This window comes from Lepidochelys olivacea (assembly GCF_965140295.1).
Source record: "Lepidochelys olivacea isolate rLepOli2 genome assembly, chromosome: 6".
NCBI lineage: Eukaryota > Metazoa > Chordata > Testudines > Cheloniidae > Lepidochelys > Lepidochelys olivacea.
Window position 1 is genome coordinate 100,327,230 of NC_140416.1, and position 144,179 is coordinate 100,471,408.

The 144,179-nt window shown below is 42.8% G+C and overlaps 1 protein-coding gene across 1 annotated transcript; it reads right to left on the reverse strand.

Annotated features, from left to right (window-relative positions):
- Positions 1 to 2,595: 2,595 nt before the first annotated feature.
- On the reverse strand, positions 2,596 to 79,772 carry PRIMA1 (proline rich membrane anchor 1). Its single transcript, XM_084632780.1, has 5 exons — positions 79,568 to 79,772; positions 79,087 to 79,223; positions 68,329 to 68,479; positions 28,245 to 28,374; positions 2,596 to 3,434 (listed from the first exon to the last, which is right to left on the reverse strand). The coding sequence occupies exons 2-5, from the start codon at positions 79,177 to 79,179 to the stop codon at positions 3,338 to 3,340; spliced, it is 471 nt and encodes a 156-aa protein (XP_084488906.1). The 5' UTR covers positions 79,180 to 79,223; positions 79,568 to 79,772; the 3' UTR covers positions 2,596 to 3,337.
- Between the last annotated feature and the right edge of the window lie 64,407 nt (positions 79,773 to 144,179).

Sequence of the window (144,179 nt, forward strand, 5' to 3'; positions counted from 1 at the left end):
GTGTAATAAGGGAACACACAAGCCCCTTTTATTGAAGCTTTGCAGTCTTAAACAAAACCCTGAACTCATCAGAAAGCCTCAGAAGTTGTCCCCCAAGGCATCACCTCACTGGCCTCTCTTTTCTGAAGATTGGAATCCACTTCCAGTATATTTCTCCCAGTGCCCCTCTCAAGATCCCCTTACATTTTGCGGCAATGTATTTGACTGCAGGTGGGAAAGTCCGGACTCTAAAAGCAGAATTATCCCTGCAGAATTTTCTACCTATTCCAAAAGCAAGATCCGTGAATGTTCAGAGTAAAGTCTCTTTGGTAAAGCAGAGAGGAGAAATTGCTTATTTTAACTGTTGCTGTCCTAACTTGGCCAGCAACCAATGAAAGAATTTTAGATGTGTTTGCTTTTTAAATGCATTGAGGTGCACATTCAGCAATAACGGATCAATATTATGGTGAACAACAATTTACAATTCATGAGCCTTAGTATGCTCATTGAAACTGTCCACAAATCTGGCTACTACTTAGCTCCTATACAGTGCTTGTCATTATATATCTCAAGATACTGTCGTAAGGAAAGCAAGTACGGTTATACCCTCGGGGGAAACTGAGGCACAGAGAGGCAAAGTGACTTGCCAAAAATTACACTGCAGGTCCGCAGCACAACTGACAATAAAACCCAGGTCTCCAAAGTCCCTGTCCAGTGCTCCTTCCATTGAAACATGCTGCCTTTCCATTTTGTGTTCACTGTTCAGGTCACACATTCCACTATAAATAATTTAGGGAGCATGGGTTAAATTTTGATTGTATTTTAGGTCATGGGTCAGATTCTCTTTCCATTGAAATCAATGAGATTAGGATTAAGCCCATATGGCCTGTGCTTAGATTTTTTGCAAAAACATACATTTTAATAGACGTAGTGATCTGCAACCCCCTTTTTTAATCTTGGCCTTACAGAGCATGTCTTTAAAGCTTTACTAGGAAATAAAGAAAATCAGCGAGCATTAAGGTAAGGTGCTAATGGGGAGTCTGGACCATGATCATACTATATACTGTCAGCTATGCATGCAACCAGTCTCAAACTATGGCACAGTTATATGAATTTTTTTTAAAAAAAATTAAAAAGACAAAACATAATTAACTACACCAAATATTCTTATGCATTGAGAAACCCTGGAAAGACAGTAACATGTTTTTATTATAGTACTTAGGGGGTGATTGCCTTAGGCAATGAGTATTTGGGATCGTAGATTCAAATTGTAAATTCTGTTATTGTTGTTTCCACCTAAAAATATATCAGTGTATTTTATGCAAGCATACAATATAAATACAGCAGGGAAATATATGATCATATTCTTGGGGTGAAGGATTACTTATTTCTTTTCACTTTTGCATTTGCATTCACTCCACCTCAAGAAAGACTTGACATTTAAAAAATAATATTCATGTACTTAAATTGCTATATAGGGATGACAGGCTGAAAAAATAATCACATAACTCCATAGATTCCTCAGCAACGGTATATAGCAGCGTTTTGTTTCGTCAGTGAAAGGATACATATATTTACATATACCCTATCCATTCAGTAGGTAATAGAAAACTAGAGATGGGTCTGAAACAAAATTCTTGACCTGAGTACCCTGGAACTTTACTGGGGAAGGGCTTCAGAATCCAAATTTCACAGCGTCCCCGAAACCATGAGACATGGAAAAGCCTCAAACAATGGGGTGTTCGAAATCCAGATCCAAGTTTTGCAGCTCAGGCCCATCCTTATGTAAAACTAAAAATATCAACATGTTTCAGTACTGACATATTTTAATGCCAACGTGCAGTTACTTTATTCAATGAGACTGCAATGGCTTGTTTTGAGTTTTTCAAAGACACAGAGACAAAGTATTATTGAAGCTTTGACAGCAAGACGAGAAGCCGGAGTGTGGTATAACTTTCTTTTCACTGCATTGATACTTTCAGCACAGTGATAAATGGAGACATACCAATTGAATGACAAAAATAATATTTCCAAACATCCTATGTCAGAAGGTCGGGGTGGGCAATACTGTAGACAAAACACTGGCCTTTACCCTAGGGGATTACTGATTAAGTCTAACCTGAGATCCTAAGTGAAATGAGTCTGATGGATTCAGCTTCACTTTTAATAATCTGCAATCCATGTCACAAAAAGGTACATCACAAAGCTATCACATAGAATTTGGCACAATTGGCAGTCTCTACTCAGGAAATGCAGAGGACTGAGCTAACAGGGGCACACCGATTTACTAGTCACTAGTAAATAGTCCTCTAAGTCAGGCCTACAAAGTCCTTGGTGGGCCAGCTCAGGAAATGCGAAACCTTCAGGAAATGACACTTGTTTTCTGCCCCAGCAGTTGATCAGCGGATAGGTAAGGAGGACTTCAGTTTCCAGTGCTGCTAGTCCTTTCAACATGATCAAGCCCAAATATTCACTCCAAACTGTAAACAAAATCCTTTCTAGAGGGATTCTCTGATGGTTCTGTGTGATGCAAATATAGTAAATGTGCAGAACTTCACAGAGGAGGAGAAATTTAGAACTTGTTTAAAGCTAGGAGATAAAGGATATGTTGGGGAAAATAGAGGCTGATTATGAAGTAACTGTGTTCAAAGCACCTTTTAATATTATCTTATCTTTAATAAGCTATGCTAACTGCCAATTATCATACTTTGACTTCTTTTGTTTGAAAAGTCTTCAGCCATGGAAATTGCATAGTCACCAGACTGCAGCTGTATTTCCTGGGTTAACTCACAAGTTCATGCAATTTTTGGTTGCTCGGTGGATTAATGGAAAACCCTTTCCTTCTAATAACAAAATAATAGTTAATTGAGACTATGAAGCTTCTAGCTTGTAAAAGAAAACACTGCACAAGCTGGAGAAGCACGCAGGTGAAGACTTCCACCCTCTGAATCTCAGACCCATTTATAATAAATTGCTGCCACTCTGACATATCACCTTCACATCAAAGGACCCTATTTAAGCAGCTCTTTGTGGATAATCAAAAATAAAAGGGGGGGGGGAACAGAAGCTGGAGGCATCATGATGTTGCTTTCAACAGATGTGGCATGCACTGATTATGCCTTTGTGAGGTCTTTTTTTCTGGGTAGCCCTGATTGGCAAGTTTATCTTCCCTTTGACAATCAGCAAGGCTGAAGAGCAGTCTGCTTTTCTTCTCTGAATAACTGATACGTGCACTGTTCCTGAAATGAAGTCCATGGCCACAGAGCTTCTTTCATTTCCTTATTTCACCCACCTTGCATACTTTGTGTGTGTGCTTTTAAAGTTTAACACCTCCCATGTCTTGTGGGGGTCCTGGAGATTATACCACTGCATTATCAACTGTTTTGTTGTTCTGGGAGGACGTCATTGCATATTCAGCTCGACTGGTTCCATTCTCTTCTTTTCTCAGTGGTTTCCTTGCGTGATCACAAGTTCAAGGACAAATGGGGAAGGGGAGAAGAAAGGACAGAGAAACATCTTCATTATGAATATAGACTGAAAACAAGGACATTTCAGAAATGTCCTAGGCTAATAATTAGAATGTTTTCTAGACAACAAAATGTTTCATTTTACCCCCTCAAATCAGAAATTGTTTTCCTCCAATCTTCTGCTCACCCTAGAACGTGTTGATTCAGTTACTTATGTTGTATCATAGGCTCTTTGGCTTTTCAGTCCCAATCAGTATTTAACTATGTGAGCGAATTTGCTTGCTGGAAAGACAGCCTTTGGGAAAAGAATTCATGATTTAGCTAGCAAGCAGATACATCCTGGGCAGGGGCATTGCAAGTTTTCTCAAACCCCTGCCACCACAGTGCTTCAGATTTGTCCTGGAGAGAGTGCATCTTGGGTTGAGAAAGTAGCTCTGTCTCCATGCTTGTTCAATCCTTGGCCTCTCTCTTGAAAGCACCAAGTAATGCAAACTGTGATGATGGAGAAACAGGTCCATGAGGAACTGAGTTTCAACTCATTTAACATAACCCACTGAACAGTCATAATGTAGCAGTTTTCAGTTGGTAACTAAATGGGTTAAATTTGAACCAGCGACTTGAAGGTGAAAAGTTGTGCATACTGTGAGCCGTTCCGTCTGGTCAGGCTCACAGTTGAACCTGCCATTCTTTTTACCACTGTCATTAGCTGGTAACAGTCTACAACCTTCAGCTCTGGTAGTGGCGCACTTCCAGAAATGTGCTGCAGGGGTAGAAATCTCTACCAATAAGTAACTGAAACAACCACAAAGGAAACGCATCAGTGTTCTGTCTTTCAGAGGGTCCCTGCAGAGATAGACTTGAGCACAAGGTTCATATCTGAACATTTTCCATCATGTAGGATAACCATCTGTGAGGCATCCTACCTCCCCCACGAATCCTGTCCTCCCAAGTGGTATACCCTTCATGTAAATATGAATGTTAAAGGTACATCATACAGCAAGGGCAAAAGCACTAGTGGTTTTCATAAAGATGTTGGCTTTTAGCTTAAGGCACTTCTACTTGTGTTGTATGGCCAAGAAGACTAGAGGAGCAAACATAATATACCATTAAAGTATCTGGTATTGTTTTGAGATGGTTTTGCACCATCACCTCCCTATTTCTCTCTTCCTCCCTTTTTGCTTTCTGATCTCCTTCACTACCATCTCATGTTCACTATCCCCGCTCTTCCTTATTTTTTTAAGTGTGAAGCCTATATAGAGCTGGCCTATCTATCTTAAAACTTTCAATGGGAAATTCAGAAAGACCTACCTTCCAGTGGGTGAGACCTCTCCAACATCAGTTGAACAGAGAGGTCCACAGAGACACTTGATGACTAGCCCTAATACACACTTAAACGTGTTTCTAAGAGCTTGAAAATAATGGAATGGGATGGCATCAAAGTCATGATGGCTTTCTCCTGTGATGGCATCCTATTTTCCCTCATGACTGCTTTAGGGTTAACATTAGTTAACATTCAATAATTAGCTATATTATTGAATATCAATGATATAGCAATTTGAGGCTTGTATACAATTGTAGTTGATAAAATAATACTTGGTCAGTCATTTTGTTGTGAGAATAATATTTAAAAATAGTAACTGAAACCATGAATTCACACTACTGTGGGTCTTTTGGGTAACGTTGATTGCTAATTTAGCTCTTGAATCACAGAGGTCTGAGTATCCCTGTGCTATAGCACTGTTATTTACACACTGCCACCTCAGTACACTTTTCACGGGGTAGGTGCTCCAGAATTAGTGAGGGTGTAAGTGGGGAACTTTTCACACCCATGATACTCACTCACTGGCAGGAGAAACAGAAGGTTCTCTAACAAGTGGTTTGCATCTCTTTTAAAGTGCAATTTACTACACACACAACGTTGATGTGTAGCAAATCGATCAGTGTACTCATCACAGGGAACAGTGTCAAATAAAATGTACATGCAGCTCCGCATAGCTTAAAGCAGGTGACTATGGCTCCCAGTACATGCGTGCAATGATGCTTCAAAGTCAGAGTCCATAATAACCTCTCCACCACGTCTGCTTTAATGTGCATATATCCTAAAATTAAGAGAGCATCAGAACAGCCATTTAATGGATACACTTCACATGTTTATAGAATCTAATGTTAAATAAAAGCTTAACATTGAATGGTAAATCATGTTTGTCAGATAAATATACATCCTCTTCTGTGCTAGCTCTCTGCAACACTGAAATGCAACCACAACAATGCAATGCAAGTGGTATTTTTATGTTCTTTCTTCAGCAAATTTCTTAAAGGAAAAGCATTTGGGACACTTGATCTTAGCGAACCAGTGAAAATAGTTTGCCTGTTTTACAAAACCCTTTAGGCCAGATCCTCAGCTGGTGTGCATTTGGCATAGCTCCACTCACTGTCTTCAGCAGAGCTATCTTGATTTTATACAGTGGATAGTCTGGCCCTATTTATCTCGTTGTGACATGGTTTTGAATGGGTGTGTAAGACCTCCTGGACAAAAAGAATAAAGGATCAGTGGATTATTAATTTAAACAAGAGATTATCATGCCCTGCAATATTTGCCACAAGTAGGTTTATTAAAACTTCAAGAGGATGGGACCACCTAGAAATGGGAATAAAAGTTTAGTTCAGAATGGCAACATGTAATTAATTTACAAATTTAGGGCCCAAACTTGTGAGATGCTCAGCTGCCTGAATTCTCTGTACATTGAAGCACCTTCGGTCCCAGTGCTGAAGAGGCTCTATGTCTGGAATTCATAGCAGCTACAAGGGTCAGGCTCTAAAATTCAATATTTCCCTAATACTTCAAAAAAATTTTTTTACTGTAGAACCACAAAAATGGAGTTTTCAGGGCCTCTGTGATGTGAAAGCAGGTTTTATTTCTATTGAGTTCAGCATACAGGAGTAAAAAAAAAAAAATGCAGTAGTATTTCAGTGTGTCACAATTCCAAAATATGGTTGCTTAAAAAACTATTTAATATGAATAGAAATATTCTCTCTCTCTTTTTTTTCCCCCCTTTTTTTGAGAGATGTGGATAAAAGTAAGAGCCAGCATAAGTGGCTTTCTGCTACCTTGCTTCCACCCCTCCACTCAGCCCTGGAGGCAGCTGGGGGGTCACTTCAGGCCATAGAACAAATTCAAGCAACCTCAATAATGACCCATTTAGGGTCTGTTCTGTTAGCCCAGGATAGCTGAAGAAAAGCATATTTGAACCCCCATGTGGGCTTTGGGCCAGGAACTGGTGGAGTAAACCTGGCAAGGCTTTCCCTTGCCAGTGGAATCCCAAACTGTCAGCACCATGCCCTTTGTGCTCTTGGTGCTGTACAAAGGGGGCAGAGCGAAGTCGAGGATCAGGACCTTAATGAAAACTGTTGCCATGAGGAGAGAAGGGCAAGGGATCGAACATTCCTCTGCAGTGTTAGAAAACCAAGTATAGATGAGCACTGTGCTAACACATAGCAAGTAAACAGTGAAGTCTATAGACTCCCAAACCAGTCTGCTCTCAATGGCCAAAGTGAAGTGAATGGAATGGAAAAAGTAAGCAAACAGCCCCACTAGTGAAAAGTACATATGATTTTTCATTTTCTTTCAATACTAACAATAAAGGTGTTGTAAATAACACACTAATGTGCATTGGACTTAATTCTCCTCACAGCAATTTTAGGGTGGAGCTGCTAACTTCAATGAAGATACTAGCGACAGACATTGGTATAAAGGAAAGAATCAAGTCTATAATTTGTAATTTTTGCCAGGCCTCTTTAAATAAAATGATATGCCATAGGGGGAAGAAAATGGAGTAGATAAATACAAGCATGAAGAGAACGGTTCTACAGGTAGCCCATATAAACTAGAATTGGAAATCGTAATTCTGGGTTGTCTGTTTCTCCTTTGTTCCTAGTTATACATTTCTTTCTTTCTTTAAGGAATGTGTCTCCACCTTCTCATCAGAATCTCTGTGTTACCTGTCAGGCATCAAACGGAAAAGTAAGGAAAGAGACAGTATCAGGAAATTAAATGATCATTTATATACAAGCACTTCAAATAATTAAAACTTCCTGCCTGGATCTAGAGAGAGAGAGAAAAAAATGACTTTCATAGGAATTATGCAAAATAAAAGCATTCACTACTTTGACTGCTATGCTGCAAGTCTAGAGAAGCTGACAGTTTTGTTATGGGCCTGCTTTAAAAAATCCTGATTTAGCAGAAGCAGGACAGGAACGGAGGAATAAGTATTATACTATTAGTTAATTATGTTACTTTTATTGGACAATCTCTCTCATTTCATATCAGTGACCTGTACATTTATAATAAGTTTAAAGAAAACAAAAGAGAAGCCATCTAAATTTCAGCAAAGACAAACAGTTTGAGTGCTGGATGTGAAAGCAATCATCCAATGTGCATGAACTGATAATGACTGATGGTGAGAAGTGAATTTTCATAAAATCATAAAAATGATCTGTGAATTACAGGACCAGCTGATGAAAGAACTTTACTGACCAAAGACAGTTATTTTCTGTGACAACAGTAAAACCTAGAACCTTTAGCTGCAAAAATCTCAGATCTCTTCCATTACAGCTAAAGGAATTTGTGCCAGCTGTAGTAATATTAGGATGTACATGTAGGGCAACCATATTTCAATTTTTTTTAAAAAAAAGACACTTTTCTGGCAACATTTTTCAAAATTATTAAATCCTCAAGTGATCAGCATTCTGGCTTCTTCTTTTGATCTGTTTCATGGGAGTCAGAAAGCTCCATCTGGAGCAAAAGAGCAGATCCAAAAAAGACTGACCTCAGCTTCTGCATCCACACTGCACTTTCTCGCTATGCTTCTGATGACAGAGAACTGGCAAGTACCTGCTCTCTATCTCCCCCACGCCCCCAGGGGCTAGAGCAGGAGGTTTGCACCGACTTGGCTGGCTTACTAACTCACCACACTCATATTGCAATGTGTGAGCTTAGGCCTTGAATAATGGTTAGTGTGAAACACACACTTGCTATGTGATGAGCGTAAAAGAGGCTGCACAAAACATTTTATATCAGTACTATCATTCATTTGTAGTTTATAAAAAAATCTGAACATTCTGATTGAAGAAATAAAAAAAAAACAGGATATTTTAGAAATTCTTGGGCCATGATATGGAAACCTGGGACTGTGGAGTAACACTGGAAGGTATGGTCTTTTTACTTACTTGCTTTTTAGGCCTCCAGCCACTAGAGGAAAACCGCCACATATATTAGAGCCGATTTGAACTTCCTTCCAGTGGAGGGCAGTGTTGATACACAAAAGCCCATACCTTACTTTTATTGAGAACTTCATAGATTCCAAGGCCAGAAGGGACCAGTGTGATAATCTAGTCTGACCTCCAATATAACACAGGCCAGGGACCCTCCCACAACTAACTCCTTTTGTAATAGAGCATATCTTTTTCTAAAAAGACAAATCCAATACCCATTTAAATATTGCCAGAGATGGAGAATCCACCATGATTCTCGGTAAATTATCTCATTCACTTCAGGATTTGGCTCTCTTATTAGTATGTTTGGTAGCTTAGAAAGCTTTGGGAAGTCAGATTTCATCTGTGCTGCTGGAATTTCTTTTACAATATATGTCTTGATCTTGGGGCTTCAGGCATTCACTGGCATTACAGGGAGTTTCTCTTCGGAGCAGCTGATGCCAAGGAATGAGAAGGGCAGATGTACTATAATTTTACCACCTCTCTGGTGACTCTAAGACATCTTCAATGCTTCAGGCTCTGTAGAACAATCCTGGAGGTGTTATACTAGGTCTTATGCCAAAAACTTGTGATTAGGTAGATGTGGCAAGGGGATAGGGTGTTTCATGCAGAGAATTATACATTAGTGAGACAGATTTACACACACAAGTCTTCCACTAATGCAGCATTTGTAAAATGCTGGAACATGAACAGTTCCACCATGTAAAAATACTGCACTGTATATACACAGGGTTGTGTTACATGAAACTGCAGACTTTGTGAAGGTCTTTGGAGAGAAATCGAGCCAAGTGTGAAGGAGATTTTATGAAACACTAACGTCTTTTTATTAAATGTTACAGTTAATGACCACTTAGGTGTCAGCAATATGCACCCACAGATCAATAACTGAGGTCTTAAGGTGTAACAGTCATACTATTAATTACGCTTAGGAAGTGGTTACCGGCTTAATCACCTCCCACTTTCAAAGAAAATGCTCTACAATTGCCATAAAAAGCACCTGCAGCTGTGCAAGTTTCAGAAGCACGCTCAGTACTGTTCAATTTTTTGTCAATGCCCAATCTTCTGAATTTCCCAAGGCTTTTGTACATATTCCAAGCAGTTCACTTGCCCAATTAGGCAAGCCAAGATGTTCTAGAGATTTAGGATTCTGTACCTAAAAAATAATGTTGTCCCAGTATTTATCATTGCAATATATCACCCTGTTAGCTTACTCTCAAATTAGAATGAAAATAGAAAAAAAAAAAAGGATGATCTATGAGGAAAGATTGAAAAAAATGGCTTTGTTTAGTCTGGAGAAGAGAAGACTGAGGGGGACATGAGAACAGTTTTCAAGTACATACAAGGTTGTTACAAGGAGGAGTTAGAAAAGTTGTTCTTGTTAACCTCTGAGGATAGGACAAGAAGCAATGGGCTTCAATTGCAGCAAGGGAGGTTTAGATTGGACATTAAGAAAAACTTCCTAAGTCGCCGGGTAGTTAAGAACTGGAACAAATTGCCTAGGGAGCTTGTGGAAACTCCATAACTGGAGATTTTAAACAGCTGGTTAGACTCACACCTGTCAAGAATGGTCTAGTTATTACATAGTCATGCCTCTAGTGTAGGGGACTGGACTAGATGACCTACTGAGCTCCTTTCCAGTCCTACAACTTCTATGATTCTATGACATTACCTGTATGATTTAGATGGGTGTACATTTCAGCTACATTCTGTTTTGGACCATGTGGCTTGAGTTCTGAGTTACTTACATTAAGGCCCCTTTACACACTCTGGCAGTGTAAAAGGGGCTTTCAAATGGGCATAAAAGTAATATACACCCACTTTAAAGCACCTTTAAACTGCCAGAATAGGGAAAAGGGGTCTTTGTGTGTAAGAGAATTTGTTTTTAATTTTATAAATTTTATCTTGTTTAAATCTGATTTCAGACGTCACCACACTTGAGTCATTAATGACGATACATTTGGCCTGATTCTCTGGTGTAATATCAGTGGAAATCAGGAGTGACTTTACTAAAGTCAGTAGAGTTACACTGGTGTAAGAGGAGAATCAGTTCCATCAATGCAATCTTAAGGAAAATGATCACATTCTCACCCTAACTAGTAAAAATCTATTACCAAAATTGGTATATGCGGTATATTCCAGCAGGTAGTTTGTAGGTAATATTTACACTGATTCTGATCTCAATTTTACAGTGTACAGTAACACCCCTATTTTACAAACTAATTGGGGATGAAGGAATTCATAAAACTGAATATCTCATAATGATGATAGGTAGGATGCATAAATTACAGTATGGTACACTGCATCACTTAATTTTTGTTCAAACCATGGCAAATCAATTTCTAATGCATCAAAGACATCAGAATGTGAAAGGATGTTGACTTGTTCTTCGCCATCACTTTTCCTATGTGACATTTTGTTCCCTCCTAAAATGTTTAATATAACTGATTGTTCGTAAGATTGATGTTTGTAAAATTGAGGTTCTGAGGACCTTCAGAATTGCATGCCCCTATTCTATTAGGCTGTGAGGAAACACATTTTCATACCATTGCAAGTCACGTTGGTATCAATGGGCTTTGGATTAGGCCCCACCTGCCTTATTTCTTAGGGCAGGCTGTTCTACTCTGTTTGAACCCTAGAGCCTTCACACATTTTCAAATCGCCAGCATTTCACACTGACCTCTGCCCTCTCTGAAGGATGTTCTTAGATGGCCAATTTCTAGGGTGAATTTTAGCAGGCCCTGAAGGCTTCTGGGCTATTTCCACTTTTGGAGGCATCACACTCTTCAGAAGTGGCCAAATCTCCCCTTCCTGTGCAAAGACTGAATATGCACCCAGAGGCTCTCTCAGGGAACAAAATACTCTTAGCTGAGCTGAGCTGCTCTTCAGCTGTTCATCAGCATTTACAAGTTCCCTGACCTTGTGTTCAAAGGTGTCAGAGAGTATAAAATGTGATTGTCTAAGCTCTTCCTTTACAGATCTACCTAGTCCAGTCCACTGAAATCAATGGGTGTGCCTGAAGGGAAGTTCTGGCCTGTTTAAATTACAAATAACATTCTGAAACCTAAAATAAATTAAAGGGATGGGGATTTTATTCTTACTCCATTGTAAATCCAGAGTAACTCCACAGACTTCAATGGAGTTGATCAGAATGTAGTGTGGTGTGACAGCACAATCTCGACCAGCCAGCCAGAGATAATTCAATCATATTCCCTACTACCACTAAGTATTCTCCCTTTAAAACTAGTGATTTAACTTCTGTTCCTTGCTTACTGTCCACAGGATACCAGCCTTTAGAAAGAAAGGAGGCATTATCATAATACTGGATTACTTAATAAAGCCAATTTCATTAAAAAAATACTCATAGCAACCCAACCTAATCCGATCCCACTCCTTTCACCTCCTAATTAAAAAAAAGCCCCTCTAAAGAGAACTCAGAAAGGAATTTCTAACTAGAGAGATTTGATATACAGCATTATACCTCAGTTGTTTTCGGTGCAGAACACATCTTTGATAGATTTTTATGACAGTAGAGACTAACTGTATGGGCCTAAGCTAAAAAATGAACTCTGTTTGTTGACCATTCCACATGGTAAAAAGTCACTAAATAAAAAAATCAGAAGTCTCTACTAAGGGAATCTGAATGAAATAAGCTTGAGCAGTGAATTATGCTACATTATGTGCCTAAGGAAGGGCAGCCTCTCTGGAACAGAAATGAAACATAAGCTTCACAAACAACACTGAAATCTAAAGGGATCCCACATTGCAATTTTATTGATCTTTTTGGAAAAGGCTGGGCAAAACCACCACTCATCACTGGGAAGAAAGATGATCTTGTGACTAGGGCACAGGATACTTGGATTCTATTCCCAGCTCTGCTATAGACTTCTGATGTGACCATGGGCAAGTCATTATTATCGCTGTATGGTAGCACCTGAACAATCTAACAATTCAAATAGACAAGACAGACCAAGAATGCGGGAAAATGTCCTAAATTTAATAAAGAAGGGACCGAGAGATTAAGGTACTTGCCCCAGGGTAGATAGGAAACGTGTGGTAAAGCAAAGAATTCAACCCAAATCTCCTGTGTCTCAGTGCAGTGCCTTAACCACAAGCTCATCCTTCTTTCTCAAATCCTTTACTCTGTCAGTTTCTTCAACTATTAATTAGTGATGATGGTTTTCATTCATGCTGGTGCAACATAGCTTGTGGCAAGTCTGACTGGAGCAGGAATGTAGTGAAGAAAACTCCCTGTAGCATCTTAACCTCAGTCTTACTGAAGCTGAGTCTCAGCTACCTAGGTCTCATCCGACCCCTAATCTCAGCCAGACATTGGATGAATCACTCAACTGCACCATCTGGATCTTACGAAATAGAGATGACTGACGTCTGCATATTGAAGACACCATCTCCCCAGTGGTCTTGCATACATGTTGAACAGGTAGCAGAAAAGAGTTTTTGGTGTTCCCCATGTGCGAGATCCCATGGGGCCGACAAGCACAAATTTGGTGTTTCATCTGCAATACTGGAGGCAGCATTGACAGCTGGGCTCACTAAAGTCGGAGCCATGGTGTACATGTAGTGGTGGAAGAGGCTTTATGAGAAAACAAGCCCAACCCCAGATTCTGATTGTGTGTACTCACTGTTTTGGACCAGGCAAGACTAGTGGCCAGTATCCCCGAGCCCAGGAAGGTCTCACTGCCATGCCCAAGCCTGTTGCTGGACACGGTTTGATTCTTCAAATATAAAACTTAGGCGAAACATCAAAATAAAAGCAGTTCCTCTGCCAATCTTGTTCTACAACTCCCAGAGGCTTTTCCCCTTGCTTATCTCAGTGCTGGAATGAGGACACACCAGCCTTGCTCCAGGGTATCCTGCTGGAACCTATCTCTCTCCTGCAGCTCTGCTCACTGGGCTCTTGTAGCCCTTAATAGGGATCACTTTACCCCTTCTTAGCTGGGGCTGATAACTGAACAGGGATGGCTGGCCCCAGACTTCCTGCCCCTTGAAGGGCAGACCACCCTGTTACACATACTCACACAACCATAGCAGGTTCCTAACTCCCTGATCTCTGCAGGCAAATGTCGGTTTTGTGGGTGCAATCAGTTGTATGCACAACAATAGGTGCACATACACACACAAGCCAACTTGAAGGTACTGACAGTTTTGCCCTACGTGTCAGTAATATGGAAACTCCATTACATTATGCGTTAGAGTGCAAGTGAGAGTGCAAAATGAGAACCCTTCTCATTCTGTTCCTGTAACATTTTCAGCCCCTTCCCTCCCGGGGTATAGATTGAACAATGGCTACTGTTATTTATTATTTAGTAATTATACAGTGCTTTTCATCTTCAAAGAGCTTTACAAACATTTACTAATTACATCTGAAAAATAAGCTTTACACAGACCATTACAACTTACCAGTATTAATTGGTGCTTTGCTCATTTCTTGGATTTATGTGGGTGGGGCACATGAAAATGTGGGTTGTACAAGCTCGGAGAACAGGCTTTTTCTGCTCAGTGAAAGTAAGCACAGTAAAGGCTATTTATAAGCACTTTGTTGTTCTTTCTTTTCTTTTTCAAAAAGGTGATTTATTTTTATTTTTGCAAGGGTGGAAACTACAGGGAATTGTGGTCACTCTGTACAGAAAATAGTCATTAGTATTTAAGTTCCGGAGCTTTGCTCCTCTTTATGGACCAAACACATCAATTAGCTTATGGCCTGTGTTTCCCAGGCCCTGGTCCCTTCTCAGTGGGCAATGGAATGCCATGGGAGTTACATATGTGCATCCAGAGGCCTAGATCTCTCAGAAATACAGAACTAACTGATACCTCAAGGATCACAGTTGTGCTGGGAATGGGAACAAAGTGCAGTGACCAAATGGCATTGTCTGGAAGCACTATGCCTGCCTATGCTGGAAGCACTATGCCTGTGCTGCATTCCACAATCTCAGTTAGGATTGAGCTAAGGATCAGACCTTACTGTATCTTAAAAAGTATAGCACTCTGCCTTCCCCAGTTGCTGCCATCCCAGTGCTGTCTACAGGGGCAGACTCCTTCTATATCCCCATGGCCATTCAGGAATGATGGCAATGCTATGACAATGGCTGAAATCCTGAAGCCCTTATTCAGGGTTTACTCAGTCCTTCTTCAAGCAAAAATTCCCTCTGAAGTCAATAGTTTTCTTCAGGAAGGATTTAGTACAAACCAGTGCCAATCTGCAAGGAAACTAAAAACAAAAACATGGAAGGAGAAAATTTAAGCTTGTTAAATAACTCAGCCTTTCTGACCAGGAGGAATACTTGGCATTTTGGGAGCAAACTCACTCTTACACCAGCTTTACAACAGTGGAACTCCATTGACTTCCATGGAGTTAGAATCATAGAACCATAGGGTTAGAAGAGACCCGTAAGGGTCATCTAGTCTAACCCCTTGCCAAGATGCAGAATTTGTTGTATCTAAACCATCCAAGACAGCTGGCTATCCAGCCTCCTTTTGAAAACCTCCAGTGAAGGAGCTTCCACAACCTCCCTAGGCAGTCTGATATAAATGAGTTACTTCTCATTTACATCAGTATAGGAAGAGAACTGGGCCCATGAATCTAGAGCCTGCTCTCACCCAGTCTGGTGTAAATCTGAAGTAACTCCTTTGGAGCCAGTGGTGTAACTGAGGATTTACATCACTGTGACTGGGTGCAAAATGTAGCCTGTAGTTTAGAAAGGTTATGGGGAGTTCAAAGGATTAACAGCTAGACAATCTGTGAACTTCTAGGTTACTGGTCTGAATCCAGCCCAGGTGGGTATCAAGAGTTTGGGGCTGGCAGTCTGGCAGTTGTTTGGGGGTCTGTATAAATGAGTTGTCTTTTCAGTGCTTATACGTCTACCTCAAACCTTTTCTCTCTACTTAGACCCAGCTGAGCAGAGAGGCAGAGGACTGGATAAACATGGAGGTTTTGCTTCCATCTCACATACAGAGTTGGTTCTTTCAGATCAGGAGTAAAACACTTTGGCCGGGGGTAATGTGGTGAACCCTGCAGTTCCAATGCCCATTATTATTATTATTATTATTAATTATTTGTATAGTGTAGCATGTAGGCGCTCCAGTGTGCTAAGCACTGTACTAACACATAACAAAAACAGTCGTGGCCCCAAAGAATTTATAATCTGCCATGCTGTTTCTCTGGTTGGAGAGAGCTTCAGTCTTTAAGGGATTTCAGACCAGCATTTTTCAACAGCACAAAACCCACTTAAAATGTTTATAGACAAGCATAGTAGACAATGTGTGTGGAAGAATTTGGTTGCACTCAATCATGATGCTGTTAGAATAGATACAAGTGGGGAGGGGCACAGGGTTCTTCATGTCACAGCAAATGAACAGCAAACTGGGCTTAGCTTTTTGTTATTGTTCCCTAAGAAAATGGCCATCCTTCATACCGCTGCCTCAAAAAGCAGACATCAAAGAGGGGAACTCCATTATTTCCCTATCTGAGCCACTTCACATGATTAGTTTATTGCAAAGGCCCAGAATGGGAAATGACCTTTTCCCCATTCTTGCCTTTTTCTGGCTAACACACAGTTGGTTCCAGAGTCTTTACTCCTTTTGTTAGCACTTTACCCCATCACAGGGATTTAGCGTGAAGTGTGGCTGTTGTGTGATATAAGGATAGTGAAGCTCCACAAATGCTTTTTGACATGGCCATTTAATACTCTTCAGAGCCATTCAAAATGGAGCTGATGCTCCAGTTGAATATACCAATGTAAATCGGGAATAAATATATGTAACTCAGTGGGGTGATACTAGTCTAAAACTGATATAAGTGTATGGAGAATCACGGCAAATGTTAGCATACTCAAGCTACCTCCATCACAACTCTGCCAATACAGCATGTCTACTCGTCTTCTCCAGGATCGCTATCAGCTGTTAGCAATACACTGTAACACTGTAAAACAGTTAGCAGTACATACTGTAGAGGGGAAGGAAGATGGGGTAACAAAAATAAGATCATGTGGCTACGTAGGTAGCTACTGTACAATTTGATGGTTGTTGTGGGTTCCAAATCATCGTAATTCCACAACCCATATAATGGCCAGGCAGAACTGCAGCCTTTGTGCTTGGGGGATCACATGGGCTCCTTTTCTCTTGGTGCTCTCAAAGGAACAGTGGGCGTGAGGTGACACTCTGGCTTCACACACCTTATGCACTGGCCAGTATAACCAGTCAGCAGCGTAGGGGGGGAGTAAAGTAAGTTGATCCTATAAAGGGATGTAACAGCAGGCCTGCAGAGGCTGTGTTCCCCGTGGGGCAGTATGGCTCCATACCACCCATTACTAGGGACTATATCTAAACAATGCCATTGGGGTCTTTATCAGCACATTTTGGTTTAAACTGGGATATGTGTAAATTAAGAGGATCCTAGTGTCCTTGCAAATATGACTCTATTCCTGCCCTTGTAAAAAGCACAGGACCTGACTGTAGTTAATAGACCTGTGCAGATGTAAAAGCAGCATCACTGAGAGGAAATTCAGACCCATGGTATTCCACAGCGTGGTCCTGATTTTCAGACCTTCTAAGCATCCACATCTTCAGTTGAAATCAGTGGGAGCTGCAGTTGCTCAGGCCCTTGAGAAATCAGGCCCCAGTGGCTTCATTCCAGATGTTCTGTACCTCTTCAGTGGCAAAAAAACCCAGCTATTAAACCAGCTTAAGTGGCTCTCTCAAGATTCCTCTGTGTAAGGGGAATCCCTGGGTGGTGGAGAACCAAAGTGGTCATTCTGTGTCATGCTCTCCCCATCTCAAGGAGTATTCCTGGGAGAAAGAAAGTATGTCTAGAGTATCCCAGCACCTCAATGATCATTGACTGCTGGAGCAGGATCCTGCCTGTAATGAAGAGTAGCTCTGAATCTGCTGTAATTATACCAGGGACTGGACTGAACCCAGGATCAGGGAAAGATCAGGCTAAACACCATCTTGGCTCTTCCTACAAACAGTGCTGAGTGCTCAACTGTGCCAGTACTCTCAACCCCAAGTGTTCAAAAATCATTGGGGCCTCAAAACGCCTGAGATTGGCTTAAAAATGAGATTATTACAAAAATAAGATACTGGGGTCTTATTTGCCTTCTGATTTTGGAGTCTTTAGGGTACACTCATGTCATGATATCAAGGTTTCTCCACAATCATGAGGGCTACAAACTTACTTTAAAAAAAAAAAAAGAAAGACCCTATTCTCATATATTAACATGACTCCTGGAGAAACACCATTTGTGGTCCCTAGGTAAAATTATGAGAGTTGGCAACACTCCCTATTATCCTCAAAACATTACTATGATCCCGAGTCTCCACTTAACTACAGTGGTGCAAACTGGGAATACAGTGGATACCACTTAATAGCAACCCTGATATTAACAGCTTCCAATTAATAGCAACGTTTTGCATGGACCCAATCCCATCCCATTGTCCTGAATGTTCATGGGATTTTGATATTGGCATCGGCATGTGGCTTATTGAAAACTTTGGTTTAGAAAAAAGGCCGCAGCTGCAGGCAAGTTTGCAGGGCTTCAGCCAGGGAAGGACGCGCTGGAATGTAAGTGCTTGGCAGCGCTTCCCGCTATTGATGCAGCTCTGCAAATTTTCTGTGCCTGGGGACCACACAGGAGGTAAGGGTCTGGTGGCTCATATCACCGCCTCACTGGGGAGCCCCAGCTGGCGTCCCAACTCCGCCGACTGGGAAGGGAGGCTGCGGTCAGGGCTGCAGGTGGGATGCCAGGGCTTTCCATGGCAAGCAAGGGTGCTCCCGGAGCCGCACGGTACCTCTTCTCACTGCTGCCCCACCCACAGTCTCCCCTCCCAGCTTGTAGGGAGCGGTACCAGGCAGCTTCGCAGGCTCCCAGTCCCTACTGCCCCCCTTCCCACAGCCTCCCCTCCCTGTGGAAAGCCCTGGCATCTGGGCTGCGGCCCCACTCCCCACTGCTGCCCTGACTGCAGGCAGGTTTGTGAGGTGCAGAGAAGCCATGTCCCAGCACTTCCTTTCCTGGCTGCAGCCCCACAAACCTGCCTTCTGCTTATCGGCAGCTGCTGGATAATAGCAACTTTTTGCTGGCAACTGCGGCATTCATAATAAGTGGAATCTACCGTGATTCCAGTGAAGCCAACATAATTACACCAGCATAGAACTAGCATAAATTGAGCATCACATCCTCATCTTGCAGTATTGGTCCTTCTGCATTTGGTCCAAGTACCATCGAGTCCTGCAGCATTTTTTATAAGGATGCTGGGTGGACACAGCATTCTGCACATGCCTGTAGTCTCATTTAATGTACAACTCCACAGTACAGTGAAAAATGTCATATTCTTTAGTGCTAATGGCACAAAGTTATTGAGCCACAGAACTGACCATAATGGTCTATAGATTTCTATTGGCTTCTCAGTCAATACGCTGTAAATTAGAAGTCAACAACTGAACAACATTTTAATGGAAAATCAATTGTGCGATATGTGGGGCATTCCTCTGATGTTACAAAAACCGGGAAAGGCTTTCTGTAATTTGCTGTCATTCTGGGTTATGGGGAAACAGAGTGACATTTTCCTTTTTATGGCAGCACTCTTTCTCCTCAACCGGATGTTTGTGTAAGTTTGTGTAATCTTAAAGGAGACAAATAGAAGATGGAACCTACTCCCCCCGCCCCCTTTACAGCTGTGCAGAAATGCAGTGTTTATACAAGTTCCAGACTGACAGTCCTGGAGGACAGAGTCCAGTGCTGATCCACAGAACAAATACTGTGTGGGCAGCAGCAGAGCCAACTTTCCCACACAGGACTGCTGATGTGCTTCAAACTCTACCATCTGTAGGGGTGAAAGGATTTTTCATTTCCTATGCCTATTCAATCCTTAATCGTCCAATGAAACTGCTAATAAGTGGTAGCAGTGATTTTTGATGAGACAGTCACTTATCCACTGGGACTCAAACTCATGTCACATAGACCATTAAACAGCCATCAGATGGTACCAACTTTCAGTACGTGCAGACTAACACCCCGTTGTGCCACTGAAGTCAATAGAATGGGTCTCATGGAGTCCAGTAGGATTTGGATTAAGCCTTTAGTGCTCAGTTATGCAACACTTACTCTCGCAAGTAATCCCATGGAAGTCATTGCACAGTAGAGCCCACAGGCTGGACCTGAACTTAAAAGTTAAGAGCTAAGAAGTATTTATACCATTACCCAATGCCCTGAGATATCCAGTCCCCCTCACACACAGCTTTATGTAAATTAAGGGTTGGATTCTGCCACTCTTATTCACAGTGGAATTAATGTGTCTACATGTGAAATATGATAAACGTAGGTTAGCTTAGCAAAGATGTGGGTCCGACGTGTTTTAATAGCCAAATTTCATGGATTGCTGGAAGTAAGGATAATTTTCTTTTTAGACAATACTCAATTTTAATTCAATTTGGTTAAATTCAGGTTCAGTAAATTTTGGTCAAAATGAAATAACACAACAAGAAGTGACCCGGGGAAGAGCTCTGAGTAGCTTGAAAGCTTGTCCCTTCTGCCAGTAGAAGTTGGTCCAATAAAAGATATTACCAAAATTACCTTGTCTTTCTCACATTTCTTCACAGGTAAAAATGACACTGCATGAGGTTTCAAGCCGAGAGTAAGACTGTTGTCCAGTTGTTCAGAATATTTAGTATGTGATCAGTGGGTCCACCACAAACCTGACTCCCAGGCGCAAGAGGAGACTAAATCCATAGTGAAGTGCTTAGAAATACAAGCCAAGCAACACATCCCTTGTCCTTTTTGCTGTGAATAAAGATGGCAGAGCACTCAGCCAATCCATTTATGATGCCCATAAAATTATAGATGAACTTTGTTGTGGAAAACCCTGAGGTACTCAGGCTATAATATGTTTTCTAGGACTTACTGGTTTTTTGATTTTCTGGCCACTTCCAAATCCTTCCAAATTCCTTTTCCACTCCCTTTTCCTTCCAAATCCATCTCTGAGTCAAAGCATTACTCCCTGAGGAACTGCATTTTCTATGGGCTGACTCCCTTCCATGTTGGAGGGACCTAGTTTTGGGTCCTGGAAATGGGGTTCTGGGTGGCAGAAACTGCTTTCATAAAGGGTTTGTCTTCTGTTTGCACAATCTCCATCATCACAGTCCTATGTCCCAGTCTTCTAGCTAGATGAGTTAGCTTGAGCTTTTTCCACAGCTTGACTAATGATATTCCTGCATTGGCCACATTGTTGATTAATTGTAACCCTCTCATCAACCTACTAAAAGCTATTCTAATAGATGATACATATTTTTCCATTGCACTTTAGAATACATTCTGCCTCCAGTCTATGTCATTTACTCAGTCCAGCCCATAATAAGCCATGCTTTTCCTTTGAGTACCACTGGTTCATTTAGCTAAATGTAGAAAGGCAATTCAAGGTTCCCTTGATTATTTAGTACATCCTGAAACCACCCTGTTAGGCCTGGGTACTGCAGCATGTAAGGTATTAAATGTCATATGTTGGATATTAGACCCTCTGGAATACCTAATTTATGAATTTTCTTGTTTGTCAGTTTAAATCTGACCAGTCACTTTATTTCAACATAGTGTTTTCCTATATTAGAATATGATTTGAAGGTGAATGTGCCAGTTATTTAAGGAAATGCATATGTAAGTATTTACAGTATCTTTCCCCATGCTATGGAGCGTATATGTAACTGTTGTAGCTTAGCAAAGTTACAAGAATGAGCACAACAGCTGTTATGTGAATTTGTTAACCAACATGGGCCTGCTTTTTCCTGCTGACTTAGCAAGAGTATTTTTTGTCCGCAAACCCTTTGATATACAATTGAGATCAGAGTTATTCATCCTACCACAAATCCAGCAGACCCGAGAAGTCACTTCCCTGGGCAAAATGGGCTGCTGAAAGGTCATCTCAGAGAGTGAGGTTGTGCTGTAGATTTTTAATACAGACTTTTCACACGCAGAAAAATAATCTGAAACATCTTCTAGAAAGTCCAGTACCGGGAGCATCCAATGGCACAGAGACTTGGAATGTTCAGGTTGGCTATTCCCTTCATGTCTCAGGAGACAGCTGCTGTCTCTTAACTTTACATAAGAAGTCAACAGTACTTTTAAAAAAATGTATATAAATATCTTAGTCCTCTTATAGTGAGACAATGCCATACTAGTGAGTTACAGAATAGGATTATGTAATGCATCACCCTCCCTCCCTCATCTCATCTATTTACTTACCAAACAATATTTAATCCTCCTTACTTGTCTATTTCCCCTTTCCCCCTCCAATCTTTCTGTTGTACTATGGGCTAGGTGCTTACATTGCAAGGGAACGTAGAAATGATCTTAAGACCCAACAAGATCCTCAGATGATTTAAATGGGCATAGCTCCACTGGGTTCATTGAAGTTACATTGATTTACACCAACTGAGGATGTGGGCCACATAGTACTGCTTAGACAACAAGCTCACATTGAATATCTTGAGTTCAACCAGCAATTAGAGTAATACCAGGAGGGTCAAATGTCCATTGTCCCTCTCCCTGCATGCTAAGCTATTTACTGATTTTTCTTGGCTCATCTGCATTTACTAAACAGGATGCACCCATTCAAGGAAAAGGGAAAGAGTTATAGGACTTCCCAGAGACATACTAGAAAAATAACTACAAATGTTTTCGAATTTGAACTGTTCATTTTCTCAGATATGCTGGTACAGCTATTATAATACATTACTAATAATAACTGGCTGTGTGACTAGCTAGTCTCTTAAATGCTCCGTGCCTCAGTTTCCCCATCAGCAAAACGCATAGAATAACATCTATTACATGTATTGTTCTGAGTTCTAACTAGTGTTCTGTACATTTTTTAGAAATTCCTGGATGAAAGATGTTACAGGTTATGGCTGCTCTTGGTATGTGAGGGCCAGTCCTTAAATTTGACCAGTTCTTAAATAATTTTCATGTGCCATTGAATAATTTCAGATGATAAATATCCTTCATTAAACAAAATATCTACCGCTCTGTCACCAAGAATATAAAAAGAAACTAATAGCAACATAACATTCCTGAGGTGTCCTTTCTGTCCAAAATATGACGGTGCTGCCACAAAATATATAACTGCATTACAAGCATGACACATCAGTGCTGCTCAGTGCATGCCAACAATACGTGCATATACAGATAGCGTACTGACAGCCAGTCATTAGGTGTTGAACATCACAATTTGCATGCACAGATATAAATTTCTCAGGTGCACAACTAGGCTGTGAAAAACTCTGTGCAAGAAATCCAATCTGCACTCACAATTTTTGAGGCTGTTTTGAGGCCCCTTTGGAAATCTGTCGCATATATGTCTTTCTACGCATATAATTTATCTGGCACATCTCGGTGGTGTTCTAAGCATTAAAGCTGATTGATAGATTTTGCCATTAGATCACATATGGAAATGAAAACTGAGGAACTGATTACAATCTCCGTTACGTCAAGTTTACACCGGTGTAACTCCACTGATTTTAACGGAAGCCAAGAGGGTGAGACAGCAACGTGCAGATTTGGCTCTGGCAATAGGTTTTCACATGAAAAGCACTAATGCACTGTATTGCATGTTGTGAATTAAAAAGTTAAAACTGATGCTCTCATGAACTTCCAGCATTAAAAATAAACAAAACCAAGAGATGCAGTTTTGATCCATATTCAGTAAAAATGTTGTTGAGTTACTGCTGCACGGAGAATGGTCACTCCCCCACTTCTCCTCTCAAACACATGCAGACACCAGGCTGAGTTTGATTGAATCTGGCCCTTTGAAACTACCAAATGAGATTTAAGTCTCAATACAACAGGATTTTTCTTCTCTTTTCTGCTTTAAATATGATTCTTATGAAAGTGAGGGACTAATACAGTAGAACCAAGCGCTGTGCAAATAAATCTCTGTCCAAGCTTTCCTGCATATAACTTTTAACTCTTACTGCACCTGAGACCCATCTGACTCCTGTTATTTCATTGCTCAGCTTCCTCTTAGCACCAATACTGCTAACCATGTCAAACTGCATGGTACAGACGAACACGACATAGCAACCATTGATGGTGAAGGCTGTACAACTCACTTCACTTGTGGGCCCAACCAAATGGGAGCCCAAGATTCCAGAAGGTTCTTGCAGTAAGATTACTTGGAACAATGTCCACTGGAACTGCGACACTTGTGGGTCTGCCACTGACTTTTCCCTTTTTCACACTTTGAGAGAAATATAAATCTGTATTTTTAATTCATATTGGGCAGCACTGTGGCGACTGATCTCATGCCAGATAGGCTTTTTTATTAAGGAATCAGAGGTTAAATTGCTGTGGATGTTTTTTATGTAGACTTTTCTTTTTTTTCCCTGTAACTGATGGGCTAGCTAGAATTTTTTAATTTTGTTTTAATTGCACAAAACAAGGAACATATGGTGATGATGTAACCCACACACCTCCTGGGTGTGGTGTTCTGTCCCATCTAGTGGCACTGGGACCACTTAGAAAGAGAGAGAGTTAAATGAGTCTGCTGTACAGCCTTAGCTAACAGGAAGCTGGCTTTTAGCTCATGCTGTAGAGGCTTATGCACTAAGCTCCAGAGGTCCCCGGTTCAGTCCTCCCTGCTGACGACAGGCGTCTGTTGCCCTTACAATGGTAAGACTTATTAGTGTTTAATAGTAGTAGTAATCCATATTTATATTGCCGTAATACCTAGATGCCCCAATCAGGACCAAGATTCTACTCTTGCTGGTGTTGTACAAACATGAAGACATGACCCGTCTGCCAAAGAGCTAACAATCTAGGAATGCTAGAGTGCCATAAGCATGTGCAAGATTTTAAAGAACATATGAAATGATAATAATACTTGACACTTGTACCCTTCAAATACTTTAATAAGCATCAGGTAATGCATCCCCATGACACCCCCGGGAAGTAGGTAAATTTTCTTATGCCTGTTCTACAGATGAGGAAATTGAGATGTTAAAGGCCAGATTGTTCCTAGTCCCAGTCCAAGTGCACAAGGGGAAGCAGTACAAGGAGCCTCTGCTCTTCCCAACTTGACTGTAGAGGGATCAGCTACACTGTGACAGGGAACAAAAGCCATGCTCTCTCTTAGCGCTAGTACAGGCTCTAGTTGCCTGAACTGGCATGAGGAGGGAAGCCCATAACGAGGGTCACCCCGACATGCGCTGCTTAGGGTAACTTCTCCCGGTGTGCCTGGCTGCAGTGCATCCACTGCACAGCTACTCCCGTTCAACTCAGAGAGCCGACGGCTCAGCCAAGCCTACAGAGAAAGTCAGTGTCAGAGCAAGGATTGGAACATGAGTGGTTCTGATTTCTGTGCCTCTATCTGAAGAGAGCAGGTTCATACCCCAATGAATTCACAATCTAATTTAGCCACAGAAGTATAGGATACATTGGTCAAATGAGAAAGGAAGCCATGCTGCACTACTGTTGGAAGGCTTCCTGAAGACAGGTGGGTATGGGAATGAGACTGGTTGGTGCCCAAGAAGTGGGCTTCAGTTCCAGGTGTAGGCTGTGATGTTAAAGAAGGTGCCAAGTGAAGAGTAATGGAAGATGAATAATGATATATAGTGAGGAGGAAGGCTTGGAGGGACTAGCAGGTTTTGAAAGGCAAGTAGCACGTTTTTCATAATACAAAGACCAAGACAAAGCACATTTACAAAGTGTTACTAAGGACTGAAAAGACACTGCTAGGAACAGAGAACATATTAGAATGGAACCTGCCTCAGAGGGCCACCTAGGTTCATTCCCTTAAATTCCTTTTGCGTACCCAAAAATGTTGTGTTTCTCCTATCTTTCTCTGGACAGATGAGAGTAAGTGAAACAGGAACAGGAAATACAGTTGGGGATTTCTCAGACTTTCCAAAAAACAAGCTGTTCAATCATAACAGATGAGTCTCCATGTTGAAAGTAATATCTTTTATTGGACCAACTTCTGTTGGTGGAAGGGACAAGCTTTCGAGCTCCACAGAGCTCTTCTTCAGCTCATATTTTGTCTAATTTCCTAGGGCTTACCAATAAATATTCCTGAAAGAGGATCAAGGCAACAACTATTGGGGAATATTGCCAACAGTTCTAGGTCATCCATTCAACATAATTTTTACTGAAAGGATTCATTACAGACGACAAATGCTCTAGTTACTCTGAAAAATACCCAATTTCGGTTAATGAGCTTCTCTTTTATAGACCTTCATCTCCTCTTTGAGCAGTTCTCAGCTTAGTGTTTGTCAATAATGTGATCATTAACATAAGACTCAGCAGCTAAACTAGCATTTGGCTCAGAGAAATGAAAACACCTGTCAGATCTTCCTGCAACAAGATGCACATAGGCTTTCCACTGACTTCTGGAGGCACGCAGCAGCTCTGAACTCAGGTTGGTCTACACTACCAATTTATGTCAGTATAACTATGTCGCTCAGGGGTGTGGGTATGTCATCCCTGAGTGATGCAGTTATACTGACCTAACTCCCGGTGTAGATAGTGTTATGTTGATGGGAGGGCTTCTCCCGTTGACATAGCTATCGCCTCTCGGGGAGGTGGAGTACCTACGCTGATGGAGAAGCTCTACAGTTGACGTAGGTAGCATCTTCACTAAGCACTACAGAGGTGTGGCTGCACCAGAACAGCACTGTAAGTGTAGCTAAGCCTTCAGTGCCGTGAACATCTTTTCTATACCCTCCCATCCACCAGGAGATAACTGCTCTGAAGAGAGATCCCTTGCTTGGTGAATGTAGAATTGGGGAGTTGCTTCTGCCTTGAGTGTATTTTACAACCGCAGCGTTTCTGCCAGTAATCATTCACAGAATATTTAGCATTATCTAGCCCAATTAAATGGGTGTTTGTGTGACACGGACACCTTATCCACTAAAATTGGACTGAGACCACCAATGCTTTTCAAATGAAGCCACTGAGCAGTCATGAGAGACCTAATAACTTTTAATCTATTGAGGTTGGGTTAGAACGATGCAAAACTTTTTACCAATTATCAATTCCATTAGCCATCCAGTCCTCTGCAAATTCTCATTCTAAAACAGTTCAGCTATTTAAACTGGAAGTTTTAAAAGTCCTTGAAATTGATAAATATACAGGTTTTGGCTAAACTATAAAAAGAAAAGTTGATTTCTGTATACTCACTAATAAAGTAAGTTAGCTACAGAACAATCCATTCTGCCCTCTGAATCCTCCCTTTGGCTGCAAGTTGTTACATTATTCTTCATTTCCTATCCTGATCTGCTGGATAGGTTTTTGTGGATGCTCTTAAAACTTGTACAACGTTCCAACACTGAGATGTCTGTACTTGGGCTAATTTTCCATCTGTTTTTGATGGAACATTGGGTTTCTGACTAAATGAAATATCTCACAAAAGTATCTTCTTTCTGCAGAAAACTTCTATTTTTGTCAAAAAAACCCACCACTCACACACCTGAAAACTGATTTTTTTTTTCAGTTTCCATCCAAAAAAACAAAAAATTCCCATTCAGAAATGCTGCTGTAATGCTTCATGCTCCTATTATTCTCTACAGGCTGGGTCTCCCAGCCAGATCATATGTCTATGGCCAGTGACTCCACTGAGGCACCGTGATAGCTCAGTAAGAGGGAAGACTGTGGTTTTCCATGGGAGACATAATCCAGCCTGGGAGTCTAGCCCATAGAAGAAAGCAGGAGCAGGAAGAGGAAGCACCATGAAGGCATTTCTGAATCTAAATTTTTGGTTTTAAACTGGAAGGTTTTGGCCAAAAATTTTCAACTTTTGATTTTTCACCAAAAACTCCACATTTTCCTTGGAAAATGAGACAAACGTGATTTTTTGGGGGGTGGGTGAGGAGTGGTTTTTTTGTTTTCTAACTAGATCTAGTCTGTACCAGTGGCAGCTGGCATGGTAGAGACAGGTTGTACTAGTAGCAACTGAAATGACTGCTGCATACAGTGTGTACATGGAATTAAATTAGGATACCCAGTTCTGCATTTGGGTCCCAAAGTGACAATTTGGAACCTAGAATTAGGGATAGTTTAAGAGCCCCAAATGAAGTATCTTAGGGTTTGAGTTGAAGGGTACTGTATCTGTCTAAGGGATTATTATTATTAGTGTTGGACAGTAACCTCAAATCTGAACACCTTTGAATTCTGGGGAAAATCTGAACAGGACTTGGATCCAGATTTGAACATGACAGCTGGCTCCTACCTCTGTGCTGGGCCAGACCAAAACCTAGATACCTATCCCAGCACTCACACTATGGACAAAGTTCCCATTCAAATCTGAACTTCACAGATTTTAATCATCCTCAGGACTGAATAGTTGTGCTTTGAACTTCATCGGTTACATAGGAAAAGAGTCAGGTTATAAAAACTTTATAATGAAAACACAGACAGGCTATTAACGGCAGTGATGTTACAGGATGAATTAGGGAAAGAAAACCAGGACACAAGATGACAGCCAAATATCTAAAAGCACTTTGAGGAGTAGGCTCAATCAGGGTGCTCACAGTCTTACCTTTTTATGGCTTTGTAGCAAATGATGACAACTACAAAGAGGAACACTAGTGTGGTGCAGCATACTGCAATGATTATAACCAGGCCTGGCCACCAGGTTTCTTCAGTGGGGCAAAAGGTAGACTTGGGAGCTGTAAAAGATAATGTGAAAAACATACATGAGTTCCCCCGATAAGTAGTTTGTAATCAGATAGGCTTCATTCACCCTGAATATATAACTGCACCAGGACCTGAGACATGTACATAGAGGTTATTTCACATCTGGGACCAGTTTTCTGAGCAGTAAACTCTACTTGCTGTGTACTGGATGAATATTGCTTGAGAACCACACGGTGCAGCAAGTCATCAAGTGCTGGCCACAGTTCTTTGTGTTGCTCCATCATCCACCACATAGCATTCAGATACAAGGGGAAAGGCACAGCTCTGCTGCCAGAGAGCAATGTCTTTTCTCTTGGTGATTGCCCATCTATGGCAGGATCAGTTTTAGTTTTATAGAGAAACATCATGCTGATAAGTTCAGGCTTTTAAACAAAATTAGGAAAGGTTTGTCTGGGAGAAGTAACAATACCTACAACCAGGGATGGAGCTGCTACCATATTAACCTTGGATGGAGGGTGGTGAATTCGTTTAAAAGAACGCAGGAATTGTATTAGTTACTAATAGCTTTTGGGGGACTTTACTCAATTTTTTTTCTACTGTACGGTCACTTTTTTAATACATTTAATTAATATCCATTAATTGATGTAGTGCTTATGAAAATGTAAATTAAAAGAAGAAAAGTGTATTGATTTCCAAGGGCTAGATTGTGCTCGCAGGCACTGCCCACAGCAAGGAGTAAACTGCACCAGGAGTAATCATGGGAGACATGTAACTCAGAGATAAAGCTCTGCGGTACATTCATTTCCCTTGTGGCTGGAGAGGATAGCAACATGCTGAAGGTCTATAGATGGGCTTGGCAGAATTTGATTTTTTTTTAAAAAATAATTTTGTCAGACATCAGTGTTTATTTTTAAGCATTTTTTTTCAATTTTTATCAATGTAAATTTTCACAATGGCACAAAATTGTGGGTTTTAATCATTGTTTCTGATTTTTATCAATTTAAATTGTTCACGGGAAATTATGGGCATGTTAGACAATAACTGTTTAATTATAGTAGATGTTGAGATTCAAAAAATCAAAACATTGTGGTCATTAAAACAGAAATTGTCAACATCACATGTCAAAATATCCAAGTAAATATCCTTAAAACAAACTCTAAATTCCCAAATAGCCTTTTTCTTATTTTTCCAATCTGAAAATTTCAACCATTATCAATGGAAATATTTTTCCGACGGTTGGTGATATGTTGAAATCTGTTTTTACTGACATCTACTGATAAAAGTGTAATCCTTCAAACTATCTATAGGGCAGCAAATTATGAAATTAGGATTGGATATTTTTCTAAACGATCTGCTCTAGAAATTATTTTGGGGAAGTTTTATGGCTTGTGCTAGACAGGAGGTCAGACAAGATGTTCACAGTTGTCCTTTCTGGCTTTGGAAGCTATGTATCTATGACATCACCTGTGCCAACACAGCTGGGACTAGGAAGAGACCAGTGAACTCCTTGCACTTGTGACCTGACCAAGATTATAATTCATTTGTCCATAAATAAATATTAGCAGTGCATCAGTCAATGGGAACATCTAGGTTAAATAACAAAACATTTAACATTCAGTTAAATAACAAAACGTAGCACCAGACACTTCTTAATGTCTTTTGAACGTGCTGATTTGATCTGGTGCATTTCACTCTCTGAGCCTAATATTATATCAGCCACTGACATTTTACAAATGTGACTCAAACTCTTCCCTCAAAACTGTTGTGATCAGATTCTTTTGTAATGACATGATCTGTAGGACAGCTAGGCACATTCATCCTAAGAGGGCTGCAGAGAGATTCATAAGAAAGCCACTATGTGTAACAGAGAAATCAAAATGATAAAGTCAGCCTGGAAATCAAAGAAATGGTAAATCAAAGAAATCAAAATAATAAAGTCAGGCTGGTAACTCTACTGGTCAGTTCATCAACTGGTGCCACTGAGGAAGTGCTACCCTTACCACAGACAACAGATCTCCATTAATATTAATGCATAAAATTAATGGAGATCTGTTGTCTGTGGTAAGGGTAGCACTTCCTCAGTGGCATCAGCTGATGAAATACTTCACAAACATTAACTGTGAGATAAGTGAATATCATCTCTGTTTAACAGAAGAGAAAACTCAGATTTTTCTCCTCAGTTTAAGTAACTTGAAGAGCCCAGGGTTCCCAGCTCCCAGCCCAGCACTGAGTCTACTATATCATGCATCTTTCAATTTATGTCCTCAGCAGTTGAATTTCTATTTTATTACCATAAATTCTATGGAACTAGTTCTCACTAAGCAGTGAACATGGGAGTTGTTGTGTCATGAGATGGGGTGGAAGTAAGCTTAAAATATTTTAAAACTATTTTAATATTATTTATTATTTTATTGCACCCCAAAGTGGACTGGGCATTTCAAAGGAGACATTGCAAGGTCTCAGCCTGAAGGAGCTTACAATCTAAGGGCCCCATTCTGCCACCACTGTGCAGTGCTTGCTGACGTGAGTAGCCCCATAAAACTCAGTAAATGCTACACAACATGAAAAAGTGGGGCAGGATTTGGTTTTTAGACGTGACATGATGAGTGAGAGTAACAAATAATATGGAGAGGGGATCCAGCAATATGAAAATGTGGTAACAAGGCTTAGCCAAGTGCCCATCCAACACACACATCTTGGTGGTTCCACTCTAGTATTATTAATATAGAAAAATACAGAAGATGAGATGAGATAGTGAATATTACTGCCAACACTGTGAATCATCATCTTCATATATTTATCAATGATAAGAACCATAGGAATTGCCATAATGGAGAAGACCGCTGGTTCATCTAGTCAGATTCCCTTTCTATGACAGTGGCCAGCCCCAGATGATTCAGAGCAACATGCAAGAAACCCTGCAGGACATCCACAAAAGAAAGCTTCTTCCTAGTCTCTATTAGTTAGAGGTCAATTTATGCCCTGAGGCATGAGAGTTTATATCCCTTCCAAAATTCTTTGGATTTTATTTTTTTAATCCTTACTATTACAATTCTGTTTCTCTTTAGAAATGACCAATCTTTTTCTGCTAAGCTCTTGGCCACAATGGTATTGTCTGTCTAGATTAGGTATTTATATGACTCCTGTTACTGTAGCATCTAAGCACCTCACAATCTTTAATGTATTTATCCTCACTACAACCTTGTAAGGTAGAGCAGTACTCTGATCCCCAAGTAACTTGCCCAAGATCACACAAAGTCTCTGGTGGAGCAGGAAATTGAATCCAGGTCTCCAGGGTCCAAGACTAGTGTCCTACTCATCATTCCTCAGGCTGTCACAGGCTAACTGCACGTTGTTGTGTGAAAAAGTATTTAATCAGTTTTGAATTTGCCACCTTTCAATTTCATTGAATGTCTCATTCCCTTCTCTTATTATGAGGAATGCTGAATAGAAATTCCTGATCTACCTTCTCACCTAAGTTTCCTCCAGGCGATCAAAGGTTGTGCAGATGAGGAGAGGCGCCTCTCCCTCAGCCCCAGTTCTAGCCCTGGAGCTGCGGCGGCCTGAGAGAGGCATCTCTCCCCCGGCCCTGGGCTGCTGCTGTGAGACACGGCTGGCAGGAGTCTTCTCTCCCTGCTGCAGCCCTGGGGCAGCCTGCACCCCAAACCTCTCATCCCCAGCCCCACCCCAGAGCCCACACCTCCTCCCGCACCCCAACCCCTCATTCCTGGCCCCACCCCAGAACCTGCACCCCCAGCCAGAGCCCTCACCCCCCTCACCTCAACCCACTGCCTAGCCCTGAGCCCCATCCCACACTCCCAACCCCTTGGCCCCACCCCCACCCCACATCACCTGCATATTGGTGCTCATAACAAAATTCATTCTGCACATGGATGTAAAAAATGAGAGAGAACATTCATTATTTTGTATCTCTTTATCATGGCGCCCTCTTATTTGTCTCCTTCCTAAGGTAAGCAGTCCCAATCTTTACAGTGTCTCTTCATGACAGAGTTATTTTCCATGTCTCTAATCATTCTCATTGTTCATTTCTGAATGGCCTTTGCTGTTTGTGCTATATCCTTTTTGAGATGGGGCGAACAGAACTGAACGCAGCATTCCAGATGAGAACATGCTTATTGATTCATGTAATTACACTGTACTGTTTTCACTATTATTCTGCATCTCATTCCTTATGTGTTTGAGGTTTTTGTTTGAGGAAAGGTCTTCATTGAGCAAAGGTCTTTTTTCTGAGCTGTTACAGTTAGTTTAGAACCCAGTAAGGTATATGATTACTTCAAATTATTGCTACCTAATTCCTACCAGCACTTTCAAATTAATCATAAAAATAAGCAATGGCTATTATTTGAACTCACATATGTTTTATTTTGTCATTAAAAGAATCAGTGAGCCAGATGCTGTTCTCACACTGGTGCATATGTGAAAAGACTCCGTGGGACTCAGTACAGTCTCTTCACATTTACACCGCTCTAACTGGGAGCTGAATCTGGCCAAATATTAGAGGTAGTCTGAACAAAAACTTGGAGCCAAATACCCTAAAACTGTGAGAAAGGTGCCTGAGTAGGATCCCATAGGGCACGTCTACACAGTGAGCTGCAGCCCGCAGCAGTGAGTCTCGGAGCCCGGGTCAACAGACTTGGGCTTCTGCTACCACGCTAACAATAGCTGCAAAGATGTTGAGGCTCTGGCTGGAGCTCAGGCACTGAAACGGAGGGAGAGGGGTGAGCTCCAGCCTGAGTTGCAGCACCTACACAGCTATCTTTAGTGCAGCAGCTTGAGCCCCCATGAGCCCAAGTTGGGCCGCCTGGACTCTGTGACTTGCTGCCATGGCTTGACACTCGTTGTGTAGACGTACCCATATTGGTCTCACGCTGATGGACCCCATTAACTACAGGGGAATTTATGGGCCTGATTCTCCTCTCATATCATTTTACATTAAATCAGAATCAGGATCCTAACTTTGTTGGTCCCAAAAGCTCAGGTCCAAAGACCTGAAAGTTTGGAACTGAATCTGCATCTGGACTTTGTGGCTCAGGCTCATCTCTAATTAATATTACACTCAAAATCTCCGCAGTATCCTTGATTCTTAAGTGGACAGGGAATCACTTTCAATTATATAAAGTGGCTCAGTCCTATTATCCAGAATTAGCTAAAACACACATTGCGGTAGGTCTTGCCATTCACCAATGCAAAATAAGTCAAGAAACTTGTGCTACTCTCCCAAGTTGTATTCAATCATTCTGCACATTGGACCTGATTCTCCTCATAGTCCCAACAGTGTGAATTAGTCATTGGAGTCACACTGGTGTGAAAGAGGAACCAGACCCATCATCTGTGGGTTGGATCATCAGCTGTGAATGACAACTGCCTTAGTCATTCAAACCACAAATCATCAGTTGGAAAGTGCCCACCCAGCACTCTGGGGTGGGGAGGGGTGCTGCATGCTACGCACCTGGCACTATGGGGCTGCGGGGGGTGGGGGAGGGGTGTGCACTGCCCGCTCAGGGCTGTGTGGCTGGAGGCGCTCAGGCAGCCCAGGTTTGGGGGGAGGGGGACCTCTGGGCTTCGGCGGGGGAGGGAAGAGGGAGGGGAGGGGCCTCAGGTGGAAGTGGCGGGCTGGGCCGGGGCCTAGCCTCCCCGTGCCCGTGGTTCACCCAGGGGTACAGGCAAACAAGTTGTGTTTCAATATAGTCAATTGTAAAGTCACACATCTAGGAACAAAGAATATAAGTCATACCTACAGGATGGTGGGCTCTACCTTGGGAAGCAGTGACTACAAGAAGGATGTGGAAAAATTGGAAAACGTCCAGCGGAGGGCAACAAAAATGATTAGGGGACTGGAACACATGACTTATGAGGAGAGGCTGAGGGAACTGGGACTGTTTAGTCTGTGGAAGAGAAGAATGAGGGGGGATTTGATAGCTGCTTTCAACTACCTGAAAGGGGGTTCCAAAGAGGATGGATCTAGACTGTTCTCAGTGGTAGCAGATGACAGAACAAGGAGTAATGGTCTCAAGTTGCAGTGGGGGAGGTTTAGGTTGGATATTAGGAAAACCTTTTTCACTAGGAGGGTGGTGAAACACTGGAATGCGTTACCTAGGGAGGTGGTGGAATCTCTTTCCTTAGAAGTTTTTAAGGTCAGGCTTGACAAAGCCCTGGCTGGGATGATTTAGTGGGGATTGGTCCTGCTTTGAGCAGGGGGTTGGACTAAATGAGCTCCTGAGGTCCCTTCCAACCCTGATATTCTATGATTCTACGATTCTATGACTCTTGACTTGGGGGTCATGATGGATAATCATCTGAACATGAGATCCCAGTGCAAAGCTGTGGCTAAAAGGGTTAACATGATCCCTAGATGGATAAACAGGAATATCGAGTAGGAGTAGGGAGGTTATATTACCTCTGTATCTGGCACGGATGTAATGGCTACTGGAATACTATGTCCAGTTGCGTGACCACAATTCAAGAAAGATATTGAAAACTTAGAGAGGGTTCAGAGAAGAGTCTTGAGAATTATTAAAGGAATAGAAAACATGCCTTATAGGGAGAGATTCAAGGAATTCCATCTGTTTAGCTTAGCAAAGAGAAGATTAAGGAGCAATTTGATCACAGTCTATAAGTACCTACATTGGAACAAGACATTTTTAAGAGGACGTGTCCAATTTATCAGATAAAGGTATAATAAAATCCAGTGGGTGGAAGGTGAAGCTAGATGAACTCAGACTAGAAATAAGACAGAAATGTTTAACAGTGGGGGTAGTTAACCTTTGGAACAACTTGCCATGGCTTCTCCATCACTGGAAATTTTTAAACCAAGATTGGGTGTTTTTCTAAAATATATGCTTTAGTTCAACCATAGCTATAGGACTTGAAGCAGGAATTAATTCAATGAAGTCCTGTGGCCTGTGGTCACACTAGCTCAAGGGTGGGCAAACTTTTTGGCCCGAGAGCCACATCTGGGTATGGAAATTGTATGGTGGGCCATGAATGCTCATGAAATTGGGGTTTGGGGGGGGTGGGAGGGCTCCAGCTGGGGGGGCAGCCTCCGGGGTGGGCCTGGGGATGAGGGTTTGGGAGTGCAGGAGGGTGCTCTGGGCTGGGACCAAAGGGTTCGGGGGGGGGGATCAGGGCTGGGGCAGGGGGTTGGGGCATGGGAGGGGGTCAGGCTCCAGGTGGCACTTATCTTAAGCAGCTCCCAGAAACAGTGGCATGTGCCCCAACTCCAGCTCCTACATGGAGGTGCGGCCAGGCGGGTCTGCGCACTGCCCTGTCCGTAGGCACCACCCCTGTGGTTCCCAGCCAATGGGAGCTGTGGAGGGCGGCGCTTGGGGTGGGGGCAGCGTGTAGAGCCCCCTGGCCGCCCCTATGCATAGGAGCTGGAGGAGGCGATGTGCTGCTGCTTCCAGGAGCCACGCGGAGTGGGGCAAGACCCCGACCCAACTCCCCAGCTGGAGCGGGGCCAACCCCAGACCCTGCTTCCTGGTGGGAGCTTGAGAGCCAGATTAAAACGTCTGGAGGGCCGGATGTGGCCCTTGGGCCATAGTTTGCCAACCTCTTCACTAGATGATAACAAAGATCCCTTATGGCTTTAAAATCTATGAATCTATGAAATACAAAGTATTATTAGGTTTATTCTTCATGGCCAAATTCTGTTCTCAGTTACAGCAGCATAAATCCAAAGTAAACACACTGACTCAGTGGTATTACCTCAGATTTACATTGGTGTAACTGGATCGGGCCTTATGAAAACAAGCTTATAAAAATAAGTACAATTAGATCAAAGGAACTGTGCAAAATAGTTCACTGTCAGAAAAAGCACACACAAGTTCTTTGCTTGACCAAATTATCCTTGCAACTCCTTTTGTAGATCACTGCAAGGAAACGTTCCAAGCCTCAGCTCCCGTTCTAATTTTATACTCCCAGCCAGTGAGTATTTGTATTCATTTGGCTGCCACCAAAAATTAACACACCATGGAAGAATAACCCAGCTACAAAATGTTAGTATGAATGGTCAGTCTCAAACTCTTCTGTGATTATTAGACGTTGCAGGTTGTCTTTGGAAAGGAAATTTCCACAGAATCACCATGAAGTTTCAATTTTTACTTAACAAACCTCAGAGTTGATTTATGACCTCAAATTCTTCCTAAACAGCTAGGAGCAGAAAGTCCCACCACAGCGTTGGAACAGTTTGTAGACGTGTCTTCTGGGTCAGAGTTAAAGTCATAGTGTATGAGGTAAATTGTTACATGCCAATACTGTCCCTAATGGAATGTAGGTAGTTGTGAGGCTAATGGAATATTTATAAAAATTACCCTGACTGGTCATTACTATGCTTTATAATGCTTAGATTTTGTAACTCTAATGCTCCTGTTATTTGTTTTGCATGAGGGTTATACTGTATTCACTGTTACAACACTGACTATAAGCTAATTATGTTTGAGTGTGGGAATGTGCACTAAATGTGAATGTAATGTAATCAAACTTTAAGGAGGGAAGGAATACTATGTTCCCTGCGATGCAGAGGAGTACATGACTTTGAAGCTGTGCTCCATTCCAGGACTGCACAACTGTCATCAGTCTACTCATATACAAGACTAATGGAGGCAGTCACAGAATCAGAACACTGCTTATTCTCTGCCTGTCCGTTCTATTGCTCATGTTCTGAGGACACACCTATCCCAATAAAACAAAAGATGGGTCTGATCCTGAAAACAGATCCACATACCCAAACATCATGCCCACACAGAGTCCCATGAGATGCTCTCAGGACTACAGGTGTGAGCATATGGATCTTTTTACAGGATCAGACCCAAACAACTGGCAGGTGTGCACTGACATGATGTATAAAGGATGAATGTAGCCTCTTTTACCTCTTTACAACAAAAATGACTCCATGCCTTAAAGAGGAAGAATGCTTTCAGTGTAAATCAGAACTGATTGTTGTTTTAGTCTTGCTTTTATTTTGCTCTTACAGAAAAGTCAAGAGTGCTAGAATAGTCATCTCCAAGGAACATTTGCATATTTTTAGCAGTGTACATTCACTATGGGCTGAATCAGACAGTCTTTATGCCTGCAGAACTTCTATTGCCTGAGTAAGGATGGCCAGGTTTGGTCATATGCTTTCAATTAATATGCTTTGAATTATACTGTGTATATTTTGTTTAAAAGGCACTTTCATTTGCCTCTAAGGAACTGGAACATTTTCTTAGGCAGGTTGGAACTGAAAGGACCTGATGTGGGATGATTTAGTTGGGGATTGGTCCTGCTTTGAGCAGGGGGTTGGACTAGATGACCTCCTGAGGTCCCTTCCAACTCTGATATTCTATGATATTCTATGATTCTATGATTTCCCCGTTGCCAATACAGAGCAGGGGTTTGAAATCCCTTGTTGGTTTTTCTGCCGTATTGCCAAATAGCCTTGGTCAATTCACATAATCTGTCTGTTCCTTGGTATCCCTGTCTGTGAAGTGGGGATAAACAGTACCTTACAACAGGGATTGTCTGAATGTGATGGATTGAAGGTCAGATAACTGATGAATGCGATAATTGAGGGAGTTTTAAATATGACTGACAGATCCTGACGTGTCAGAATCTATGAGCCTGAGTCAAATCACAGGGATGTTAGGAGAAGTGATGTACAGAAAGGTGGATTTTGAACACTGAAATTCGGGACTGTTCTGAGTGGGGGGGGGGGAAGGGAGTTGGTTCATCTCATGATAGTGAAACGGAACAACTGCGAAAGTGGAATCCTGGTTTGAATTCAGAACGCCCTTTCCCAACCTAAAATTTGGGGAGGGGAAGGGAGTTTGTGTCCTTAGATTTAGCTCTGGCTCATCATACCCCCCTCTTGTATTCCACAGGGGTGTTCGAACTAAAGATATGACAGAGCCACAACATTCAGATCTGATGTTTGGGGAAGTTTAAGAGGTCAGGGACAAAGGGTCCAGGGTTCTAGTTTAGACTTCTCTCTAATTGTGAGGGTTATTTATAAAGCACAACTTCGATTCGGACAAAATGAGCCATATGAGTGCAAAATAACGTGTATAAATACATAGACACCAACAACAATACCCGTCCCTTGAAATACAATGATGAGTTTAGCCCATACTGTACATGGTCAAAGCCTTAAACTCTGTATCATCTTGACCTCAGATATACTAATGGATATGCATTGTGGTTCCATCACTAATGCAGCTCTCTACATAATTTACAAAATATTGGCAGGCTGACACTGCTGCTCAGTAAGAACAATTTAGAATCCTAGTGAGTGTCCGTATCTTCTCAAGTCTGAATTACTGTCATTTTTTTACTTTGTGTATCTTCTGATCATATTAGCTCAAGGATTCTGTTTATCTAGAATGTCACAATTCATATCTTTATAGGTGTGCCAGGCTGGCTCAGTGAATCAGTTTCTCTCTAAACTCCTTACACTGGCTTCCTATAAAGTTTAGTCTTGAACAGGCTGGAAGAACTTCCACTGACTTTCAGATCCTTGAATAGACATAGGCCAGCATATATAAATGATGCCTTCTCATCATACACTCTTATGTACTCAGTAAAACTATGGTCAATTGGTTATTTAATCTGACCGGATTATAATCTCATGACAGTGGATGCCATACTTCTCTGTTAAATTGCTCTTTGTTGCACTTTTCTGTTAATTTGCACTTCCTATTACCTTTCAAAATGTTCAAGCCATGCTGGCATTTAAAACTAGTTTAAAGGAACAACATTTGCTAATGTTTATACCTGTTTAATTGCTGATCATTTTATAGGGTTGCACTCTTAACCAGCTGCATGGTGATTGGGTGGTCCCATTTGTATACATGCAGCAGACTGCACCAACCAAATGTGTGCACACCATTTTGCATGTGTGCAAATCCCACATATCTGCATACAAATTGTTCATTTGTCTACCCAGCTGTCCTGTTGGCAGAGGTATGAAAGTTGCATACACAAAACTGGTCTCATGAAATCAGAAACCAGAGCAGCAAATGTCAGCCTTAGCGTTTATCCTATGGTTTCCTGACACACTTTCCAAATTTCTGCTCCCAGTTTGTTTGTTTTTAGCTACACTGCACATCTGCTGTAATTCCGTATATGTGAATGGGATTACTTTGATGTATGCTGATGTGAATGAATACCGAACTTGCCCTGGTGGTGTTATATTTAATAAAACTGGGGTGAGATCAGGATTAAATTGTAAGAGCCTGAACCATGGAGTGCAATGGAAAGACTCCCATTGATTTAAGTGGGCTTTGGGATCTAGGTCCTATAAATGTAATTTGTTGATATAAGAAAGCACAAAAGAGAAGGAGAACTCCCCTGGGTAAGTGTTTACAATTCAAATTCTGCTGTTAAAAAAGCTGAATTCAGGACCAAGTCCGATTCTCATTTATACTTATGGTATAAAGTGATACAGAGGCACTGTTTCCAGGGGCAACACATGGGGCGGGCATGCAGGGTCATGTGGCTCCCCAGATTTCTGCCAGGGTTTGCCGGCTGGGCTCCCTCCCTATGTGGCAGCTCCTGGAACTGGCAAGCTGCATGCTGTGGTGGTGGGGAGAGGCAGCAGCAAACAGCTGGGAGCTGCAGGGATGGGCTACTGAGGGTAAGGGGAACGGCATTCCTGGGGTGTGTGACTCAAGCTGTTGGAGGGGCAAACCTTTAAATCGTGCCCCACCACTATCAGCAGGTACCAGTCATCTCTGGCTGCTGCTCCAGTGCAGCTGTGCTGCAGTAGCGTTTCCCTGTAGACACTCCCTATGCCAAAAGGAGGGGTTCTCCTGTTGGTGTTGATAATCTACCTCCCTGAGAGGTGGTAGCTAGCACTGTCTACATTGCGGTTAGATTGGTATAGCTATGTCTCTCGCTCCCCTGAGAGAAGTAGTTATACTGATGTAAATTCCTAGTGTCGACGAGGCCTTAGATTGCTGCGTACCACTCGAGCAGTATAAAATAGCCTTAAGTAGGCCTCGGTAAATTAGCCTAGGTATAAATGAGAGTTAGGCCCCGAGTGTCTAAGAATAAAAGGCCTGATCCTCAGCTGGTGTAAACTGGCATAGCTCCATTAAGCCATACTGACTTATATCAGCTGAGGATCAGACCCAGACTATTTCATATTTCCATCTGTGGTGTATAAACATTTGCAGAACTGGTTCCAAGGTGCAAAGTTCAGCTCTGGATCTAAACCTGAACTTCCTCGAAGTTCTGGGCTGTTCAGATTCAGGTTTTTTATTTGGGTTTATTTAACCTCTTGTAATAATGGCAATGTTATAATATGTTCTGTGACTCAATGTTAGCTCAAGAGTCCTTGAGTTGTTTATTGTATTTTGTTATATGGAAACATTTAGAAATGTGTTTGGAAAGTTAATGTAATAAGAACATGTAGTATGTATCCAAATTTGCTGTTACAGAGAAAGTCAGCCAACATGGGGGAAAAAAATGTTTCACAAAGTGCACTGGAATGAAATTTGTTGCAATTATAGATCTTCAAGTGTTACTTTTTAAAATAATGTGTGACAGCAGGAATATTACCCATGTTTTGCTTTGGAACCCATGAGCCTAAACTGTTTAGTTCATAAAATCTCACATTCCTTTCAAAGAAGGATTATACTGGGCTAAATCAAAGCTCAAGTAAACATTCACTTCCAAACCGAAAGCAGGCCATGGAAAACAATGCTAAAACTTTTCAAAATATACATATATATCTATATGTTTTAAGGCTAACCTCCTCCAAACACACACAAACAGAGTGGAGTCCATTGTTCCTTCAACAAACAAATAAAAAGCCTATTAATCTTAGAGTTAAGTGTGCTCATTGAGGGGAACATTCCCCCCCCCCCATTGTGTGTGTGTGTATCCAACTACTGTCAATAGTTTTGTAGCTTCTGTGTCATTCTGAATGACTCCAGAGGATTTAGTAAGGTTTTGTCCTACCTACAGTATATTTGAGAGGTACTTTCTCTTTCTCCTTTTTTAATTTTTCTTTTCTTGCCAAAAGTGTTTTTATGTGGGCTGAAAAGTTGAAGAAAAATATTTCAGATATAAGCATTTAAATAAGATTATCCATTTTTAAGATACGAGTAATAAAATATTAATGGTTGTGCTTCAGTGTCTCTCTGGCAGGTCCAGGATGTCACCTCATCAACTTCGCTTCACAGTTCTTTCCCCCTTAGAATTCATCAGGCGACACTTGATCTGCTGAGAGAGACATGCAGAATCACCTCAGACTGAATACTAAAGGTGATGCTGATAATGGCACAAAGTTCTCAGCCAGGTTTGTTAGATTCCAGTCCTCTTCACAGCCTGGCAGGTGACTGCCCTTGTATACAATTTGCAAATGGCAATAATAACCCATAGTATTTCTCTTCAAACCATTTTGAAAACACTGGCTAATTAATCCTAATGATATCAGTATGAGGCAGATAGTATCAATCCCCATTTTGCATATGGGGAAACTGAGGGAAGAGATATTTAAATGACAAGTCTGAGTTCAAAAGGGGAGTGAGTGGAAGTCAGGACTATGGGGTGTCAAGAGTCAGGATTAGATCTCTTCTGTTCCTAGTGTTCAGCTTACTGTTCTCACTCTAAGAAACAGAATCATAGCAAAAGACAGCTCTGAATACTACAATAATATTAAGGGATGCCTCAAGGGCAATGGGCTCAATAAAATATGAAATTTTTGAAAGACCTTTGACTGCAAGAGAATCTGCTCCCCTGAATCAAATGATAAAATATCCCCAATACAGAGAGATGGGCAAGTTGTGCAGACAAAAGACAGAATTCAAACAAAAAGCCATTCTTGAGTGTCTGTCATTATTAACATGAAGGACTGATTTGATGCGCCTGGCACAGGAATATAAAGTAGGTTTGGATGTAAGGGTGAATAAAAGACAATAAAATAAAAGTCCACACCAGACAGGTTCATATCCACTGAACCATGTCCAAACATCATGGCAAGGATTTCGGCAATTGTGAATCCTCAACATCATAGTGTCATAACTCTGCTCCACTTGAGCCCACTCCCCAAGATTATATGATCAAGAACGTAGCAGTTGGGGAAGCAGCCAGCCCAGAGGAATCCTGCAAACCAGAAATATCACCATGCCATCAACATCCTGCCAGCTGTGCTCATCTCTGGGGTATGGATGCTACTGGGTGAGCTTAGCAACAAACAGGTTCAGATAAAATAAGAAGCAAACTACACTTGTCCCAAAATTAGAACCCAACCAAAGCCAAACTGTTGTGAGATTCAAAAAAGTTCATTTTTCTTTCTTTACTTTATCACACACCTCTGAACTTTCTGTAGATTTGGACTGAAGCCAAATCAGAAATCCCATGAGATAGACTATTCATACTATATATCCAACCCAACCATAGCCAGGAAGTAGCGGCAAGTTCACCAGAAAGTCTGCCCTGGTGAGATTTACAGCCTGATTTCTTGACCAGGAAATGTCCTGGTAATGCTTGTTTAAATACAGCTGGTGGAAATTTGCAGGAGATACTTCTGTTTGTTACACTGTGCTTAGAGTTGCCACTTTTCTAATTGCTGGTAACTGGACGCCCAATGCCCTGCCCTTTCCCCGCCTCTTCCCCCAAGGGCCTTGCCCCTGTCCCATCTCTTTCCGTAAGGCCCCCGCTCCACCTTTTCCCTTGAGGCTCTCCTACTCCTCTGCCTCTTCCCCCAGTCCCTGCCCCATTCTCCACCTCTTCCCCCAAGATCCCACCCATGTCGCTCGCTCCTCTCCCCCCTTCCCTGTTGCTTGCTGGACTGCCTTTAGGAGCCTGCCTGCAGGTAGGAGGCATCCCTGGATGAGCAGGGGCCAGCGTGGGTTAGTGACCCGGTGCCTCCACCCACCCAGCGGTAACCAGACTTTTGGTCTGGGTGCCATTTAGGGTTGCCAGGTTCCCTTTTAGACTGGACTTTCTGGTAAAAAACAGGCACTTGGCAACACTAAATGGCACCCGGACACAGAAGCCAAAAACGAGACTGTCTGGGTAAAACCCTGATGGGTGGCAACCCTATCTGTGCTGTAGAGACCTCTATACCCTGCAAGTGCTGCTACTGTTTTAAAGGGTGTACTGCAATCACTAAGCAGTGGGATCTTCTGCTGTAATGAAAACATGTATGGGATGATGCTTGAGAAAGTCCTGTCCCCAGACTTTGAACTGTAGATGTTTTTCTACATGGTCCATTTTCCCTTTTTTCTTTTTCTTTTATTTTTCCTTTCTAAAAGTATGTTCAGGTGAGGAACATGCTTGGAGCTTGCAAGCGGGGTCTGAAAGGAGTGGTTCTGCAGAAGTATTGCAAACAGCAAGGAAGGGGGTGAATGGTTCAGCATAAGATTGGAAGAAGTGGGACTGTAAGTGTTGGGTGAAGAGTGGCAGATGCATGTAGTAGCTGGAATGTGGAGAGTGCAGACATGGAAAGTAGTAAAAACTGTATTCTAGAGGTTGACGAATCCCAAAGCTGTTTGGGTTCAGGTTTAACCACAAATTTCAGTAAACCCTCATTATGCTGTGATATATGGTTAGCTCTTGTATAGCGCTTTTCATCTGTAGATCTGAAAGCCCTCTACAAATGAAGGTTAAGGATTATTAGCCCCATTTTACAGAGGAGATAACTGAGGCACAGAGAGGTGAAGTGACTTGCCCAAAGTCATACAGCAGGTTAGAAGCAAAATAAGGAAACAGATCCAATGTCTTCTGACTCACAGCCAGTGTCCTATATTCTGAACCTCGCTGCATCCCCTTGTCATTGAGATGCAAACATTGTATTTATCCATAATTACATTACAGGAGTGGAGGCAGAAAACTTCTACTGACCTGGGGCTTAGATGCCAGGTTTCTGATCCAAATAGGGACTCTGATACCATGACAGTGATCACAGTATAAAAGCCTAGACCAGACAGAAAGAAATAATGTGTTGTCTTGCCTCGTGCAGGGTGGGTCTGGTGCTAGGCAATTATGGTGACTATTTAATCTGGTTTAGAATTACTGGAGAGTTTTATTTCAGTTCAGATTATTTTTTGTCCTTAACTTTAGCCCCCAAGTTTGAAAATGCAAATTTTAATCTCTCTTTACTTAGGCAGCATGGCCTAGTGGATAGAGTACTGGACTCAAGTTACCTGGGTTCTATTTCCAGTGCTGCCTCTCTGTGTCTCAGTTTCCCCATCTGTAAAATGGAGATAATGATACTTATCTCTGCTGTAGACTGCTTTGAGAGCTACTGATCAAAGGTACGATAGACAAGGTAGGTATTGTTATTATTTTCCTCATTTGTAAAATGAGGATAAATGATGTTCACCCCACTGTGTAAGTGTTTTCTATTGATCTATGTACCTGCCTCGGTTAAGTATTATTACTCTTAATAAACTCTTTTTTCCTTATTTTTCTGACTTTTCTGGCACTTAACTATTAGGTAAACACAACAGTTGGGTAACAGTATTAATGCAGAAGAACAGTTACAAACTGCTGACCCAGGGACAGTAATTCTCAGTGCTTTAGAACAGTAAAGCAGCTGAGATGTAGTTCATGAGGTAGCACATACAGTGCCATCCACTTCATTGCACGCATACACATTCTCACATTTAAATGGCAAGTCACATACTAGGAAAATGCATATACCCCTCTTCACAACTGAGAATCAATGGATGGTATTATCCTGTGATCCCATCAAACTATGGGCATTGTTCATGCCCCAGAAGTGAGAAGAGCATACTGAAAAAGAGCCATTAAGACACAAGACCTTCTAACTAAGCATTATTGTAATTTTGTCTCTTTGCTTCCTAAAAATGTATTAAACATGTTACCAGAAGTCACTGTTCAGCAAACAGTTGCATTTCTATATTTTCCCAGTTCTATTTTTGTCAGCACAAGTCCCCTAGGCAGGATCTAAAAATAAACACAACGATACATGGAGGTGCACTCACAATTTTTTAAAGGATAAATTTAATGCATGTGAAAGGTGCCAGACTGACAGCCTGGGAGGCTGATCCTCACTGTTCACAGAACCAGGACTGCATGGGTAGCTGTAGTTCAAGTTTCCTACGTTGTCCTGACAGTACACTCCAGCTCTGCCTGGGGATCACCTCTGTGAGAGGATAGTTCAATCTCCCTGCTATTTTAGTCCTTGGCCTCTCTGGTGAGACTAACAAGGGTAAAAATTAGTGCCAGCTGTTTTGGTCGTTTCCACGGCATGCCGCCTGCTCACTGTGAATTGAACTGAGACCTCACACAACTCATTATAGACAGGAACAATTTTAAGACAGGAAGTGGCTTTTTAGAAGTAGGCTTACGGAAACAAATCAATTGTGTGGAGACATATTTTTAGACTGCAGGTAAGCTCCTTGGGGAAGGGTCTCTGTCTTCTGCACAGCACTAGACACAGTGGCACTTAACAAATATGAAAGAATAAGAACAAGGATGGAAGAGACAGAGCTCTATCTCCAAATTAGAGATCACTGCTACTCTGAAAGCTGACACAAAAGGTGCTTTCCTAGAGATCTTTCCCACTTCAGCACGTATCCGTATTACCCCCCACATATCCATTTACATCTATACATAGACTAGAGATTAGACCTCTGGAAGTTTTTAAAGACCTGCATCACTTGCTGTAATTCAATGATGTCTTTGTTTTTCTTACACTGTATAGCGGTACCAGAAATCAGCACTCTACACTACAGACCCAATTCAGTGCCCAATTATGATGCAAAAGCAATTGCATAACCAGGACGCTGGGGCTTTGTGTACAATGTACTGTAGCAAAACAGCAGGAAGGTCTGAAGTGGAGCTCTGCATTCCCTCTTCAGGGGCAACTGAGCTTTGCTGTGCAGATAGCAAAAGGCCTGGGTGAAGATAGTAGGCCTCTTGCTCCCGGTATCATGCAATCAGGTGTTCACAATGGCTACTCTAGCCCAGAACACTTACTTCAGACTCTGCATTGCAGTAACAGGCATTGCTCAGTAATGAACAACCTCCAAAACACATTGCTGTATTCAAGTGGTTTACACGCTAGCCTGGGACTTTGAAAACCCAGGTCTCTGTGTTGCCACAGACCTCCTGTATGACCTTGGACAAATCATGTAGGGCCAGCTTTTAAGTTTATTAGTTGCCTAAAGATTCACTTAGGCACTTAGTGTAATTTTCAAAAGCACCTGAGGTCCTCACTCCCATTGGTTTCAAAATCCCTTTGAAAATCCCACTATCTGCATTGTTAGGTGTCTAAATACCTTTAAAAGTTGGCCTTAGTCTCTCTATGCCTCAATTCCCTATCTATAAAATGGGGAGAATAGCACTTTCCTACCTCACAGACTTGTTGTAAGGATAAATACCAGATGCCCCCCGATGTACATTAAAGATTATGAGGTGCTCAAATACTATGGTAATTGGGGCTATATAAGTATCTTAGATAAATACAGTGACATCCCTTCCAGTTTTCTAATCCCCATGCCCTCTGATGCACGCTCCTCTCCCTGCCAGGTGCTATGGGAAGATGTGACCTCCGGTTGCCTTGACACTACACATCATTATTGCAATTGTCTGTACAAAGTGTTCCTGTACAAACTACCAGCAGGTGATTGGCTGTCTCTGCATCGTATGTAGAAGGAACTGACCATAACCACAAGCTGAAGGTCTCCTTCCCCAGGAAGTCCAAATGCCACATCCTCTTTCTTGCTACATGTCTATGTGACCTGCATTTTGATACTAAATATTAGTCTGAATAGTCAGTGCATTGTGTGCCAGCTACTCCTTGTTTTTGGCAAAAGCGCCGGATTGAGCCCTATAATACCAATCTTTAGTCCTTGTCATCCATATGTCTCAGAACAAAAGTGGATAAATATCCCTGTTTTACAGATGGGAAAGCAGTCACAGAGAGGTTAAATAACTTGTCCAGGATCATACAGCAAGGCAGTGGCAGAACCAAATACAGGACCCAAGTCTCCTGACTCCTAGTGTACTACACTGCCTCTCCTTTATATGAGTCATCATAAATCACAGTGAATTATTTAGAAAGCCTATCAGTCTTTGGGCTCTGGCTCAGAACTGTAGAGAAGTCAATAGCCTTTCAAAAGAGGGATGACATAAGCTGAAAGGGAAACAACTAAAAATGACATTGTGAGCCCCTATACCCATCCTCTGATGTTCAGAACTTTTCGCACTGAATGATTAATTAACCCCTCCTAAGGGGAGTTTAGCCTTGTTGAATCAGACATCTCTGTATTTTGTTGGGAAAGTTTTCAATATAAAGAACACTGAGGGCCCAATTCAGCAACCCATACTCAGGTTGAGTAACATTCACATGTATTGTTCCATCAAAGTCACTGGGACTACTGAATGTAAGGATTTCAGGGATTTCAATGATACTAACCTGATTAAGATGTTACCTCTGAAATATTAAACAACTTCTTTTGGGAACATACAGAATCCCCAGCTACTACCAAAGATGAGCCAAGCTTCAAAGTTTGAAATATAATTTTTCTCAAAAGTCAGGTGCTCAGCGGTGTTCAGATCTGGGACTTGGTTCAGCCAATTTTAAACTAAGAACTAAGAAGCTCATAACTTTCTAACATTTGGGAATACTTGGATCTGGGATTTTGGTTTGGGTGCATCTCTAGCAAAGGAATTGTTTATATTATGGGGCATTTAGAGACTATGGGTGATGATGGGCTTAGTATAAAATAGCAGATGGATTAGATTGATAATCACAGGCAATTTTAAAGTGTTAATTTTAGAAAGAAAAACCTGGAAATCTATTTACTTAAAATTGCTTAGCAAAAATTGACACACAATATATCAGGAAATATGTCTGTAATTCACAATATTGCCAGTTAACGGTGTAGCATCTATCTCTGTTAGTTTACAGCAACTACATAAAATAATCCCTTTTAATAGTATTTATCATTATCCTCTAAAAATATAATAGGTCAATATTTGCTGAAAGTAAGACCTCCATTTGTCATCTTAAAAGTATCTCTAAAACTGGCCAATTCACAACGCCAATGCATAGCACATTCAAGATACTTTTTTAAAGTGCATTCAGGTACCAACTAAAGTAATTTTTCTATACCTTAGCTACAGAAGAGAAGTACAACTAAATGAGAAACCAGCTGCAGTGAAATGTAGGTGAAACCTGAAATGTTCAGTGAACCAGAGATGTAATTAAGCCTAATAGTATTACATTGTATTTCCATGGCACTGTCTACTAATGGTTTCATATGCAAAGTCCATAAAACCCAGTATAGTTAAAACAGCAATTGAATCATATTAAAATATCAAGCTATTGCACCAGGCCAAAAGCCCCGATATAAAGTCTTTATTCTCCATTTAAAAGTAGCTACCTTCATGAACATTTTAAGGTTGAGAAACTGAGTACTGCATAGCCCCAGGGTTGCCGAAGAAAGAATATAGGCAGTGACTGCTCTATCTCTGCATACCCCCAGGACTCCCACCAACCATTCTTATCTAAAAACCAGAGCATCTTCAAGCATCTGAGAGCTTTCTTAGAGGTGCTGGTCACCCTTACCTCCCACTGAAATCAATAGGAATTGAAGAGAATCAGCACATTGCAGGATCAAGCCCTAAAAGGCTGAGCTATTGTATAGTGTCCAAAGCCTGCCAAGATAAACTAAGAGTCTGACCTTTGCTTTGCTCCACTGATAAAGTCATTTCCTTAAATATGGGCTATAAAATAAGATTAAATATTGCTTCTGGACTGAAAGGAAGGTGTCCAATGTAACCCCAGTGGCAGTACAATAGAATTTACTCCACTGACTCCCTGGTAAATGCCCTGCTTAATAGCAGTGTTTTCCAAGGAATAGATTCAGTGTAAAGCATTTCTAACCCATGGATTGATGAAACACTAGTTCATTTTAAAGCTGCACTTCAGAGATGGTAAAATACTGCACTGTTTAATGGCTCATTATTACTTGCCAGGATTTATATTTAATTATAACGTGATATTTACTAGTATAAATACTAAGTTAATAGTGACAGCAATAATTGTAATTGTCATAAATTATTGTTATTGGATATATTGTTATTGGAGATATTAAGTTGATATTATTATTAGAGCTTCCCTGCTCTACGATAGCTGCTTAAAAATTACCCTTATCTAGTTATTTTAAATACATGCTCTTTAGCATTTTTTAAAAAAATAATGCTTTCCTGAGGGCGGTGGTCCTGTGAACAGAACAGTTGCTTCTTTTCTTTTTCCACAGGGGTTGGTGCCAATTAAGAAGTGTCTCATGAATTGTCGAAATGAGGCATTCCATTGCTGGCCTTGTTAGATAACCTAGGGATTACTCATCAATAACTTCACTGAAGAGTTTTAATTTCTTAATCAGTAGAGTGAAATATGTGCACAAATGGACTGTCATTCATACAGGGGAACAAACAGCTTCCGCTTAGCTAGCTTTAATAAAAAGAGAGGCATTCGATCCAAGCCACTGAAATATATACCTCAAAGCAGAAAGAGGAGTGTTCCAGTATAGAATCAGTTTAATACTTGAGATGCCCTCTGTCAGAGTTATTCAATCTCAAAATGGTGTAAGACTGCACCTTCTGCCATTGATAAGAGAACTCCCATTGACCTTAGTGGTGCACAATCAGGCCCTATGTTCTTACCTCCAAAATAAAGTAAAATTTATAAAAAGCTGCATTTTCAAGATAAAAGAAGTTTTAAGAATATGGATTTAGCAGCTACCAAAGATTTTAAAAAATCATCTGTAAGATCCTGATAACTGTAATGGAGGGGGCAACTTATCACTTGACTAATTGTAAACTGGACTGGACAAAACACTTCAAAATCTACTGTACCAAACAATCCTGAACAGGGAAGGTGATGGGCAACATGACCTAACAAGGCTTTTAGACAGATAGACAGTTAGATAGGATTACACACACCCCATAAATGTGGAAATGTTTGCCACATGATCAATTGCAGAACCACATGATAAATGTATTGTCATGTACCTTTCATGGCCTCATCTGCTGCCTGCCCACTAATCCATCTCCCTAGGGTTCAGTAGACAATCCCAAACTCCTGAACAGTTCAAGCTGCTGCCTTTTATTCTGAATCCACCTGCCTGAGAAATCTTTCCTCTTTCCCCACCAACTAAGGAATTTCCTCCTGCTGTGGTGAGGATTAGTCGCATTCAGTCCTGGGCCTGACCACTGTTCTATACATAAAATGTCATGATTTTTAAAGTCTAATATCTTATAGCCCTGCAAGGATAGAAAGGGAGCCTTACGCTACGGAGGGGAAAACTTCGCATCTTCCAAATGAGACCCAACTTCTAGCCCTGGAAGATCCTCACATAAAGGACTTTGAATTCATGGCATTTTTATGTATGAAAAAGCTGTTATGGGTCAACTTTAGAGGTTTTTATAACTTCTTCTGTGTTCTATACAATTGGACTCACAGTAACTAAGGCACCTGCCTTTACAGGTGGAAGGATACCAAAGTCTGATGCTAATAACATTTTTTAAAACTCTAAAACACTTGTAAAATAGTTTTTTTCTGTAATACATGAGACCCAAATACATGGTGGTGCTCAGGTTTTATTTAAAATGCCATTTTTGGTTGACATTCTCAGGCCTCTGTACCAGACTTTCCATAGACTGATCTGTATCACTGCCTGTTTGCAGTAAAGAGCAACCTTCAGTCTAGTAAAAAGAAAAGGAGTACTTGTGGCACCTTAGAGACTAACCAATTTATTTGAGCATGAGCTTTTGTGAGCTACAGCTCACTTCATCGGATGCATACCGTGGAAACTGCAGCAGACTTTATATACACACAGAGATCATGAAACAATACCTCCTCCCACCCCACTGTCCTGCTGGTAATAGCTTATCTAAAGTGATCATCAAGTTGGGCCATTTCCAGCACAAATCCAGGTTTTCTCACCCTCCACCCCCCCACACACAAACTCACTCTCCTGCTGGTAATAGCCCATCCAAAGTGATAACTCTCTACACAATGTGCATGATAATCAAGTTGGGCTATTTCCTGCACAAATCCAGGTTCTCTCACCCCCTCACCCCCCTCCAAAAAACACACACACAAACTCACTATCCTACCAATTTATTTGAGCATGAGCTTTCGTGAGCTACAGCTCACTTCATCGGATGCATACCAATTTATTTGAGCATGAGCTTTCGTGAGCAGTGTTTCCAGTTTTAGGCTGAACCCAAAGAAAAGCCTGAAGACAAAAGTTTCCACTCTGTTTATACCAGTGTAAATCCACACCAAATCTACTCCAACTTCAGTGATGTGATTCTGAGTGTATTCCAGTACGAGATATTCTGCATTCACACCCCTGTAAGTGAGAGAAGAATTTGAATCTGAACATTCTGAGGGCTTTTTGTATGGAAAAAGAATTCCCACTATCCTTTGCTATTTTAAAGGCACACTCCATATTTTTAATACTGTTCACCTGGGATTTTTTCAAATTATATAGTTGTATTCTCTGCTTTTTCTATCATCCACCATACTCCTAAGATCAATAATGCTGTAAATAATGATGTTTTTTTCACCCAAGTAAAAAAATTGACAAGTTTTTGACCCAGGGCTTGTCTATATGAACAAGTAATACATGGGAAACTGGGGTATAAACCTACCCTGTGCTAGCCTACTGTACACTAACTGTCCATGTGGATCCTGCTGCCACGCACTAGAAGGTCCCCTGGTGTGCTTTGATCTACGCTGCTTTGAAACAGAAGTAGATCAAGGCATACTAGGGAACCTTCAGTGCATTGCAGCAGGATCCACACAGGCAGTTAGTGTGTGACAGGCTAGTACAAGGTGGATTTATACCCCAGTTTGTCGCGCACTAATTGTTCACCTAGACAAACTCACAACTGAATCTAAAGCTGAACCGTAACATGTGTCAACCAAACTTCAATCACTAGCCTAAACCTGAACCAGATCTAGAACCAGATGCCAATGCAATCACCTAGGACCATCTCTAGCTATAAGTATAATTTGCAAAAGACAAATATTCAGTGTTAAGTGAATTTAGTGCTGGTGGAAGCGGACAGGTTGAAAGCCCTAGAGACCAAAGTATTCCACACTCATAACAGTTATAGCGTGCAAGTTGCCTCACAAAGTGCCTTGTCAGTATGTCCTGGAGAGATCATCTCTAGGAAGTCAGAGACTAGGGGCCAGACTTCATGGGAGTTATGCACCTAACCTGCTTAGGTGCTTTTGAAAATCTCACTGCATGCCTATTTTCATCTTTCAGGATCTAAATTAGCTTTACAAATCTGGCCCTAGGACCTTACACAGGGAGTAAGGCTCCCCTATTGTGGCATCCTCATGTCAGGTGCTTGAACCCTTCATGACGGTGCAAAGAAATAACTGCTGAATTACACTAGCAGCTGGCTCTTATTTGCTCCAACCAGGATATCAGCAGGCCTAGAGCCTCTCTCTCTCTCTCTGTAGGAAGAGAAAAGTAGGGTCTGGGACAGAGAGGTCTCATACAGAAAACCACAGAAAAAAACCCCCAAGTTTAGGAATAAATCTTAACGTGAAGCTTATGTTTGGTTGTAATCTGAATTTCCAATAATACCAAACATCAGGAAGGGGGTCAGTCTGGGCTAAATACTGGGGGGTTAGATTCTGTTTAGAATTGGGATAGAACCACATATGGTTACAAGGAGTTTGGCCTCTTTTGCCTATTCAATCTTTATCATCTCTGCTGGCTCTGCCAGCAAGGGCGGAACTTAGTGCCAATGGACATGGTGGTTTCTGTCATATGGAAACCTGATCCACGGCTCCTGGTTTAAGGTCACCAAGCTAATTGCACCATATTCTGTGAGTGCTGTTTCCTGGGCTGGGTTTTAGCTAGATGTTAAAGTCTCTGAATCCTGTTACCATTTCCTGGAGCTGTCAATCCCCAGAATAAAGAAAATATATTCTGGAGAAAATAGGATGTTAATTTTGTTTTGTAAAATACAAACACCACTCATCAACACAAGTCTATAATTCACAGCTGTGTTACCCAAAGTGAAATGGCTTTTTGAGTTCAGCATTCTGCTTGTACTTAAAAACCTTAATAATCTTCTCGTTAGAGCAGCCTTTGGCAAAATATATTCTGTCAATTTAATTATCCCTACCAGGACTTTCTAGTGGCATGAGTTTATGTTGACCCACCCATCCTTCCTGCTATGCCACAGTTCTCCACCATGAAGTCTCACTTCAGAAGTCTTATCAGATGGCAGATGTGTTCATCCCTGCAATGCCGGGCGCAAGGTGAAAGAATAACATCATCATCCCTCTATTAAAGTAACAATGTATTTGCTTGAAATTCTTGTGAAGGTCAGTCTCTGCTAAAATGTAAATCTGAGATTTCCCTGATACATGCTCTTATATCAAATTAGCCTCTAGCTCAAAACTGCTTAAAATTGTTCATTAAAATCCGAATTTTGCTGGGCAAGGTTTCCTATTTTAATGACACTACTCAAAACAATATCGTTATGGTCAGAATAGCTATGGAGTCAGATTCACCCAAGCTGCGTAGGGAGATGCAATTCCCCTGCATCCCAGAGGGATTCTCCCTAGGAGATGATGGACAGTGGGACCTTGGTGTTTTACTGGGCAAAGGAAGCTTTAGTTGAAAGTCAAGGCTCTGTAGGTGGCTGCTCAGGGCATATGCTGGAGCATTATTTACTTGACTGCCTAAGCAGGCCTTTTCACTCCGCAGCCAGAGGTGGCAGGTTTGGATAATTTTTGGTAGTGCCCAGAATGGGTCCAAGTCCTGCCCCCCTGTGACGCAGCAGGGAGGGGGGAGTGTTGATCTGGGAATGTGGCAGGGGAGTTTCAATGGGAGACCTGAGAGCCTGTAACCTGAGCCAGGAGGGGGAGGGGGAGGTGACACCTCTGCCCAGGAATGTGAACAGAGGCTGCAGAAGGGAGCCTGCAGGGGAGGGTTTAGTTTCAGTTTTGGGCTGGGTGATGGAACGCAGGGAACCCCAAGGCTGGGGTCTAAGCTCCCTGCTCCCCAGGAAAGGACTTGACTGAGGGGTTCTGGTTGTACCCACAAGCTCTGTTTGAGACTGTGGTCCAATAAACCTTCCATTTTACTGGCTGGCTGAGAGTCTCAGTGAATCCCAGGAAGAGGGGTGCAGGGCCTGGACTCCCCCACACTCCGTGACACCCCCCCCCCACATCCCGTCTAAGGCTCTGGGAGGGTGTTTGGGTGCGGGAGAGGGTTTGAGCTCTGGGAGGGAGTTAGGGTGCTAGGTGCAGGCTCTGGGCCGGGGCAGGGTTTGGGGTACATGGGGGGTGCGGGCTCTGGGAGGGAGTTTGGGTGCAGGAGGCGTGAGGGGTTGGGCTCTGGGAGGGAGTTTGGGTGTGGGGTGCGGGCTCTGGGATGAGGCGGGGGTTGGGGTGCAAGAGGGGGTTGGGGGGGGTCGGTGCTTACCTCAGGTGGTGCCAGCTTCCGAAAGTGACCCGCACACCCCTCTGGCAACTGCTCGGTGCTCGGGCAGTGCATGGAGGCACCCCCCCGGGGCCGCAGGGACGTGCCAGCCGCTTCTTGGAGCGGCGCAGAGCGGGCGAGCAGGAAGCCGCCTTAGGCTGTGTCTACACTGCCACTTTCAGCCCTAACACTGTAGTCATTGGGGGTGTGTGAAAAACACCTCCCTGAGCAACAAAAGTTTTAGCGCTGAAAAGCGCCAGGATAGGCAGCGCTTTATCGCCGGGCGTGCAGCTACCACTCCTCGTTTGGGGTGGTTATTTTTTATCGCCGGGAGAGCTCTCCTGCAGCGATAAAGCGTGACTACACTGCCCACGTTACAGTGCTGCTGTGGCCATGCTGTAACGTGGGCAGTCCCACTGTGCTGCTGGTGGTGGCAGTTGCGGGCCCCTGGGCCCTTTCAAATAGCCCAGGGGCAGCAGGAGGGGCCAGGAACACGTGGGGGTGGCAGGCAGAGCCGGGGGAGAGACCCGGCCCGAAACATTGGTGTAGCTGGGCCCCCGGACCCTGAATATTCATGAAGCCCAGGCACCACCGGCCCATACAACTTGCCGCCCTGGTCCACAGCACCTCCTGCTTTGTAGGTGGAGGAGTCCACACTGGGTCCTCCAGCAGGGAGGAGATTGAACTTGTTTCTGCAACTGCAATATCCCTCCCACCCCACAGAGGACTATCTCCCATCAGAGGCCTTTGCGAGGACTTAGGTAGGTGGAAAAGCATAAACCCAAACTGTTCCTCAGTCTTTTGCCTCACAGTAATTTAGATTTCATCTTGCATTTTTTTTCTACAGGAAAAGACTAGTAAGAAGGATTATCCTATAAATGACTGAACAGCCCAAACGATAACATTTAGCTGTAGCTCTGAATTGAAACTTCCCCCCACGCTGGAGGGGGTTCAGCCTGAGTTGCCCTTCAGATCCACCTTGTCTACAAATCCATACTGTGACAATCTATACTGATGTTGCCAACTCTATTTAGCCTTCCCAAAGGCCCACTGAACAAACCATGCAAGCTTTCACAAACTGAACTATATGTTCGGCCTGACACACACGCGAAAATGCTGCTCCATTTCTAGAAGGGTTTGTGGTTGGTTTGGGGTTTTTTTTTTAGCATTTTCACTAGCTCAGCTCATTAGTAAATTAGGCCCATTACTGTGGCCGAAATTCAACTCCAGGAGTTTCAGAGAGAAAGGAAAAGATTTCCTGTTGAAAAACAAAATAGTGCAATTATAGCCTAGAGATGTGGAGTCCCCTGCAATGATGTAATTCATTTTGGCTTTGCACTGAATTGATGGTATTGTTATCTCAACTGAGAGCTTGGGACAGACTTTTCATGAGTTGTAAAGAGCTAACCATTTATGCACATGCAAGTGTCAACAAATCAATCGCTGGTATACATGGCTTCAGTTCACACACTAGCAATTATTTCAGCTAATTGTAAACTAGTGAGTGTTTAACTAACTGAACGTCAGCCAAACCAATACACTCCCCTATAGGGCGGTCTGGCTCTACTGCTGGGGCAGGTGAGGTGGTGATACCATGCCAGGCCTTTTGGGAGTAGCTAGAGGAGAGACAGCAGATGTTGCTGATGCTGAATAAGGGGTGCAAGCAGAACAAACAGCCTTTTTGCCCCCTTTCTCCTCCTTGCACGCTCTTGCAGGAGTCAATCACAATGTGAACCTTGCTTTTTAGAGAAACAAGGTGGGTGAGGTAATATCTTTTATTGGACCAACTTCTGTTGTGAGAGAAACAAGCTTCCAAGCTACACAGAGCTCTTCTCCAAACATGAACACAAGCTCTGTGTAAGCTCGAAAGCTTATCTCTCTCACCAACAGAAGTTGGTCCAATAAAAGATATCTCTCTCATCCACTTTGTCTCCCTAATATCCTGGGACCGCCCTGACTACTACAACAACCTTGTTTTTTAGTCAGTTTTACTCAAGAAAAACTCCCATTGACTTCACTGAGCATATTGTAGCAGCTGGGACTTAAAGCCTTGATTCCCGATTTCTGAATTCTTCCCCCAGCATCTCAAATGAAGTGTTATCTTTGCAGCAATGCATCACTGAGAATCTTCCATGCTCCCACAATATTCAAGGACTGCCGAAAGGTGTGTTTTAGTTTCTGCTCAGTGAACATTATCTGAATTATCTTAACTCTTTGGGTCTGTAAAGCTGTGCTAGAAACCTTGCCCTGATTTTCTGTAGAAGGAATTAGCTGATCATTACTCCATCAGAGAAAATACAACATTTGCCTGTAATTATGTCTGACATGTGGTCACTACGTTTAACTATAGGTTTTGTGCAGTCGATTTGTAATGTAATTATTCAATAAGAAAATAGTAGATGGAGCTCAACATTTGCCACATTGATCTGATACCCAAATGTCTCAACAGACACTCAATGCAATCTAATGCTCACATCATCCCCTCAAATACTCCTATTATTAACCATAATAAGGACATTCAAGGCCCACAATAACTGGATGTACAAAGAACTTAGTACTTACTGAACTTTCACAATTAGTCTCAAACCACAACAGCAATTTTGGAATGATCTGGGAGTTATTTAAACCTCTAGCAACTAATAGTTCTACAGCAAAGTGCTTTTAAGAATTGTGTCTAGCAGTTTGTGGCCTTTGCTTGGGAAGCTTGACAAAGAGTTTTGAGAATCAGGACTTAAATCTTTTCGAAGTGCCTCAGGGTTCAGACTCGTTATCTTGTAAACATAAAGATCTTGTAATCTCCCTAGGCTGATGCTTCTTGCTGAGGCCTCTCTAGTCTTTCAACTTTAATGATTTCACAGTGATTGCACAGTGTGCAATTCTAGCATCAACCATTTAATAACAACCTGTCCTGTCCCTACACTGGCCTCTCCCCTGAATGCAGTTTAGAGGAAATATCCATAACACGGATATTTAACAAGAATATTTGCACACTGTTGCAAAAGAGGGATTGCTGGAAACTCACATTAATTCGTGGCACTTACGGTTTTGCTAGTCTAAAATTTACTAGGGAATGGGACGTGCAATTTATTTTTTTGATACATTTAAAACACAATAACTTGTTAAAAAATTAGTCATTTGGGGTTAGATCACTTGGCTGTGTAAGGCTGGACTAGAATCTTGCCATCCAGTCTGAGTAAGGCTATCCCAGCAGCAGGCCTGGGAGTCACAATTTGTTTTAAGAACAGGAGTGTTTGTGGCACCTTAGAGACTAACAACTTTATTTGAGGATAAGCTTTCATGGGCTACAGCCCACTTCATCGGATGCATAGAATGGAACATATAGTAAGATAGATAGATAGATATATACATACAGATAAGTTGGAAGTTGCCATACAAACTGTGAGAGGCTAATTAATTAAGATGAGCTATTATCAGCAGGAGAAAAAAACTTTTGTAGTGATAATCAGGATGACCCATTTAGACAGTTGACAAGAAGGTGAGAGGATACTTAACATAGGGAAATAGATTCAATATGTGTAATGACCCAGCCACACCCAGTCTCTATTCAAACCCAAGTTAATGGTATCTAGTTTGCATATTGATTCAAGATCAGCAGTTTCTCCGTGGAGTTTGTTTTTGAAGGACTTTTCTGTTGCAAAATTGCCACCCTTAAATCTTTTACTGAGTGGCCAGAGAGGTTTAAATGTTCTTCTACTGGTTTTTGAATAAAGAAAAGGAGGACTTGTGGCACCTTAGAGACTAACCAATTTATTTGAGCATGAGCTTTCGTGAGCTACAGCTCACTTCATCGGATGTTGTAGCTCACGAAAGCTCATGCTCAAATAAATTGGTTCGTCTCTAAGGTGCCACAAGTACTCCTTTTCTTTTTGCGAATACAGACTAACACGGCTGTTACTCTGAAACCTGGTTTTTGAATGTTATGTCAGATGTGTGTCCATTTATTCTTTTGCGTAGTCACTGTCCGTTTTGGCCAATGTGCATGGCAGAGGGGCATATATCTGGCTGGTAGCTGGCACATGATGGCATATATCCCATTGGTAGATGTGCAGGTGAACGAGCCCCTGATGGCGTGGCTCATGTGATTAGGTCCTATGATGGTGTCACTTGAATAAATATGTGGACAATTTGTTTTCTGCTTCCCCCTTGTAATTTGTACCAGCCTCTTTCCTGGCACAGTTCAGTCCCACTTTGCACCAGCTCAGCTGTATTGGCCAATATGTTGACAGATGGAACCACAATTCCACCTACTCCCACCCACCCGTGTGGGAAGGGGCGTAGCAACACAACAGCAGCTGTTTGCTCTCCTGTGCAGTTTGGCAATGCAGGTAGCCCACACAGGAGAGCTCCTTACATCCCTCCCTCCTTTGTGCAAGTATGCAGCCAGGCTCATGGTTGAGGCCTTGGTGTACAAACCTATCAGGTCAGGGTTCAAATCTCAATTAAGGTCACAACATGATCAAAAATGAGTTTGCTCGTATGACTCTCTGTCATAAATATAAAGGGAAGGGTAAACCCCTTTGAAATCCCTCCTGGCCAGGGGAAAGCTCCTCTCACCTGTAAAGGGTTAAGAAGCTAAAGGTAACCTCGCTGGCACCTGACCAAAATGACCAATGAGGAGACAAGATACTTTCAAAAGCTGGGAGGAGGGAGAGAAACAAAGGGTCTGTGTCTGTCTGTATGCTGCTCTGGCCAGGGATAGACCAGGAATGGAGCCTTAGAACTTTTAGTAAGTAATCTAGCTAGGTATGTGTTAGATTATGATTTCTTTAAATGGCTGAGAAAAGAATTGTGCTGAATAGAATAACTATTTCTGTCTGTGTATCTTTTTTGTAACTTAAGGTTTTGCCTAGAGGGGTTCTCTATGTTTTTGAATCTAATTACCCTGTAAGATATCTACCATCCTGATTTTACAGGGGGGATTTCTTTATTTCTATTTACTTCTATTTTTTATTAAAAGTCTTCTTGTAAAAAAACTGAATGCTTTTTCATTGTTCTCAGATCCAAGGGTTTGGGTCTGTGGTCACCTATGCAAATTGGTGAGGCTTTTTATCCAACATTTCCCAGGAAAGGGGGGGTGCAAGTGTTGGGAGGATTGTTCATTGTTCTTACGATCCAAGGGTCTGGGTCTGTAGTCACCTAGGCAAATTGGTGAGGCTTTTTACCAAACCTTGTCCAGGAAGTGGGGTGCAGGGTTTTGGGAAGTATTTTGGGGGGAAAGACGCGTCCAAACAGCTCTTCCCCAGTAACCAGTATTAGTTTGGTGGTGGTAGCGGCCAGTCCAAGGACAACGGGGGGGAATATTTTGTACCTTGGGGAAGTTTTGACCTAAGCTGGTAAAGATAAGCTTAGGAGGTTTTTTCATGCAGGTCCCCACATCTGTACCCTAGAGTTCAGAGTGGGGGAGGAACCTTGACACTCTTCTCTGAAGAGATCACCACCAACCACCTCCATCTCTCTTCAAGAAAGGCCTGAGAGTAGAAAGCAGGGTTCTGTTCTCTTCAAAAGATGCCTACCAGGTGTCTTTGGGCCAAGTTTATCAGGGTGTGATCAATGGAATTCTTGAAGCAGGTCAGGTGCATGTATATTTTTGGCTGGCTCCCGTGAACGACCATAACCCTCCCAATCAACAGAGTACTTGAGCTTTCCTCAAGAGAATTTTGGAGTCCAAGATCTGCTTCACTAGATATTCCTCAGGCCCTTGGACTATGATGGGTGGAGATGGCAGTTGTTCTCATCCGAGGAAGGAGTTGTCAGTGTAATTTTTCCGCAAGTAGATGTAGTATACTGGGTGCATTTTCATCGCTCTAGGCAGTTGGAGTTTGAAGGCCACAGGGCTGATCGGCTGGATCAGCCAGAATTGGACAAGATATCGATAATCTAACTTCCTTGAAGGCTGGGTAGAGTCAAGGTATTGTGCTGGAGCCATACTTTATTTCCAACTGCAATTTGAGGGGTTGCCCACTGATGAAGTTCACTGTAATGCTTGTAATCTCTTTTGGCTGACTCTAGGTAGGTTTTTGGTTCTTCCTGGATGCAGTGAAGGTGTTTGAGAAGGTTGGAAACTGCAAGTACATAGGAGGCTTATGGCATGGATGGGTGAAACCAAGGGTGGAAACTGTATTTGTCATAAAAAGGACTCTGGCAGGTTGATCAATGGTCAAAATTATTGTGTGTGAATTTGGTGAAGGGAAGGAGGGCATCGGCAGTGGAATCAGAGCACCAATAGGCTAGTGTGGGGGAATCTTCATCTGAGCAAAAAAATCATGGGAGTCAATGTAGGACTTAATGTACACATGTAGTTTTGGCCACCAGAAATATCGGGAGAACAGCCTCAATATTTTCCAATGGTTAGCCAGGGGCAAATTGTAGCAGAGCTGGAGTATTGCTGAACGTGGTTCATCATCAGGGACATAGATCCAGTCCCTAAACATGAGAAACCCATTCTTGGCAGAGAATTTTGAGTCAGGAGCTAAGTCTTTACAGGTTGACATAAAAGATTGACATTTACTACAAATGGATCATGAGCTAGGAAGGGCTTCACAAGAGAAAGCAAGTCAATGTTCACCATCACATGGGTGAAATGGCAGGGTTTCAGTACTCTGGCAGGTTCAGAACCCTTATTTTTCTTGTCCAAGTACTCACCCTTTCAGGACAAGCAGCAAAGAGTCCTGTGGCACCTTATAGACTAACAGACATATTGGAGCATAAGCTTTTGTGGGTGAATACCCACTTAGTCGGATGCATGTTGTGGAAGTTCCCAGAGGCAGGTATAAATATGCAAGCAAGAATCAGGCTAGGGATAATGAGGTTAGTTCAATCAGGGAGGATGAGGCCCTTTTCTAGCAGTTGAGCTATGAACACCAAGGGAGGAAAAACTGCTTTTGTAGTTGGCTAGCCTTTCACAGTCTTTGTTTAATCCTTTCAGGACAGTTTATCTGGTTTACCATTCTGGGTATATGGGTGACAGTTCAGGGTTAATCTGAACCTGAATTAAAAAAAGGAACCATTGGATGCTGGTTGAGAACCCTTGAAGTTCACGGGTACTCCAAGTTCTTGTTGTCTGTATATATCTGGACCAGGAAATGTGAATCTTCCAGGTGGTGATGCCATTCCTCAAAAGCAACCTTGATGGCCACTAGTTCTTTGTCACAGAATTCATAGTTTTCTTCCATGGCCATCAGTTTCTGGGAATAAAATGCACAAGAGAGGAGCACATTCTGGTGCCTGTGCTGTTGTGACAACACTGCTCTGATCACATAATCGGAGGTGTCTGCTTCAGGTCCAAATGTACCAAGATTAGTGCTGATGTAAATGCTTCCTTTGATCTATTAAAGGCAAATTGGGCTTCATGAATCCAAGTAAATGAGGTATTCTTCTGGAGCAGCAGGGTAATTGGGGTCACCGCCTTCAAAATGTCCTTGATAACTTTTTGGTAAAAATTGGCAAACCCCAGGAAGCACAGGACATCATAGACATTCCTTGGGGCTGCCCAATCCACAATTGTGAACATGTGGCAGGGATCCATACCTATTCCATCAGAGGAAATTACATAGCCTAAGAAGTCAAGAGAAGAGCTGTCCAACTCACACTTCTTGGGTTTTCCATGCAGGCTGTACACTTGTTGTTGGTCATGAAGGGTTTGACTTTCCAAGAAGATGAAGAAGTCATTTAGGTAGATCCCACGGTCTAAAACATTCCTGAAAATATCATTGACAAAGTGCAGGAATGTGGCTAGGGCATTGGAGAGACCGAAAGGCATAACTAGATATTCAAAATGACCATCATGGGTGCGAAATGCTGTTTTTCATTTGTTGCTCTCCCAGATATAGACTAGGCTGTAAACCCATGAAGAGTGAGTTTGTTAAATATCTTGGTGGAACTGATCCTTTCTAACAGCTCGTTGATCAATGGCAAAGCCTACTTGTTCAAGTTATGATAGTCCACATAAAGGTACAAGGAGCCATCCTTTTTCACAAACAAAACTGGGGCCTCAGCAGGAGATGTGGTTGGACAGATGAAGTTCTTTACAGAATTCTTGTCAAGGTATTCTCATAGGGCCCTGAGTTCTGGTTCTGATAAGGAGTAAATCCAGCCAAATGGAATTTTAGCCCCTCGGTGGAGATAGATGGGACAATCGTAGGGTGTGGGCAGGGCCAAAATATCAGCATTCCTTGAATCAAATATGTCAGCAAACTCTTGATATTTCACAGGGATTAATGAGCTGTTGGTTCCTTGAATCTGCTGGGCACAGAAGGCAGTTGGCTTCTCAGCACTTGTTCTTGTTTCATTGGCCCCTGACTCACCTAGACATGATTGTCCACAGTAGCTCAACTCAACTCATATCTTAAGCTTCTTCCATGAGATGAGTGGATCATGCACTGAGAACTAAGGAATACTAACCATGATCAGAAAGCATGGTGACATAATTAAATTGAACTGCAGAGTCTCTTCGTGATCTCAGATTTCAACCTAGATCCAGAGTGGGCTGAGCCACACAGAAATGTGAAGTTATGTATGTTTCTGGTGATTCCATTTCCCTCTGCCACTGTTCTCTCATGAACAGTTCCTGTCATAGCATTATCCTCCATAATGGCAACTATGGCATCATCTATCTTCCCAATTTGGTGTTTGATAGGTTTTATCGCCTCCACTTGACTTTCCCATCATGTGGCACTCAGTGGTTTCAGTGTCAGAGAGGATGTTCTCAGATGTTCCTTCAAAATTTGCCATCGATGAGTTGATGCAGAAAAAAACAGATGCTTTGAATTACATAAAAAAATGTAAGCAGCCTCACTAGAAGCTGATGCTGCATCACTGACCACCAAGTTCAGTGAATGAGAACTGCATGGGACAAAAAAAGCTTGAAGGTTTAACTCTTGGATCCGTGTCTGCACTCCTCTGCTCTTTTCTCTCATGTTGGCGCCATTATGGTAGCCCTGACCTCTCATGTCATCTATTGCAATTCCCATATCTTCCAGCTTTTTAAGAAGCACATTTGTCATGCCAGCTCCTGTAGTATCATCAATGTCAATAAATTCTAGAAAATGCTCTCTGACAGTCACCATTAAAGAGACATTTTCACTAGGTTCTGTTGTTGTTACAAAATACACTTTTAAAGTCATTTGTTCCATGTGGCTAATGTCAGGTGTGCAGTCCAGAATAACAGAGTAATATCTTGCTGACTTCAGATCTGCCACATCTTCCACTTCACATCTGCCACAAACAAATCTTCTGTTTGACTTTTGTTGCCAGTAACTGCATGATCTCATTTTGACTTGTTTTTCCAAGGTAGTGGTGTGTGTACAGTTCTTTGGTGGTGACTCTTCTTAGATGCTCCTGCAGTACAGCATCAAACTCAGCCATCAGCTCTGCAATTTTAAGGATGTTTCCATTGTTTGGCACATACAGCTGATCTGAAGTGCCATGCAGTGCTAGCTTTTGGGTAGCAAGCATTCTCACAATGGCAATGAGCCTTTTCATAACATTTTGCCAGTAAAGAGACTCTGATGCAATCTTCTCTTGATGCTGATCATCTATGGTGGCCTTTAACCTTAGTCTCATCTCAAGCTCTTTCCACCTATGGAATGCTCTCTGGTGATTTGCTGCCTTCTCATGGCATGCCAGATTTCTAGCCAGATTTTTTCAGTCCTTTGTTCCTGTAGAACCCAATGTGGCTGGAACATTAGACTGGAAGAGCTGGCAACAAAAACAGTATGCAGCATTCTGGGTTTTTGAGTACATAAGCCATGGCCTCTTCACTTTGTCACCACTGGGGATTTCACGCCAGTAATGTGTTGGATAGAAACTTCTATTTTCATTGTCTTTGGGGAACATGAAGTTTTTCACTTGCTGTGGCCCATGCAGTACAAGGAAGTCCCTCAGGCTACTGCTCAAGTGGGTCCACAGTCCTGGATCATCTAGACTTAAGGAACTAAACTCAGCAGCAGCTGTTTCTTGCACCTCCACCTCACTCTTCTCTGATCTACACTTTTCTTCAGGAATGTGCATGGTTACATCCATTTGAGATGAGATACGGATGCTGCAGTAGTTGCCAGGTCACCTGCACACTGATTAACTGGAAGATCAGGCATCTCCTCACCACTCCATCCTCACTGGGGCCAGAAGGCTCACTGTGAACATTTGTGTCTATGTATTTCAGGAGAGCTCCTTCCTGCTTAGAAAAACTTTCTTTGCTTTCTTTTTTTCCTGAATGCTGCCCCAGAAGGGCGTTTTCTTCTTTCACTCATGACTGCTGCTCTGTGCCAGCTATAGTGGATCTCAACACTCAGTTGAAGGGGACACATAAGCAGGCTGGTAGCAGGGCCTGAGTGAGGGAAGATATCAAAGTCTTAAGGGCCTAACTGGTTCCTACTACTTCAGTTGACTGCCTGTTCTCCTCAAGTGGGTTCAGGGAAGCAGCAGGAAACAGGAAGCTCCCTGAGAAGCTGGTGTTAATCAGTCCAGGCTCCTGGGGGTGCTAGAGAGGTACATAAGAGGCTCCTCCTCGTCTCTCTCCCTGCAGCTCCTGCTGCTTTCTGTTATTCCCTCTCACCTTTTCTCCTGCCTGCCTGTTATGTCTCTTGTGCCCTTCTTTCTCCAGCATAGCACTCCACCATCTCTGTGCATCTAGAGCAGAGAGAATACATATGCACCAGCAGCGGACACAATTTTGTACACTCTGGGTCCTGGTTGTGCTCCCCCCACAGTCTGGCACCTTAGGCAGCCGCCTCTGTTCACCTCATGGTAAGGCCAGCCCTGAGGGCTTCAGCAGTCAATAAACTGATAATAAGCCCCAGCTTGGTCTGATCATCAGGATAGATTGCAGGATGCATCAGGAACAAAAGGCAGAACTGGTTCTGAAAACCACAGAACTTTTGGTGGTTCCAGTCAAATCTTTCTGGCAGTGGAACCTTCAGGTACCATAGCTGGCTGTACTAGGGTTACTGTGGCTGCCAGGATCTGTGAACAGAGGGAGGCATTCTCCAGATGCAACTGGGCAACTTGACCCCGAAGGCTCTGGACCAACTCTGTCATCTCTGGAGCATTGTCAGCAGGTGGAGGGAAGTGATTATTCCCCTCTATTCTGCACTGGTGAGGCTGCATCTGGAGTATTGTGTCCAGTTTTGGGCCCTCCACTATAGAAAGGATGTGGACAAAATGGAGAAAGTCCAGCAGAGGGCAGTGAAAATTATTAGAGTGCTGGGGCACATGACTTACGAGGAGAGGCTGAGGGAACTGGGCTTATTTGGTCTGCAGAAGAGAAGAGTGAGGGGAGATTTGATAGCAGCCTTCAACTACCTGAAGGGGGGTTCCAAAGAGGATGGAGCTCGGCTGTTCTCAGTGGTTAAAGATGACAGAACAAGGAGCAATGGTCTTAAGTTGCAATGGGGGAGGTCTAGGTTGGATATTAGGAAAAACTGTTTTACTAGGAGGGTGGTAAAGCACTGGAATGGGTTACCTAGGGAGGTGGTGGAAACTCCATCCTTAGAGGTTTTTAAGGTCCACTTGACAAAGCCCTGGCTGGGATGATTTAGTTGGAGTTGGTCCTGCTTTGAGCAAGGGGTTGGACTAGATGACCTCCTGAGGTCTCTTCCAACCCTAATCTTCTATTATTCTATCTCAGTGATGAGCATTCCAGGGGTCTCCATCTCAGCTTCTGGAGGCAGGCACAAAAGGAAGCAGTCTGCACAAACTGTCAGAAACTGAGAAGTGGATGGTTATGTCTAGTGGTTGAGGCAACAGTGATCAGGTCTAGTGGTTGGAGCAGCAGCTGTCAGGCCTAGTGGTCAGGCTCTGGACTGGAGCCAAGGGTCAGAGCAGAAATCAAGAACCAAGAGATGGGTTGCAACAAGGCTGGAGCAGGAGCAGACACAGGCTGGGACTGAGCCAGACTGTCAGGACCACCAAGCAGCTGCTCAATGGTAGCGACGTTGAGCAGACTTGGAATGGCTTCTCTCATTGGAAGCCTGTATCCCTAGCCTTGAGATCACCAGGTTAGACCTTCATCTATTGGCTGAGCTCTGGTTGATTGATGTGGAGCCCTCAAGTAATCAGGCTGAGGGATGACTCGTTACATGAGGGTGTGTGAGGGGAGTTCCGCAGCACAGAAATGATTCATCCAAAAATTAAACTCAGTTAAAAGTTAGATTCAGTTCCTATTAAATATTATTGTGGAACCTTTGCAGGGTTAGTAGAGGTGCCCCAGCCTTAGGTATGCCATCACCTGCCCTACCCTCTCGCTCAACCTCATGTTGTCTGGAGATCAGGAGTTCACAGAGGCAGCATTCTCCATTTTTACACCTCCTGGCTGGGGATCCGCATTGTTTTCATTCCCTCTGCCTGACCACCTTATTCCTGGCAATGTAAGACTCCCAAAACAGTGGAAACAACACATTTCTACTGTCCTATGGCGCAAGCTGTAGAGACCATTTCAGAGATTCACACTCCATACTCTAGAAAAATCTCTTTGTGGGAGTGCAGAAGCAATTTGGTATGGGTGGGCTGAGCTATTGTGTTCTTTCATGGTATGGGCCCAGCGGTCCACAAACCTGTATGTGATGGGAGAAGTGGCCTCCAACTACTACGCCTGCCTAAAGCTTGTGATAGCAATGGCATAATGGGCGTGCATGAGCAAAATTTCACTGGGCCTAGGGCAAACTCATAACACAAGCCTCCATCCCAGCCCACACAGATAGAAAAAAAGGTAAAAACATACTCACCGAGATTATATAAATAACATTTAGTCGAACTCAAACATCCAAAATTTAGCCTGATTTTTCCCCTCTCACAGTGATGGCCTTGTGACTGGGGCCTGGTAAATTGTACCCATTTCCCCCCATTTACTTGGAGTTTGTGTGCACCAGTTGGGTGGTGTTGGGAATATGCATTTTGTGCCTCCACGCTTCATATATATATGGCTGAAAGCACAGTCTGCTTGCTTGGGCTTTTCACTCCTGACATGTCTCTCACCGTTACTGTACTTTTAAATAATCAAGTTACAAATAACAGACCAGGCCGACAACTGGCATAGCTCTATTGACTTCAACTGAGCAAAAACTAACTCCAGTCATATTGTTTATCTTTTAGGTTATTCATGGAGACTGGTTTGTTTGTGGTGTACATAAGGGAAGGTACATAAAGATCTCTAAGCTGCAGACCCAGTAACGAGTGAGTCGTAAAATATTTTAAAATGATCAAGCAAATCAGGGAAAAATATAGAAGACAAGGTGGGGAATACATTCCCTGAGGCTAGGTCATTAGTGAGTCATTTAGCGCAAGGGAACACAAAGCTTAATGAGGGGAAGGATTTTCTCTGGCTCCTCTACAAAAACAGAACATTATTAATTGATCAGCAATATGTTTCTCCCTTTACCAAGAACTTTTTTTCCCCATTCACTAAGTGAAAAATTACAACCAAGTTTAATTGTGCCCTCTCTTGCACTTTTTCACTTTCCATCTGTCCAAATGCCCCCTGTTGTCCACCCCTCCCTCTGATATATGGCAGTAGTACCAATCTTTACTTACTTGGGACCACAAGCAACCTAGGAGGTGGTGGGGGTGGTGGAGGTGGGGGTAATGGAGGAGGTGGTCTACACTGGCAGATTTGCTGGCAACTCTCCGTAACCTTCTCTGCTACAGACTTGGAACATGACTTCTGGGGTTCACCTTGAATGATCTGTAAAGAAAAATATGAATTATTTCCTAGAAACTTATCTCAAATTAAAGAGAGCTAATAAACATTACAAGATGCTTAGGGCCAAATTCTGCCCTCAGGTACACACATACAACCCCATTAACTTCTGTGGGGAGAATTAGGGTCCTTTTCCTTACGGCAGAAGTAGGTAAAAAAAAGTACAAGCAAATTTGTGAGATCTGATGAGGTGACTTAGCATCTGTGGGAAGAGAATGTCATTGATAGAAGAGCTCTGTAATGGAACGGAAAACTGCATTCAAGTTAATGGCATGCACATTGCATGGTTTCCTATCTCCTCGGGAGTTCGGCAAGGCTGCAGTCTGTCACCATTGTTGTTCAATATCGATACCAAGTGATTGATGGAAAGCTTCAGATGACAGCTGTCTGTGGCATTGAGCTGAACGCCATTCTGCTTCAATTGTCTTGTTGGTTTAGTTTGGTGAGATCACTGCAGCTGATGGCTGATCTGGTTGGTTATTAATCCAGATAAAACTAAGTCCCTGGCTATTACCATCAAGAAGCCTATATCTCCATTACAATCACCTCAGTATTAACCTGTTCGGCTGGGACTTTGAACAGATGGCAACTGTCAAATATTTGGGCAGCATCACAGACAGTGCTAGAGAATGCTTGAAATATTTGGACACTTGTATATCAGCAGCTGCTGCCATGTGTAAGCGGGGGAATAGTCCCGCTATTGTGGGGAACTTTCCTGGCTTCTGCACTACCCCGGTGAAGTGGGCTAGCAAAAGGATCTGAGTCCTCGCTCCCACTTTTCCTTTACCCAGTGGCCTCCCTGCCCTTGAGGACTCCCCTTCCACTCTCCTGTCTGGCAGAGTCCTCGTAACCCCAACAAGGCTGGGCCCAGGATTCCTGGGGGGCTCGACCCCCAACCCTGCTGTGGTCACCTAGGACAGGGGCTAGGGTGTCCCCATTCCAGGGTACTCTCTCTGCACTGGGCGCTTCTCTGACCCACTGGCCATTACATACAATTTAAAGCAAATGCAAGTTATTTAATCAACAATTAATTTTAAAAACAATAAGGAAAATGGGAAAGGTTAAAGGACACACATCAACCCACTCTGAGGCAGGGAACATCACAAACAGTGTCTCTGGAATGTCAGGGCAGTTCACAGTCTGTTCCTTGTAAGTCCCAGGCCTCCTTCTCAGGCTCTGGCTGTGCTGCAGGGATGCTGTGAGTTGGACACTTGCTCTGGTGGTGACCACACGCTTTCAGGCTCAAAGTGGTAGGACCTTTCTTCCCAGTGTTGGCCCCGCCCTGTCAGGGTTACGATCCAAGCCTGGCCTACAGAGCCTCTTGGCTGAGGTGTCTCCCTGTGCTAAGCCAGCTGCCCAGGGTCCCCCTCGCTCTCCCCAGCTGCTCACCGCACCCAGCTCCGGACTGCTCCAGCCCCAGCTCCACCACTCTGACTCTGCTGCTCTGCCTCCAGCTCTCTGGGCTGCTTCTTTGGCCCCTCGGGCTCTGGTTGCTACAGCTCTGCTCCCAGGACAGGTCTGCTCTGCAGGCTGCTTCTCTGACTCTGCTCCCAGCACTGACCAGCTTTGGGGGCTGCTTTTCTGGCCCCTCTGGCTCTGGTTGCTGCAGCTCTCCTCCCAGGGCAAGTCTGCTCTCTCTGGGCTGTGCCTCTTGCTTTGGGGCTGCAGCTCTGCTCCCAGGACAGGGTTTGCTCTCTCTGGATCTGGCACAGCTCTGCTCCCCAGCTCAGCTTGGGCCCCTGCTTTCTCCCTAGCTGGGCCCCACTCTGTCTGACCCAGGCAATTCCAGCTCACATGGAGGATGGGACCTCCCTGGCCTCCTGACTCCCTGATTAGCCTGCCCACCCTGTCATGCAGGCTGACCTGGAGCATTGGCCTCTCCCCATTGTTGCTGGGGGCTGTTTCACTGTTTCAGTTTTGGCAGCTTTCTTGGTATGGGCATATTATAAGAATGGAAAACCAAAGCATTCCTAAGTGTGTATACCAAGGAACGCTGCTACTCAGCCAGCAAACACATGGGCATCTAAAGCTTTGGTGGCATGACAAGATATTGCCAGTGGTGGACATAGCAGGTAATTTGAATATACAATCACACCACCTTAGGCACCTTGCCAGAGATTGATCCAGATGGTGGTCAATTTGCCAGGAGGCCAAGTCCCGTTGGGATTTGCCAGGGTGGTGATGATGGTGATTTATGGGAGAACTGAGGGCCAAATTAGATCTCTTTTCTATACTATGAAAACTACCTTTTCTTTATGTCCAGAATCTATTGCGTGATCCCTTTCACTTCTGGCTATTGTAAACATAAGACAAAAGGGCCCAAACTTTGTCCATCTGAGGACCACATGAATCACACACTCATTTCAATCAAGGTGGAATACCACATGCTGTGACCTATAGCCTGTGTGACATGCACTCTGTGCTAATGATAAAGGTGGCTATGGGCCTTTGTAGGATCCTGTAGGCACCATTTGCCTCATGTTTTTAATCTGGTGACCGCTGGTATAAAATATACTCAGCATCTTCATACAGTCAGGACAACTAGTTCTTACTCACATTTTTAGCATTACAATAGGAGTATAATATTTACACAATTATCAACTTTAAAAATATCGAAGAACCCTAAAATGACTCACCTGAGACCACAGAAAATGTAGAAAGATTAAGCAAGAGAGGTGAACCTCTGGGAAAAGTGAAATTATGCAAGCATCCCAATAGCTTTCAATGAGTATTTAGTTCTAGAGGTCAACTTCTTTTGCAATTAATTTAAACTCATATTTAAAATAAGAATCTATGCAAGTTCCTATTTTGAGGCGATAAGACTCAGAAATTAAGAAAAAGAATGTCTAACATGCATTTTTAGACCTTGATTTGGGAGAGCACTTAAGTACATACTCAAGTCCCTGTGAAGTAAATGGGACGTAAGCATGTACATAAGTGTAGTCTTGAATAGGAGTGCTTTATTTAACCGGGGCTTTATAGAGGATACTGTGTGGCAGTAATATTAGTCTATCTAGTAATTTAGTAATTTAGAAATCAGTCTATCTAGTAATTTTTGATTAACGGTCATTTGATTATAATAAAATGCATTGATCCTTCCAAAGGGAAAGTGTAGTTTATGCCATCTTCTGGCCATATTAAAGTTACATTATATTCACATATTTCTGGCCAAATAAAAAACTGCAGTTTTAACAAATGTACCACTGGTGCACCCAGTACAGTTCACATGCACTGTATACCTAAATACACCTTGTGGCTTTGGTTGTTTGGAAATAGTATTTTGTAGCTCAAACAGCAGAGAGTGCAAAGGGGAAAAGAAAAAGTGATGAGTTGGAGAGAGGCTCCAAACAGCATGCCTCAGAAGATTCAGTATCTTAAACAGTTTATCAAAATCTATTACCAAATATAGGAAAACCCAAATTTAATCACAAATACTTTCCAACTGTCTCCCTTACAATCAGGTAATAATGAACAGACTATAGACCATCCCAAAAAGTTTCCAGGAACTTACATGGACTCTTTGAATACTCTAATGAATCAAAGTGACTCAACTGTATAATCCTCCAGAGCTGCTGATAAATCTGATTGATAAGCAGGATTCTTTTTCTCTTTAAATTGAGCTCCCAGAGCTCACAAGCCTCAGAAGAATCTATGTCATGTTCATTATTCTTACACTGCTTATATATAGTGTGACAAAGCTCTGTCCTTGCCTCCGTGGGTCCCAGTTTCCTGGCAGATTTCACTAGCCTCAGAGGCTCACTGTGACCCTCCACGTAACCCTTCTCTCTCTAGAGACAAGGGTCACAGTCTACTGAGCCATTTTCATCATAAGCCAGCAAGGGAGGTGAGGAGAAATTATCCTTCCTTGCACAGTCTCTGTTGTCTCCCAGTCTCAGTGATTAATCAGGGAGCAAAGGTGGGGGTGGGTGTAATCAGGGAGCAAAGGTGGGGGTGGGCCCACCCTCTACTCCAGGCTCCAGCCCAGGGACCCTAATAGTATCAGCTATGGTAGCTGACCTTTTAGAAACATGACATGTACAATTCCCTGGGCTGCTTCCCACACAGCAGCCCTCACTTCCCCAAGCTCCACTTCACCCTTACCTCAGGGCCTCCTTCCTTGTGCCTGATATGGTGTGTACTACTCAGTCTCTCCAACAGCACAACTTCCTCCCACAGCTCCTGACATGCACACCCACCTGACTGACTGGGAGGCTTTTAACTAGTTTCAGCCAGCCCCTGATTGGCTTCAGGTGTCCCAATCAATCTAGCATTCTCCCTGCCTTCTGGAAAGTTCTTAATTGGCCCCAGGTGTCTTAATTGACCTGGAGCAGCTTCCATTTCACTTAACCTGGTACCAGAGATTTGTTTAGCCTGGAGCTAATATATCTATCTCCCACTACTTTTCTATAGCCATCTGGCCTTGCCCCGTCACAATAGTATTGTTGTGTTAATGATTGTTTCAGTGATAGCTCAATAGTTAAAACACTAGCTTGCTATAATGCTGAACTCTAGTGACCTGTGCTGGGCTGTGACCTGGGGTCTTTCATGGCTTTGGTTGGTAGTGATAAAATTTATACTCATCACGGTGGTTGTGGGGCAATATCATTCCAATGCACACTGGCAACTAACTAAGGAAGCTATCAACTCATAGCTTGTCCTGGTATTCAATTTGGTGGTTACTTTAGGTCACTAAAATTACTTGGGAGCCAGGGTAAATGGAGGTGACTAGTCATGGGATGGAATAACACTGGAGGGATTTGGAGCAAACTCTTCATTTACAGCCTAGAATAAGTTTTGTGTATAAACATACAATGATAGTGATGGTATGGGAAGGCTAGATTGACTTATTACTCTAATTTAATATCAGCCAAGGCCAAAAGGCTCTGTCTATTTTTAGAACTATTGAATGCCTTTTAAATCCTCAGAGGCTGTCTTACCGTGGACTGGTAATAGCATGTCCTCAGAATCCAGTGGACATTTTTCTCAATTATTTTGCAGACAAGATTAACCCTATATGTGTCCAGCCATACTCCAGTGGTGCATCCTATTTGTGTTTTGTTTTGGGGGTATTTTTTTGATGCCTTAGTCCACATTGGCAATATTTCCTCACACTGATTTATTCTCAGCAAATGGCTGAGATTCAAAACTGTGGGCTTTCACTCCCTTGCCTGCTTTGTCACACAGCAGAGCATCTGGACATTTTCAGTAATTATGAACATTGTAGATTTCATCCTTACTCAAGGGGTTGTCTTAAAGGGAAAGATTTTTAAAAACACTAAAGATGTATAGGTTAACTGAAAGAGGACTAACGTGGGACTGGAATGAAGGCCTCATAGAGGGAGAGGATTAGTTAAATATTGTTACAAGGCGATTAACTAGGAGTAATGAGATAGAATTAGGAAAAGGAATATGAAAAATGTTGGCTTATTCTCAGGAAAATCTTTCCTTCTGATGATGTCTATTAGTCTTCTGATGAAAGGCCATTACTTGAGTCTTTTAAAGTACTGTAGGGAGCAATCCTGCACTGGCAGAGACTGATGAAACACATGACTTAATAGATCTTTTTCTATATCTAATGTGTATAATTCAAGGTCAGCTGCCTTTACAGAAGATGACAGGAGTGAAAGGTATGTTGAAAAAGTCTAGACCTTTTATGGAAGATTACTGCTAATTATGGACCTGTCTCAAACTTTACTGTTTGTTCATTTTGTCAAATGTTAACTTAGCTACAGAAAAACTTCAGAAGCACTTCATAAACAAGGAATTATCAGACTATATCAGTATGGCTTCCATTCAGTTTATTGCCCAAAGATTGTCTTTGCAAGGGGTCACTAGTGATCTGTAGATAACTTTTGACCAGGATTTGTTTCCTTGTCTTTTGAGCTTTCAGTGACACTTTCTATTGTTGGACATGGCTGTGAAGTTTTGTCTCATTGGCCTGCCTAAAAAAATTAACTCTTTGTTTTGAATCTGGTTTTCTCAATACATTCAGTAATTTGTCAGGTCAGCCTCTCACGTTGCCTGGACTTAGAGCTAGGTAAACTATCAGTAGCAAAGAATTTATCCTTTTCTCTGTTTTCAAATTACCTATGGACAGAGCTGATTTTTATTAATGTTTTCATTATTCATAATTGTTTGAACAATTTATGTGAATGTATTTTGCATAAAGGTCAGACATTTCCTAATACTCAGGCAAAGAAAAATCTGTTTGCACAAACGTTCATAGAAAAGCAAACAAAAAGTGGTATAAATATATTCAAATTGGAAAGCAATCGCTTGCTTGTGTAGTCAGTTATATAAAGTCCATGTCTGTGAGGTTGTTTCTTTTTAATCAAGGATTTTCTACAGAAAGTCTGTCCGAAGTTCTCCATTACATAGCACGTGGGTGCAAAGGTGCACCTGTGCAGAGCCCCACTGACTTCAATGGGACAACACGTGATCGCAGCAGTTCATCTGCATGCTACATGACACAGGATGGATTCCACGTTTGAGAATAGAGGATTACATGCAGTCCCCAATTGATGGTCTCTATGAGACATTCTGAATCAAGTGCAAGGATGATAGTGTGACCAAAAAAAAAGGGCTATCGACTAATAGAGAATCAAGAACTCTTACTGCCTACTTGATGTGACAATAACTTTCTGTCATGACAGTTGTCTAGCGGTCTGATATCATTTCCATTGGTGTAAATCCAAAATAACTCCACTGAAGTCACAACAGAGTCACTCCAAATTTACATCAGTGAAACTGAGATAAGATTTCCCCCCCATTAATTTATGATGCCATTTATTATTTTTAATTATTTGTATATGGTGGCCCTCAAAGGCCTCAAGCAGAACTGGGGCCCAATGGCGCTAGGTTCTATACAAATACATAGAACAATATGGTCACTGCCCTGACAAGCTTATAATCTGATTTAAGACCAGTCCCAACAATTGAGCAAAGCGAACAACAGGAAGCTAAGGGGAGAGAGGACGAGGGCAGCAGTAATAATTAATGCAAATAGATGGGCCAGCAAAGTGTACAGCTTGATGCTTCCAAATCATTTAATAGTATTGTGAGGTTTGGTGGTTTTTGTTTTATTTTGTTTATTAAAATAAGTTAACATCAACTGCTCCTCACCTAGCCACCCTTATCTGGCTCATTTCTTGAAATAGGTCTTGGGGAGGGAATGAGAAGAGGTGATACCCTGACAGATTAGTTTAGGTAAAGTAGTCCAGGTGCAAGGAGCAGCATGCAAGGAAGAGCAAAGAGAGTGGTGGGAACAGAAGATAAATGAGAAAGTCAGGTGGGTATCATTTACAGAACGGAGAGGGTAAGGGGGCACGACAGTGAGAGAACAGTGGTTAAGTAGGGTGAGAGATAGCTTTGAAGGGCCTTGAAGATAAGGACAAGGAGTTTGAACCTGATGTGATGGAAAAAGAGACAATGAAGAGATTCAGATTCAAAGGTGACGCAGTTACAGAGACAGGCAAGGAAGTTCGTTTTAGCAGCTGTGTTTTACATGGCTCTGAGGAGGGCAATGTGGGGGTCAGGAAGGCCAGAGAGGTGGACGATACAGTAATCAACATAGGACCTGGTGAGGGCCTGGAAAAGATTTTTAGCTGTGTAGACCGCATAAAAAGGTTAAGTTTGGAAAATGCTATAGGGGAAAAAGAAGCTGCATTTGGACTTGGACTGGACCTGAACCACTGCAATTCACTATTTCTGGCAACTCTGCCACTTTCCTCAGTTGTGGGTAACCTAACTGGAACAGTATTGACAAATGCTCATGGAACCCAGGGTCTCTGGGCATGTCCTACTTTTTTCCCTGAGAGTGCGTCATAAACTTCCTGAGAAACAGAAAAGTCGCTAGAGAATTATTCTGGTTAGTCTGGGCAAAGTTATGAGGCTTGGCTTATTTAGCTAAAGATTATGGATCAAATTCATCCCTTCTTAGTAAATGAAGTTACAGCAGGGTTGAATATAACCCAAAATCTTGGCCCATTTACTTCTAAGAACTTGCACCTGGGATGATTTTCCCTTTGAGTCTAATCTATGATGGAAGGGAATTCTTATTTGTAAAAGAGCTAGGATCATATATGGATAATTGCACGGCTCAGTTTAAGGTTTAATACAAAGAATGTTCAAACTTCATGCCTCATTAAGGACACTCTTGGCTATTCCACACATGACCTTTGCATTATTATATGCATATGCGATCCGTATATTTTTATCATGGGGCGGGGAAGGCAAATAAAAACTCTAATACGAGCAGATTGATTGACCGGACTCACACAAGACACTAAAAATGTTGCAGTTATAAATCAAGAATCAGGAGAACTTCTAAACTATTGCAGAGGGAGGCTGAGCAACTCTGGTTTGCCTTTTTCACAACCTATTTAAATTATTATTGACTTATTTTTAATTAAATCACCTGAGTGACTTGTGTGAAGGGTGCTTATGCAAATTTTGTCGACTGCCTGATCTTTTGAAGGAGATGGTTTTCAAAATGTTGCTCTTTTCACATCATTGCATTTTCCTTAAAGGTGCACGCTTTCACTTACAGAAACTAGTTTAGCCATCTCAATTCTAGAGCAGGACAGTCAGCAGAATGAATACATGATTTATTGCAGTTGGAGAACTCACAAATCTTATAAGAGACGTTAAATGTTAAAACAAATAAAAAAATCTCAGTGTAATCTTTCGGAGTCCACTAAGTTTAGAACAGAGAGTAAAGGACATTAAGTCTTTGCTATGTTTTCTCCAAAAAAGAAACTGCAGTTGCTCTGTGCTGAAACAGTACTCAACTAGCTCATCAATTACTGCTTTGAAGACATATATTATAAATATCAAAGGGATGTATTTTAGTTAGCTTTGCTGGTTTCCTGGTTGCCTGAATTGGAAGATCACTGTCCATTTTAGTCTGCTGTTTTTTCCGAGTCCATCTGCAGAAAGGTCACTGGTCACCCCACATTACAATCAAGGTCACACCACATAACAGTCAAAGGCTGAGACTGGACAAAGCTGATTCAGCTTTTATTCAGTGAATTCTCAGTTCAGAGACACTTCAGACACCATGCCAAAACGTTACCAGAATGAGGCTTTCAGCACTTCCCCAATGTGTTCCTTGTTTTGTACATATTGCCACCTATAATAATTACACTCTAAACCCTCTCACTGTCAACATGTTTAAAAAGGTCAACCACATCTTGCTCAGAAAGAACAACTTGAGTTCTACAGACACAAGGCTCACTAGGGTGTTGATCACTTAGACTCCCTAGAAAAGCCTCTATGTCTCTGTAATCAGCAGTAATCAAAAGGAATTGAAATTATATCTAGGCAAGCAAAAGCTACATATATTGGGCTATTCCTCCCTGCTTCGTGGACAACTGTCAGTTTTCAAAGTCAACAATTTTCAAAAATTAAAATCTGAACAATTCTCTGTGTGTACATACCTAGTCTATTTTATACACACAGAAATCCTGGCCCTGTGGAAATGAGTGTGAGTTGTTCCCATTGACTTAACTGGGGCCAGGATTTCACCCATCATATAAAATACATGCACATGTGCATTTTAGCGCTCTCTCTCTATATATATATATGTATATCATTTTAATATTTATTATTAAGATAGCTCCAACAGTGTGATAGTTTCTTTGCAGACAGAGATGGACACAAGGTATGTCCCTGGATGAGTTTACACATCGCAGTAAGTAACGAATGACAGTATTGGTTTTTGCAGTGTTGTTGTAGCCGTGTTGGTCCCAGGGTATTAGAGAGACAAGGTGGGTGAGGCAATATCTTGTATTGGAGCAACTTCTGTCTGTGAGGTGAGCTGAAGAGCTCTGTGTAAGCTCAAAAGCATGTCTCTTTCAACAACAGAAGTTGATCCAATAAAAGATATTACCTCACCACCTTGTCTCTCTAGTATTGTTATTTAACATTTGTACATATCACCATGTGCATGCTGTGCAAGTCCATCTGAACTGTTTGAGAGGTCACTGAAGTTCTCTGTGGCACATTCAAATATTCAGAAGTATATGAAAATAAGGAAACAATTTAAAAGTGGGTACCTCTGAGATGCCAAAAATATAAAAAGCCATTTAAAACCACCCACTTTGGAGTCAAACCCATGCAATTAGAAGTTGTTCTAAACGCACCATTTTGATCTGTAAACTAAAAACCATCTTCAGCAGTGATGACAGACTTTAAAGGTGTCAGGAGTGCAGCATTCGGAGATCTGAATGGCACTCTGGATTTCACAGGAAGTCTCAGAGTCTCTTTCTCGGGCTCTGTGTGACAGTGATCTCCAATTTCATCTTTTTTCACTGTAAAGGAATATGTATCTGTCTCTAAACACTCTCCTAAGCCAGGAGATGAAGCTATCAAACGCCACTTCTTCCCACACCCCACCAGGAGAGTATGGGGCAGGAAGCCCCAGGACCCCAACCAGCAGTGATTATTTTCAGCTCAAGAGAGTCCTCTCCCTTCTCCCACTCCAGGCTAGGGCCACAGGGCATCAGTAACTGACGCCAGATGTTCATTTGTGCTGCCTGCCCCCTCCGACCCAACTTCCGAGTTAGAAGTGCCTGGGGCAAGGTTGGGGTTACCTGAATGAAGCCCCAGAGGGGGTGGAGGGCACAGGGCAGCAGCAGGGAAGGCCAGCAGCAGGGGAGGAGCAGCAGCAGCTCTCTGATCAGCATCACTCCTCTGGGCCAAGGGGCTCGTCAGCTCACGACCTGTGTACCTGAACGGGGAGAGCGCACAGCAAAGGCGTTTGATCGCACTCCCATCCCCAAAGCGCGGTGCCTCCCCTCCCCGAGATCTTCCCAACTTTATTTCTGAAGGGGTGGGTGGGGAAGGGGCTTTTGGAAAGCTTCGCAGCTACAGGCAAGTCCTGGCTTCCCCGGTCACCAACTCCGCGTCGCCCCCCGGCCCTCCCGCCCTCGCTTCCCCTTCTCCCCTCCCCTTCGGACATGCCAGCGGCGGGGACCCCCCTCCCCAAGAGAACGGGGGTTGGTGATGCTCTTAGCGCAGCTCCTGCCATTCAGGGCAAGCACCCAGACCGCTCGCTGTTGTTTTCCTCCTTACCCTGGGGGCGGGCGGGGGGCTGGGCTCTGGGTCTCAGGTGAAGCAGGACGCTGCTGGCGCTTCCTTTACATGCTCTGGCGGGGCACTGGGTGCGGGTAGAAAAGTTTGCAGCAGGATCAGTAGCAGCTGCTGCACCGCCTGGCTCCCCCTTGGCTCTGCCTCCGCTCGCTGCTGAGCCGGATCCCTGGCGCCCAGCAGCCTCTCATCGGGGTGCGCGGGGGGAGGAGGTGAGGGGCTCCTTGCTCAGAACAGGAGCTTGCCCAGCAAAAGAAAGAAAAAAAGAAAACGCCCGGCCAGTCCTGTGTGTGTTTCTCGGGCTCCGAGGAGGGAGGGCAAGGGAGGAAATAAAACAGCCCACCCCACACCCCAGAGGTCCAGGCTGCAAAATGCCACTTGCTCTCAATGGCTCTAGGTAGGATGCGAAGCCCCAGAGGATAGTCCAAGTCTCGGAGCAATCCCTCCCTCTTTCTCTCTGCAATTGCAACCGAACCGCAGGCTCCCCCAAGAAAAAGTGCCAGACAAGGTGCCCAGGAGCCCCAGCGAAATCAGCTGTGAAATCCGCTCCCCTCAGTCCCTCTGCTCTCCAAAAGCGAAGAGATCAGCTGCTCCCGTCCGCACAGCGCTCCCTTCCTGCAAGTAGCAGGCTTGGTGTCTAGTGCCTTGCCAGTTCCTTTGGGTACCAGATCCTCAGCTGTCCATCATCAGAGCCCCAAGAACCAGCAGAACAGAGAGAGAGAGAGGTGGGCTATGCGGAGCCCATGGGGAGGGAGCAGGGAGGACAACAGGGCTAGAGAGGCGCTGCACATGCAAAAAGGAAGGGTGTGTGTGTGTGTGTGTGGAGAATATGAGAGCAAAGCCAGAGGCTCCTGGCTCGCCTGTGAATTTAATCTCTCCCCTGCCTGCTGCTGCTGCAGTGATTTTTCATGCCCATCTAGCGAGCCCATTGTGTGTCTGGCACTTGGCTTGGTGCTTTTTCTTCCCTCCCTGATGACACTCGATCGGGGATTTCTTCTTGGGAGGCTCAGGGGTTTTCTCCCACACTCATTAAATCACTAGATCATTGCAGGTTGGAAACTGACAAGCTTCCCCTCTCCTCCCTCCCCCCCTCCCGCCCCCATTGCTGCTCGAGGCGAGTGTGGTTTTGCAAAGAAACCCCCCCTCCCTCCCATGGGGCACCTCAGTGGAATAAGTGAAGCCCAGGAACAGTTGCAGGTTTAATTGTTTTACTCATTTCTATGCAAGTGGCTACTATAGGAGACACAGTTATAGAAAATACAATCAATTAGTATGAATGTTTCTACAGCACCTACCATCTGAGGATCTCAAAGCACTTTACAGTATTAATGGATTTAGCCCCAGCAGGGTCAGGAAAGTATCATCATCCCTGTTTTAAAGAGAGGGAAACAGGACGAGAGAGGTTTATGGCCTGATTTTCAAAGGCGCTTAAGCACTTGCTGCTCCTGTTGCAATCAAAGGGAGCTATTGGGTGCTCAGCATATCTGAAAGTCAGGCCCTAAGTGACATGTTGATGGTCCCACAGCAAGTGTGTGACAACTGTGGTTGTAGAACCCCAGGTTTCCTGACTCCCAGGGCTGGGCCTTCCCTATCAGAGATTAAAGCACATTAATAAAACCAAATATCGTAACAAAGACAACCAAGAGGGATAAAAAAAAAGCCACTCAAACCTTAAACATAGTCAGCGGGCCTCAATGCGTGCCCTCATGACCATGCGACTTGGAGCCCTGAAGGTTTGATGGGCCACAAAGGGTACAAATGTCAGTCAGATGCCTTCTGCTGGGAAGTGACATTTCTTTCAACCTGGCATGTGGGATTATCCTGTCATGTGAGTGAATTATTTGCTGTATGGGTTTTTTTTTTTTTTTTTTGGTGTTTCGTGAGATGTAATAATGAAAGACGCTTTGAGACATTCATTTCTATTGTGTTTCTATGTGATAATGAAGCACACTGGAACATTTAAGAGCGCGTGCAGGGAAGTGAATAAAGATTCCTTTATTGTAAGGGTGGCACAGTCTTGCCTCTTTGCAAAGAAGAAATAGAGTGGAAAGATCAAAAAGCAAAATGGGTCTAGTTTTTTAGTGAGCCTGTTAATGAGCAAAGCTGCGGGAGGGCCTGTGAATAGTGGCTGTTTCTGTAAGTTAAATTTATCATATGTCAACATGCTAATAAATATTTTTGCTGCGTCGAGAGCTTGAGTCAATTTTTAGTGTCACACTCTGTTTCTAATTACGTAGAGAGATGGGCCTAAATCAAAATGTCTTATCTGAACACATCCCAGACTGTGGGGGTGTTTGAAATCCAAATCTGGATCCAGAGCCAAATTTTGCAAATGGTCACTGTCTTTTGAAGGGACAAAGCAAAATCCTGTAGCTGAACATCTCAAATATTGCAGTGTTTGGGCTCCAGATGTGAAGTCTTAAGCCCAGCTCTAGTTATATATTTTATATACAGGTTTGAATGAGGGAGCGCGGAGATGCTAGATTAATTTTTTTCTCTACGTTTCTGGCACAAATTGAGCCTAGTTAAGCAAAATTACTGTTTCATGACTCTGCTTTGAGAAGCAAGGATAAAAATATGTCAATGTGTTGCAAATAAGGGCTAGAATTTTTCTCTTACACCACTATTACATTGATGTAACGCTGCTGATTTCAGTGAACTTACCCCTGATTTACACTAGTGTAAGTGTGAAGGGAATCAAGCTCAGCAATGTCTTATAAATGTAAACAATCCAGGTGAACTTAGTGGACCAGGATGAATTTGTTCCAATAGGACTATGTATTTATTTGTAAATGTGTGTGTGTGAGAGAGAGAGAAAGAGAGAGAGAGAGGGCAGAATAGAGAGAGATGCATAGCTGATGACCTTGGATGCAGTCAGTAATTGTACAATAAATATATTTTCTGTAATAATGCTGAAAAAGCTGCTCTCCTTTTCCATAGGTCTACTGTGTAACATACAGTGCTTAATATATTGTCCTTGTTCAATTACAGGTTTACCGAACTGGAGTCTCAAGAGACTGCAAGCTTTTCAGGCTTTCTGGTGATTTCCTGAAGGTATTTCAGCACTTGATCGCAGTACAGAAGATAATAAATTGCGTCATCTGTATACATAGTTCTTGGTTCCTGACAGAATGAGAGATAAGGCTTAAGGCATTGTAAGCCAAAAAATACAACACAGATTTCTTTTCTTTCCGTGTTTACAGTGACTTAATGTCAAAAGAACTGTGGATTCTCCTGCCCTTAGCAATTCTTCAAGTACGAGCTCTAAGTGTTGTTCCTTTGCCCCAAAGACACACCAGGGAACTAAGGGCACAGTGGACCAAACTCTACTCCCAGTTCCATGAGAGCAGCCACAGCTGGAGTTGCAGCACTGGTGTAACTAAGAGCCAACTTTGGCCTACCTGACTGGCACCTTTTCTGCTTTGGGGTGGTAATTTGGCATTAATGAAACCACTGGACTGTAAATATTTTAAATCAAATGTTGAACTGTGGGTCAAATCCTGCAGTCTATATTCAGGCAAATCTCCCATTAAAGAGAAAGGGAGTTTAGCATGTGTAAGTGCTGAGTATGGACCCTTTGCTCCTCCACATATGATACCAGTGTCCTCCATTAACTCCAGGGGGATTTACTGGTTTTCTACAGAGGGAGAATAGGGCCCCAGAATTTTAATCTCTGTGAGAAAGATAAATGATATGATTAGGTCATTAAATAATTATAGGCCCTGATTTAGCAGAGCTTAAGAAAATGCTTAACTTTAAGTGTGTAAAGTTAAGTACATGCTTAAGTGCTTTTCTGAATTGTGACCTCATCAAAGGACAAAAGCACATGTTTAAAGTTAAGTTAAATTAATTTTAAGCACATGCTTAAACCCTTTTGTTTAATGTTAAGCACATATTTAAGTGTTTTGTTGAATCAGAGCCAAAATTAAAAAGGACCGCATGATTTTCTGTGGTAGAGATACTATACGTATACTGAGAGACAGGCATAGCTGAGTGGTTTGATCCCAGGACCAGTAACCCAAGAATTCTTGAATTGTAATCTCAGTTCTAACAATGACATCTTCTGTGCCCTTGGTCAAATAACTTAAACTCCCTGCCTCAGTCTTCTTATCTGTTAAATGGCGGTGTAAAAACCCAGCTATCTGAGAGTGGTGTTTTGAGGTTGAATTAGTTAATGAGTCCTGTCCTGCAAGGTGTGCTTAGCACAGTGCAATGTTGGGCATTATGAACCTATAAAACAACATTGCTCCAGATTCTGGCTCGGTGTTGGCAAAATGAGCCTGAAAAGTGCCATGGAAATGCGGTTTGAATTCTAAACAAGATTTGTTTGAAAAAAGTTTAATCTCTTTCAGGAAAATGCTGTTTGCACTGTATTACTCAAATGATCTAGCAAAAGTAACACACAAACCAACACCAATATTTTACTCTTGGGGTACACCCAAGTAAATTGGCAACAACTTCAGGTAAACAGTTACTCCATATTTACACCAGAGTAAGAGAAGAATGTGACCCTGAATGGCTGTTTTGTGGGATATTTACTTAGGTCCTTGGTTTGATTAGCATTGATCAGACTAGTTTATCTTGTTGGGGTTTTTTAAACATTTAGTGATAAACAATACAGTCATGATAACATTCTGCTTTTCTGACTATTCAGGGAACATTACAATAACTGGAACACTGATTAGCAATAAGAATAATGATTGCTATTCTTATATTCCAGGTAGCCATTCTGGTTATGATTATCCATAAGAATACATTTATTTTTTCAGTATAGACTGATTTTATGATATTATTAAAGTGCTTTGGAGACTTGGACCAAGAGTCTTGTTCACAGTTGCAATGCTCTAAATCTGGAGTAATATCATGGAAATCATGAAAGTTACTATGGATTTACCCCCATGTGACTTTGTCCCCACCTCTTCTGACATAGCAAGCAGGCTTTTAGCTGGAGTGGAGACTGAATCAAAGAAAATGAAGGTTACCACATCTCAAGGAAGGGCTTTGTGGTCAGTCAAGGCTTGGAAGCTGCCATTTAACATTCTACTGTTTGCTAATGATATTTCTGGACATATGCCAATGAACTTAAGAAGAATTTAGTTAGCTTCTTCCTGAACCAACTGAGATACCTAATCTTCTACCTGGGGAAAAAAATTAAAGAATACACACGCAAACAAAGAAAATTATGATTGATATTTCAAAGCCTTGTCATACCCAATAGCATATTCTCTCCATCAGTCTTACTTTGTCTTCTCCTTTTTCAAGAATATCATTGCCCCCTTTCAAGCCGAGAAGCTAGTTCTGCACTCATGGGAGATTCACAAAGGGGGACACTAGCTAAAGGGGGGACATGTGACCTCCCCACGTGATCTCCCATGTGACTCCTCCCCACCCCATCCCCAGCCCGGGGCCCACATGTTCTCCCCATTCCCTTCCCATGATCTATCCCACACTACCTGAGGGGCGGAGGCTTTGTTCTCCTCCCGCTGTGCTGGAGGCTTCTGAACTACAGGGCTCTCCAGAACCACCTCAGCGAAAGAGCAGAACATGAGGCCGCGAGGTGGCCCCACCCTGGCAGCTCCTCCGGCACAGCTGTATTGCCACCAGCCCTGTCCCGTCCTCCGGCGGGGCTGCTGTACACATCCGAGGCAGGAGATGCAGCTGCGTGGAAGGGCTAGAGACAGGGCTGGGGGTGATGCAACTGCACCGGAGGAGCTGCCAGCGTGGGGCCACCCAGCGGCCCCATGTTCTGCTCCTCCTGTGTCTTTCTGGCATGGAGTACCGGCGATAAATATCTTACCGGTACGACGTACCGGATTATCCTACCATACTTACACCACTACCTCTCTCAAACACACACACCTCAATACTCAGCAAAAGCTTCCATCCACTCTGTCCAAACGCCTGTGGGGGTACACAACCGCTTTTGTCTTAGGTGGACTTTCACCTCAAGGATCCCAAAGTATTTTACTGCCTGTGTCCAAAAATATAGATAAAAGGACGCCTAAAGTTAGACTCCTGAGTCATATTTAGGCAGCTAAATAAATGGCCTGTTTTTTTCAAAAGTTCTGAGCATTCAGTAGCTCCCCTTGGCTCAGATGTATAGGGATAAGATCCCCAAAGTTGTAAGGATCTTTATTAAAATTTTAAAACAGCTGATTGTTGTATTTTCATAGTTTTAAATTAATAGTTAATGGAATATTTGAACTGGAGTTTGATTTTTAACACAAGGGGTTTCAATTAAACCTCTCATGGGTTTCCCCCTACATAAGTCCTGGGGCATCATGATATTAATGGAAATCAAAGAAGCTACACTGGTTTGAGTCAGAATAAAAACAGGACCTATGTATGAAGCTACATGACATAATCTATAGCTCATGTTCATATGTGTGTTCTTTTCTGTGTGGGTATGTTAAATCAAAGACACTGCACGTGTATGTTCATGGTGAAAAATGTACTGTACGATGACTACACTGCATGTAAGTGTGGGCTTGCATTTTCAGATTTCTTGTTATGAAATGCTGCTTGGTTAAGTGCAAAAACACGCATCCTGCTTGTCCTCTTTCTGTAGTTTGTCATGATTTGTTGTCTTCAGCAAATGGATCCGATTAGAGCATCATTGCTCTTTATTTATTAAAGGGAAAATATTGTGCCATTAATTATTAAAAGCACCCAAAGAAGTCCCGATATCTTGAATTACTTCCAAACCAGAGGATAATGTATAGTGCAATACTGTCTTTCTTTTCCGTGTGTTAGTTACTACCCAACTTGTGCCTGTTTTTACTTTCTAGGATTTAATACCCCCCATTTGCACTTGTAAACGATTGTACACATATACTGCTTACACACACCACACTCTCTACCTGCAGTTCCCTTGCTAAGATCTGACTTCAGATAAAAGTAACATAGGGCTAGACCATGTCATTAATTTTCAGGCAGAACTCCTAATCAATTACATTGCAGACTTCTGCTTTAAAAATTGATAGTACATAATGGCCCGTACATATTCCTCTGGGCTATGAACATTCTGTAATTAGCAGATAACTTACTAAACATCAGTTAGCTAAATCTTTCCCAACCCTAAGTAAAAATACCTATTTTTTTATTTTGCATCACGCTGTTAAAGCTTTCATTTGTCTATTATATTTAAGGCTTTTATAAGTGAAAAATAAAAATAGGATGGTTATTGGCTATATTATTATTGAAACTGATAGGGTCTAAGACTGAGTAAGCTTAATCATGTGACAGTGCTAATAGAACTGTCCAGACATTGAGCATGAACAGGGAATCACCTTTCCCAGAGGAATGGATAATGATCTATGCGGCTCCTTTTTGAGAGACAAAGTGGGTGAGGTCATATCTTTTATTGGACCAACTTCTGTTGGTGAGAGAGAGAGAAGCTTTCAAGCTACACTGAGCTCTTCCTCAGGTCTGGGAAAGGTTCGACCTTGTATTTAGCTGTGATGCTCTGAGTACCTTTCGCAGACCCGAGGAAGAGCTGTGCGTAGCTCGAAAGCTTGTCTCTCTCACCAACAGCAGTTGGTCCAATAAAAGATATGACCTCACCCACCTTGTCGCTTTAGGGACCGACACAGCCCAGCAACACTGGCTCCTTTTTATTTGGTTTCACTTGCACGCATCACGTATGAAGCTCTGCACATTTGATTGAGGATGCTGCAGGTGTAGAACTCGTTAAAAGGAAATGAAAATCTCTAGTTTTACTTTTCAATAAAATCCTTTTCCTGGCTGTCTCTTCAATGAACCCCTAGGAGTCAGAATCCTCTCTAAAACAAGCCAGGGGGCTTTCTATCAACAGCATGTATATGATTGAGCTACTTGAGATGGTTCCTTTCATATTGCTATGAGTGGTTTTTCTAGAATCTAGTGGAGAATTCAGCCTAAAGGCTATTAATGTGACATGACAGCAGCACCGAGGGCCTAATCCAATTCTTATTGAAGGAATGTGGCTCAGGCCCTAAATTCCTAGGATCTAACTCTCTCAACTGGAGCTCAACATGCATTGGATGAAAAAGTGAAAGTGATGCCCTGTCCTCTCAAAAGACAGCAAATTACCTGGTACTCTATGTTCCTGCCATTAGCTAGAGGGGAGATTACTTGGCTTGATCACTTTTCAGCTGTGTTGCAGAAATAATGGCCATGGCCTTTGAAAAAGTAGGAGTAGCAAGGCCAAAGCCCTCCTCCCATGATGAGCTGCCCTCTAAAGACAATGGAGGAACCAAAAGGGGAACAAGTTAAACACATCTGTCCCTTGCACATTCATATACTTCCAGGAAATAGAACAACATTTCCTCATTACTATGTTTTAAAGACAATCCATTTCATAATTCAGTTCTTTCCCTTTCTGTCCATGTCTTCTTTACACGTTACTTCTATTTTTATTAGACCTGGGGCCCAACCTGTAAAGTTAGAACCCAGATTTTAAATATCCTACCCTTCTGCAAAGCTCAGGGATAAATAGTTCAGCCCATCATTGTGATTGGGGCCAGCTAAACATCTGGATTCATAGCCAGATTCCAAAATGTATTGGGGTATTTGGCTCTGGGTGCTCAGATAAAATGATGAGGGTCCTGGAATAAAATCCTGTAAAGATACAGAGAGAGAGAGAGTGAGGAGGGGTTTTGTTTGTATCTATGTATGTCTGATTTATACTGCATTTTATTATATACCATTCTCCTGCTAAGCAAAGTTAGGAGAACTATTGGGAATAACCCAAGAAGAGTTGTTCAGACAGGAGTGGGCCAAACACAAATAAACAAGAAAAATAATAGCCAGTGAAATAGAGGTTCAACACACAAAAGAAAGACTCCCTTTCTGCCTACATACATCCATACCATTTATAGAGGTGGCAGGAACACACTGTGGTGGCTGATTGATTCCAGGTTTGGGTTTTTTTTGATGATACCATAAACTATAGGAAAAGCTTGAATAATGTATGAAATTATTCAATAATTAATAAAAGTAATCAGAAACACTCAACTGAAAGGCAGCTTTGCAAATTATTTCTCACCATTCTTCGTTTGTTTCATTTCACAGCATATGCTTGAAACCAGGGGATAGCAATCCTTGCATTTTGATACCTAGTTCTGTGTATCTCTGTGTGTTAGAGAAGAGATGGGAGGACTCCACTTATTGCTGGGGAATTGTTACTTCTGTTACAGGTGTGCAGAAAGCAGCTGAAATCTATTCCAGAAAACCAAACCGACTGCTTCGAGAGGAAGTAATTTGCTACAGGATGGAAGAAGGAAAGGACTATTGTGTTCCGTAAGGCTCTGGCTACACTAGAGAGCTTACAGTGGCACAGCTGCATTGGTGCACTTAAATTGGCATAAATTATGTGGCGCAAGGTGGTGGGTGGCTAATTTATACCTCTGAGGAACATAATATATGTCGACTTAAGCTGTAGTGTAGCCTAAGACAGTGGTCCCCAAACTTTTCATGATCGCAACCCCCTTACCCATGTCTGCGCCCCTCCCCTGTGGGAATTGGGGGCTGGGAGCTGGGGCCATGGCTGGGGGCAGGGGCTAGAGCAGAACTGGGGTGGAGTGGGGCTGGGTGGTGTTCCCACCCTGCCCCCAGTGGGGACTGGCCTGGGTCCTGCTATGCCCCGCTGCACGTTCCTCCGCGCCCCAGCAGTGTTGTTTCCTCGAACACATTCTTGTCTGCTGTGTCCCACTTAGTTCTAAAAGTCTCAAGTGAAGGATTCTGGCTATTAGAGCTCACAGCCAAGATGTTTGCCCTGCCATTAACTCTAGTTTTTACTTTTCTGACTCTCATCCCATTACTGCACTCCTTGTTACTACCCAAAACTGACTCTTTCTTCTTACGACTCAGTTTTACCATTCTTCCTCCTACTGAGTAGTATCTTGTGAAACAATTCTTCCCACTGACTTCACTAGAGCTGGATATGGAGGAAGGTGCTATGCAGGGAGATTAGGACTGTAGCCTTTTCTAGACAGGGAATTTTATCAAATAGTTCCCCCTGTTGTTAATACCAGCCTACTGTAGACATGGCTTTTGTGTCTACTCTACTTTAGGCAACTATCACGTCTCCATCACTTCCTCATTTGTCACTTAGCCCAGATGTACACATCAAAGGCCAAATTCTGCCACTCTTACCCACACTGAGTAGTATCTTGCTTTGTGACTATCCTCACTGATTCCAATGGGACTACTCATGGAGTAAGGTACTATTCACTGTGAGAAAGGGTGGCAGAATCAAGCCCTAAGTTAGTCTCTCTTCATATGGCCACAGAATCCACAGTGTATTTTTGTTTAGACAGTGGCATCAGCTCTCATTATGTTGCTTCCATTATGACCAACCAAAATTACATCTGATGTAGTCAGTGATGACATTATATACAGCTTGGTATTAGTTAATGGCAGAAAAATAAATACAAGTTTGATCCTGTCTCCAAGCTAGAACTATGGTTAATACTTTACATGGATCAAAGGTGAGAGTTAAGAGCTACATGTCCAAACGGCTGGAGTCATATGTCATTACAAGCTTAGAAAAGGCTATTGATCTGTTATTACTGCATAGCTAACAGGAAGATATTACAAAGCTAATGCTAGGCCACGGTTGGCAGCACAGCTCATTACCAAGCCATGCTGCAAGGGGGTAGAGGTGGGAGAAGGGTGGAGGAGACTAGCACAATATTTGGAATTCCAAGATCCTAAGCAACTGTCCTGTGTATTTTTGGTCTGTATGTGGTTAGCAGGCCAAAGACACAAACCTACCTACTGCTCTGTTCCCTCCATCCACATGGCTGCTAGTCCCTTCCTCAAGGAGATAAATGCATCAGGAACCACACTGAGTTTACTGAGTCACTTTTCCCCCTTCCACAAATTTTGGCGTGGGAGGGGATATTTCTCTATAATCTGATATCATCAATCTCTTAGCACCAAATTCAGCTCTATGTAACCAGACACAACTTCCACTGATTTCAGAGGCAATTGTGCCAACTTGCTGTAGCCAGGCTGCATTTGATCCTTAGAGCTGGCATTCCCTTTGTCTTTTGTCTCAGAAATATCTAGCTCTTCTGTTCCATTCAGAAAATATATTACAGCTCTGGCTGCATTCTGGAAGGGAGACCCATCTGTTTTCCAGCTGTTAGTAATGGAAGCTGTCACAAGGTGTTACCTCTCTATAAGTCATTACATGATATATGATTGAAGGTGCTGATGTCAACACAACAGAATGTTTTTCAATACAGTTGGCCACTATCAACATTTCAAGGGTATTTTCTCAGAGTCTGTGTGTTTATCTCAAGAGAAAGGAGAGAGATACCAAAGATTTTCCAGCACACAGAAGGCTATATTTGGCCATATCTCAGTGTTTCCCTTTTGTCCTGCCCCTTCTCTCAGTATATAAACTATCTTTCATGCCTGTCTAATCTGTTACATTTCTGTTAGTAGCGAGAACCCAATCACTACTGCTTCACTCAGGGGAAGTCATGCCAGTAGCATTTCAGAAATAAAATTCTTTATGGACTAATCTGACTTTTATAAAATCATGCGGATGCACACACGCACACACTGAGTCACCTGACCTCTTTCTCCACGTTTCTCTGTCTGTGACATGGATCTAAATAATTACCTACCTCAGGTGTGATTTCCTTCATCAGTGTTTGTAAAGCACTTTGAGGTCCCTGGATGAAAGCTGCTACAGAAGTTCAAAGCATTGTTATGTTATAAAATATTATAAATATTTAACTAGTGGTGGAGAAGTGAAAGGTTCTTTCTCCCACTGCCAAATGCCTGAGCAATCTGGGTCCCCAGACCTGATCCAAAGCCCATTGAATGTATGTGAGTTCTATGCTTACTCTAACAGATGGGCACAGAGGCTGAAAGTTAAGACAAACAGCCAGCCTTATATAAGGATTCCATTGCTTTTGTTCTTTTTGTTCAAGCCAGATGTTTCCTATAGCTTTTAGGTTCACCTCTCACCCGTCAGATAAATTGCACTTGCACTCCCCAGTGCATGTACACATGATACAGTGTGCCCATCACCAATTACGTTCTCGACTAGGCTTGACGACAGTGTGTTTGGAAATGTAGAAGTGTAAGAAAAAAAGCAAAGATACTGAAATGCTTTACACTGGGTCCCTGTTACGGATGTTCTCATGCACCAAGACATAAATTACACAGACTGAAACATCATTTGTATCACACGTTGTCACAGTATCTCAAAATCACTTTCAGGACTGTACCTCATGGAAGTAGGTATGTAAATAGTAGGATCTTCCCACTTCAAGTCTCTCTCCATCAATGAGAATTCATCGTCCCACAGTTTTGACACACTATTGGCTTTGATCCCTGCACCAGCCATTGGAGTCGTCTGCATGTTAAAATATATCTTCTGCTAGAAGAAGCTAAGCCTCCAATCTTCAACGTTTTAAAGCAGTTCAGTTCAATCTGCTCCCTACTGTGGTATTAATTTTTTGAACGTTCAGATCCTGCTCTGTTCCTTTCCCTGTGTTATCTTAACAAATTAGTATGTTTGGCGGAAGAGAGAAACAACTTATATAGGGATAGACTGAGCTTTTTGGATAAGCCCTGAATAGGTAATTGTGTGTAACAGCTCCACCCCAAGACCAGACACCTCAGAGAATCACAGTTCCTCCTTATACACTGTGAGAAAGAGGGGAAGGCAAATACTGCAGCTCTTAAAAGGGTGCAGCTTCCTTCCCTCCTCACACATGGGCATCTTCACCCACACTACCCCCTACCTGCCCACTTGCTCAGAGTGGTGAGTATGCAGAGAGTCAGGGCTGTGCTTTGCTATAGTCTCGGACTGAAGATGTGGGTAGGCGGAGCAATGGGATTACCTGTGGAGTAAGGTACTCACTCCTCAGTGTGAGTGAAGGTGTCAGAATCTAGCTCTTACATTGTAAGATCTTTGGGCAGGGATTGTCTTTTACTCGGGGCAAGATTGTGCACCCCTTATTCACAGGGCTGAGCATCACAGAAATAGTCACAAGTGAGGTCAGCAGGACTACCCATAGGAATAACTGCTCATCAGTGTAAAAGGTTCACAGTCCAGCTCAATGTGTTTGTACAATGCCTAACTCTAGGGGTTACTGTGATACAAATACATAAAATAAAATAATAATAATTAATAAGGGTAAAGGTAGCAGAATCTGGTCCTATAATTACTCAGGGATTAAGGTGCTACTAAATGAGAGTAAAAGCAGCAGCATCTGGGCCTTATTAAGGAGAATCTATTATATTTTACATATGCCACCCAAAAACACACAAACTTTGAAGTGTAATCTTGGAATGTTCTCTAGCACAGAGATAATGATCTAGCGGATTGCTCATCTTTATATTGCTTACTTTCCCTCACAGAGAGTTTAAACTGTTCCCATCTTTCAAAATCCAATTTTATTTTATTGATCACCAGACCTAGCTTTACTTTTATCATGCCCCTTAGGTTATTTCTTCTTTTAATTCCCAGATGCGTCACCCAACCCTCAGCTGCCGATTTGAGTTTGATGCTGTACAATACACCTTGAAGCACCCTTCTGAAACTGCCATTATTCTGAATTCATCCCAGTATGTGCTAAGCACTTGGAGAGCCTCTGATGAAAAGGTGTTAAATAAATGCAAAGCATTATATTGTCAGCACTTTAAATCATGACAGATTTATCAGGTTTGGAATGTGAATACATGTTTTTGTGACTCAGCCATGAATAATCTACATTTGCATATAATATTTCTCTGTAGTCAACACACCTTCCTTCTGGTTTAATCCTTTTGACTTTTGCTGCTGTAATGGAATCTAAAACTAAATTATAGAAGTGATTATGGACTAGTTTGCTGAGTACTTGGTGAGGATATACATGGATTCATCTATAGACATGGATGCATACCCTTGGGATATACATGGATGTATCTATAGACATGGATGGCCCCTAGTCATTTTTAGCAAGTTGGCACAAAAACCGTTCACCAAAGCTAATCTTTCCCCCATCTACAAACAGATGCTTCCAATTTGCTTTCTCGGAATCCAGAGTTAACATGGCAACTTTATGTGCCCTTCTAATATTGTTAATTGCGTTTATTACAATAGTGCTGAGGGACCAAACAAGATTGGAGCCTCATTCTGCTTGGCACTGTACAAACAGAAAATAATAGATAGTCTCTGCCCCAAGAGCCTACAGTCTAAACAGACAAGACAGACAATAGGAGAGGAAAGGGATATAACATACCAGCAGTAATTAGTATTAATAAGATCTATAAGTTGTCATAAATATAAAGGGAAGGGGAAACACCTTTAAAATCCCTCCTGGCCAGAGGAAAAACCCTTTCACCTGTAAAGGGTTAAGAAGCTAGGATAACCTCGCTGGCACCTGACCAAAATGACCAATGAGGAGACAAGATACTTTCAAAAGCTAGGGGGAGGGAGAAACAAAGCCTCTCTCTTGGTCTTTGTGATGCTTTTGCTGGGGACAGAACAGGAATAGAGTCTTAGAACTTAGTAAGTAATCTAGCTAGATATGCGTTAGATTCTGATTCCTTTAAATGGCTGAGAAAATAAGCTGTGCTGAATGGAATGTAGATTCCTGTTTTTGTGTCTTTTTGTAACTTAAGGTTTTGCCTAGAGGGATTCTCTATGTTTTGAATCTAATTACCCTGTAAGGTATTTACCATCCTGATTTTACAGAGGTGATTCTTTTTACTTTTTCTTTTCTTTTAAGAATCTGAATGCTTTTTTCATTGTTCTTAAGATCCAAGGGTTTGGGTCTGTGTTCACCTATGCAAATTGGTGAGGATTTTTATCAAACCTTCCCCAGGAAAGGGGGTGTAACGTTCGGGAGAATTTTGGGGGGAAAGACGTTTCCAAACGGACTCTTTCCCAGTAATATACTGGTTAGACGTTTGGTGGTGGCAGTGATAAAGTCCCAGGGCAAAAGGTAAAATAGTTGTACCTTGGGGAAGTTTTAACCTAAGCTGGTAAAAGTAAGCTTAGGAGGTTTTCATGCAGGTCTCCACATCTGTACCCTAGAGTTCAGGGTGGGGAAGGAACCTTGACATAAGTAATCTTATGTCAGAATAGCTTTCCTTGGAAAAGTCAGCCTAATTTGGCTCGGAGATTATGCTGCTTGTCTAGACGTCACTTGAGCAATTATTTTACAGTTCACATTAAGTAAACAGAATGATAATGACAGCAACACAGCATCTAGGTTTTGAAATGACTGACATAAATGTATTTCTTTATGCCTATAGAAACTTTATTGAGTATATTAGAAATCCTGGGCTTGATTCTCCACTGTTGCACCAGTTTTTCAACAGGATGAATCCATTATTGTAAATCTGGCATAGCGGAGTGGAGACAACTGGTTCCCTGAATGCCTTTTTAAACTAGATCTGTGAACCTGACCATAGCTGGGACCTGATATTGGAATGAACTCTCCCAAGGCAGACCCCTGCACACAAGCACAGTCCCATTTCTTTCAGTGGGACTCCAGGGAAGCACTTGGGGCTGCCACATTGAGCTGTTTGCAGGGTCTCTTCCCTTTGGGAGGGTATCTTAGACTAATAGCCATTCTAGTGCACAGTGTTCCCTGTGCTTCATTTTCATTGTGGGAGGTCTTAGTCACACAAAGAGTGGTTAATTTCCTGCTTTGTGGGTGATTACTTTCAGAGCATATAACTGAATAGAATAATCACAGTAACTCAGAGATGTCCTTACCAGAACACCAATGTCCTTACTGTATCCTGATCCTGCACTTGAATACTGTAAATGCTGTTTTTGTGTTGTTTTGAGTTGGCAAAACTTCGCAGTAAATCTGCTCAGAAACTCAGAGGAAACTAATGTTCAGAATGCATGTTACTCCTGCCTAACCATATCATGTTAATACTACACTTTCCTATATGTCCTGGAGAAGAAGTGGACAGAGAGAGAGCGGCACTGTTTTCTGTATATAAAGATCTTGTTCTTTCATTTTATACTTTTGAACCATGATTACAGATCAGATAAATTTAGCCACTAGAGTCCTCAACCCTCGCCGCTCTTCAAAAGTATTTTAATGATCATGATTCACTGGTTTCAATGAGGCAATTCATGTGTGATAGGTTACATTTATGTATAGGTGTTTGCAGGACGCAGTGTTTTCGCTTTCCCTTAATGATTAATTTAAGCAGTTCATCACATTTTAAACTCATTTCTATAACCACCTAAAAATTGACTCAACGTATACTAGTTTTACACTCATGTGACTTCGCTGACTTCAATTAAATTGCTCCAGATTTACACCAATGTGAAAGGAGATCTCCATCATTGTGACATGAGGTCCTATACTCTATCATTTGTATAGCACAGATCTTTTCTGTCAGTAATTTGAATTTCATCCAATCTTCCAGACAGGCGGAACTTTTGTGTTTAAAACCCATCTCCCATTCCTCTGTAATAATATGCTTTAATGCACATTTCTTATATCAACCTGCACCACTGTAAGATCTCTTGTGTAGCTGCTCTATGCCAATGGGAGAGAGCTCTCCCATCAGCATAATTAATCCATCCCAACGAGGGGCAGTAGCTATAGCGGCAGGAGAAGCTCTCCCACCAACATGGCGCTGTCCACACCGGTGCTTGTGTCAGTGTAATTTATGTCACTCAGAGGGGTGCAAAGGATCGGTTCCCACAACCACCAATAAAAATGAATAGCCCACTGAATTTGGCCACACCTGATTTGATTGTGTTGGCCTCGTTCCTTTGTCTGTAGAAAATCTGCTTATCAACGTCCCCTGACATGCCTGGTTTAAACACATTTTAGTTATAATTTCAGCACAACTGCATACTCCTTTGTGGGTTGTCCGTACATCCATCACACCATAATTTTTCCTATGACACCTTTTTGACACATATGTGATGGAGTAGGGAGTTTTAACCTGGTAATCTTGCATGGGAGTTTTACTAGTTTACTGTCTGCATTGATACTAGATGGTTATGGGAAATAAGGGTGTGACTTCACTGAGGGATGACACTTGATGGCCAGCAAATAAAGGATTGCAGCTGCTCTTCATAACCTAGGCCCAGGAGGGGGTTGGGGCCAGGTGACACCTTCTGCCTGGGAAACTGGACAAAGGCTGGAGGAAGAGCTGGGGGGTGTGGCTAGATGAGGCTGCTGGAGGGAGTTTCAGTTTGGAGCTCGCTGGGGAGACCGGGGAGAAGGGGGCAGAACCTGGGTCTGGGCTCCCCACCCCCCAGGAGGGACCTGACTTGAGGGGTCCTGTTTTCTGTACCTACAAGCTCTGTTTTAGACTGTGTTCCTGTTGTCTAATAAACCTTCTGTTTTACTGGCTGGCTGAGAGTCACAGTGAATTGCAGGAAGTGGGGCGTGCAGGGCCCTGACTCCCTCACACTCCTTGACAACAGATTACAACAATAGTGAGTTGGGGTACACTGAGTGGGTCAGGCTAGCCCAAACTCACTGCTACATACCAGGGACCCCCTTGTCTTCTGGCATAGGGATGCTCTTAGGGTCATAACATGCTTATGTACTTTGCTGAAAGGGGGACTCATTCAATAAATACTTTTGAGTTAAGTACAGCAAGGTGATGTCACCATGTTTTATAATCTAATATAAAAATAATTACTAAAGAGCTCTAGAATATCAGTGTATTCTCCATTCCTTCTCCTTCCTATCTTTGCCTCCCCCCCGCCCCAATCTTAGAGCTAAATTGGGCTTTTGCTTATACCAATGCAAATCCATCAACTACACTGGGGTTGTGCTGGTTTTAAAGAAAGTCAGATTTAGCCCTACCCGTCTAGCTATGCTGGAGGTTCTTTGGGCTAAACAGAAGATTCATCCTCAGCAGAGCAATATTGACCTTTTACCCAAAGGAGGAGACTTAGTGCCAGTTATTTATAGAAGACTTAAATCATGTAATTCTCCCAAAAGGCTGACTGCATAAAGCTAGAGCTAGCATAACTCATACATACCATAAACATATCCATGACTCATTACAGCAGACAGTGGATGAACTTACTGGGTTTTATTGAACTGTAAGGACTTAGAGTAAATCCACTGCTCCTTTCTCCATGTTCCACTTCCCTCCCTGCAGTGACTTACTTTTTTGCCCCACGGTGACAAAAGGGTTGAGTTTTACTACAAATCTCCTCAGAGTGGAAGATGTTGATAGTTATTCTCCACAGTTGCTTCCCAGCAGGCACTGCCAGCAGAACCCTGAAGTTTTATGTTGTACCAGTTAAATGTGACCTAACTGAGAATATTCTCCAGGGCTTTTTAATTTCTGAACATGAACAATGTTGTGACAGTTGGCCAAGTGCATGTCCTTTGTGATGGAGTGGTTGTTTTCAAAGTCTCTCAGCTCTGATTCACTTTTGTTCAATTTATTGTTGTCTCTAGTAGTTGAGATTAATGTGGATTTTATTTTATAAGTGAATATGAAGTTCATTTGCGGTTCATATCTCGAGCAACACAGCAGAGATAAATCTTTTAGAAACAAAATGTCCTACTGCTTGCTCTGGGTTCATTAAGTTTGTCTAAACACTTAAGAAGTTCACTTTTAGTCTCTGCCTAGCATCAATTCCCGTGAAGTTAGGACTTAAAAAGTAAAGTGCATTGAGCACAGTATGTTGAGATGTGATATCCCCAGAAACCTGGTCATGTAGTCTCCTCACCTATTATTAACAAAAGAAGCTTGTATCTGTGCAGGGCCTTGTGCACTTTTTCATTCAATACCACCAACATTTTAGGTGGAAGGGTAGGTATATGTAAGCAGGTACTTTTCCCAACATGCTCTGCAGCCATTGTCACAATATGTCAAGTTCAAAATCACTGAGGTTATTTTTGTGAGGTTTGGCATTATTACAAAGAATAACAACAATAAAATAAGATAAGAAACAGTTTAAAGTTCTCCCCAAGACTGGTTGCTCCTACAGGTCCTCCTTTAGGAGTGCTCACCCCACACCTAAAATCTTCTCACCACTGAAAGCCACTTCACCTCCCCTATATTAAGATATGGTAATGAATCACTTATGCCAGTGAGTCAGCAGAAACAACTTAACCCTTTCCCCGCAGGATCAACAGGGTAAACACAGAATGGCTACAGTTCTCTAGTGTAAGAAACTTGGAATGCTGGTCACACTGCTCTAAGAGTGATCTTCCATATGTCTGTGTCTGATACATTAGGGCCAATTTTTTCAAAAGCAACTAGTGATTTGGGGTTCCTCCATTTTTGAGTGCCCAACCGGAGACAACTTAAAAGTGCCTGATTTTCAGAAAGTGCGGAGAACCTGCCCTCTGAAAATTAGGCTCAGGTTGAAAACCCAAAAATGGAGGAACTAGTCACTTGGGAAAATCTTAGCCTATCTGTATAGAATTTTACTTGACATTTTATGTCCTGTGTGTAATCTGCAGAGTTGAAACTAGAAAGATAATTCTGAACATATAACTAGACCTACAGCACAGTCATGCCAGTTTCAAAATGCCATGTGACCGGGGGCTATCTATAACACCCAGGTCACTGAGGTTGCTGCAGCACTGGGAGATTTGCAGGTTTAACTGAAGTCAATTAATCAGTTTCTGTTGGGATCACTGATACTTGGGTGGCAATTGCTGGGCTAATGAGGCAATTGGCTCAATAATTGGGAGGAACTGGGAGGTAAAGAGTGGTCTTAGAGAGAGAACGGGGAAGAGGAGAGAGAGAGAGTTGTGCGGAAGTCTCTGTCTGCTGTATACCTAGGGTTCCTTCTTTACAGTGTTGTAGCTGTGTTGGTCCCAGGATATTAGAGAGACAAGGTGGGTGTGGTTCTTTCTTTCGTGCTTGGAAACCGAAGATTAAAAGCACACTTTATGAAAGGGAAATGGCCTGTGTGTGTTGGTGGCTAGGAGACCACAAGAACAGGCTAGTCAGCGGCCCTATGGCATGCAAATATTTAGGACTACCTTTATTTTTCATTAGTAATAATATATTTGTTCTGAGGCTCCTGAAATTTTACCTTGTGCCATTGTGTTCTCACAAAACACAAGCTCTTGGAGTATGTAGTTTTATAAAAGACTTTAATACAAATACTTAGGCCTTGTCTACACTATGGGGGGAGATTGATCTAAGTTACGCAACTTCAGCTATGTGAATAATGTAGCTGAATTTAACGTACTTAGATCTACTTACCGCAGGGTCCACACTATGCTATGTTGATGGGAGATGCTCTCCCACCATCTCCCCTTGTGCTTCCCATGCAGGTGGAATACAGGAGTCAACAGGAGAGTGATCTGCGGTCGATTTAGTGGGTCTTCACTAGACCCGCTAAATCGACCACCAATGCATCAATTGCCACAAATCGTTCCTCCAGTAAGTGTAGACAAGCCCTTATTTTTAAGTTAATAAATTATTTTCTCTAACTCTACAGTATGAGAGATGCTCAGGCACTCAGGTTCTATGTGGATGGGTGTAGTAAAACACCACCACCACCCGACTGGCTATATGTCTTAATGTACAGATAATATTTAAGGCCCCAATCCTGAAAAGACACATGCTTAATTTGATGCATTATGAGTGGTCTCATTGAAGTTAATGGGATCTATATCAGGGTGAGGTATTATCCTTAATGCATCTTATTCCATTAAACCCTACATAAAGTTATTTTAGGATATCCTTTATGTCCTGTTTAGTAGACAAGTTATACACCTGTTTGATCATGTGCATTTGCAGACTTTTCTGTAACCCAAGCACATATGGAGCTTCCCATTCCACTATTTCACTGTGTGCTGTGTGGTATCTGTCCTTAAACACACATGCCAGTCTGGCTTTGCTACATGAATAATCTTAATATTTTTTACTTTACTATTAGACAGTCACTAATAGTATTGCATATGTTTATTATGGTTATGTTACACTCACCTCTAGTATCTGTTTTGAAATTCACTCTGTGCTAACTTATTTCTATTGCCACAAACTAATCTGTTGTAGAAACTGCATTCTCATCAGAGTTTTGTCCTCTAGCTGCATGTTTATGAATGTATTTTGCTTTTGCATTTTTTTCTGGTTTGAACAGCTAGGGACTTGCTTTTGCAAAATGGCTGCTTTTAGTGTATGTGTGACATTCACCAACTCCAGGGGCTGCTGTTATATCTAATGTGCAAGTCTTTCTACCAGTGGTTCTTAACCTGTGGTCTGTGGGCCACTTGCAGCCCATTCAGCACAGAGCTGCAGCCCATGTGACATCCTCAGGGCCTTAGATGTGGACTGAGAACAGGTTGAGAACCACTGCTTTAAGAACATAAGAATGGCCATACTGGGTAAGACCAAAGATCCATCTAGCCCAGTATCCTGTCTTCTGACAGTGGCCAATGCCAGGTGCCCCAGAGGGAATGAACAGAACAGGTAATCATCAAGTGATCCATCCCCTGTCGCTCATTCCCAGCTTCTGGCAAACAGAGGCTAGGGACACCATCCCTGCCCATCCTGGCTAATAGCCATTGATGTGCCTATCCGCCATGAATTTATCTAGTTCTTTTTGAACCCTGTTGTAATCTTTACACAAAAGCTGAAGGGATCAAAGGGATCTGCAGCTTTTGAATATACTATGTTGCTTCCTATTAGACTGCTACATATAAACAAGTTTTCAATACAACTTAACTGATCACTTCCACTTGGAGGCAGGATATGATGGAAACCTGCTGGCTCGTAACTTCCTAAACTTGTCATGTCTCCCGTCTTGACTATTGAAATACTGAAGACATATTGGTTTTATCCTTAGACATACATTTTATTCAACTGCTTTTGATGAATATTCCAAAATGGTATGTTTCATTTTGTTTTAAGACACTTACATAGAAAGCTGTCTAGTCCTGGAGACCTGTTGGGATTAAGTTAATTAGCCATTACATGAAAGATCTGTTTCACTGCAAGTTAGCAAATCTTCTCTTCTCTTGCAGAGACTCCTCTTGCAGCTTGTCAGGAAAGAATTAGTCTGTGTGCTAGGGTTGTGTGTACGTGTACATATACACAGGGGTGCTGAAACAGTTTTTATAGTGCGGGTGCTGAGAGCCATTGAACCAAACTGTAAACCCTGTATATAATGGAAACCATGTCAAGACAGTGGGTGCAGCAGCATTCCCAGCACCCCTAGTTCCAGCACTTATGCATATACATATTATACACATACAGAGAATAGGAGCCTGTAGCCTTAGTTGTTCATCACCTAAGTATTTGTGATTTCAGCTCATTTTTGTTCAGCAGAATGATTGGAAATGTCTCCTGGATCATCAGATGGCAAAAAGACACTGATAAACATATGATCTGATAAACATGGGTTCAGGTTGGTTCCAGCTCCAAGATGTGCTTAGGGTAAAAGCAAGAAGATAAAGGCCTCCCTCTAAAATAAAACTACCAGGAAAACAGAATAAGCATGAGCTGAAGTGATAAATTATAGAGGATGTCATGTGGCGAAATCAAATAAATCTCTCCAAATATTTTTAGCTTGCTCAGTTTCCATTAGCTCAACAGGAGGTTCTGCAGTCTCACCTGGCAGCTTATTAATACTCTACTGATTGGTAAAAATGTAGGAAGTTAACTACATGGGCATTTTGGTTAATCAGATCCTTTAGAAAGTTATGAAAAGTGACACAGGAGACACTACATGAAATTGGGGTTTATATACTGCTACAAAATAGGATCTCTTTTTTCAGGCTCAGTAGTCTGAAAGACTAGGGGACCATAAATCCAGCACTGTTACATGAGAAGAGAGTCCTCTCACAAAGGGTTCCAATGATAAACATTGTATTTCCGCATCTAGGTTCACATTACAAATCACCCTTGCTGCAAAAGGAAAGATGGACTCTTTCCTGTACTCGAGTGTATGGGGTTGGGGGGGGGGTGTTGTTTTTTGTTTTTTTGAGAAAATCTTGTCTTGCTTTCATTTCATTAATGGCTCTTACCTGAACTTTTGTTTGGATCCAACTATTTTAGAAGAATATTTTTGATCAATACTATCTTTTTCAACTTTTAGCATTTTCTTGACTTTTGAACAAAAAGTCTATTTCATATGTAACTCCCATGGCAAATTTCCTTTTAGTGAACAATTTGGATTTTTCTTTGCTGATGGTACTTTATTTTTCCTTTCCAATTCTCTTTAAACTGTTGACACTAATGCTCTATAAAACTTGTTGAAGGCCCTGCTCTATGTCTAGTATATATTCAGGATTAGGGAGAATTTATTACCATGTGGCAGGAAAGCAGCTTTCTTATTAATCTTGAGTGTACTATCTAATCAGGTGAGCTCTGACTATATATCATAGGCAAAAAAAAAAAAGTTAAAATAGAACTAAGGATGGAAAAAAGGCCATCACTCTATATATACTCTTAAAAGAACTCTGTAGCTCTTTTCAAAAGCACAAATATTGGCCTGCACATCCAAAGTGGAATCTTAACTGAAAGGGCCCAATTGTCTGTTATGTTATGGCAGTGGAAAGGGGCTGTATTCTGGCAAACTTGGCCACCAGTGAATGCTTCTGTCATAGAAGGTAGCACAGAACTGACATAATTGGTATATGCCATCATACCTTTCATGGCACCTTGTGGGCAGTGTGACTACAGTAAAAGGTATGTGTCCAGACTGGTCCCTTGGAACCATAAACAATCAAGTTTTAAGAGAAATCAGACCTGAGGCTGCTGTAATTTATGCTAGATGCCAGATCTAGACTAGGAAATGCACAAAGGTGATAAACGTCCCTCTGCAACACCCTCCCCCCACCCCCAAGATCCTATGCTGTGTTTAGTTTGGATGGAACTGAGAGTTGAGCCCAAGTTCATCTTAACAGCCTTATCTCTGTGCCCATGTCACCTCCCAGCTAGCCGCAAAGCATGAAGGGACACTGGAATCTTCTAAGAACACACAATGTTAATGATTCAAATAATGGAAAGATCTCTTAGTTATACAGTGAACATATACACAGTTTGCAGCAGTGTCATCTTCTGCTGTGATGTGATCCTTGTATACCTCACAGATTAAGCAGGGATGCAAGGTTGGGCTTTGTTAGTATTTGGATGAACGACCTGCCTGGAAAAACCAGGCTGCTGCAGAAAATGCTCCTGGTATTCAATAGGTAACTCTCTTCCCCCTGAATCATCTGAGGACCAATGCCCCAGGAAATCAGTAGGGGAGCTGGAGGTTTAACAACTCTCAGATACATGTAAATCTAAATACTATCCGTCACCAGAGTTTAGGGGTGTTCAATCTGGTGTTTTGGTTCAGTTCAAGATAAGAAGGAAAGAGATGTGATATTTAGGTCAGGATCCAGATTCCTATTCTTGAATCCCACACAATTCAGGAGTGTTTGGTTCTGGGGTTTCAGTTCAGGCCCAGCTCTAGTCTGAGTGTGAGTGTATTTTTATAACTTCTATACAGTGTATATGCAGACTGTCCACATAAATACATACATTATAATTGGAGAGCCCAACTTGTTGAGCACCCATTCTCTGAAAATCAGACCCCTCTAAGGCACCAACAAGTGAGGCACCCAGAATTACTTATCAAATCTTGGCCATGGAATTTGTGCTGTTTCCAGAAGAAGGATTACAGAAGAGAACTCCCCTGATACTAAGGGGTCTTTCATACCGTACAGTTAAAGTGATTTCAAAATCATTCTTTTCAGAAAATGAATACACCAGTTACACAATCTCTTAATGAGCTATAAAATATGAGTGCCATGAAGGCTGAATCTCACAGATTAAAGTGGCAGGGTCCTGGGAACAGATAAATTCATTACCAGTAAAAAACAGAAGGATCATCCTAAGTATTGACATTTTGAAATTGGTATGGCTGTGCTGAAGGTCTAGCTATTTGTTCAGAATTTATAACCTGTATAACTCCAATGCCAGCAAAATGTATGTAAGTAGATCAATTTTTTTAATATGTGTAACTGCAAATCTGACAGAGAGAAACGCTCCGATGAATCACAGGTTAAACCTCTTGTTTGATGTTGACAGTCATTTAATTAGATTTGACTTTGAAAAAAATCTCGCAATGACGTAACATTATAAATTATGAACTCCCATTTAAATTTCTCACTGAAAACATGTAATTAAATACAAGAGCAGTCAGATGCATATGGCCTGTATATTTTACAAGTTACACTGGATTACCAAGAGATGCTTTCATACTGGGAAATATCACAATTACATGTTGGTGTGATCTAGTGGTTAAAGCAGGAGATAGAACCTAGGAGTAACCACTCATTCCAAAGCCTGGATGGTTGGACACTGAGCAAAACAAAGTCTTTGCTTTGTTTCTTCCCTTATAAAATGGGGTTAATACTTAGTCATCATCTCTCTTATGGGGGTTGAATTTATTAAAGTTTGCAAAGCACTTTGACAGCCTCAGATGAATAGGTGCCAGAGAAGTGTGAAGTGTTATTACTTTACAGATGTTCTTTGCAATTCTCTTTAAAATAAGGGCCCAGAGCCACAGCCTAGATGCGGTCCTTTTGTGCTACTTCTGTGGTGCAAAAGGACTATAAATCTGCCCTTCTAGGCCAGCTTGGAGGAATTCTTGTGCAGTGTAAAGCTGACGATTTTTTCTGTTTGTTTTTGCTCCCGTCAGGTCCACACAGACATATTCAACTCACTTTTTTCCCTTAAACTTCAGAAGAAGAGACATGTAACGAAAGGAGTTAAGAATAAAACAGCAGTAGGAAAACTACAGTCTCACCTTCCTTGTATAAATCAACCTCCATGTGTATCATCACACTAACTGTTTTAACCAACACTTTGTCAGTAGCTTGGCTCACTCCTATTCCATTATGAAAGCACAGACTTGTTAATTTTCTGGGTGCTTTCTTAAGTCTTTGAATTTAGTAACTGGCATTAATGACTCTGCCACTGGCTGTCTTGTTAGCTGACTTTCACTTTCTGCTTATGCTGACAACCTTGAAAAGCATTTCAACGTTTTTAACATGTTCCCCCTTCCCAGCCTTTCAGACACCAGCTGTAATTCCCTTTCCTGATTGTGCTCAGCAAAATTTCCACCTTAAATGTTGTTTCTCTGAAGCCAAATTGCTGTAGATGTCATCTGCTGGCAGTGGAAAGCCTTGTGTAGTATTTAGCTTCACTTAAAAAAAAATTAGCATTGGGTTATCTTTGCACATCTCTAAACATGAGGCTCAGAGTACCAACCTGCAAACACTTGCTACCAGACGTGCTTATTATCCAGAGTAATCTCACTGACAGTACTGGGCTTACTCACAGCTCTATGCCTGGCAGTAAATCTTTGCACAATGCATAGGGCTGGATTCACCACTGACTTAAATATAGTTATATTGGAGTAAAATCATGGTGGGTCAAGCCTATTGATTTCAATGGACTCTTCAAGGTAGGAAGAGTTTGGGGATTAGGCCCTTAATTTGTACATCTTTAAGTTCATTAGAGAGAAGTTGTTTTTAAAGAGGGATGGGTCCGGTCGTACAGGCAAGCGTATATGATTTTTAAATAACAGGTACTTGATTCTGCTCTCACCCATGTACACTGGTGAAAATCCAGAGTAGCTCTACTGTTATAAATGGAGTTTAAAACTCATACAAGTGAGTGACAGGACAGTCCAGACTCATGTGTGCCTCTCTCATGCAACCCAGCTTGCATTCCTCTGGAAAAGAGTCACAATAAACATTAGCACAGCCTGCTAATACAGGTTTCACTGTGGGTTTGGTTTTTAGATCCCTGGGTTGGTCTTTGCAAGTGCTTCAGGGTAACGGACTATTGCAATCACAGTGGCATTTCCACATGTATGTATGACAGCTGACTCATCCTTTTCACCCTCCAGTCCCATTTCTATATCCAGTTATGTTCCGAGGAAGGTTCATGTCCCTGGGAAGCAGTCTTTCTCCTTCGCAGGCCTCTGAGAACTCGAACCTCTGTAATGGGAGCTTAGACTCCTGTTTTAGTGTTGACAAGGAAGAGATCAAATCAGTCTTAGGAAGCTTGGTGCTCCCAGACATTCTGTGGTAGATTCATTGTGACTTCAGGCACGTCCCTGAGAAAGGAGTGGTTAAATTGCATTGGGGGCATTGTGACAGAGTCATAATCCTTGCCCTGATTCCTCCTTGCTTCAGGTAAGAGGCTGGGGTGTGGGTGGGCAGGGTGGGGGAGGGAAGAATTAGTAATTTTCTGCTGGTGTATACCAGCAAAAAAATTACAACACCCCCTCACACCGGCTCGTTTGTACTGGCCAGGGAATAGGGAGATGATGCCAAGGCTCCGTCCATTCCCTTCCCCTCCCTGCCCACCTGCTTCAGAGGTGGGAGCAGGGAATGTAAGCGTGTATGCAGCTATTGCTTACCCCTGGGCTCCCAGGCCCAAGGTCTGGCTGGCCCGTGTGAAAGGGGAGTTCTCAGTCCTTACTTCCTTGTGTGATCCAAGTTTCACTCTAGTCCTTTGAACTTTGCTAGGTTTCAGGAAACTTTTTGCACTATCTATAGCCTGTACTTTATCATTTATTTTTTTCAGAGAATTAGCAGCACGTTATAAATAAGAAATCCTGCTGTGCTTAGTCAGTGCTGACCTTAATGAAGCAATCTGGTAGGTCTTATGCTTTCATTCTGTCACCTCTTTTCTTTTTCCAATCATAAAAGACCTTTCAGCAAGGAAAAATTAATGGCAAGTCATCGCTGAAATGTAGGCTAACTCCCATTACATAATTGTAACCTCTATCTCGGGGAGTTATTAGCTGCGATGACACGCTTTGCATTTATTTATCTTTCCAGTGGCAGCTAGAACTTCAAAGAGCACAGATCCTTATGGGACCATCCTATCTAATTCTTAATTGGTGTAGTTATTAGTTGCTACCACAGGCCTCTTACAGCTGACTGTAAAAATGTGCCTTGTTTAGTGGATTCTGGAATTCAGCAAAGTGACTGGCAAAAACTTATCTTTAACTCATTGTCCCAAGGGTTCTGGGATAAGATATATAACATAAACATGGCTTAGTACCCACTCTAACCAGCTCTTACAGAGCTGCAATGCCAATAAGGCCTAGGATCTGGATCTAAGTGTCAGATTAGGATGAAGTTTTGTATTGTATATACAAAAGAGCAACTAAAATTAGGTCTCCTCTTATAGAAATGAATGCTCCTTCTTCCACTCTTGCTTGAGACATACTGTCAGCACGTTCTATGGATCTATTTCAGCATAATCCTGCATGGAAAATATCTATGACAGAAATCTCTTACCAAAATACGATGTGTCTCTAGGGGCTTTCATCACTCTTGCAATGAAACAAGTCATGCTTTGTAGCCTCTGAGCTTCAGGCTCGCTCTCATTTCAATGAACTGTCAGACTCTTAGCAATGTAAATACATTCTCTGAGCAGAATGTGGTGTCTGCATTTGAGATGGTGGCTTTATAGTCTAGGGTTAAAAACATGTCTGAAGAAAGTGGAGAGAAAGGGTCCAAATTCTTTGAACTCCTCCAAACACTACTGAAGACAGGAACAAATATTGCCCATTGAATATCTAAGACTTTTAAAAGATCAGAGTGAACAAGGCTTTCATCATAAGTTCCAGATGCTTTTATTGAAAGGTGACCTGCAGCGGGAATAAAAACATTGGGCTTGTGCTCTTTTTTCCTTCTTTATGCTCTAGGAAGGGGTTTTATTTTTATTATTTCTAATTATAAAAAAAGCTTTATTTCTTGTTGCACCACTGTGATTATGAAACATTCTCCATGCAGGTTAATATGTGGAGTGATCGGCTGAGACATTAAAGTCCGCACACAGCTAGGGTGAGCATATTTCCCAAAGGGAAAACAGGATACTGTGTGGGGCTAGCCCGAGTCCCCCCTTCCGCCACTTGCAGGCCTAGCGTCTCTGCTTGCCTGAGCCTTGCCTGCCCCCTGCGCAAGGCTGGAGCTGGTATCGCTGCTCGCCCGAGCCCTGCCTCCCCCTGCGTGGGGCTGGCGTTGCCGCTCGCCCCCCAAAACGTTCCTCTGCATCCCACTGTTTTGACAAAAGTGGGCATTTGTTCCATTTGCCCCAACTATTCAAGTTGAGAAGAGCAAACGGGACAAATGCCCACCTTTGCCAAAAAAGTTGGGACGGCCAGGACCGGGCTTAAAAAAGGGACTGTCTGGGCCAAAACGGGATGTATGGTCACCCTACACACAGCAGAAAGATTTTTTAAAGTATCCATCACATTTTGTGAAAAATGCCTGTGTCCTGACCCAAAGTTGCCCCTATGCAACATGCTGTGTATTGGCTGATAGCTGCACCCTGGTGGTCCCTGCATTTCAACAGCCTTGTATTATTGCAACTAAAGTGCTCTGGGAAAAGCAATGTACAAATATAAAGAACTGCTATTAAAAATATCGGGGGTGATCCCAGGTTGCTTTAAATATACTAGCTTTGTATTGTTCTGTTTCCCTTTTCAATGATGCTTATGTCTGCGTCTTCATCCCTTCTCCTTCCCTGATCTCTACAAGAGCCACAGTTGAGGTGTTAAGTATTCTAACTGGTCACTTTCATCTCAGGTCGCTGTTCTGTCCTCTCCTAGATGCCATGCCAGGTTTTCCTAGAGTGCAACTGAAATCTGAGCCCAGATCAGAGACAATTTAATGAAACAATGAGGTCAGGTGGGAAGTCCAAGTTAATAATTTTAAAAGAAAAATATGTGCAGCATTAACAGTATAACAAGCCTCACTGTCTCCGTGCTGTTGATTGTCTGAGGGAAGGAGAGCAAATTAAGGGCTAAATCCTGATGGCAACAGGCAAGAAATCCCCATAAGGCTGTGTAAATCAGCTGCACACTGACCCAAAGATAGCTAAACTGAAGCCATGATTCCAAGCACATTGAAGTCAATGGGAGTTCTTCTATTAACTTCAACTGGCTTTGGATTGGGTCCTAAATATGAAAGAAGGAGCTGAGACCCTTGCTTCTCTGGAGCTGCTCAGGTGCCACAAGTACTCCTTTTCTTTTTGCGGATACAGACTAACATGGCTGCTACTCTGAAACCTGTCAGATGGTAGGAAATTCATAAATGAGCTCGCTTAAGCATCCCTGCATGCACCCTCTCTCTGCAGCCTCTGCTGAGCTCACAGAAGAGTTACTGCATGCCTGCTGTTTTCTGTATCACCTTGTCTATTGTGACATTACCCAGGGGACAATCTGGACCACTGAACAGCTGTGACCTGTCCGTTCTCCACCCTGGGGTACCTTTTACACTGCTTTGCTGTGAGAGCTACCACTCCTGGTCTGCTCTCACACAGCCTCCAGCATGTAAGTTACTCCCCGTTATATTGTACGAGTCCTGTAGCCAGCCACTCATGAATTGCGCTGCAGAGTAACACCAGCAAATTCCCAGTCCCAGACTTTCCCCAAGAAATGTATGTCTTGTACTACCCGGCTCTCTCCTGGACAATACAAGCTCATATGAAGTCTGTCATTTTATTAATAGAAAATGATATGCACAAATCCTGTTATCTCAAATGGAGTTCCCCAAACACTTCAGTCCAAACACACTGTTTTAGATAAAACAATAAACAAGTTTATTAACTATGGAAGGATAGTTTTTTTTTAAGTCACTACAAGTAATGAGACATAAGAATCCAAATTGGTTACAAGAAAATAAAAATAAAATGCAACTAATGCCTATCTTAACAAGCTAAGTGAAATCAAAGCGAAGGTCTCTCTCACCACATGTTACAGGCAATCATATTGGCTGAATTTCTTTCAGTCAGGATCCCTCCCCTAGTCTAAAAATGCTTCCTTTGTTCATCAAGTGTTGATGCCATGAGTAGAGAGAAAGGGGGAGATAATTTGGGAGTCTGCTTCCCCTTTTTGTAGTTAATCTCAAAGAAGAGAAAGCATCTCCAGCTGAGGTTCAGGAGACAAAGTCTGTGTGGACTGGAACCCCGAGCTGTATTTCTCAATATGTGCATTTATCCCTCACACCCTCTTTCCTGCCAAAGAATGGCCACTTAACCAGATGATGGTCTATTTGATTTTGTTGACACCTGGCTGAGGCGTTGGCTAGCCTTTTGTCCTGGGAGCTGGTTTGTGACTGCTCCCCAGATTTGGAACCTGTCTTAGGCTATGGATCCACTTGCAGCTGTAGAGCGCTTTGGGTTAAACCAGCCTTCGGAGAGCGCACTAGGGAAAGCGCTGCAGTCTGTCCACACTGACAGCTTCAAGCGCACTGGCGTGGCCACATTTGCAGCACTTGCAGTGGCATTGGGAGTGGTGCATTATGGGCAGCGCGCCCAGTGTTCAAGTGGCTGCAACGTGCTTTTCAAATGAGGGAGGTGGGGTGGAGTGTGCCGTGTGTATGGGGGGGGCGGGAGACACGGGTTTCTGGGGTGCTGAGAGTGTGTCAGCACGGTGTCTGTTAAGTTCAGCTCCCCCAATCCCCTCTGCCTCTCACTCACTCACTCACTCACTCACTCACTCACTCACTCAAAGCAAACAGTAAATGTTTGTCCGATCAGATAAGCAGATAAGCAGCCGCTGTCTGAAACAGAGCTTTGAAATGCAATTCTGCATTTCTGCAGTGATTTCACAACAAAGGGAAGAGTGACCACTTGTCTTAAGGGGATTATGGGATGTTTCCGGAGATCAATCACAGCCCAGTAACTTAACTCCTCGTTCACACTGACCCTGGGGCGTCTCAGCCAATACGCAACAGCCGTTATCCCTCTCGCCAAGGTGGAGTACCAGGAGCGCTCCAGCCAGGGAGTCAGAGCATTCTACGGGCCTTGCCTGTGTGGACGGGGAGTAAGGTAGAGCGCTCTGGGCAGCTTTATTGTGGTATAAAGTACAAGTGTAGCTAAGCCCCAAGTAACATCATAGAGTGGAATCTTATAACTTTACACACAATGATGCCACACATTTTACCAGGACAATAATGATCAGCAAGTTATGAGTTTTCAGATGATCCCTCATAAGGCATATTTTGTATGAAATTTATCATAGTCCTGTAAAAGGGATGAACATAGGGGTACAGGCAGTCACATATGTAATCATCCTTTCTTGAGCAGGAGAATAAGGTGAAGCAGCCTCAGTGCTAATTAGCATTCTCTGTGTCCCACAATCCCTTCAGCCTGGCTTTAGATCTGGGTGTAGCCAGATCAATGATCCCTCTGACAATGGACAAAGATCAAGTGTCCATATTGATTCTTCTACATGTATCAGCTGCCTTTGGTGCTTTACCCTTTGAGGTGGGTCTGATAAAGTTTTGGACTCTTACAGAGATAGATATTTGAAATGGGTCCACTGATTTCTCTCTGTAAACACTCAGAATGGCAGAAAAAGGATGGAATACTTGTGGCACCTTAGAGACTAACCAATTTATTTGAGCATGAGCTTTCGTGAGCTACAGCTCACTTCATCGGATGCATGCCGTGGAAACTGCAGCAGACTTTATATATACACAGAGAATATGAAAAAATACCTCCTCCCACCCCACTGTCCAGCTGGTAATAGCTTATCTAAAGTGATCATCAGGTGGGCCATTTCCAGCACAAATCCAGGTTTTCTCACCCTCCACTCCCCCACACAAATTCACTCTCCTGCTGGTGATAGCCCATCACCATCACTTTGAGCTCATGCTCAAATAAATTGGTTAGTCTCTAAGGTGCCACAAGTACTCCTTTTCTTTTTGCGAATACAGACTAACACGGCTGTTACTCTGAAACCAGAAAAAGGATGATTGCTCATCTGTCCAGAATGCTCTATCACTTGTCATTATTATTAAGACTGCAGTAGCACCCTCAGTGGGGTCGTGCAGAGTTCTTCTGTCACTCCTCAATGCCTCTGTGACATGGCTAGAGGAGATAGTGAGATGTCTTGGGGGGGGGTACAGAGCTACCAGTATGCTGATAACACTCAGCTCTACATCAATCCCTGACCATGTGTCTGGCATGCTTTCTCAGTGTTAGGCTAAGATCAGGATTTGCATGGGAATGGCCAAATTGGTCCATCCAGCCCAGTATCCTGTCTTTTGACAGTGACCAGTGCCAAATACTTCAGAGGGAATGAATAGAAAAGGCAATTAATGAGTGATGCATCCCTGTTCTTCAGTCCCAGCTTCTGGTAGTTGACAATTCAGGGACACCCAGAGCAAAGGGTTGCATCCCTGACCATCTTGGCTAATAGCCATTGATGGTCTGATCCTCCATGGACTTATATGGATTTTTCTTGGAACTCAGTTGTACTGTTGGCCTTCACAACATCCCATGGCAATGAGTTCCACAGATTGACTGTGCATTGTGTGAAGATATACTTTGCTATGTATGTTTTGAACCTGCTGTCTAATTTAATTGGGTGACCCTTCATTCTTGTCTTATGTAAAGAGATAAATAACACTTCCCTATTCACTTTCTCCACACCATTCATGATTTTTATAAACCTCTGTCATATCCCCCCCATCTCTTTTCTAAGCTGAAAAGTCCCAGTCTTTTTCATCCCTCCTTATATTCAAACCATTCCATAGCCCTTTCCCTTCTCTGCACATTTTCCAATTCAAATACATCTTTTTTCAACCACAACTGCACAAAGTATTTAAGGTGAGGGCCTACCATAGATTTATATAGAAGCATTATGATATTTTCTGTTTTATTATCTATCCCTTTCCTAATAGTTCCTACCATTCTGTTTGCTTTTTTGACTGCCGCTGCTATTGAGTGGATATTTTCAGGGAACTATGACTCCAACTATGATCTTTCTTGAGTGGTAACATCTAATTTAGACCTCATGATTGTGTATGTATAGATGGGATTATGTTTTCCCGTGCGTATTACTTTGCACTTACCAACTTTGACTTTCATCTACCACTCTGTCACCCAGTCACCCAGTTTAATGAGATCCTTTTGCAACTCTTCACAGTCAGCTTTGGACTTAACTATCTGGAGTAATGTTGTATAGTTGGCAAATTTTTGCCTCCTTGCTGTTCACCCCCTTTTCCAGACAATTTATCAATATATTGGACAACACAGGTCCCAGTACAGATCCTGGGGAGGGGGAGGGATTCCTGCTATTTACCCTTCTTTTGTGAAAACCGACCATTTCTTCCTACCCTTTGTTTCCTAACCTCTAACCAGTTACTGATCCATGAAAGGACCTTCCCTCTTATCCCATGACTGCTTAGTTTGCTTAAGATTCTTTGAGGGACCTTGTAAAATGCTTTCTGAAAGTCCAAGTACACTGATGACTGAATCACTCTTGTTCACATGTATATTGACCCCCTCAAAGAATTCTAATAGATTATTGAAGCATGATTTCCCTTTACAAAAGCTGTGTTGACTCTCCCTAAAATATCATGTTCATCTATGTTTCTGATAACTTGCTTCTTTACTTTAAACCAATTTACCTGGTACTGAAATTAGGCTTACTGTCTGTAATTGCCAGGATCACCTTTAGAACCTTTTTAAAAGAGTCATTACAATAGCTGTCCTCCAGTCATCTGGTACAGAGGCTGATTTAAGTGATAGGTTACATACCACAGTTAGTAATTCTGCTGTTTCATATCTGAGTTCCTTCAGAACTCTTGGGTGAATACCATCTGTCCTGGGGACTTACTACCAGGGGGCGGAGAGAGGCACAAGTGGCGGGTGGGGAGGTTCCTTGTGGGAGGGGGAGAGAGGTGCAAGCGGTGAGTTGGGGGCCCCTTTGAAAGAGGCGGGAGAGAGGCACGGGTGAGCAGAGGGGCTCCCTGGGGGGCCAAGTGGGACCAGGGCCTGAGGGCAGAGTGGGGGTGGAGTATGGGCGTGGCCTTGGGGGAGGAGGCTGCGCGTGGGCAGGTGTTGGGGTGGAGTAGGGGGTGGGGCCATGGTCCAGGCACAGCTGCCCCCTCCCACTTCTAGAGAGCTTCTGACACTCAGGCCCAGCCTCCCCAAATGTGGGAGACACGCGACACTCCTGGGCACCACTGACTGATTGCTTGGCAGGTGTCCTGCTTCTAATGTAATTAAAAAAAAGTCTTGTCTTTTTTGCTAGTTGCTTTTCAAATTCTTTCTTAAATAAGCTCTCACTGGCTGAGGTTTAACCCGGACACACTACTTCCTTTCCCCCAAATGATCTCTACTCTATCTGGTGTGTCCACCTTTTGATGAGAAAGTTTGCAATCTAGGGGTCACGTTAGATCCATGACACCTTCTTGCTGCCCTAACAGCAGCAGTAGCCAAGAGTGCTTTTTTCCATCTTCACCTGGCTGGGAGGTTGCAGCTGTTCTCTGTGAGGCAGACCTAGCCTTTGTCACCTCTAGATTAGATCACAGCTGTGCACTCTGCTTGGAACTGCATTTGAATACCTTCCAGAAACCTCCACATAGGATAAAATGTTCACAGCTGCCCACTTACTTAGGAGGGTCCCAAACATGGGGTAAGCCTTCTGTTTTAATCAGATGACCCCTATATGTTACCATCCCTGACCATTTCTAAAAAGTGGTACCACATTTTTCTGTGTGTTTTTATTTGTTTTGTTGTTTAACTGAAATGTATTCTGCATTGCTGTGGAGCACCACAAGGGCTAGACAGTGGTGATGGGGAGTTACTTTTTAATGATGATGATGATTATTAAATGTCACATTGTACAACAATAGCCCTTTAATTTGACTTCATTAAGCATCCTGTATTATAAATCTTTAATTCATTAACCTCAGCATTGTCAGCATGTTGCCAATCAGATTCAAAGTGTTCTGAAATGATAGATAAGGACACACTTCACACTGGGTTGTCTTCTAATGCACCTTTTAACCGCCTGTTAAATGCAATAACCTGCTCTTCCAAATCTTATTTAGCAAAGAAAGGACACTTCACATGCTGAAAAAAGAAACACATACATGTGTAAATACAAAATACATTGCACACTGCTCCTGATCCTGCAAGGCGCTCTGGATGGGTGAAAGGAAGCCAACTGCATGAAGCCCACTGCAGATTCAGGCCTAATACAGATAACTGTGCATACATTATTGTGTGCTTAAAAAGATGAGGAGCAGCGTTAACCCTGGACTGTTATCAATAATTCATTGTCTATCTGTGGACTAATCTAATGCCCTTTGAAGTCAGTGGAAAGCCTCCCATTAACTTCTTTGGGCTCTGGATCAAGCCAACATTCTTAGAGGAAGGAGGATTTGATTTTCTTAAAGGTCCATTTCATCTCTAGCTACTATGATCCTATTTTCTCAGAAGAGGAGATAATTTATAACCCCGTTTGTTACAAGCCCTACTGTACTCTTCAAACTCAAACTTTTCAAATAATTATTGGACAATGAAAAGAGGTATAAATAGCATCAGAATAGGAATCCATAAAACCTCTTACGTTTCTTAGGTAGCACATTTTAGCCCTTTGATATGTAAAAGTTCCAACTACTTCAGGGCAACAAAAGAAAACAAAGGAATGAATTCTGCATTGTGGACAAGCTTTGGCAAAGTTTGTCAGTAACATAACTCAGATACCCATTGCCATCATCATTCTTGACCCTCTAAAGAGTAGCCAACTCAAAGAGATCCCTGTGACACGGAGTGTGGCATGCTATGGAAGCTAGCTGCCAGGAGAACAGCTGCCCAAGAAATGAGGAGGGAGTCAAAATAATTACAGCAACCAAACATGCTTCCTCACACTACAAAGGGAAAGTGGGGGATTAAGGGTGTCTTTGGTGAATTTACAGTATTTTCAAACAGGGTAATAGAAAAAGAATGAGTTATCCAGACCTCCTCTTAGCAAGCTGCCTTTGTTTATAATGCATGTATTACTTACAACCAGCAGGCCTGATGCTAGTGTAACCCATCTGCCCTTCAGAGTTGGCAGCAACAAGGGCCGGGTTCAGTATCTTGGGGTTCCATTCCAATAACACGATGCAAAACTGGCTCGAGCCCCCACCCAGTGACCTGGGACAAATATATACCACCCCCGCTGGGCGCCTCCAAGAGGCAATACTTCCCCTCCCGCAAGCACAGAGTTTAAGTGTAGCAAAAAGCCTTTTAATAAAAGAGAGAAACAATGTGGCTGTAGAGTGACCGTGCCTAATCAGGCACAGAATGTGAGCGAGGCCAAAGAGCAAAAATTAAGATGTTTGTACTCCAATGCGAGGAGCCCAGGTAACAAAATGGAGGAACTAGAGCTACTGGTGCAGGAAGTGAAACCAGATATTATAGGGGTAACAGAAACATGGTGGAATAGTCGTCACGACTGGAGTACAGGTATTGAAGGGTCTGTGCTGTTTAGGAAAGACAGAAATAAAGGTAAAGGTGGTGGAGTAGCGTTGTATATCAATGATGAGGTAGAATGTAAAGAAATAGGAAGTGATGGAATGGATAAGACAGAGTCCGTCTGGGCAAAAATTATATTGGGGAAGAAAACTACTAGAGCCTCCCCTGGGATAGTGCTTGGGGTGTGCTACACACCGCCGGGATCTAATCTGGATATGGATAGAGACCTCTTTAATGTTTTTAATGAAGTAAATACTAATGGAAACTGTGTGATCATGGGACACTTTAACTTCCCAGATATAGACTGGAGGACGAGTGCTAGTAATAATAATAGGGCTCAGATTTTCCTAGATGCGATGGTTGATGGATTCCTTCATCAAGTAGTTGCTGAACCAACTAGAGGGGATGCCATTTTAGATTTGGTTTTGGTGAGTAGTGAGGACCTCATAGAAGAAATGGCTGAAGGGGATAATCTTGGTTCCAGTGATCATGAGCTAATTCAGTTCAAACTGAACGGAAGGATTAACAAAAATAAATCTGCAACTAGGGTTTTTGATTTCAAAAGGGCTGACTTTCAAAAATTAAGGAAATTAGTTAGGGAAGTGGATTGGACTGAAGAATTTATGGATCTAAAGGCAGAGGAGGCCTGGGATTATTTTAAATCAAAGCTGCAGAAGCTATCGGAAGCCTGCATCCCAAGAAAGGGGAAAAAATTCATAGGCAGGAGTTGTAGACCAAGCTGGATGAGCAGGCATCTCAGAGAGGTGATTAAGAAAAAACAGAAAGCCTACAAGGAGTGGAAGATGGGTGGGATCAGCAAGGAAAGCTACCTTATTGAGGTCAGAACATGTAGGGATAAAGTGAGACAGGCTAAAAGCCAAGTAGAGTTGGACCTTGCAAAGAGAATTAAAACCAATAGTAAAAGGTTCTATAGCCATATAAATAAGAAGAAAACAAAGAAAGAAGTGGGACCGCTAAACACTGAGGATGGAGTGGAGGTCAAGGATAATCTAGGCATGGCCCAATATCTAAACAAATACTTTGCCTCAGTCTTTAATAAGGCTAATGAGGATCTTAGGCATAATGGTAGCATGACGAATGGGAATGAGGATATGGAGGTAGATATTACCATATCTGAGGTAGAAGCGAAACTCAAACAGTTTAATGGCACTAAATCGGGGGGCCCAGATAATTTTTATCCAAGAATATTAAAGGAATTGGCACCTGAAATTGCAAGCCCATTAGCAAGAATTTTTAATGAATCTGTAAACTAAGGGGTTGTATCGTGTGATTGAAGAATTGCTAACATAGTTCCTATTTTTAAGAAAGGGAAAAAGTGTGATCTGGGTAACTACAGGCCTGTTAGTTTGACATCTGAAGTATGCAAGGTCTTGGAAAAAATTTTGAAGGAGAAAGTAGTTAAGGACATTGAGGTCAATGGTAAATGGGACAAAATACAACAAGGTTTTACAAAAGGTAGATCGTGCCAAACCAACCTGATCTCCTTCTTTGAGAAAGTAACAGATTTTTTAGACAAAGGAGACACAGTGGATCTAATTTACCTAGATTTCAGTAAGGCATTTGATACCATGCCACATGGGGAATTATTAGTTAAATTGGAAAAGATGGGGATCAATATGAAAATTGAAAGGTGGATAAGGAATTGGTTAAAGGGGAGACTACAACGGGTCCTACTGAAATGTGAACTGTCAGGCTGGAGGGAGGTTACCAGTGGAGTTCCTCGAGGATTGGTTTTGGGACCAATCTTATTTAATCTTTTTATTACTGACCTCAGCACAAAAAGTGGGAGTGTGTTAATAAAGTTTGCGGATGATACAAAGCTGGGAGGTATTGCCAATTTAGAGAAGGACAGGGATATCATACAGGAGGATCTGGATGACCTTGTAAACTGGAGTAATAGTAATAGGATGAAATTTAATAGTGGGAAGTGTAAGGTCATGCATTTAGGGATTAATAACAAGAATTTTAGTTATAAGCTGGGGACGAATCAATTAGAAGTAATGGAGGAGGAGAAGGACTTTGGAGTATTGGTTGATCACAGGATCACAGGATGACTATGAGCTGCCAATGTGATATGGCCATGAAAAAAGCTAATGCGGTCTTGGGATGCATCAGACGAGGTATTTCCAGTAGAGATAAGGAGGTTTTAGTACCGTTATACAAGGCACTGGTGAGACCTCACCTGGAATACTGTGTGCAGTTCTGGTCTCCCATGTTTAAGAAGGATGAATTCAAACTGGAACAGGTACAGAGAAGGGCTACTAGGATGCTCCGAGGAATGGAAAACTTGTCTTATGAAGGGAGACTCAAGGAGGTTGGCTTGTTTAGCCTAACTAAAAGATGGTTGAGGGGAGTTATGATTGCTCTCTATAAATATATCAGAGGGATAAATATTGGAGTCGGAAGGAATTATTTAAGCTCAGTACCAATGTGGACACAAGAACAAATGGATATAAACTGGCCACCAGGAAGTTTAGACTTGAAATTAGACGAAGGTTTCTAACAATCAGAGGAGTGAAGTTTTGCAATAGCCTTCCAAGGGAAGCAGTGGGGGCAAAAGATCTATCTGGCTTTAAGATTAAACTCGATAAGTTTATGGAGGAGATGGTATGATGGGATAACATGGTTTTGATAATTAAATATTCATGGTAAATAGGCCTAATGGCCTGTGATGGGATGTTAGATGGGGTGGGATCTGAGTTACTCAAGAAAGAATTTTCTGTAGCATCTGGCTGGCGAATCTTGCTCATATGCTCAGGGTTTAGCTGATCGCCATATTTGGGGTTGGGAAGGAATTTTCCTCCAGGGCAGATTGGAAGAGGCCCTGGAGGTTTTTTGCCTTCCTCTGTAGCATGGGGCGCGGGTCACTTGCTGGAGAATTCTCTGCTCCTTGAAGTCTTTAAACCACGATTTGAGGACTTCAATAGCTCAGACAGAGGTGAGAGGTTTTTCGCAGGAGTGGATGGGTGAAATTCTGTGGCCTGTGTTGTGCAGGAGGTCAGACTAGATGATCATAATGGTCCCTTCTGACCTTAGTATCTATGAATCTATGTTGGGGAAACACCACCAACAGGATTCATAACTCAACCCATGAGCAAAAAACCCACCCCAAGCAAATTGGGGCGTGTCCTTTCCCTTTGGTTCTTCAGTCCAGCAACCCAAAATCACCCAAAGTCCCAAAAGTCCAATGACCCAAAAGTCTCTGTCTCTGGTCAGGGCAGCCCCAGAGTTCAAAAGTTCATCTGCAGAGTTTTACCTCCCAATCTGGGTGGAGATGGGGGGGGGGTTTAAGGGGCACCTTACATGGTCCAAAGCTGATTGCCCCACCTCTCTATGGGGCTCCGCTCTGCCAGCCACCCCCATGAGCTGTTCCAGGCATCCAACAAGCCGCTCTGCTCTGCCAGCCGTCCCGCAAATTGCTCTGCTCCACCAGCTGCTCTGCCAGCCGTCCCGCAAACTGCTCCGCAATAGATCTTCAGGCTCCCCCACTACTTAACACAACACTCAGTGATTTCAGCTCTTAGTAAGTTTAGCTCTTTTGTGATTTCAGCTTGTAGTAGGGGAGTCCCATTAGCCCAAAGTGAATTCAGCTTAGCAGCCTGTAACTAGACTCCTAATAGAATCAAAATTAGCTCTGATATTCAACACTTGGAGAGGAGGAAGTGCAACTAGCATGTAAGGCCCTCACCAGGGGGTCCATGCCACCAAGTATTAATACCTATCCCCAGCCTCTCTCTATTCACTGGGTTTTGGAACCCATGACCCTTGCCTAGCGAATGTTGCTTAGCTGATGGTGAGTCCCTCCATCATAACAAAAGGCCAAGTACAGTTCCACTGTCCTTGATTCACATAATCAGGATAATAACAGTTTATTCCTGCCCCAATAACAGAGAAACTGGGGCTCCTACAGCAGCCAAAGTGACCATCTAGGCAGGAAGAACTTGTGGCACCTTAGAGACTAACAATGAAATGAGCTGTAGCTCACGAAAGCTTATGCTCAAATAAATTTGTTAGTCTCTAAGGTGCCACAAGTCCTCCTTTTCTTTTTGCGAATACAGACTAACATGGCTGCTACTCTGAAACCTGTCATCTAGGCAGGGTGGGTGTGCCTATGCAAATGAGATCAGCCCCTGAAGTTCTTTTCCACAACCCACCATGACTTGCCACCAGATGTCAGGGTAGAGCTCATCCTGACTCTGCTTACACTAGTAGAAGATGAGCACCAGCCATTCCCATTGCACTCAGTAAGAGCTGTGAGTCCTTGGTGCCTCTCATGATGAGGCTCAATTAAATGTCCCATGACAATTTAGCAGTGATCATGTTTTACGTGTTACGTTGTGTGTTTCTTTAGGTACTTCTCCATTCATATCAGGGGGATTGAGTGTGTGGATCTGTGTGATTGAGTGTGTGGTTCCAGGTCACATCAGTTTGAACCTGATAGCAGTACATCTTTTATGAAGATGTATGCTGGGGTCATACCTGATTTTTCTACCAGCTTTGGGCTAAGTGAACACAAGGTGTCACAGTGTTCAGTGTTAATCAATCTCTCTTGACAGCCAATACCTTCCATGCAGGTGGGAACACTGCATGCTTGGGAGCATGTCAGAGTGGGGTGGAACTACTCTAAGTGGAAACAGCCTGGTCTTGTCTATAGGTTGGGATGTACTAATGAGAGAAAAAATGGGGAGTCCTTGTGGCACCTTAGAGACTAACACATTTATTTGGGCATAAGATTTCCTGGGCTAGAACCCACTTCATCAGCTGAGAGAGAAAGTCAGTTACAACCTGGGCATGTGAAGGCGAGAAAAGGCTGTGAATAATATTCCGCACTTGCACCCCCATGCATTTTGTGGGTGTGATTTCAGCCCCTTTCACCCCACCGCCTGACAAGCCAAGAAGGGTACGCGGAGCAGGTCGATGCTTAAAGAGCTGCAGTGGTGCAGCTGTGCTGTTGTAGTGCTTCAGTGAAGACACGACTATGCCCACAGGAGAGCTTCTCCGAGAGCCCTCCCTTTGACCTAGTGCTGTCTACACTGGGCGACGGGCTGGATTTTCCCCACCTCTGAGTGAGTTACAGATGTAAGTTTGTAGTGTACACCTGGCCTTAGTTTATGCCTTTACTGACAGGGGATTAATTGTGTTTAATTAGTAAAAAGGTTTGTATTTGGTTTCAGAAGTCCTTGCCTCTCCAGAAGTGATGATTTTTGTCAGCAGTATGTAACAGACATGAAGACATCAGTACCCCCCGCACCTACCCACACTTACATTTTGATCCCCAAACTGTTCTCTATCCAAGATACACACAGAGAAATGAATAGCTGCCTGTTACAATATCATGTTAAAAGAGGATCAACAAGTTAAAAAAACAATGACTTTACTGGTTGGTGCTAAGAGGCATCCATTGGGATGCCCACTCAACAGATTTCATTAACTCTAATCACTGCCAGGCAAGAAATGTGTGAAGGGCTCTCCTTCTAAGTATGCATTAACTCTTAATTCTAATTTAAAATTATGCCCTATTGCAGCTATCAAGGTATTAAATGATGGTCTAACGATTTAATATAAATTTGCACAATATGAATTATAAAACTGTAACATATCAATGATAAACAGCTCAAGTATTGGGCCAATAGAGGATTGGGCCAAAAGAAATCTGATGAGATTCAACAAGGACAAGTGCAGAGTCCTGCACTTAGGACGGAAGAATCCCATGCACCGCTACAGACTAGGTACTGAATGGCTAGGCAGCAGTCTTGCAGAAAAGGACCGAGGGGTTACAGTGGACGAGAAGCTGGATATGAGTCAACAGTGTGCCCTTGTTGACAAGAAGGCTAACAGCATTTTGGGCTGCATAAGTAGGGGCATTGCCAGCAGATCAAGGATGATCGTTCCCCTCTATTCGACATTGGTGAGGCCTCATCTGGAGTACTGCGTCCAGTTTTGGGCCCCACACTACAAGAAAGATGTGGAAAAATTGGAAAGAGTCCAGTGGAGGGCAACAAAAATGATTAGGGGACTGGAACACATGACTTATGAGGAGAGGCTGAGGGAACTGGGATTGTTTAGTCTGCAGAAGAGAAGAATGAGGGGGGATTTGATAGCTGCTTTCAACTACCTGAAAGGGGGTTCCAAAGAAGATGGATCTAGATTGTTCTCAGTAGTGGCAGATGACAGAACAAGGAGTAATGGTCTCAAGTTGCAGTGGGAGAGGTTTAGGTTGGATATTAGGAAAAACTTTTTCACTAGGAGGGTGGTGAAGCACTGGAATGCATTACCTAGGGAGGTGGTGGAATCTCCTTCCTTTGAGGTTTTTAAGGTCAGGCTTGACAAAGCCCTGGCTGGGATGATTTAGTCGGGGATTGGTCCTGCTTTGAGCAGGGGGTTGGACTAGATGACCTCCTGAGGTCCCTTCCAACCCTGATATTCTATGATTCTGTCAAGTATTTACAGCTATCAGTAATGCGCCTGACTCTGACCTTACTCCCTGTAGTGTAACTCCGCTGGCTTAAGCAGAATAACTCTAGAATATATAAGATCAGAACCACACACTCAATCCCCCTGCACCACTTACCTACAGCCCCATTGATTGACTCCAGGTTAAATCAGCTGAAGCTCTGGCTTAAGTGTTTTTTAGGTGAATAAAAGGTTGCCCCTGCTCCCCTGAAATCACTAGCAAAACACTCATTAAATCAATGGGAACAGGATTAGGCCATTTGGGGACTCTCTAGTTATACAGGGCCTGATTCTTTTCTCCCTTACTCCAGTTTTACACCAACATAGCACATTTAGTTCAAAAAAGTCACTTCAAATTTACAACCACGTAAACAAGAGGAAAACCAGACTCTAGAGTAGGAAGTAGAGGGTTACTGAGGGGGTTTCTTTGAGGAAGGTTATGGAAGGCAGAGAGCTTTCTAAGGTGACAAATTTTTATTCTAATCCTTGTTTGGCAGCTTCACATCTCGGCTTCTCATCAGCTTCTTCCCTGGTGTTTAAATACACCTCTTTCTAATATTCCTAATACCAGTAAAAACAAACAAAAACCCCTCAAGCTAAAGCCCAAGATAAATAGCAAATACACAAGGGCATCTTGGGAAGAATGAATGATGTGAGCAGAGCCATCATGAATGGGACTATGGGAGACAACAGGAGACGGAGTAATGAGTGCCACATGCAACTCAACCAGTATTGGAGGTAGGGCTCTGTTGCTATTGCCAACAACTAGACCTAGCAATCCCAGAAAGAATATCTAACCTTTTCCTTATTTTTCCCACAAACAGATGACATTGGTCTTGATAAATCTGTTTTCCTCTAAAATGTATCAGGCCAAAAATGTATCCCCGGTTGTAATAGACTCTATGCCAGTGGTTCTCAACCCATGTCCCACGGGCCGCTTGTGGCCCAATCAGCACACAGCTGCAGCCCATGTGACATCCTCAGGGCCATATGGGTAGCATATATATTGTGTGGATGCAGCCCATATAACACACAGACAGCTGCATATGCAGCCAATAATGGTAAATAGTTTGAGAGCCACTGCCTCTATACTGTGGCATCCTCAGTAACTCCTTTTTTAAACTGGCTCATCTGACATATATCCTCAAAATCCATTTCCCACAACAATTGTAAAAAATTTCTATATAGCTATAGAAAACACTTATTACTGAGAGTGTTTATGAACAAGTGATTAGGATTGTATAACCTAAGGCATCAAATGCTTTGTTTCAAACAAACAAAATAACACTGTTGCAAAAAAAGCAAACATTTCCTGGGATGTATTAGCAGGAGTGTTGTAAGCAAGACATGAGAAGTATTTTTTCCGCTCTACTCTGCAGTGATTAGGCCTCAACTGGAGTATTGTGTCCAGTTCTGGGTGCCACATTTCAGGAAGGATGTGGACAAATTGGAGAAAGTCCAGAGAAGAGCAACAAAAATGATTAAAAGTCTAGACCTGTGCTTCTCAAGCTTTCTGATGTGGGGGACTGGCAATTTTTTTTCCAATGTGCGTGCAGACCGGCAGCCAATGGCTCGTGGACTGGCACTGGTCCGCGGACCACCACTTTGAGTAGCACTGGTCTAGAAAACATGACCTATGAGGGAAGATTGAAAAAATTGGCTTTGTTTAGCGTGGAGAAGAGAAGACTGAGGGGGGACATGATAACAGTTTTCAAGTACATAAAAGGTTGTTACAGGGAGAAGGGAGAAAAACTTGTTCTCCTTAACCTCTGAGGAAAGGACAAGAAGCAATGAGCTTATATTATACCAAGGGCAGTTTAGGTTGGACATGAGGAAAAAATTCCTAACCGTTCAGGGTAGTTAAGCACTGGAATAAATTGCCTAGGGAGGTTGTGGAATCTCCATCATTGGATATTTTTAAAAGCAGATTAGACAAACACCTGTCAGGGATGGTCTAGATAATACTTAGTCCTGCCATGAGTGCAGGGGCCTGGACTAGATGAGTTCTGGAGGTCCCTTCCAGTCTGACAATTCTATGATACAAACAGCCTTGTATAGGAAGAACTGTAGAGAGAAAGCATAGACTAGTGGTTGTGGCAAGACTGGTAACCATGTGGTTTGATATGTTTGTTGCTCTTCCATACACTAATTGTGGTACCTTGTACTAATTACTTCTTTCTGTGCCTCAGTCTTCCCATCTGCACAATATGGATACTAATACATGCAGAAGAAGCCATTAAAAAGTCAGCACTTGGCAGCCAATATCCCCTGTTATTAACATAGCAATAACACTGCATGGAAATTGTTGACAAATGTTGACTCCCTAATAGGGACGACTGTACCTAGTTCACAGGGGTGTTGAGTCTGGATCTGTTAAATGTCAAAGCACTAGGCTGACATTTCATCTGGAAAGTGCTTCTGAAATGGAGAGTACTGGTATTTTTTAGCAATTCAGCTCATGTGCCTTGGTGTCTTTTTGCTGACTTAGCTCTCATGAAACATTACAATCTGATTTCAATCTAGGGATCTGGGTAGTGTATGTTGAATTATCTTGATGGAGCTCTGAGGCATGTGCTTTTAGTTGTTCTAACAAAATTTATTTTTCTTGCATTAGCTCTGTTATTGATAATATTGGATCAGACGTTCAGCTGTTGTAAATCAGTGAGGTGCCATTGGCTTCAATGGAGCTATGCCAATTTACACCAGCCACCTAATCACCATAATAAAATGTGTAACATAATAAGCAAAGTGTTTAGAAACCATATGAGTTAAACCAGTGTGAGAGGAGAATGAGGTCTCCTACTGCTCAACAATGCTTGGTATCTAGCTCAGCAATTCCCCAGCCACATCTTCAGCTGTGAGCTTGTTCTGAGAATTGAGTATTGCAGATGTTCTCCGAAAATCTCATAAATGAGACTTCTGCATGACTTTGAAAAAGGAAGCTTGTATTATGGTCTGCATCTGTTTCTGCTGATAGGCTCTGTGGATTCAAAGGGCCTGATTCTCCCCTGTGGTGCATTTTGGGTAGTCATTTACATCTGTGGAAAGGGAGTGCCAAGTGGCTGGAAATCACTAAAAAATCAGAGTGGTTGCATTTTACATCTAATTTGCACAGGTGTGACTCCAGAAAATGCAAAGCAGTGAAGAATCAGGTCCAAGATACCTTTCTAGTGTCTTCTCTCCCACCATCCCCCTCCTGAGAGGTTATGGTATCAAGACGACTGGTGCATCCCCATACTGGGGGAGCACATGCTAAAGGGGAGGACATGTGACCTCCCCACGGTCTCTCCACCCCAGATTACCTGTGTGGGATGGGGCTCTGTTCTCCTGCTGCACTGCCCCTCCCCCACCCCCTCCCCGGCACATTCGGCTGCTCTCCCTGGCAGCCAGACCCAGGCGGGGAGCGGGATGGAGCTGCTCTGAGTTGCTGCTCTGTGCAGCGCAGCCAGCTGCATTGGAGAGAGCCTGACTGGGGAGGGGCAGCCAGTGGCAGGGGGAGGGAGGGCTCTAACTCGCTTGGCCACTGTCCCTGGAAGCCGAGCCTGGGCAGGAGTCAGCCCACTGCTGCGGCAACCAGGCTCTCTCCTAGGCAGCTGCTGCACTGGACTGAGCAGTATCACAGCCGGTGGAAGAGGCTCTGGCCCTGTCCCTTGTGCTCTGACTCTGGCTATGCCTCTTCTGCTCCCCGGCTGCTGGGAGGGGCATTTGTCCCTGCATGCCCCCCCCCCCCGCAATGCGTTGCCATACTATCATAGAATCATAGAAGATTAGGGTTGGAAGAGACCTCAGGAGGTCATCTAGTCCAACCCCCTGCTCAAAGCAGGACCAATCCCCAATTAAATCATCCCAGCCAGGGCTTTGTCATGCCTGGCCTTAAAAACCTCTAAGGATGGAAATCCCACCACTTCCCTAGGTAACCCATTCCAGTGCTTCACCACCCTCCTAGTGAAATAGTTTTTCCTAATATCCAACCTAGACCTTCCCCCTGCAATTTGAGACCATTACTCCTTGTTCTGTCATCTGCCACCATTGAGAACAGCCAAGCTCCATCCTCTTTGGAGCCCCCCTTGCAGGTAGTTGAAGGCTGCTATCAAATCTCCCCTCACTCTTCTCTTCTGCAGACTAAATAACCCCAGTTCCCTCAGCCTCTCATTGTAAGTCATGTGCCCCAGCCCCCTAATCAATTTTGTTGCTCTCTGCTGGACTCCCTCCAATTTGTCCACAATCCTTTCTGTAGTGGGGGCCCCAAAACTGGAGGCAATACTCCAGATGTGGCCTCACCAGTGCTAAATAGAGGGGAATAATCACTTTCCTCGATCTGCTGGCAATGCTCCTACTAATGCAGCCCAATATGCCGTTAGCCTTCTTGGCAACAAGGGCAAACTGCTGACTCATATCCAGCTTATCATCCACTGTAATCCTCAGGTCCTTTTCTGCAGAACTGCAGTTTAGCCAGTCGGTCCCCAGCAGGTAGCGGTGCATGAGATTCTTCTGTCCTAAGTGCAGGACTCTGTACTTGTCCTTGTTGAACCTCATTAGATTTATTTTGGCCCAATCCTCCAATTTGTCTAGGTCACTCTGGACCCTATTCCTACCCTCCAGCATATCTACCTCTCCCCCAAGCTTTGTGTCATCTGCAAATTTACTGAGGGAGCAAACCATCCCATCATCCAGATCATTAATGAAGATGTGGAACAAAATAGGCCCCAGGACTGACCCTTGGGGCACTCCACTTGATACCAGCTGCCAACTAGACAGTGAGCCGTTGACCACTACATGTTGAGCCTGATGATCTAGCCAGCTTTCTGTCCACCTTATAGTCCATGCATCCAATCCATATTTTTTTAACTTGCTGGCAACAATACTGTAGGAGACCATATCTAAAGGTTTGCTAAAGTCAAGATATATCATGTCCACCTCTTTCCCCATATCCACAGAGCCCGTTATCTCATCATAGAAGGCAATTAGATTGGTCAGGCATGACTTTTCCTTGGTGAATCCATGTTGATTGTTCCTGATCACCTTCCTCTCCTCCAAGTACTTCAAAATGGATTCCTTGAGGACCTGCTCCATGATTTTTCCAGGGACTGAGTTGAGGCTGACTGGTCTGTAGTTCCCCGGATTCTCCTTCTTCCCTTTTTTAAAGATTGGCACTATATTTGCCTTTTTCCAATTGTCTGGGACCTCCCCTGATCACCATAAGTTTTCAAAGATAATGGCCAATGGCTCTGCAATCACATCAGCCAACTCCCTCAGCACCCTCAGATGCATTGCATCCAGCCCCATGGACTTGTGCATGTCCAGCTTTTGTAAATAGTCCTTACTCTGTTCTTTCACCACTGAGGGCTTCTCACCTCCTCTCTATACTGTGCTGCCCAGTACAGCAGTCTAGGAGCTGACCTTGTCTGTGAAGACCAAGGCAAAAAAAGCATTGAGTACTTCAGCTTTTTCCACATCATCTGTCACTAGGTTGCCTCCCCCATTCAGTAAGGATCCCACACTTTGCCTGAACTTCTTCTTGTTGATAACATACCTGTAGAAACCCTTCTTGTTACACTTCACATCCCTTGCTAGCTGCAGCTTCAATTGTGCTTTGGCCTTCCTAATTACACCCCTGCATGCTTGAGCAATATTTTTATACTCCTTCCTAGTCATCCGTCCAAGTTTCCACTCCTTGTAAGCTTTCTTTTTGTGTTTAAGCTCACTGAAGATTTCTCTGTTAAGCCAAGCTGGTCACCTGCCATATTTGCTATTCTTTCTCCACATCAGGATGGTTTGTTCCTGCATCATCAATAAGGCTTCTTTAAAATACAGCCAGCTATCCTAGATTCCTTTCCTCCTGATGTTCGCCTCCCAGGGGATCCAGCCCATCAGTTCCCTGAGGGAGTCAAAGTCTGCTTTTCTGAAGTCCAGGGTCTGTATTCTGCTGCTCTCCTTTCTTCCTTTTGTCAGGATCCTGAACTCAACCATCTCATGGTCACTGCTTCCCAGGTTGCCACCCACTTCTACTTCCTCTACCAATTCTTCCCTAACTCTTCTAACATGTTGTTCTGCTGATTGTTAATCCCCACCCAGTGCAGTTGGCCAAATACACCCAGTTACACCAATTGGCAGAAATTGGCCCTGTGTATTTAACCATTTAGTGGTGGCTGTTGCATTGCATTGTACTCTGGTTGCAAACACAGTCCTATTAATAATTATGTAAAATAGCTGAACAAAGTTAAATAAGCACACTCCATATTAAGTAGTGCAACTCTTAAGAATTCTCTAAACAACTGTGCTAAAAATAGCTTAAACAAGCTTCCTTTGCCCTACGCAATGTATTTATTATTATAATAGTATCAGATGTATACTAGGCACTTCACAGATGAGGTCTGTTCTGAGTAGGTTACAGTGTAAGACCCCACTTCCTGCAACTGGATCCTCACAAGTTGACCCTTGTACCTAGAACTGGTTGGAAACTGAGCCAGAATTCTTTTTCATTGAAAAATGCAACTTGTAAAAGCCAAAACCTTTTGTGAAAACATATTGATTTTGACAAATCAGTCAACAGGAAGGATTTTCATGTTCAGGGTGGACTGTCAGAGAGGGCGCAAAAACCTCAGCTTTCTGATCCAAAAGGGGATGTTTGGCACAATTCAGTTTCATGAAAATATTCTGATGTGGAACAAAAACATTTCATTACCTCAAAAGTGGTCACGCAATGGAATTGTTGTTCTCCAGCCAGCTCTACTTGTACCCACATAGAGCCTCACTGATCCAATCTGGGACCTTGTTTGGGGTGGGGTGTGTAGTTCAAATCTGGCTACACTGCCCAGTGGCAAGTCAACAGCAATGTTGCCCAGTGGTGAGGAAAAATGGTTGAGGGTAGGGGAACCCAGGCCCTCCCTGCTCCACCGAATTCCAAACCAGGGCCCTGTGAGTAATAGTTCAACAGTGCAGCCAGGGAGAGGGTGCCCCTACGCCAGCTGCCTGGGCCACGTTCTATCCCAGCTTCAGTTTCTACACTGGCACCACTGGTCTGCATCTGGATTCCCCCTGGAATCCCATGATCATGCTCCAGAGGGTTTTCCTCTCTGTTGTGGCTCGTTGCTCCCAGCCCCCATAGGTGAAGAGCCTGTGGTGGCATTGTGGTGGGGCCTGTTCCGGCCACATGAAGCCTCAGTGGTTTCTCTACGAGAGCTTGCAGCACATGACTGCTCCCCTGCTCGGTCCACTTAGACTTCGCTGAGCTGCTGCGTTTTGAACTCAGCCTCCACTGTGAGCATGCCCAGCAGGTGTGGCATGCTTTCTGGGCCCAGAGCTGCTCACTGACCCTTAGTTCACCAGTGTGGGGCTTGTGCACCCCATCATACCTTCCCCCTCAGGCTAGGACCTGGCAGTGCCTCTTCCTCCTGCTGTCCTTCTCCAACCTGAGGGGGAAAAGTTGGTGTTTACCTGTGCCCTTCCTGGGGGTACCTGGAAGTCGAAAGGCTGCAGGGAGAGGTTCCATTTCATGATCCAGGCATTGGTGTTCTTCATAGAGTTTAGCCAATGAAGGGGGGGGGGCATGGTCTGTGATGAGTAAGAAGGAGTTGTCTATTAGACAATAGTGTAGGGCCTCTATGCCCCATTTTATAGCCAGGGCTGCCTCCTCTATTGTTGAGTAATTCACCTCCCATGGGAACAGCTTTCTACTCAGAAAATATCAGATGTTCCTCACCTTCTACCTCTTGGGATAACGTGGTCTTGAGACCCACTGTTCCAACACGTTTGTCTGAAGAATGAAAGGCTTTGAAAAGTCAGAGTGGAAGAGAACTGACCCAACTTAGCTGGTTCTTCAGTGTTCTGAAGGCCTTGTCACTTGCCTTAGCCCTTTGCACCTTCCTGGGACAAGTGCCTTTCTCCAGGTTGGTAAGGTGGGATGGCTATTGTGACAGTCAGGTACAAACTGCCTGTCATAGCTGGCAAGTCCCAGGGAACATAGCAGCTACTTCTTGGTTGATGGGATCGGGCAATTGATTAGTGCCTGGACCTTATCCACAAGGGGGTGTAGTTGGCCTAGTCCTATGTGTACCCAAGGTACATCACTTCTCTCTGCCCAAAGTGGCAGTTGGCAGGATTTCCGGTAAGCCCCTCCTCCTCCTCTTGGATTTGGACGACTCTGGTGACATGCTGTATATGGTCTTCGCAGCTGTGGCTATAGATGATTGTCATCAATGTCGGTGGCTCCATACTGGTCATGGGGCTGCAGCTACTGCTCCATCACTTGCTGAAAGGTGGGCCCATGTAGGCTGACAGGCATGGTTACAAACTAAAAGGCTGAAAAAGTAGGGAAGGTTGTCTTTTCCCAGGATACCCTCGCCAGGGTGATTTGCCAGTATTCTTTGGTTAAATCCAGTATGGAAATATACTCAGTGTTCCCTAGTCTCTCTAATAGCTCATCCACCCAGGGCATCAGGTATGTGTTGAACCTCAACATAGTGTTGACCCTTCTAAAGTCTATGCAGAACCTCATTGAGCCATCTGTTTTTGTCACCAGCATGATAGGACTCCTCCACTCACTGTGGGACTCTTTGACACCCCTCTCCCCTGGTTCAACATAGTTTGGACCATCTCACATGCCTTTTTTTTTTGTGGCAGGGTCAGTGATTCTTGTGTATCCTCTGTCCAGGCATCGTTGCAATGTGGTGGTAGGTGAGGTGTGTCCTCTCTGGAAGAGCCAAGAACACTGTGGGGAAGGCTGAGTCAGCTGCAATATTTGAATTTCCTGCATCAGGCTGAGCTCTGACCTCATTGACATGGGGGCCAGGTCCAGAGGTGTCATGCCTTGAGGGTACAGGACGGTCAGAAGGCCCTTCTGAACTTTCTCGGCCTTCAGGAAGTTGACATGACAAATTTGCATCTTATTTTGTTTCCTGGGCTGAAAGATCTCATACTCAACAGGCCCAACCCTTCTTACCACTTCAAACAGCACCTGCCACCAGGCCAATAGTTTTGACTTGGACATCAGGAGTAATGGCAACATCCAGTCACCTGGTTCAAAAGTTTGCAACAGTACCCCTTTGCTGTGCATATGTTCTTGGACTTGCTGGGCTTTCAAAAGGTTTTCCTTAGCTAAACCCCTTAGCGTTTTCAGCTGTTCCCATAGTTGGAGAACATAGGGCACTGAGCCTATGAGCTGGGGTTCCTGAAATATCCAGGAAGCCTGGGAAGAGGTTTGAAATCCCCTGGGGCTGTCTCCCATATAGAAGCTCAAAGCTGAGAACCCTGTGGAGGCTTCGGGGACCTCCAGTATAGTGAATAGCAATGATAGCAGCACTTGGTCCCAAAGCTGTGGGTCTGTGTTGATAAATTTCCTCAGCACGGCCTTCAGGGTCCCATTGAACCACTCCACCAATACCTCTGTCAATGGATGGTAAATGGGGGTCTTGAGGGCTTTGATCATCAGCAATTTGCAAAATTCTTGCATTAGTTTGGATGAGAACTTGGATCTCCAGTCTGTCAGTATTTCCCTTGGTATTCTGACCCCTGCAAAGACCTTCATGAGTTCATTGCTATGGTGGGTGCATTTGTTATGCACAGCAGGACGGCTTTGGGGTACCATGTGGCATATTTCACTGTCACCAATATGTGATGGTACTCCAATGCGCTCTTCTTGAGGGGCCCCACTAGATCCATTCCTCCCTGTTCTACAGGTTTGCCCACCACTGGGAGTGGAAGCAGGGGGGCCTTTGGCATCCCTTTGGGCCCTGCTAACTGGCATTCTGGGTAAGAGGCACAGAAATCACACACCTATTTGTGGTTCCCTGGCCAAAAGAACTTTTCCAGCATCTTTTCTTTCCCCAAGTGCCTGGCATTTAGCACCAAGTGGGCTAGGTGGAGAAGCCTCCAATGGAACTTTCTTGGACTTGGAGTCAAGGCACCTGGGGTTCTGTTCTTAGCTCTGCTGCAGACTTCCTGTGTGACTTTTGTCAAGTCACATAATCAGTCTGTGCTTCATTTTCCCATCTTTATATTGCGACGATTGTTGAATATTTGCCTTGATTTCAATACAATTACTCCTGATGGACACTAGAATAAATGAGGGGAAGGACACTCAAGCTCATAAAGCCTCCAGGAGAGACCATCGTGTCTGTACACAGGAAAATCGTATAGCTACATACACCACATTTTTGAAACTGGGAGTGAATCTGCAATGAGGGAGGACTAGAAAGGGACGTCCTTCTCAAACTTTGGATTCAGTCTTAGAAATGAACTTTCCCAAAGTTCAAGGGTGTTTGGATTCAGTGTTGAATGCATCTGTATCAGAACTCCTCCACAGTTTAGGGGTTGAATCCATTTTTCCAGACTGGAACAAAACTCTAAGCCTAATAAAAGGGTGAGCAAGTCTCCAAGAACAGCAAACCAAAATGGCAGGACACTTGCAGCATTTTCTAACACAGATTTGAGTACAGGAAATGTTAAATTTCTGACTTAGGGTCTACTCAATTGCATAATTGAGCTCTGCTTGGTTTTGAGCCAGCCTTTAATTCACCGTGGTCTTGTTTAAAACTGACAACATTTTACTGAGAATGGATAAGCCAGACATTTTTATAGGTATTTGAAAGCCATTGAATTGGTTATGCTGGTTGCAAAATGGCTCTTCACTACATTATAGAGCAAGATATATTTTTGTAAATGCTCAGTGCTTGCTGCTGCTGTTTCTGAAAGCCTTATGGTTCAGCAAGACTAATGCCTGATAAATACATTGTCCCTAAACTTTGGCCAGACCCCAAAGATCTCTGCACTTGAAGGCTTTTAATGCAGTTTTCTCCAGTTCTTGATCACTTTACTTTCCACTGTCTAGTATTCTTGGACTTGTTCCCCCTGCAGTTCATTCTGGCATTGAAATTCTCCCATGCGGGGCTTTTTGTTTTTTGTTTTTTTCCAAGCAGTAATGCTTAAAAATCATGGCAAGGAGTGTGATCAAGAGGTAATCACCCCCCTGTGGAGATATGAAATACAAGGTGCAGATGAATATCTCAGATTCCTGGCGTGGTGTTATCCGGCAATAACCACTCTCCCGGAGACATCTCAGAGTTATTGTGAAATGTCTTATTTAGAAAAATAAATTACCATGACGGCTGGAAACCACCATTTGATTTTCTGTATAACTTAAATGAATGGTACAGGGAGAGCGAGAGCATTTCAGCATTTCCCATCAAGCCATGTTCCATTAGTGTGGGCTGATATAAAATTGTATTAATTATATGAAGGATTTTTTTGTTGGGGAGGGGCAAGGATTGAGAAAAGGACATTGAAATCCTTAGAGCAGGGCCAGAGCTATCCCAAGTGCCATAGCTAGGCCACTGGACAACAATGCTACTGGCAGCCACATCCTACATACTAAATGCTTTGTCTTGATCGGAGTGTTCTCTGAGATGGGCTGTCACATGCTGGGTTCCAAGGTCCCTGCATTAATGATCATGGTGATGGCAATCTGATCTATTTTTAAGCAATGTGTGTGTAGCCCTCCAACTTCCAGTATATTGGTAATGCAGAACGTTCCCACCCCCACCTCCCCTAGGTAAGAGTTGCCACCACTGTATTTTTAAAATACAGGGCAGACTTCAGAAGTCCCCAAGCTTCTCTCTGTCTCCAGCTCTGAGCACTGCATGCCAGATGGAGCAGTGACCTGGCCAAAGCTGAGTGGTATTGTGACCCAGTGCAAGGAAGAGGGATGACTGGGCCAAATTTGAATGGTGTTTTGACCCCATGCACCAGGTTGCAATGCCACTCAAATTTGGCCCAGCCACCTCTCTGGCCCAGATGCTCCTCCATTGTGCCAGACAAACTTGAGTGGCATTGTGATGCGTTGGCCAGGCCAAGTGGCCAACCAGTAGCACTTTGTCAAATGAAGTGCTAGAGCACGATTCAGTCCCGGACTTCAGGTGCTGGAGCAATGGTCTGGAAACTCCTGGCCGAAACTAGGCATAAAAGGCAACCCGGACTGATTTAGTGTGGGACTGGGCATTTTTTAATTAAATAAGGACCATCCCTTATAATACTGGACTGTTGGCAACAGATGCCTCTGTGGTTGGGCAAAGTTTTAAAGCAGGGGGCCGTTTTAGGTTAAAGAGCCTTTGTTGCCAAATTTGGTTGGAATTAAAGGTTTTAGGCTTGTGTTTGTTAGGAGTAGGTTGTAGTATCTCTGTCCGGGCCAGCATTATTTCTTTTGTCAGTCCCTAGCATCAGAGCTTAGAGTTTAGGCTTGTGTTTGTTAGGAGTAGGTTGTAGTATCTCTGTCCGGGCCAGCATTATTTCTTTTGTCAGTCCCTAGCATCAGAGCTTAGAGTCCACATTTAGCTTTGAATAAGAAGCACTGGAGATTGATTTATGACTGATCTCTTTGCCTTTCTGTAAACTTTGTGCTACCAGTCTGTGCACTCCTGTTAGCATTTGTAATGTACAAAAAGAATGTACAAAGTTGACAAAAAGACAGAGAATTATTTTGATACTATTTTAGTTTAAAGAACTGAAAGATTTAAGTCTCATCAGTTGAGGCTGGAGAGAGATTCACTGTGTTTGAGCTCAACTTTTTCTCCAGGTTATTTAGAGATAGGCACAAGTCACAAACGTTGGATATGGTACTGGATTCTGAATGCCTCAGAGTTCAGGGGCGTTTAGAGCTGGGGATTAGATCTAGGCGTATAGTCTCTAATACTAGTACCTAAATATTTAGTACTTATGAACATGACTCATGATTTATGGCTGCTATGAATCATATTTCATTCCATTTTTCAGTAACTGTTATTAGTGGGTCTCTACAAAATCCATGCTTCATTCTTATGAAATAAAGGAGGGATTTATGTAACCAGAAATGCCTCTGGAAAGACAGTGTTGTTAATAAACATTGCAGTGAACCTGCTGGCTCATTCCTGGGCAATCTGTTACCACTCAATATGACATCCATCCAATAGAGGGTGTCAAAAATCCCTTCAGCATAGGAAAGGGAGATACTGCTGGAGACCAGGAGGAATCCTGGCTCAGGCAGGGGTTAAAAAGAGGCTGTGTGTAAGCTGGAGCAGCAGGCTGGAAGCAGCTAGATAGCTGGGGCTACAGGGCCTGAGAGCTCAGCTGAAACATACCTTGTTACAGGCAGGGGACAGCAGTAGCCACAGCAGGAGGACACAGGGCTGCAGCCTATAGGCAGGAGGACAATACAAAAGGGCCTAATATGCAGTAGAACAGGTTTTATTCTGTTCAGCAGAGTGTAGTGTTACACATTGGCCCACTCATTACAGTACATGAATCTGACAGAATGATTTAATACAAGATATCAAACCAATTTATAGTTATAAGTATCAGTAAGCATCATGAGCTTACCTTATCATGAGTACCTGTGAGCTATTAGCATGCAAAACATCATGGCACTTACCACTGACATGCAGACACCTCTGGGGAGGAACAAAGAAGCTATTTAGCAATGCATAGCAATAGCACCCAAGATTTTGGGGGCAAGAAATAAGGAGGACTGAATCCAGCTAGGAAATAATACTGTGCCGAATAAATTCCTGAGTTGGACAAGCCACCAGGGCTAACACACCTGCCCTTGTCAAAAGAGTGTGGGGACCGCAAATGAACAGGATGTTTTATTGTACACCTCATCGGAAAGAGATCCCTTCCAGCAGCACATTGTTTTCTAACACCGTAGCGAGATGCTGGTAAATTATTGACTCAGAGGGAAGAGTGTCACAGATTAAACTACGAACATTATGCCTGGAACACATACTTGTTTGTCAGCAGTCTCCCGCTAAAATGCTAATAAAGCAAAAAGCAAAATTCAAAACAAAGCACAAACTACTATTAGCCACATTTCATAGAATGGCTGTTTTCAAGCCATTAGGAACTTAAGAGTTGCCATGGAAGAGACCAATGGTCCCTTTCATCCTGTAACTTGCCTGTGTGCTGCAGGGGAATAACTACTGCTGGATTTGCTATATTGCCATCTAAATGTCTCACTAAGGAATCTGTAGTCCTGGGGGCTCTTCTAGTTAAATGGGAATTTAGTTATAAAACTCTTGGTCCGATTCCCTCTTATTTACCCTGCTGTAAATCAAGAGTAACTCCAGGGAGGTCAGTGAAGTTCAGAATCAGGCCCATGATGTTTACACATTGAGCTTGAGATCTAACCAGCTAGTTTTGATGATCCTGGGCTATAAACTGTGCTACAAACTGGCATCTGTGGATATAATTTTCGATTGTCAATGCCTGAGAAACACTGCATTTGTGAACTCAGCAGGATACTAATTTTAAATGATTAGGGTGGTCTTGGTGAGGGGAATTCATTGTTTGTGCTGGGAGCGATCCCCACCCGACTGAACTCTCCTGGAGTGCAAACATGAGTTTTCATAACACGAGCTGAATGAGATTTCATGTTCTGATTCACTGCTCTGGGGGTATAAGAAAGGCTTGTGTTGGACCTGCTGTGGCCACAACCTTCCTGTGTTTGGTTTCCATTTGTAAAGAAAGGAGAGTCAGAAGCAGAGCCTGAATCTCCTCTCACCCCAGTTTTAGGTCCCTTGGCTTGGGTGGCAGAGACTCATGGGTTTGGTAGCTGAAGGTTCAGGGTAGTAGCCCCAGTTTTCCAGGGGCAAGTGTAAGTCTTTGTGCCATTAAGAATAATGGTGTTTGTGCTTCGCAGATCACAGTTCTTTACGGAAGGGTGTGTCCACTGAGACTTCAGCTGATTTGAGCCTAAGGGCTGGGCCTTGTTCTTGGTAAAAGAAAACCCTTTCTGAGTGACAGATTTTGTTTACTTTTTGTTACGTTAATAAACTGTTCTTATTTGAGACAGAACAACTGTGATCTCAGGACTCTGTTAATGACCAGGGCAGTCTACACATGTTCTCCGAGAACCATTCTTTTGTTAGCAAGCTGCCAATTTAGTACTTTAGTACACAGCCACAGATGTTTTTGTTGGGTTTGGATTATGCACTTAGCAAACACCTCTGTGCCTTTTGGCCCTATTACCTTTTCATTGACAATTAGAACAAAAGGTTATTAGCGCATAGAGAGCCTTATGTACTATAGTGCTCTGGGGAGCATTAAACTGATCCATCAAGCTATAGTCATAGCAGAGGTAACCAGTCTGTTGCCAAAGACTGTGCACAAAGGGAGCACAGATCATACCATACTTACAAATGTGTTCTTATTTGAAATAAGATTTGATGAAGATCTTAAGTTGAGATGTTCAGAAAAGTAAGGGTAAGAGGTGGAGATACTCTGGTGGTTTACTGGCTGGCTGTTTATATTTCTGTGCGGTAGGAGTTGAGGTTGATCTGTTTTTGGAGGTACTGTGCTTTTGCTAATTGTCATGGTACCCAGAGCTTGGGATATATTTAAAAATCAAAAGAAATAGCAACAGTAAATAAAAATGAATGGAAACAGTCTGCATATACAGCCTGATTCTCCAGAGGTTCCTGCCATAGTGCTGGCTACAATAGTGCACACATATACTTTTCATACAGACTAGTGATAATGTGTGTGTGTGTATACATGCAACATGCAAGTAAAATTCTATTGCCCGTGCATGCGGGTGATGTGTGCATATTTCTTTGTGCACCAGCAAGGAAAGACCAGGTTGCAGCCCCATGGAAAATCAGGTCCATTGTCCACAACTATCACTGGTGACTGTTTGTTTGTTTTTACATTTCTCATAGCTCAGTGTACCAAAGAAACCTTCCATCCATAGGTGCTGACTCCCTGGGTGCCCCATGGCTGGAGCACCCCCAGGGAAAAAAATAGTGGGTGCTCAGCACCCACCGGTGGCCCTGCCGATCAGCACCTCTCCACTCCCCTCAGCGCCTCCCAGAGCGAGGGCAGGGTGTGCTCAGGGGAGGGGTCAGAATGGGGCGGAAAGAGACAGGGTGGGTGGGGGTGGGGCCCTGGGGAAGGGGTGGAGTGGGGGCCGGCCCTGGGGAGGAGTGGGGATCGAGCACCCTCCGGGGAAATTAGAAAGTCGGCGCCATCAGCCAAAGTGAACCATATATTGTTCTGTTCTCGTTCTATGGGGATCCATCGATAGATGGATGAATACATGGATTGAGATGTGGGGCGAAGAAGCCTTTTTTCTCTCCTGTTTTAGAACATACTGTAGATTATCTGGGTGGAAAAGCCCCAAGGGCTGAAGGAGTGTAAAGGTTGCTTAGTCAGCAGTCTTGCTGAGAGCACAGTTTAGAAAGCCATATCCTTCTGTCCTGCCAAAGACGAGTGAGAAAATTACATTAAAAAAGAGAATGAAAGTGAAAAATAAAATCTTGTTCTCCATTCTGTGTTGCACCTCTTTGTCTGCACACTGTGTTTTTAGACTGGACTAAGTGCTTCAGAGGAGGAAAAACCTACATTATTTGAATTTTATTTTTAATATATTTTGGGTCAAGATTATGCCTTGTTTGATTATCTCACAGGGAATTAAGAGGGCTTAAGGTATCTCCTTTCTCTTCTGCATGGGCTAGGTGCCTGGCAGTCCCAGCATGGGGCAGGTGGAAGCAACCTCTGTGTAGCCCCTACTTCCCTTCCTCCACAGATAGGTGGGGAGTGGGCTGGTAGGGGCAAGGAATAGGCAAAGCCTTGGCTACTGCCCAACAATGCACCAGCCTACACAGCTGAGCCAGCCTGGTGGGGATGTAACATTACTGGTATAGAATCATAGAAATGTAGGGCGGAAAGGGACCTAGAAAAGTCAAGTCCAGCCCCCTGCACTGAGGCAGAACAAAATAAGCCTAGATCATCCCTGACAGGTGTTTCTCCAACCTGTTCTTAAAAACCATCTTTTTTAACCAGGTAACAAGCCTTGTGGATGGAATGGAAGCAGTAGATGTGATATATCTCAACTTTAGTAAGACATTTGATACTGTCTCACGTGAACTTTTCATAAGCAAACTAGGGAAATATATCCTAGACAAACCTAGTATAAAGTGGGTGAACAACTGTTTGGAAAAGTGTACTCAGTAGTTATCAGTGGCTCACAATCAAGCTGGAAGAGCATATTGAGTGGAGTCCTGCAGAGATCTGTCCTGCATCTGGTTCTATTCTATATATTTCAAAATGATTTGGATAATGGCAGAGAGTACACTTATAAATAAGGCCCTACCAAATTCACAGCTGTGAAATCTGGTCTCACCTATGAAATCTGGCTAGTTTAGGGGAGGAGCAGGCCTGGGGGCTCTTACCATGCACTGGTCTCCAGATGTTCATCCTGGCTGGGCTTGGGAGGGACAGGACTTATTCTTCTCCTGCCGGGGCTGCTTCTGGGGCCAGGTCAGACCCATCTCTAAGAACCTCCCCTGGCTGCAGGTAGCTCCATGGCTGCTGCCTGGGAGCCTAGGTCTGAAGGCAACACAGTAGCCAGCAACAGCACAGAAGTAAGGGTGGCAATACCACAATCCCCCTACGATAGACTTGCGACATCCCCACAGCCCATTTTTGGGTTGGGACCCCCCACAGTTACAATGCGGTGAAATTTCAGATTTTAATATCTGAAACTGTGAAATTTATGATTTTTAAAATCCTATGACCAAATTGATCAAAATGGACTATGAATTTGGTGGGCCCATACTTATAAAATTTGTAGACAATACCAAGTGCTTTGGAGGACAGGGTTAAATTCAAAATGATCTTGGCAAACTGGAGAAATGGTCTGAAATAAACAGGGTGAAATTCAGCAAGGATAAATGAAAAGTACGAAGCAAGAAATAATCAATTGCACATACAAAACGGGAAATGACTGCCTAGGAAAGAGTACTGCAGAAAAGGATCTGGGGGTTTCAGTAGATCACAAAATAAATGTGAGTCAACAATGTAATACTCTTGGGGGTGAGGACAGAAGCAAACATCATTCTGGGATGTATTAGTAGGACTCTTGTAAGGAAGACATGAGAGGTTATTGCGGGCACCATGCTTCAGAAAAGATGTGGACAAATTGAAGAAAGTCCAGAGGAGAGCAACAAAAATGACTGAACGTCTGAAAAACATGACTTATGAGGAAAGATTAAAAAGAACTGGGCACAGTTAGTCTTGAGAAGAGAAAAGGGGGGTGAGGAGGGACATAAGTCTTGAAGTATGTAAAAGACTGTCATAAAGAAGAGGGTGACATATTCTTCTCCTTACCTTCTGAGGACCGGACAAGAAGCAATGGGCTTAAACTTCAGCAAGGAAGATTTAGGTTGGACCTTAGAAAAAACTTTCTAACTGTAAGGGTAGTTAAGCACTGGAACAAATTACCTAGGAAGGCTGTGGAATTTCTGTCACTGGAGGTTTTTTAAGAACTAGTTAGACAAATACTTGTCAGGGATGTATAGATAATACTTAGGCCTGCCTCAATACAGGGGACTGGACTAGATGACATAACAAGGTCCCTTCTAGTCCTACATTACCACGAGTCTATGATGGGGATTCCACCCCCTCAAGCCTATTTCAGAGCTTAACAGTTAGAGAGTTTTGTCCTAATATCTAACCTACATCTCCCTTGCTGCAGATGAAGCCCACTACTTATTGTCCTACCTTCAGTGACCATGGAGAACAATAGATCACCATCTTCTTTATAACGGCCCTCAACATATTAGAAGACTTATCAGGTCTTTTCTCAAGTCTAACAGGCCCAGGGTTGTTGTTGTTTTTTTTAAACCTTTCCTCCCAGGTCAGATTTTTCTAAACCTTTTATCACTTTTGTTGCTCTCCTCTGGACCCTCCAGTTTGTCTACTTCTTTCTTAAAGTGTGGCACTCAGAAATGGACACAGCATTCAGATGAGGCCTCACCAGGATAACTATCTCCCTTGTCTGTCTTAAAACACTCCTGTTAATACACTCCAGAATATTAGCCTTTTTCACAACTCATAGACTTTAAGGCCAGAAGGGACTATCATGATCATCTAGTCTGACTTCCTGCACATTGCAGGCCATAGAACCTCACGCACCCACTTCTGTAATAGACCCATAGCTGCTGGCTGAGTTACTGAAGTCCTCAAATAATGATTTAAAGACTTCAAGTTAAAGAGAATCCACCATTTACACTAGTTTAAACCTGCAAGTGACCTATGCCCCATGCTGTAGAAGAAGGCAAACAAACAAACAAAAAAACAGACTCTCTGCCAATCTGACCCAAGGGAAAATTCCTCCCTGACCCCAAATATGGCAATCAGTTAGACTCTGAGAATGTTGGCAAGACTACACTACATTGTTGACTCATTCAATTTGTGATCCATTGTAATTCCCAGATCCTTTTTAGTCATAGTGCTGCCTAGTCAGTTATTCCTCAGTTTGTAGTTGGGCATTTGATTTTTTTCTCTAAGTGAAGTACTTTGCACCTATCTTTACTGAATTTCATCTTGTTAAATTCAGATCAATTCTCCAATTTGTCACGGTCCTTTTGAATTCTAATCCTGTCCTCCAAAGTGTTTGAAGCCCCTTGCAGCTTGATGTCACCTGCACATTTAATGAGCATATTCCCCATTATCCAAGTCTTGAATGAAAACATTGGAATAGTACCAGACCTAGGACTGAGCAGGTTGGACCCCATTAGATACATCCTCCCAGTTTGACAGCAAACTACTAATGATTGTTCCTTTAAGTACAATCTTTAAACCACTTGTGTGCCCACCTTCTAGTAAAAAAATGTTCAAAGGCGCCTAAGGGGCGTAGGAGCCCAAGTCCCACTTTCAGAAGTAATTAGGCACTTAGGAGCCTGCATCATGTTCAAAAGTGGCTTTTAATGAGACTTCAAACTTAATTGCCTAATCCCTTCTGAAGAATGAGCCTTAGGCTCCTATGTCCCCTAGGCACCTTTGAAACATTTACTCTAGCAGGGGAGGCAGGGATTGAAGTGAATATTGAGAAACCCAGTGTCACACCCTGGTTTCTCTATAAATAGACTGAGACTTATTCAGTCCTTCCTCAGGCAAAAGGCCCTACTGACTTTAACATGTTATCTGAGTGAGGACTTCACAGTACGGCCCATTGAGAAATCTCTCCCTGTGCATCGGCACTCCATTTCCCCAGTGTATGCCTTGGTTATTCTCATGTAATCTGTGCAATTTACAAAGGACCATATCCTGGTCTCACTATGGGGGTGTATCTGTAGTAACTTCATTAAAGCCAGTGGACATACTCTTAATTTACAGTAGTGTAAATCAGATTGTCCCTAAATAATTTACTGCTTGACTCACACAGTGAAACGGATGACAGTGCTAATTTAAGACTTAAGAAGAATAGAGTATTAATGCATTTAATTGATGTGGGGTAGTAGCTTGGAATGCGTCGTGATCTCAAAGCACTTCAAACACTAGCTCTGAAACTAGCGCATTAGCTCATATTAGACTGGTACTTCCATCATAAATATAAAGGGAAGGGTAACAACCTTTATGTATGTATGGAGCAATATAAAATCCCTCTTGGCCAGAAGTACAGAATCCCCTTACCTGTAAGGGGTTAATCAGTTCAATTAACCTAGTTGGCACCTGACCAGAAGGACCAATGGGGAAAGAAGATACTTTCAAATCTGGGGGTGGGGGAAGGCTTTGTTTTTGTGCTCTGTGTGTGTTCTCTTGGGAGACAAAGAGAGAGACCAAGCAAGTAATCCAGCTCCTACTGAATGATACATCTAAAATTACAGAAATAGTAAGTAATAGCAAGGAAATGCGTTAGAGTATCTTTTGTTTTAGCTTGTGAATTTTCCCTATGCTTAGAGGGAGGTTTATCCCTGTTTTTTGTAACTTTAAAGTTTTGCCTAGAGGGGAATCCTCTATGTTTTGAATCTGATTACCCTGTAAAATTACCTTCCATCCTGATTTTACAGAGGTGCTTTTTTTTTTACTTTTTTTTCCTTTATAATAAAGTTCTGTTTTTTTTTAAGAATCTGATTGGTTTTAGTGTTGTAAAACCCCAGGGATTTGGTCTGTGCTTACCTGTACCAATTGGTGTGGATAT

What these genes read in the sequence shown, in the direction of transcription:
- PRIMA1 (XM_084632780.1), bottom strand. Translation starts at nt 79,179, where the DNA reads ATGCTGATCAGAGAGCTGCTGCTGCTCCTCCCCTGCTGCTGGCCTTCC. An exon ending in CCCTCTGGGGCTTCATTCAG is followed by an intron (nt 68,480 to 79,086) that starts GTAACCCCAACC and finishes TTTTCTTTACAG; the next exon opens with ATCATTCAAGGTGAACCCCA. An exon ending in TAGGTTGCTTGTGGTCCCAA is followed by an intron (nt 28,375 to 68,328) that starts GTAAGTAAAGAT and finishes TATCTTTTACAG; the next exon opens with CTCCCAAGTCTACCTTTTGC.